This window comes from Schistocerca serialis, chromosome 2, assembly GCF_023864345.2.
Source record: "Schistocerca serialis cubense isolate TAMUIC-IGC-003099 chromosome 2, iqSchSeri2.2, whole genome shotgun sequence".
Lineage (NCBI taxonomy): Eukaryota > Metazoa > Arthropoda > Insecta > Orthoptera > Acrididae > Schistocerca > Schistocerca serialis.
The window spans coordinates 841474078-841618256 of NC_064639.1; the positions used below are offsets into that span (position 1 = coordinate 841474078).

At 45.7% G+C, this 144179-nt stretch overlaps 1 protein-coding gene across 1 annotated transcript; it reads left to right on the forward strand.

The window, feature by feature from the left end:
• Positions 1 to 35282: 35282 nt before the first annotated feature.
• Positions 35283 to 94520, forward strand: LOC126456454 (uncharacterized). Its single transcript, XM_050092204.1, has 7 exons — positions 35283 to 35477; positions 45717 to 45865; positions 57379 to 57589; positions 83473 to 83819; positions 87498 to 87602; positions 89862 to 90018; positions 90136 to 94520. The coding sequence occupies exons 1-7, from the start codon at positions 35283 to 35285 to the stop codon at positions 90586 to 90588; spliced, it is 1617 nt and encodes a 538-aa protein (XP_049948161.1). The 3' UTR covers positions 90589 to 94520.
• The last annotated feature ends 49659 nt before the right edge of the window (positions 94521 to 144179 follow it).

The following is a 144179-nucleotide window of genomic DNA, read 5'->3' on the forward strand; positions in this document are numbered from 1 at the left end:
CGGTGTGTCCACAGCAGACTCTTCATGAATACTTAGGCGAAAGAGCAACACTTGTTCATAGAGAATGGTGAAATAAATGTCTTGGATCGTGTTCGTGGCAGTCTCAACGAATTGAATCAATTTGTTGTATTGAAAACACCCCCAAAACATCACAGAACCATCTCTGGCTTGAACTACACCTTCCACACACGCACTGCGAGCTAAACGACTCACGCACTCACTGCCTTGCATCATTTGAAAAGTTATTAATATCGCGACTCTTCATACCACACTACACGCCTCAAGTCAGTAACTGCCCGGTTTATGTGTTCTTTGGCCCGCTGAAGACGACCGCGGTGTGATGCTGTGAGCAATGCCACGTTACGAAGTACCTCATATTAAGTGGGCACAGCATGCAGTTCGCTTGGAAATAGATCGATATACCAGATGTAGAAGTATGAAACCGGAATTTCGTTGCAATATTTGGGTGTCTATTGTTTGTAACTGATAAACAATATTTTATTCAAAATAATCTCCATAATCTCCATTGCCACGCAAAAAAATTCTTCTTTTGTAGCTAACCAGTCAGCGAACCATTTTCGTACTTTTTCTTACGAATTGAAGCGTTGTCCAGCGAGAGCGTGTCCCAGTGATGCAAATAGACGGACGGAGCCAAGTATTTCTCAACTGGACACCTCGATCGTTTCCCTGACCAGTTTTGCTGTGTATGATGGGACGTTATGATGATGCAATACGACTTTGTGTTGCCTTTTTCCATATTCCGGTCGTTTTTCACGTAATACTCGATTTAAATCGATCATTTGCTGTTGGTAGTGATCAGTGTTAACGGTTTCACCAGGTTTTAGCAGCTCATAATAGATGACACTCTTATGATTCCCCAAAAGCAGAGCATTGTCTGCTTTCCAAAGCGATTTGGCCTTGCAGTGGATGCCGATTGTTTGCCTGGATTCACCTATGATTTACGACGCTTAAGATTCTCAAAATACATCCTTTTTTCACCACCTTTCACTATTCGACCGAGAAACGACTTTCTCTTGTATCTAATGAGCACCATTTCACAAGAGCTTGCTGTCTTTCATTCAGTTCATTCGGAAATCATTTTCCCACTTTCTGCACCTTTCCCATAGCTTTCAACATAAGAGAAACGGTTTTCTGCATCACATTCAATTTTTCCGCGAGTTCCTGTTGAGTTTGAGTATCATCTTTATCCAATAAGGCCCGCAATTTGTTCTCTTCAAACTTTTCAGGTTGTTTCTCGCAGTCTTCGTTCCTCACGTCAAAATCACAACTTTTGAATGTTTTGGGCCACACGAAACACTGTGTTTTCCAAGAGCATGTTCGCCGAAAGCTTCGACAAGCATTTGATGCGATTCTGCAGCAGTTTCCCTCAAATGCTAACAGAAAAAAAATGCTGTCGGCAAATCGTAGTTCGTAGGCACAAAACTCGACATGTTTACGGGTTTGAAACAGATACCGATGTATGGAACTTGGGTTATTGTGTGTTGACATTCGTCATCAGCCGTTACAGGAAGCAGATGGCTCTGCAGATGCTGTCTCACGGGCCCTATACAGAGGGCTAGCACCATCTGTAGAGAAATTCCGGTTTTATACTTCTACACCTGGTAGTTCTGAATTTACTAAGAGCACCATTCCCGTCGGGTCAGAAACCGATCGTTATTGACAACGCGGGACGTTCGTTTGCGGTTCCTGTCGGTTGGGACCCCTTTACGACTACTGTTCTTTCGCTGTGTTACATGACTGTGAATGCTACACCATTATGTGTAGAACCCTGGAGAGTTCGTGTAGATACGCACAAACATTATATCTCCTATCTGCTAGTCTGTCACGGCTCCACATCTGTCTACTTTACTGCGCTGATTCCATACGACGGACGGACATCGACAATGACATCACTTGACTGCCATGATTTAGGTCAGTGGTGAATGGTCATGATGACCATCTGGTAGCAGTTCTATGCCATTTACAAGCGCTCCGAATCGAACAATGTTCTCTCTTATTTTTTCCAATGAGCTTAGTTGATCAGGAGATACTCTTAGGGCGCGATCTACGAGGGCAAGAAGGAAATTTTTTTGGCCTACCGGTCAAACACTGTTTCTCAGGTCAATTGTAAATATACTTTAAGCTTAGTTTCCTTTTAGGTCAACGTACGTCGTTCGGCGATTTTCATCCATCAAGTGAGATTATCGAAGCATTGTGTAGTACCCAACTACGACTGCCATAATCACTTAGTGTGCTGAAGACGTGTTCCAGACAAGAACTTCTTTACATGTGGGGGCAGCAGGCAGTCAAAAGGTGAATAGGGTGGATAACACTACAATTCATTCGTCGGATATCTTACTTCCCTCGCCGGCAAAGAACCTTTGGGGACTATTGAATTGTTCTCATTATCTTTTTTTTCCTTTTTTTGCAGTATTTTTTCATTTAGAAGACTTACATAGTGTTCAACAGTTGTGTCCTATTCCTTTAAAATGTAAGCCATAAAGCGAATCTCACTGATCCTCGAAACACTTACAACTTTCGTGGACGACGATTTCGAGTTTTTAATGAACAGCTACCGGCTTCCAACCACAGCTTTTTTGTATCTAGCGTGAAACGGTGGACCTACGCCTCATCCACAGTCAGAAATTAGGGTACAAAATCTGTTAATTTCTGTTTTAAAACGATACAAACATTGCTAAGAACAGTGCTTATTGTTCCGCTGTTTGTTTTTGAAATATCCCTGTGGCGTCAGCTATTTCATAGAGCCTAAATCACTAACCCTTCAATACTGTGTTACGCAGGTTACTCAAGTCTTTTTTTCATCTGTAGTTGCATTTTTATCATCCTTAGAACTGCACTTTTGTATTCAATCGTTCATTCCTCATCAGCCGTAAATAAAAGAGTCTTCGCTAACAGTGGATTAGGTTTTTCGGTGGGAATCGACCGTATAAACATAGAATTCTATGACGGCACTGTATTCCATCTTAGCTATGCAAACACAACTACTTTTAAAGAGCAGTGGGAAACTAAACTGCTCTGCAGATAAAGTTGACCTTTCACGTACACCATTACGCAGCCTGTGCTCTCATGATAAAAACAAAATTTCTTTTCTGTCACCGTGATGTCAGTTGTTTAAGTAAATTATTTTAATTAATTTTTTATAAGCCTGATTTCACACAGTGGTTATGAGTATAATTTTAGGCGCGATTTGAGGAAGCAACTTCGAGCCATTGTTTTGTTCAGGCTGAGTGTTGATCATTGTGAATATGGTTGCAATTACTCGAAGAAAGCCGGCCAGGGTGGCCGAGCGGTTCTAGGCGCTACAGCCTGGAACCGCGCGACTGCTGCGGTCGCAGGTTCGAATCCTGCCTCGGACATGGATGTGTGTGATGTCCTTAGGTTAGTTAGATTTCAGTAGTTCTAAGTTCTAGGGGACTGATGACCTCAGGTGTTAAGTCCCATAGTGCTCAGAGCCATTTGAACCATTTGAACTCGAAGAAATACAGCAGATAGCCTGTAACTTTACCTTTATTTCGTCAAGGCGCATGAGAAGTTACATATTCTTTATTATATTACTTCTGCGGCTTTTGTGTTACCCGCCCTTTTACGTCCTATATTTAAGTTAACATTGCTCTTAATCCCTAGGTAATTTTGTACTGTATTTGATACTTTCTTCTCTACTATTAAGAAAATGTTATTTATTATAAATCCTATTAGAACAGTACACAACCACAACGGTCGAAATTGTCATTTGTTACCCTATATAGTGTGACGTGTGTCGCATACAGGCCTGGGCCTACGATTAGCAACTGATAATTAAGCCCTACTTTCCGCCCTGGGGTATCCACAGTGTAAACGGCACTCCAAGCCTTGTTTGGTACCTCACAATTTTGTGTCAATCTTAGTTCTAGATCGTACGAGTCATTCCTCGCTGCAGCAATGATACTATCAGTAACAATAACAATTTCTAAAAGACGTTCCACAATCAAATGACATGTAATGTCACAGTCCCTCTGTACCTCAGGGTCGTAAGTTTCGTCTGGTGAAAAATAAAGAGATGGGGAAGCCCAGTGGTCGACACGTTGGCTTGTCTCTCTTAATGGACGGCCAGCTTGCAGGACGCCGAAAGCCAAGGGGGACGCTACTGGCGCCAGACTGTTGTGGAACTTTCCACGACAGCTGCTCGGGCACTGCAACCTTGCGCCTCCACGTGTTTTTCGTCCCCTAGTGCGAGCAGAAACAAATCCTCTCTAGCGGAAGGAAACGTCGCCACGGCTTAACTGCTCTTGTAACTTGGAACAGAGAACATGGCTACAGTTATGAGGGTGATGAGATAAAAGGTCAGACAGGAGAAATAAGGAGTTAGAGCAGCCTAATGGCTACTGACGACACCAAATGAGTTGGTAACTAAGTCGAAGACAGGTAAAATCCAAAACTGGAAGGAGATCGTGATGAGAATTTAGCGTTCTGTTGTAGAAGTGCCGTAAGAGAGCACTATATAGTGCGGACATAATAAGACGACAGTTGTAGGTGAGGGTGTTTTGAATTATGGTTACGCAACATACCAGCAGAGACCAGGCGTTTACCACCTCGTTTAGGAAACTACCAACCTTAGCAAGCAACTGCGCCGTTGTCATTACCGAATGGCTTGTACACTCCGCTTTTCTTCACTTTATGCGTTGCTCGTTGTTTTCTTTTCTTAATTTGAAATGAGAGAAGAGACTAATCCTGATCCATTACGACTGCACGACACCAGAAAGGATCAGCGATCGCTATGACCACGTGTCGGTTCCGCTTTCGCTGGAGCACGGATGTGGGATGTAGGCTCCCAGCCCTGCGAGAGGGATGTTGGGACTTGTTACCCTTCTCTCCCCGTGGTGGCTGTAGTTCTCGTTTGTTTACACTTGCGACTGGCTGCCACGTTAAAGTGTCTCCGATGTATCATTTAAACAGAGATATGGCACAAAATTAGCTGTAATACTTTCACATTTATTGACAAACAGTCATGCGCGACTGGGAAAATGCGTACAACCGACTGCTCACGTTAAAGGTGAAGATCGATATCCCTAACGTCTGTGTCTTGCAGAAGACGGGCAAATAAATCTTGCACACAGTGTACCCTTCTCTACACGTCGCTCTGTGACTTCTGGAAATAAAGGAAGAAAGATTAGAGTTTAACATACCGTCGAGAACGAGGCATCAGTGGCGAAGCACAAGCTCGTAGTGAGAAAGGAAATCGGCGGAGTCCTTTTCAAAGGAATTACTGTAGCAATTGCCATAAACGATCTAGGACAATCACGAAACGCCTAAATCTGGATGACAGAACGCTGATTTGAGCCATCATCCTCCCGAATGCAAGATCAGTGTGTTAAACACAGCGCCACCTCGCTCGGTGTACGACTTCTAGAATCTAAATTTATTTATTTTCATATGAACATTACAGAACGCTTCATGAATAACATGTACACAACATATAGACGAACAGGAATCATACAACCACAGTAAAATACGGATGAAAAGCGAAATTTAAAATTAAGAAAAATGAATACAAACGTGTCACAAACACAGATTACTGTTTTTCAGTCAGTCCAGTATTGAAGGCGGAAGGTCATGGATTTCTAGCAGCGACCCTTCAAAGAGAGTATTTGGGCTTTCGAAGGCAAGTGGGAAGTTGTTTGTTCTTTAGTTTCAAGCTTTGCACAAGAAGGGTTTTCGGCCGTTGCCTGTCCAGTGCGGGTTCTGTTGAGGTTGCACCGCACCCTTCTACTCTAGTCGAAACCGGGGAATTTGATTGTCGAATTTTTTTATGAGCTTGCGGTTTCTGACCTCTTATCTCCAGAATAATCGCCAGTGTTCGTCTGTAGTAAAGTGTCGAATTTGTGTTGCTGTTCTCACTGGGGAATTTCTTGAAATGAGTCTTAATTCCGTATGTTTTTGACGAGTTGGACAGAATCGACGTGAATACGCAGTGTTGGTTTATAAGACCATTTTTGAAGCTGAGGCTTTAGAGCAGCAAGACGTCTGGTCTGGAGCGGTGCTACATTGCTTAAATGGATAACGTCTGAGTGAGAGTTGACCTGATTTTTGCCGTAACTAAGCTCACTGCTTGGAGGAGTTGGACATCGACAAGATTTGCGTGTTACCTATTGATCCAAACAGGGGCACAATATTCAGCAGCAGAGTAAACCAAAGAGATGCTGCTTGTTCTCAAGGTGCTGGCATCAGCCCCCCCCCCCCCCCACCCCCATGACGTTCTTGATAATTTTTGGATTATATTTGTTCTGGCTTTTACTTTAATTGAGACATTTTCCAGAAGTTGTTGTAGGAAGTTCGATCGAGCCTTAGTCCTAGATATCTAGAGTACGGACTGTTTCTTAAGATGGTTCCTTCAGAGTATACGTGGGCGTATCTATTATTTATATAAAGGCTATTACGGTAAACGATGGTTCTCCACAATCGGTGGAAATATCCAGGTATTCCAAATACATATAGAATCCAAATGTAAATGAATTTTTCAGTATTTTATGCCTGACAGTCTGGTAATGATACCTGGAAAGGACTTATGAAATATGTCCGCCTCCGGCCACGCACTTACCTACGACGGCTGTCGTAAAATGCGTCACGACAGTTCTCGAGGCTGTAATTTGATACGCTCTGACGCGAAATGGCGCCTAGTGAATGATGGCACAACTCGTGAAGTGTCATTTGTAATACGCGAGGAATAGCACACTCTAGGTGAAGGCGCCTTAGCACTGACGTTAGATTGACCGTATCCTATTCGCAATGTAGTCTCGCTGACAGCGGTTAACAAGTGAACGTCGCGTTACAAATGCGTACTTGACGCTAGCTGGCAGGCAGGGGAGGTGACGATGCGGATTGCAAGCTATAAGCAGTACTGCAGTCGGCGCTTATTTGGTGCTGCAGTTAATCTCTTCCTGACGTTCTCTACATCCATCCTTCCCTTGTCTCCATTAAGGACGAGTATGTTGTCAGCTGTTGTACGTGTCATGTCTAACGGCATTTCCATTATTTATAGACAGCGTAAAATCATTACCGGGTGAATTGGCGCAGTGATAAGGCAGTGGATTCCCACTCGGGAGGGTGGCGGTTCAGATCACCTTTGGCCATTCACATTTAAATTTTTCTTGGATCTAGCAGATCGCTTAAGGCAATGACGAGATGGTTCCTTTAAAAAGGGAAAAAAACCGCATGCATTATCCTTCCCCATTGATCTTGTTTTCTTTCTTGTTTTTATATAATCATTCCTTATCAAAAAATCGTTACTCATGAAATAGGCCCACATAGTTGACTAACAAACATAGACTGGATCTGAAATCCTAGCTATGTCTCGTAACTTTTTATCTTGAAAAGTCAGTCCATCCATAAAAGTGCTTTTTGCTCGGCAACACTGAAAAACACAGCCCATTGATGCTTTTGTTCCAGTGTATGATGTGGCAAGACTCTGCGAATAATGACTCAGCTACGTTTGTTATAACATCAGCTATAGTCCGATCCATGAACGATGGCGGATCGCGCATGTCGAGGCACAGACGGGGATTAAATTGTTGACGATTCCAAGCGACGGTTGCGATACGCCCTTGCGCCTGTTTTACGTTTGAAGAAAACGTGTATCCTGCAAATCATGTCTCTCGCTTGCTTACGCAGAATTTATCACAACCCTAAACTCGACCGCCATTGTTCTTGAATCCAACTATAGTGTATTAAATATGCTAGCGTCTTGTTACCATTTTTCAGTGTAATGCTCTATGAATGTTGTTCTGTTCATATGCTCATCTCTGTGGCTAACAGCTTTACGTCGCTGTAATATGATGGTGTCCTGCTGCGATAGCAACAAACTAATCTTGTTGCTGGTAGAACGCTCCACCGCCAGTGTTTTGTCTCGAATGTTAGTGTACAGCTGACGGTCAATATATTTGGTATCAGTGTTTCGTAATTCCAATCATCTTCACTGAGTCTAGACATAACATAATGTTATTGCGATGACGAAACTAGGATCCCACGTTTCATTCGATGCCGTGGTGCCATTCCAATACAGTTGGGGAGCCTCTGCAATGTTGTTCGAGTTTAGGAGGATACCAAATGGATTGAGGCGTGAATGGGAGAGAGGCGTGCTGGGATAGTCTGTGCAGTTGAGCAAAGCCGTTGCGCCCGGGTGGAGCTGTTAGCGCATCCACCTAGTGAGCGGGACACCTGACTTCGTATCCCAGCCTTCGTACAGATTTTCATTAATCGCTTCAGTGTGCGTACATATGTAATGGAAAATTATACTTTTTGTCATTTTACCTGATTGCGGTATCAATTTATTGAGATTGATACAGAGTATTACATGACCTTAAAGTTACTTGATGACTTGTTCTGAGAAATTTCTCATAAGCTTGAGATCCTGTGAGCTCGATAGTCTGTGCACAGCGTACATCCAGCAGGTGAAATAATCAGAAACCTCAAGAACACTTATACAACTGCAAAAGACACAAAAGAACGCGTCATTGTGCTGGGCTCTGGTGCACATGGGAATTCAGGGATATGAATTAACAGATGTGACAGTCAAGGAAACACGCACTGAACATTTTGTCCCCCTACATAATATCACCTCCCTATTCACGTATGGAGTCATGCATCGGTTGGAGACTGACTACAAGACGCAAACAGGAAGGTGCGATTGACAAGACAACTCTTCTGGCATGATGTATCCCAGTCCGTCTCACTCATCTACTGAGAGGATACATTTCAAAGACACTTTACTTCCTACACCTGTGAGAGTACCTACAGTCTGAGATACTTACGGAGACGAAGTTGCTGAGAAGTATACAGTATGGTTTTCACGGCTGGTGTCCTTGATGACTGTAGCAGTATCAAAATGGCTCTGAGCACTATGGGACTTAACTTCTAAGGTCATCAGTCCGCGAGAACTTAGAACTACTTAAACCTAACTAACCTAAGGACATCACACACATCCGTGCCCGAGACAAGATTCGAACGTATGACCGTAGCGGTCGCGCGGTTCCAGAGTATAGCGCCTAGAACCGCTCGGCCACACCAGCCGGCGTAGCAGTATCGACATTAGCTCGTGTCAAACGTATGTTTCTGTACCTAAAGCTTGTTTCCTGATCCTGATAACGCTCTTGTACTTCGTTAGTTGATCATCGAACTAAGACAAACTCAGGACGCCGACTGTTCATACACAACCGGAAAAAAACAACTGCAAAAGAAAAGAAGGAGGGTTGAAACAAGATAGGTTGTGAACTGCAGTGCAATATAAAGCGAATAAAGCCAACTCTTCTAAGTGCAAGGTACACATCCCAGTCCGACGCGAATCCACGATCTTTAGGTACGGTCTTATGACGTCATAACGTAACCTTTCTACGGTTAGGTATCAACTGTTCAGTTTTTTGAGCTTGTTTGAGTTCGAATATCAAATAACGAAGCATTTATAGCCCCTGAAGATGTGTCCTGTCCTTGTATAAATTGGGAATAGACTTCTTTGTGTTGTAATTGTGGCTGGCCCAGTTCTTTTACATCTACATCTATACTCCGCGAGCCACCTTACGGTGTGTGGCGGAGGGTACTTATTGTACCACTATCTGATCCCCCCTTCCCTGTTCCATTCACGAATTGTGCGTGGGAAGAACGACTGCTTGTAAGTCTCCGTATTTGCTCTAATAACGCTCTTGTACTTCGTTAGTTGATCATCGAACTAAGACAAACTCAGGACGCCGACTGTTCATACACAACCGGAAAAAAACAACTTTTGTAACTGATCAGTCGGTCTCAATACAGTAACGTATTTTGGCCTCTCTCTTATGCTATAGCCAGATGTGCAGCATCTTTTAGGACATAGATAACGATTTCTATTTTTTAAGCAAACTGAGTGATAGACTGATTTAGGGGGTGAACGTAGGCAAGAATGGAGAAAACTTAGTGTGATTGTAAATGAATTTGCATTAAACACATTTTAAAACTTGATACGCCTTTAATGACATTCTCCTGGAACAAATTCAGCTAGAGACCTGTTAACGTGATATTTACACAGACACGCACACAAACATGCACACACGCACACACCGCTGTTGAGCCTGACTTGGTGGGGATACTGGCTGAAGGTGGCGGCGTGCTGCGGGCAGTCGACGGAGACGTCGCCAGGCGCACAGGCGGCCACTGGCTGGGGTAAAGGCGTCGCCCGCACATTCATAACTCGGGTCGGGCGAGCTGCGTGTCCGCTACTACACGACACGACAGGCCAGGCCAGGACAGGACACGCCATTTCCACGTCGCCCGAACCTGTTAGGCGGTCGTGGGAAAAATGCTAAGGCGGTTTCGCACGCGATTCCGCTTCTGCTGTCTCGCCTGGAGTCCCGACCGGCCGCGGCGGCCGCAGGCGCCGAACTCGGCCGTAGCTGGGGCGCGGTCACACGGGGACGCGCTCACCTGGCCACCTGCAGTCGCTGTTTACGTGACACTTGACACTGCCAATTTAAAACATCGCCTGATTCGTGGCAGCCTGACTTACTCGCATACACTGACGTCCCCACACAGGCAAATCGCCGCTCACTTATATCTGTTACTACCCTACGGTGTGTGGCAGACAGTACTTCTGATTCGAATTTCTTTCCGCCCTCCTCCTCTCCCTGTTCCTTTCGGAGTGGTGCTGGGAATGGCAACTGAATCTCAATGTAGACAAGTGTAATGTGCTGCGAATACATAGAAAGAAAGATCCTGTATCATTTAGCTACAATATAGCAGGTCAGCAACTGGAAGCAGTTAATTCCATAAATTATCTGGGAGTACGCATTAGGAGTGATTTAAAATGGAATGATCATATAAAGTTGATCGTCGGTAAAGCAGATGCCAGACTGAGATTCATTGGAAGAATCCTAAGGAAATGCAATCCGAAAACAAAGGAAGTAGGTTACAGTACACTTGTTCGCCCGCTGCTTGAATACTGCTCACCAGTGTGGGATCCGTACCAGATAGGGTTGATAGAAGAGATAGAGAAGACCCAACGGAGAGCAGCGCGCTTCGTTACAGTTTCATTTAGTAATCGCGAAAGCGTTACGGATATGATAGATAAACTCCAGTGGAAGACTTTGCAGGAGAGACGATCAGTAGCTGGGTACGGGCCTTTGTTGAAGTTTCGAGAACATACCTTCGCCGAGGAGTCAAGCAGTATATTGCTCCCTCCTACGTATATCTCGCGAAGAGACCATGAGGATAAAATCAGGGAGATTAGAGCCCACACACAGGCATACCGACAATATTTCTTTCCACGAACAATACGAGACTGGAATAGAACCGATAGAGGTACTCTAAGTACCCTCCGCCACACACCGTCAGGTGGCTTGCGGAGTATGGATGGAGATGTAGACCCTCAACCTTCGTATCAGCTCTACTTATCATGACTTTCTCGTAGAGGTCACTTCGCGAGACGTATGTGGCAGGGAGTAATATGCCACTTGGCTTGATTACATACTCTGGAAATTTCAACAGCAAGCCTCTTCATGATACACAACGCCTCTCTTGTAGTGTTTGCCAATGGAGTTTGCTGAGCTGCTCAGCAACGCTTTCGTGGTTACTAAACGACCCGGTGACGAAAAGCACCACTTTTAGTTGGATGTTCTCAATCTCTTGTATTAATCCAACCTGGCAATCGCCCTAGAATGATGGCGAAAACTCAAGAAGCACTCTTACAAATATTTTGTACCTTTTATAATTTTGCCATCAGAAGAGCTATAGGCACCCGAGAAGCGATACTGAGCTTACGATTAATTCTTGAGAAAAGGTTAAAGAAGGCTAAAGACACATATATTGCCTTCATCGACTTAGAAAAATCATTTGACAGGGTAGACTGGCAACAGCTGTTTAATAATCCGAGAGAGATTGGCATAAAGTATAAGGGCGAAAGAGCAGCGCAGAGATTGTATGCAGACGAGGTGGCTGTGATAAGATGCTTAGAACATCAAGAAGAAGTCGCTATTAAGCAGGGTGGACGACAGGGCTGTTCATACTCTCCTCTGTTGTTAAATGGAAACATTCAGAGGGCAACAGATGAAGCTAATCCTGAGATTTTCTGACGATATCCCCGTGTTAACTGAAGCTGCAGGACAATTAGAAGTGATGCTGGCCTAGATGAAAACTACCCTCAGCTCTTCCTACGAATGTGAAAATTAATAAAGGCAAAACAAAAATCTTTGTGGTGAGTAGACAAAACACCAGTGCCCAATGCTTACTTAACAATGAGCCACGGGCGATCCTCCAATCCTTTGCCTACCTATGGAGTATTCTTCACTCAGCCACTGGATGTTCTCGTAAAAATGTTTCTAGTTATAGAACACGTCAAAATAAGAATAACGCAACTACATTTTCATGCGGGCCTCACAGACCTACTGCCATTCTGATAATGCTTTCTTGTTTCGTTCGATGTTTGGTATAATGCCCATTTGATAAATCAGTCGCACTGGGATGTCTTATTGGATTTCCTTGCATTTACCCAGAATCTGTAAATACTGAGCCTACGTGATGTCCTCTAGAAATTCGCTTGTCTTATAATCGGATGCTGCTGGCATTCTCTTTGTTGTGAGTGTTATCTTGCGTTTACCCACGTTTAAAAAGAGCTACCACTCACTTATAGGAAATGTAAATTTGATCCAAGTCTTTCTGGATTCCTTTACGACAGTGCATCATCGATACGTTCCTGTAGACAAGAACAACCTTAGCGAACAAAGTGATGGAGCTGCTGACTTTATCTCAAAAACATAGTTTGTTTATATTGAGAACGCTGCTGGTGCTATCGCGCTTCATATACAGATGCCAGAGTTTAATTTCATTTCTCTTCAACACCCTCCGTCCAGTATAAGGCATTATCTTCTCTTAGTTAAATAATCTTTGGGAACTAATAAAGATATACATAAATTTTTATATGTCTTGATCACCAAGTTCTTTGAGCAAGATTATCCGTTTCGGATGTGCAATGTCCTCCTTCAGAATATTTAAAAACAGCACGAGTCGTGCCATTTGTACATATCTATGACTCGTTGCAGTGCAGCAGAATGAGAGGATTTGAAGTTGGCTGTGCAGTCTTGTTCAAAAGACTCTGCGATCAAGACAATTAAATAAAAAACTATGTAAAGCAAATGATCGCTCTCCAGATAGTCATTATAAGTCAAATTCTGCTCATGAAGATAATGCCTATGATCGTTACTTGTTTTAAGTCGTCGATGGTGTGCAGTGTCGGAAGTATTTCGGAAATACAAGTCATCGTTATCTTCCTTAGCACTTGTATGTTCTGAATGCCAGATATACTGTGTAAATAAAACAAATGTTTTTCCCCCTGAACCTATGCTCAGTCTTTGACAGAATTCTATACTCCTTCCTGCAACATATGATTTTTGTGATGTCTCTAAAACGCTTAAGACGAATACTGGGATGGTTCCTTTGAGAGAGCAAGGATAATAATTCCCCCCCCCCCCCCAAAATCCGTCCATTAGCCAAGAATGCGCTCCGTACTGACCTCGTTGTCGACGGGGCGTTGATGCCTAGTCTTCTTTGATTCCTTCTTTTCCTACAGGACTGTCAAAATGATCGAGCTTACAATATGCTCTATGAACCTGAAACAGACAGCCGTTAGGGATGTTTGTCTGTAGTGCTGTATATCTGTTATTTGGCAGTTTTTTACGCGGCAATTCCATGTGTTTCGCGTGAGTAGTTCTCTGACCAGACAACGGGAAACTCATATCATCTTATATGCTGCAGATAACGCAGACGGGGACAGATATGCTATATAATAACGACTTAGCCAACTGGAGAAAGCGAACGTGGTTTAACCGACAGCCAGGCTTCCCACACACCATTTGCGATTGCAAAACGAAGGGGGGAGGGTGGGAGTGGGGAGAATGATTGGGTTGGGTTGTTTTGGGGGAAGAGACCAAACAGCGAGGTCATCGGTCTCATCGGATTAGGGAAGGAAGTCGGCCGGGCCCTGTGACAGGAACCATCCCAGCATTTGCCTAAATCAGGATGGCCGGACGCGGGATTGAACCGTCGTCCTCCCGAATGCGAGTCCAGTGTGCTACCACTGCGCCACCTCGCTCGGTGGGGGAGAATGATAGACGTATGCACAGTTTGCACCGCCACAAACAGTAAAGTGGCTTTCAGAGTCGCCATGTTGTTGTAGATATCTAACGCAGTGACTTAAATATCGATACCCATTACACACAGCAGTGTGAATAGTCACGGGTAGGCGTGGACGAGTCATGTTCGTCGTGAGCTTCGTCCAGATAAAATCACTTCTGTTGGCGTAATACAGCACCGAAGACAGGTGGAAAGCTCTCCAAATCATGGCCATTTCAGTGTGAGGCGGCGGTATTAATTCCCACTGAGGCAAGTAGTTAGATGGGAACAAATGTAGTAGCGTCTTTTCTAACAGGTGTTTCTGATGTGAATGCTGTAGAAAGCGTATATCGGAGCATCCTGAATTTGCTGAAGGGTTGTGGTGCAGTGATAGTGACGTCAGAAGTAAGTGGAGTGTATTGCGGTGTGTGGCCGGTGTGGGCGCTAGTTCGAGGGCGGGCGAAGCGCGCGCTGGCCTGCACGAGGTGTGGGGCTGGCGCCCGCGTGTCGCGCCGCTTACCTGTCTGTGTTTTTTGTGTTGCCGCGGCGCGGCGCGCAGCACCTGCCCGCACCTGGCAGCTCCGGAACACGGACACCTGCCGCCCCGCTCCACACCTACCAGCGTCCAATTTCACCGCCTTTCGACTGGCTGCATTCGTGTATCCAGGGGCTAACAAACTAATAAAAAAATAGGGTCACCGCCAATTCACACCTCCTGGCTTTACGACCCCCAAACCTGAAGCCGATTGTGCGAATCACGCTCAGCCCCATCAACCTGCGGGTCCCTTTCTAGGAAAGATTTTCACACGTACACAGTAAACTTTTAGCAAACCCATGAAGATATCTACATCCTCATCTGTGTTGTGCGATTCACTGTGAATTGAATGGCTGTGGTGAAACGCTCCCTTTGTCCCTGTCTTGCAGTGTCCGTAGCGTCACGCGAAATCTCACTTGCGATCGCGACCTGAATCACCACCACATCTTTAGCTGGTGCTACGTACTCTTGGCGTTCTACGGGGCACGAGACAAATTACACAACGTCCTGTTGTATAAACGTAACGGGAAATCTTTATTGGCAGACCTGGATTAGTTCTGTGCTCTGATAAACATGCCAACCTTCCATTGACCGACAAGACAGGGTTCTACATCTCCATCTACATGGTTACTCTGCAATTCACACTTACGTGCCTGGCAGAGGGTTCATCGAACCATTTTCATTCTACTTTTCTAGCATTCCACTCTCGAACGGCGCGTGGGAAAAAGGAATACCTAAATCTTTCCGTTCGAGCTCTGATTTCTCTTATTTTATTATGATCATCATTTCTCCCTTCGCAGGTGGGTGTCAACAAAATATTTTCGAATTCAGAAGAGAAAGCTGGTGATTGAAATTTCGTAAATAGATCTCGCCGCAAAGAAAACCGCCTTTGTTTCAGCGACTGCCACCCTAACTCGCGCATCATATTAGTGACACTCTCACCCCTATTGCGCGATAACACGAAACGAGCTACCCTACTTTGCAGTTTTTCGATGTCCTCCGTCAATCCTACCTGGTAAGGATCCCATACCGCGCAGCAATATTCCAGCAGAGGACGGACAAGTGTAATGTAGGCTGTCTCTTTAGTGGGTTTGTCGCATCTTCTAAGTGTTCTGCCAACAAAGCCCAGTTTTCGTTTCGCCTTCCCCACAACATTATCATGTGGTCTTTCCAATTTAAGTTCAAAAAAATGGGCAAATGGTTCTGAGCACTATGGGACTTAACTACTGAGGTCATCAGTCCCTGGAACTTAGAACTACTTAAACCTAACTAACCTAAGGACATCACACACATCCATGCCCGAGGCAGGATTCGAACCTGCGACCGTAGCGGTCACGCGGTTCCAAACTGACGCGCTTAGAACCGCACGGCCACACCTGCCGGCCCAATTTAAGTAGCTCGTAATTGTAATTCCTAGGTATTTAGTCGAATTGACAACCTTTAGATGTGTGCGATTTATCGTATACCCGAAGTACCCAATTCAAACGTCTGACACATCTGAAGTCAAAATCAATATCCTTGTGTCTATTTAAGTAATTTCAGGAAAGATTTCGCGATCCGAAGATTGGATTGGAATATTCACGAAATGCGTAGCAAAACGGCTCTATTCAAAACCGGTGCCGAGGCAACCGTGGTGCTGCAGGGGCCGTACACGACACTGTGCACCGGCTAACAGACGTGCTAATGTTGGGCAACTGACCGCCCAGGTGAACCAAGGGGCTACCGAAAGCGTCTCCCAATGAACATAGCAGCAGGCGACTGGTTCGTGCACCAATGCCGACTTCTGCCCATCGGCGACGAAGGTCGGAATTTGCGCGCCAGTACCGCAACTGGACACTGAGCGGCGACAGGTGGCCTTTTCGGATGAATGACGTTTTATGCTGCATTGGACAGAAAGGTGCTGGCGTGCACAGCGTGAAACAAACGTTTGAAACCAAACTCTCTCTCTCTCTCTCTCTCTCTCTACGTCCGAACAGGCCATGAAGGCCCAACGGTACTGACTGGCTGCCGTCTCATCCTCAGCCTACAGGCGTCACTGGATGCGGATATGGAGGGGCATGTGGTCAGCACACCGCTCTCCCGGCCGTATGTCAGTTTACGAGACCGAAGCCGCTACTTCTCTATCAAGTAGCGTCACAAGGGCTGACTGCACCCCGCTTGCCAACAGTGCTTGGCAGACCGGATGGAGCGTTACGGTCTGGGGATTTTTTTCGTGGCATTTCCTAGATGTTGTCGTCCTTCTGGAAGGCACAATGAAACGACACAAGTTTGCATTTATCTCTGGGGACCATGAAGTTTGTTTCTCCTCGGCACGCTGTCATCCAACAGGAGGGCAATGCAACGTGTCACATAGCTCGCAGTACACATACGTACATCGAAGAGCTCCAGGATGAGTTTACCGCAGTCCCCGGATTTAAACCCAATCGAGAATCTGTGGGACCACCTCAATCGGGCTATTCGCGCCATGGATTCTAAACCGAGGAACCTTGCGCAGCCAGCCGTGGCACTGGACTCGGCATGGCTCCATATGCTTACGGTGCCTACCAGAACCGCACTGACTATCTTCCTGCACTTCTCGCGCTGCAAAAGCTGGTTATTCACGCTTCTGACAGATAGTCACATTAATGTGAGTGCACAGTGTTTTAACCGCTGACATGTCAATGTACCGCCCCCAGCCTGTGGCTGGATACTCCCACCGATAATCACGGCAACAACAAAACAGCAGCGCACTTTTTTGTTCAATATCAATAAAGCAGAAAGTCTTACAACACCAACACACTCAGATGTGCGCGACAACGAATGAAATTTACTTGTATGAATTAACCCTAGCCAAGCCTGTCGCTTTTATCCAATACGTCTCCGGTTTGGTAATGGCTTCATGCTCTGCTGTGAGGCCTCTTTTTACCGAACAAGTTCACACTGCCCAATCCGCAAGAGAAACTGTGGCTAAAAGCGTTCGGCGCCCGCACATGGGAACGCACTTTCGAATGCTTTGTAGGCTTTCCGTATCGAAAAAAGTGAACTCGTTGATTACGAAGGATCACTGACTCCCGAATTCTGAAACGATAATCACTTTACATGTCAAACGCCGCCCTAGAGGGTCCACAATTTGCCGCCTCACCACCTCGAGGGCTATCGTCGACTGCTTCGATTTCACGAGCTCCCAAGACGCTCCACCGATTTGTTTAACATTTAGGTCTTTCTGTCATCAGAATTAGGAGCAGAATTTAGTCACTTTCATTGATCATTTCCCGGTCCCAAGTGTAGCGCTTCTGCTAGGTACTGCCTCAAGTGTGGACTTTTATAAGCTTTTCTGCAAATCTTCAGCACTATTCATAAATGAGTTGTACTCGTTTTTTGTGAGCTATCTCTTTTGGAGATAAACTCTGCTTCTACGTCGACATCAACATACATAATCTGCAAACCACTGTTTAGTGCTTGGTGGAGGGTACCACGAAGCAGTAGTAGTTTTTTCCTTTCCTGTTCCCATCGCAAAGAGAACGAGAGGAAAACGACTGTCTGAATGCCTCCGTATGAAACCTAATGTCTCGCATCTTATCTTCGTCGTCCTTACGCGAAATGTACGGTGGCCGGAAGTACAGTCGTTCTACAGTTGGTCTCAAATGCTGGTTCTCTAAATTTCCCCAATAGTTCCTCGCGAAAAGATTGTTGTCTTCCCTCCAGAGTTTCAGTCCCCGAAGCATCTCTGTAATATTTGCTTCTTGTTCTAACCTACAGGTAACAAATCTAGCAACTTGATTCAGAATTGCTTCGATCTCTTCCTTTAAATCTATCTGCTCCGGAACGTAAGCATCCGAACATTACTCAAGAGTGGGTCGCACTAGTGCTCTATACGCTGTCTCCTTTACACATGATCCACACAGTCCTAAAATTCTCCCAAGAAACCGAAGTCGGCCGTTCATATTCCCTACTACCATTCTTACGTGCTCTTTCCATTTCGTATCGCTTGCTGCGTTAGGCTTTTATCGACGTTACAGTGTCAAGCAGCACACTTCTAATGCTCTGTTCGAACGTTATGGGATTGTTTTTGCTACTCATCTGCAGTAACTTACATTTTTCTACATTTAAAGCAAGTTGCTATTCAAAACACCTGTTGTGTCTCGGACTCCTACCTACTCGGTTCGCTAGACAATCAAACAACTCGTATTAATGAGTTTTATTACAATTAATCAAATACGTTATTTAACTACAGCATTTACACAGACGTGTCGCAAGCAAAGGGCGACATACGAAATAATCAGTCTTTGCCGTGATTGTTGATCTCTAACTGACAAAAGTCTGTCCCGGACTGCTATCGAAGTGGCTAGTCTTGAAGTTGCTATCCAAGTGGGCCGTCACCAGTCGGGAGCAGCGCTTATGTCCTCTTCACATAGGGACCGCTGCTGTCGCGTTGTCGTCCTGAAAGGGGGCCGGTCAGCGTGCGACTGACTGACTTTTTCTCACAGCCTTCTCTTCCCTCTCATTTCTGACTGGCGTGCCGGCGCTTGACTTTACGCTGTAACAACACCAACCAAAAGTTTTGTCTGAACCATCCTGTATCGTCCTGCAGTCACTCACTGACGGTACTTTCCCGTACGCCACGGCTTCGTCATCATGTAGTCGCAGATTGTTACTCACACTATCCGTCAGATCACTTGTTTACATTGTAAGAGATCCATGACTAAGGAATTTGTTGCTAGTGCACTCGAGCAGATGTAATTTCGATGGACTGCTCACCTCTGCGATATGTTACTGCATCCAACACTGCTCTCTGGTCTGAGATTCTCTGATAGCTTACATATCGTAGGGAGCGCGTCAGCAGTTCATCGAAATTACATCTGCTCGAGTGCACTAGCAATAAATTCCTTAGTCATGAACCTCCTACAACATATATAGACTTTCCCAGTACCTTATCAATAAATCGTAGTCTGCCATTTGCTTTATCTAGAACCAAGCCTATGCGGTTATTGCGTTTCATGCCATTCTTACTTCCGAATGTTTGTATGACACGAGTGACTCTAATTCTGGCTCATTAATCCAGTGGTCAAATGACACTACGCAAACCGTTGGCAAAAGAGCAGCTACTGCGGTTTGCACTGTGCCTCAAATGGGCTCATACAGGATAGTATTCGTAGCTTTTTATATATTCTTGAATCGTTTTCACCCACCAATATTTTTAAGCATTCAGCTATATTATGTGTACTGTGTTATTCTGGTTAGTTTGTATCCCTATTGCTTATTTCCTATGAAACTATAATTATTAGGGTACGCGCTGATCACCGAGCTATTTGTAAACAAAACAAAAACTTCAGCTTCTGGAAGCCTTGTTCTAATGGCTATGATTTGCGCGTGTCTTTCATTTATGGATGGTCCGCTCTTTTCCTGTAACACAGTAACATTTTACCAGTAGGAATGTCTCACTTTACCTGCCATGAAGCAAAATTCAGCGACCAGTCAGCGATCTTTGAACTACCAATGAGACGTTGAAAAGACTGAGCCGCAGAGCCACATCGTATTACGATATTCGGCCTGGAAGAAATCGAAAGAAGTAAAATGTAGGGTTTACCAACGCGGTTAAACAGAGGTCGAAATATGCAAATATGCAGCGCCGCATTCCGTGAAGCTTGCGTGCGTCAGAGCAATCTGTTCACACGTTAAGAATTCTTGTATGCAGGCAGTGAGATATTATCGGCAGACAATCTGCAGCTCCGGTATCGACCGGATGTACCCCTCCCCCTTTCTCCTCTCCCCCGCACCGCATGTGACCGGCTGCCGTTATTTGTTAATCGGATCAGCAGCTACGCGGCATCTGGCGGCAGCTGGCCCAGGGCGGCCAACCTTGGCAAAGTGGCACGCTGTTGTCTGGACGCCGCGCGGTAACGTGAGTAATTGTCTCCGCCGGCGAGAGGTCGCGGTTTCATTTGCGGGCTAACGACTGTGAGCGCTGCACAGGAATTTCCGTCAGCGTGTGTTGTGCGAACACAGAGCGCAGGGAGGACATTCAGGTCGGGACAGGCGAATTACTCGTAATGTCCTATGAATCCGTAACGGAGAACTTACTTGTTCATGATCTCGAGACCATAAAAGTTCTGGATGTCAAACCAAACACCTTTCACCCGTCTAGTTCCCAAACTTATTTTATTTGGCTACAAGTTTCAGCGTCTTAATACGCCATCTTCAGGCCCTGACCGACGTGCAGGAGATTCCACCTCGGTTCTGTTCAGTCGGCAGATAATGGTGAAGTGATCTCTAAAAATCAAGCAGAAATCTACTAATACTAGTATTGCTGCCTCCTGTTTTGACCAGAACCGAGGTGGAGTCATCATACACATCGGTCAGGATCCTGAAGAGGCGTAGTAAATAGCCGAAACTGGTAGCCAAATAAAATAAGTTTCGAAACTGGGCGGCTGACAGGTGTTTGATCTGACATCCTGTGTTGAAGAGCCGAGTCCCGCAACCATTTTTGAGAAGATGGGCATGCAGAGACGTGAAAGTTATGTACGAGCGCAGCAGACTAAATCTTTAATACATAATAGAGCAACTCATAAACTTCACAGAAAATGCTTCGGCATTAAAATAAATTGTATTGCTCAATAGCAGAAAACAGTAATCTTTTTTCCTTAATTAATCCTTAATTTATGTTTTGTGGAGTCAGCACTTTATTATAGATGTGGTACACCTGGTGATCTAAAATAATTGTATAACTGTGCAAGGACATACAGATTTAACAAAAGTATCTGACTGTGTAGACTATGCAATACTTTTGCGTACGTTGGAACATTGTAGGATTAGGGAAAAAGCTCAGCAGTGGTTCACTTCATATCTGGAAAGTACGAAACGAAGGTTGTAATCCAGTGGCAACCAACAGGGCGAGGTTTGAATCTGACTGGAGTCATGTAAAGTGTAGGATGACACACAGTTCTGTTCTGTTCTGGATCAAGATTCTTGACATATATACAGGATGTATATTTGCAGATATTTCTATTGATGATTGAGGACGATGTACTGAACAACATTACGTGTTTACTTCATTTGCAGGGCAGTAATTAGAGCTAGTACGCTTTTAAGTTGGTTAGTACTTCCTAATCCATGTGGCAAGAGCAAGACATTAATGTTTATTTTGTCTAGGAAGCAGGTCAGATGTTGAAGTGTGGACACTGGGTACGTGAACGCAGAACGGTTGGTCCGTACTGTCAGGCGTAGTCCACTTGATGGTGCAGTCATGGCCATGCGGAAAACATCAGGTCTAAAGTTTGTGACGAGTTTGTGGGAAGACTGTTTGACGCAGACAACCAACACACAGATGTGTATTTATGTTAAAGTATTAAATGTAAAACTATCTGCTCTTATGCCCGTTACACACAATATAAATCTACCATTAAATATGACGACTAAAAAAATCTTTTGTCTTAGCAGATGACACAAGATTTACTGCGAAGGAGATGAAATGCAACATAAATTATGTAGCTAATAAGATTGTCAGTAACATCAGCTTGGGAATCTCAGACAACGGATTAATGTTGAACTGCAGCAGAACGCAAAACATACACTTTGACATACAGCTCTTGTAAGAGCTAAATTCTATTGCCCCAAGTGGGTCAAACAGTCAGTGAAGTCGACCGTTTTCAATTTGTAGGACTGACGACAGGTCGGAAGCTTTTGGCGAAGTACATATCACGTCCACAAGCTTGCGCAGAATTGAATGCTGTTATCTTTACTGTTACAATAATATCCACTGTCGCCGAGACTGAAGCACAGAGCCTTGTTTCCCTTGCTTATTTTGCCTATAGTGTTTAGTACAGTGTTACATTTCAGGCAATTCTTGTCCACTCACCAATAACATTCATAACTCAGGAAAAGATGATCAGAGCGATCTGAGGAGTGATCTGAGGTGTAAGCTCGCGAACTCCGTGTAGGTTCAGGTATCTCTGAGCTCCACCTCGGTCATCTCTGCACGTGCATTCCGTGACGGGACTTGTCTTAACAGTACTGACTCGCTCATTATTTATCTCATTTTGTTCGTTTTAGTTCGGTGTAACTGTTCGGGGTGGACGTCTTTTTTTTTTTTTTTTTTAATTACAGAGGGCAGTTAACCCTCTGACCGAACACGCTGAGCTACCGTACCGGCTACTCAGAATAAACTGAAACATTCGTTCAGTCAGTGAACATTAGATGTGGAAACGAAGTGCATGTGGGTAAGACATCCTTAAGCATTGTACAGAAATGCGTGTAGCATTCATCAGCTTTCATTTTCAATAGCCTTCCAGCAGAAATGAAAAAAAAAACTGATTGATAAGCCCCAAGTATTCAAGTTGAAAAGTTTTCTTCTGGTACACCCCTTCTATTCTGTACAGGAGTTCCTCGCAGTAGTTGAGGACTTCTCTTTGTAAATGTGTCTTTTATTCGTAAACTCTCTCTCATTTTTTCGTGCTTTTGTTAATTCTGTCGTTTATAAATTTTCTCATCAGCATTATGTACGCTGTGTACTGACTCGTTCCATGGCCAAGTAACTGTGGCTCGCATGGGACGTGACAGATAAATAAAATAAAATAAAGAACTCACAACAGCTGATAACACATCATATTACATACCGATAACGCAACAAACACAGTTCGTTCAGATTATTGAGGGAAAAAAGTTGTTCCATTAGCGTCTCATTATATTAACATCCAAGTTTTGTGCAGCTCAATGTGTATCGTTGAAATCCTCTTGTGACAGGTCTCCATTTTTATAAGCATAACTCTCACGTATTTCTCAGCGTTGGTAAAGTGTTGCTTCCTCCTACTGTAGAGCAGGAGATTTCCGTCACTGTGTTGTCGCGTTTGTTTATAACTCAGCTTCACTGAAACATCTACGTGTAGGTTCTCGCTGGCAACCAAATCGTCAGTCGACGAGTATCGCTGACTCCAGTCAGTGAATCAGCAGCCTCACCCCGCGGGAAGACATGATCTGGCAGTTAGGCAACTCGTCGCCAATATAGGGATTTCGTTGTTGCATCACCTCGAATGATCCGCTAGTGTGTTGCTCCGCGGCTGTGTCGTTTATTGGGGGTCGAGTTGCCAGTAAATCATCTTCGCCGATTTGTTACAGTGCTGTCAGTGGTGCGAAAGCGTCGTTACGAATATCTACGGCGCAGTCGCGGAAATTGGAATTTATTTCAAGCTATGAATAATTTCACGTAGGAGTCCCAATGACAGAAGAGGGTACTATGCAAATACGACAGTAAATTATTGTAAACGGCCCGCCCATATATCCTTGATGAAGACAGTACGAGAATTTTTGTACGTGACAAATTACGGAACAAAATGTTTCATAGGCGTGCGGCCAGTTACATCTGAGGGATGTTGCCATCATGTAAACACGTGTTAACATGCATTTTTAACTGTACCATTACGTCTGTTATCCATTTTCCGTCTTCCACGAATGGGATAATATTTCCTATGATACTCTGACAATTTTGTACTGCGCTTACTCTTCATAGACTCGCTTTTTTTAGGTTCTGTGAACACCACGATATAGTTCTCGCTGGTCCGAAACAATTTTTCTCATTTAAATCTTGTACACAATGTGAGGAGAATGACTGTTTACATTACTATGCGTCCGTGGGATCTGTTACCTGTAGGATGATATTTTAACAAACGAATTCAACAACATCTAGGAGATTCCTGCAACTAAAACAATTTCCTCGCATCTTGTTAGCACGTTTTCGCGAAATATTACGGTTCTTCTTCTAGTGTGTATCAACATACGCCTTTCAATTAGCCAAACAAACCTGTTATTATTTTCCCGTAATCTACACTTCCACCCCCACCTGCAGACTCGGCTAGCATCTGTGTTTGTGTTCAAGTATGGCTTTCCCGCAGTGTTTCTATATTGTTGTCCACCCCCTGTGTACACGTCAACGAGAACTAGGAATAGAAACGTGGGAAGGGGTGTCCGTCTAGCGCAACGGCGGATTATGGGACTAAATTCTGGGGAGGCCAGGAAACATACTAGAAAGCCCCTTTTCATTTTATTTTAATGTATGCACACCTAGCGTTCCTAACGACTACTACTACTGCTGCAACTACTATTGGTACTACTAAGACGACGAACGATAGTAGTAATAGTAATAACAATACTAATAATACTTTTATTTACAAACGTTTCATTGGTGCTGCCTGTGAAAAAAGGTAACTTGACGATCCATACTTCTGAAACAAGTTAACCACGCGATCCTCCTCCTTTCTGAATCTTTCGATGACATCGTCGTACCATGTGTTTCTGCTTTCAAGGATTCGCAGTGATGGCTTTTCAGTTGAGGTACAAGCAAGCGATGATAAGCGGCCCTGGGCCATGCTGTAACTAAAATACGTTTTTAAGCGTTCTAGACAGGAAAAACTCCTTTCAACTGAAACAATTGTTGCAAGAATGGTAGAAATTAGACAAAATAGTTTCAAAGCCTCTGGAAGAATTCGGTCCGTTTCATTCTCAATCATTCTTTTGATAACGTCTCCCAAACTGACGAGCTTATATGTTTCTGTATGCTGGGAAGAAAATGAAGTCTCCAGTTGCACGCGCAACTACGAGCGACTGAAGGACGCAAACTACTTTTGTAATAATTAATCCACACCATCTACAGGGAAATGGTGACCATAATTGGCGAACTGAGTAGTATTGCCTCATATAAGAAAGAGCAGTTTCTGACAACGTGAAAAATCTTGTTTCCAGTTGTGTTACAATATTGTCGAATGCCTCAATGAACACTTGTTTGATTTTAACATCAATGAATTGTCACTGCATTTGTCCATCATTTCAGCTCTGTTCATCGAAGCTTCAGCTTCTGAACTAGTGGAACGTTTCGTAGAATTGAAAAGTCGACTGATTTATCATCGTTTCTTAAGTTTTTCATGTAAGCAATGCGTTCTGAGACAGCACTGTTGCAAAACTGTACATCATTCATGTCCTCCAGTTTCACACCACGTTGAATACGACAGCTCCTGCAAGGAAGCAATGACGTCTTCACTCGGAAGCTTTACGTCTGTATTTGTTCACGGTCGGGCTTCACCTATATTCACTTCACGCAGGACAACAAACGTAAGAGAAACCTAGGCAGGCGGCACCACAGTTACTGGCCTCCATTGCCGCGAAAGATCAAGGCAACATGGCTACTACAGCGTGTAACCCTCTTCTGTTCCCAGTAGTGACATGCTGGTTACCACAGGAACCGAGCGCTTACGGCATGTACCTGGCTGGTCTCCTCGCCGTATGCTTCGCGCATCCGAAAGCCTTGGGCTAGGTTTAAGCTTTCGCGCTTTGACTTTTTTGCTTTCTAGTGCTGGCAGTTAAGCTGGAATAACAGAAGCTAACGTCTTTCGTGCACGGCGACAAAAGTGAATAAAGATTTATTGTAAAAAATGCAGTGTAGCGCCAAAGAAACTGTTATAGACACGCGTATTAAAATTCAGGGATATGTAAACAGGCAGAATATGGCGCAGCTACCGGCAACGCCTATATAAGACAACAAACGCTGCCGGCAACGCCTATATAAGACAAGTTTCTGTCGCAGATGTCAGATCGGTTATTGCTGCTACAATGGCAGGTTATCAAGATTTGAGTTTGAACGTGGTGTTACAGTCGGCGCACGAACAATAGGATATAGCCTCTCCGAGATAGCGATGAAGTGAGGATTTTTCTGTACGACGATACCAAGAGTGTACTGTGAATTTCAGGAATCTGACATCGCTATGGCCAGAAAAAGATGGTGCAAGAACGGAACCAAAGACGACTGAAGAGACTTGTTCAACGTGACAGAAGTGCAACCCCTCCGCAAATTGCTGCAGATTTCTGTGCTGGGCCATCAACAAGTGTCAGCGTGCGAACCATTCAACGAAACATCATCGATATGGGCTTTCGGAGCCGAAGGCCCACTCGTGTACCATTGGTGACTGCACGACACAAAGCCTTACGCCTCCCCTGGGCCCATCAGCACCGACATTGGGCTGCTGATGACTGGAAACATGTTGCCTGCTCGGGCGAGTGACGAGTCTCGTTTCAAATTGTGTCATGTACGGGTGTGGAGACAATCTCAGGACCCTGCACGTCAGCAGGACACTGTTCAGGCTGGTGGAGGCTCTGTGATGGTGTGGGGCGTGTGCAGTTGAAGTGATGTGTGACCCTAATACATGTAGATACGACTGCGACTGGTGACACGTACGTAATCACCCTGTCTGATCACCTGAATCTATTGTGCATTCCGACGGACTTGGGCAGTTACAGCATGACAATGCGACACCCCACACTTCCATAATTGCTGCAGAGTGCCTCCAGGAGCACTTTTCTGAATTTAAACACTTTCGCAGCCCACCTAACTCCCCAGAGACGAACATTATTGAGCATATTTGGGGTGCCTTGTGAAGTGCTGCTCTGAAGAGATCTCCACCGCCTCATACTCTCACGGATTTTAGAGAGCCCTGCAGGGTTCATGGTGTCTACACCCTCCAGCACGACTTCTGAGTCTGCCTTGCAACGTTGGGTTCAGAAGAGATTTCCACTCCCTCGTACTCTTAGATATTTATGGTCAGCCCTGCATGATTCAAGGTGTCAGTTCCCTCCAGCACTACTTCAGACATTAGTCGAGTCCATGCCACGTCGTGTTGCGGCACTTCTACGTGCTCGCGGGGGCTCTACACGATATTAGGCAGCTGTACCAGTTTTTTTGGCTCTTCATTGTCGTTATTGCTACTACTGTTACTATACTACTACAACATAAAAGTGAAGCTCCGGGTTCCCATGCCTCCTCTGACCAGCCGCCACTGGTCTAGAGTCACCTCGGTGTTTATCGGTGTGCGCCGGAATTTAGCGACCCCGGCCTCTCTGGGGTGGGTCGACGGTGCGGTTTGGGGAGGGTCCCTGGGCCGCGGGGTGTGTGCCCTGCCAGGTGTTTTTGTGGCCCGGCCGGCGGCACCTGTCGGCCGCTGACTGGTGTCTGCGGCGGCTGCGGCTGCGGCTGGCGCCGGCGCGCCCGCCTCTGCCACCGCCCGCCTGGGCTGGCGCCGGCTGCCGCCCAGGAACGCGAGCCGCGCCGCGCCGCGCCACAAAAACAAACCCATATACTCGGCCGCGGCTCCCACAGTCTGCGCCTCTCCGCCGGACGTATCGACGCCTCCAGCCTGTTGCCAGCCTCTGCTGCTCCGTCGTCCAGTACGCAGACCGCGGTGAGTGCGTTTCTATTGTTAATAACGAGACGGTCTCGAGACGTCCGTTTGGTGCCATCCGCAGGTGGCAGTCGCGATTGTCGCATCGTCTTACCTCGCTTTCTCTGGATGAAACGTGCGGTTCGAGTAACGGCTCATTGTACAGGAATGGACTTCAGAGCCACGTACCAGGCGAGTCGGGAATAATGCAGAGGAAGCTACGTAAGGGAGGTTTCCAGTACTGGCATTTGCCTTACAGCCAAGGGAATCTTGCCGAAAGCCTTGCCCAGAATCGAGGGATTGCAGTCAATGTTAATTATAGCTCTGTGTCAATGTGTTTTATAAATACATACAGCAAAGTTCACGACATTTCCACACACCTATGACACTATCGATCACAGTTGAAGGGGATGACGTGAGAGTTGCATTACAATCGATTTTTGATTTAATTGAGTATGTGTGTGTGTGTGTGTGTGTGTGTGTGTGTGTGTGTGTGTGCGTTTGTGAATAAGCGTGAGTGTGTTTGTGAGCGTGAGTGTGTTTGTGACTACCACTTTTCGAGGCTGAACTTTCTATGTTTGCCGGCCGGAGTGGCCGTACGGTTCTAGTCGCTTCAGTCTGGAACCGCGTGACCGCTACGGTCGCAGGTTCGAATCCTGCCTCGGGCATGGATGTGTGTGATGTCCTTAGGTTACCTAGGTTTAAGTAGTTCTAAATTCTAGGGACTGATGACCACAGCAGTTAAGTCCCATAATGCTCAGAGCCATTTGAACCTTTCTGTGTTTATACTTCGTTTCTGCTAATATTGGCTTTTATTTATTAGGCTTTTGGGAAACGATGGGCACAAAAACTTGTCCCCTTAGGCCTTTATAATTACTTCGAGATATTCCTAATCTCTGATCATCGATAGTGAAATCCTTACTTTATTTAAAAAAAAAAAAAAAGTTCAAATGTGTGTGATATCTTATGGGACTTAACTGCTAAGGTCATCAGTCCCCAAGCTTACACACTACTTAACCTAAATTATCCTAAGGACAAAGACACACCCATGCCTGAGGGAGGACTCGAACCTCCGCCGGGACCAGCCGCACTGTCCATGACTGCAGCGCCTGAGACCGCTCGGCTAATCCCGCGCGGTATACTTTATTCCAGTTTGCTGTGATTGCAGTGCAGTAGATCTGAGCGTTTCTGTTTTTTTTTCTATTAATTTTCTAGTGTGTTCTTTTATCTGTTGTCCAACGTCATTCACGGCAAGTTATACGTGTGTCCGTCCAGTTATGATCCACCAAGGTGTTTTCAGTGTTAGTCATATGTTCTGGAGCCTTTGGAAAATCTCGATATTCGATTTACTTGTAACTCCCCAGGTTGAGCATCGATGTAATGTCATGTGCTATACAATTACAGCATACAGCACGACAAACAACCGACTGAACGATAGTACACATCTCGTTAGGATGGTATATCTGCTAGCAAACTGGCCAGTATACCTGTGTACTCTTTAGAGACTCTTCATTGCATTCGCTAAATCCTTTTAATTTGTACTAAAATGCTTGTCACTTATACCAAAGAAGTAGAGTGAACATAGCGATCAGGAAATTGGGTGTGATATCTGACTGTGGCGCACAAACAAAGGTTGGAAGAAAACACTAACAGTATTTACTTTGCGTCTACATTATTTTGGTTGTTGTGACGGACATTTAGTGTCAACGCATTCATAATGTTAAAAAACCTAAAGTATGGGCGGGGGCACCATTCACAAAGCTCAACTGTCCCAACATAATTGCACAGTGTCAGGACATGTTCAGCATCAAGTGAAGGTACACATGGGTGCCACAAAGCAAAGACAAACAACGCTCCATTTAGTCGTGCAGCTGCATAAATTATACTTCTTCTCCTTCTTCTAATATTTTGGCCGTATACTGTTCAGCCATCTTCGGAGTGAGCCGAAAGACTGGCTCTTTCGGTTCACTCTGAAATAAGCGGAACGGTATACGGCCGAAGTATTAGAAGAAAAAGAGGAACTCTTGCGGATGCACGCCCGAAATTTAATGGAGCAGTCACTGCGCAGCGAAAACACGAAGATGCACAGAAAGACAAAAAATGTTTACTGTACAAACAGGATACTGACAACATGTCATCAATTGGCAAAGAACTTATTTTCTTTGCATGTTTCTGAATTAAACCGCTTCCAGCTGTATGTGAACTTTTACAGGAATACGACCGCTTTCGTGATTTCAAATCACATCTTCAGGTGTGCATACGCCAGTAAATTTAAGCCCTGATACGGGAAGGAGGGGGGCCCAACATTCTCAAAATAAAATACTGTTCCGCGCAATAAGCAGGCCGTCATAGTTTCAAACAGTATTTTATTTTGAGAATGTTGAGTCCCCCTCCTTCCCGTATAAATGTTTTACTAGTGTATGCACACCTGAAGATGTGATTTGAAGTCACGACACCGGTCGTGTTCTTCTGAAAGTTCATCTGCAGCTGAACGCTGTTTATTTCAGAAACGTGGTTTCCACAGGAAACTATTTCTTTACATACAAATTATCCTCTCGCAAATATTACAACGAATGAGAAACATCTAGTAGCTCCTCTTATTCACAGCGGTACAGCGCGACGAATTCGAAAACGTAGTGCAGCTGACGAGTCCGTGCTCGGTGTATGCGACAGCACAGGAACTCTTTTAGGGTAATTGGTACAGGTTTTGGTTCCAAATAGAGGGGTGAATGGTTGAGGAGCGCGGGTGCCTAAGACTGAGACTGTAGACGTATGCCACTGGTTGACATTCCAGGCTGCGATCGGCGTCTAATGACCTGTTGGTTGCACCAAAAACCAGTGGCAGGCACCTGCCGGTCACCCAGAGGCCGAGCGCAACCGCAGCTAGAAGAGGGGGGGGGAGAGGAGGACGAGGGGGGAGAGAGAGAGAGAGAGAGAGAGAGTGGGTGGGAGAGAGGGAGGGAGGTCTGAGGTCTTGGCTGCGGGCCGCCTTTTTGTGTCGGCTGCTCGGCAGACACCTGTCCGTGGCGCCAGCCGGTCGCCTGGACGGGGAGAGGGGGGGGGGGGGGGGGGAGGCGGCGAGCCTCAAAAGGCGAGGCTGTGGCTGCGGCTGGCGGTCACGACAACCGCTGAGCTGCGCCGCGCCACGGCTCCTCAAATACCTGCCCAGCCCTGCCCAGCCCTGCCCTGCCCTGCCCGGCGCACTGCGTGCCCTGCATTCCACCTGCAACAGTTCCTACGCAGACGCGGCTCTCCGCAAGGGCCGACACGCAATTTGGAAATCGTAGAATCCACACGTTACAACACAGTCACTAAACCTACCTCGGTCACTTATGGGTTTTCTGTACGTCGGTTGTATTAACTTAGCACTAGAGAAGGTAAATCGGCAAATGCCAGCAAACCTAGGAGGAACAATAGTTAACCTCCGTGTCCAGATTGGTGGCATACGCTGATGGCGTAGGAATATCAGAGCCTGGAAGGACTATTATGCAGCATTGGGAGGATCAGCGCGGTAGTTAGGACTGTAACTCAATATAGGTAAAACAAAGTGTATGTTGATGTGAAAGCTTGATGGGGACACTTCAGTAAAAATATATGGGAAAGAGTTTCAAAGAGTGGAAAAGTCTAAATACGTAGGCTCGACAATAATGTAACAGGACAGCAGCAGAAATTCAAGGAAGAATAGCAAGTGGAAGCCGATGTTGTTACTCCTTGCAAAATGTACCGAAGTCTAGAAATGTTACTAGGAATACAAAAATCTAAATATGTTTGACTCTACTAAGACCTATAGTAATGTATGGATCGGAAGACTTAGAGATGAAAACGAAGGACGAAGGGTAGTTATTGTGATGGGAAAGTAAAATTCTGAGAAAGATATGTGGGGCGGCGAGAGAGGAAGGAAGCTGAAGAATAAGGACAAATGCTGAACTACTGGCGCTTTTTCGACAGGTCAGTAGGGTAGTGACAATCAAGCAAGAAAGAATAAGATGGGCTGGAGATGTACAGAGAATGACAGAAACTCGGAAGTGTTAAGGAAGTGTTTGTAGGAAAGCTGGTTGGTTGGTTGATTTGGATGAGGAGACCAGACAGCGAGGTCATCGGCCCTATTGGATTAGGGAAGGATTGAGAAGGAAGTCGGCAGGGAACATCCCGGGATTTGCCTTAAGCGATTAGGGAAAGTACGGTAAACCTAAATCAGAACGGCCGGACGCGGTTTTGAACCGTGGTCCTCCCGAATGCGAGTCCAGTGTGCTAATCACTACACCTCACATGGTGTAGGAAAGCCCGAAGGGAGAAAGTGAAGAAGAAGACCCAGGAGAGTGTGGCTTGAAGATATGGAGGAGGATCACAAAGCAATGGGAGTTGGAGAAGGAAAGCGATGGACAAACAAGAATGGAGGCAGGTAACGAAAAGGAGGGCAAGGTAATACATGGAGTGTAGCGCGACCAGTCAGTGATTTCGAAAATCATAGTATTTGCACGTAAGGCAACAATCAGTACTCCTAGCCCGATAAGTTACCTGTCTACCGGGCGTCGGTTGTTTTCAGTCCCTTTCATAAGCGACTCTCTTGTCTCCGTGGATTGCTCGTGGCGAGTTAGTCTACTGCATCGCCCCCGAAGCGTTATTCCCGTACCGAGTCTCTTCTGCCACGGATGGTCGTTTTCGTTTCCATGTCACTGTTCAACGCGGCGTGTGTTGTGAGAATTGTCTGCTGTGCTGTTTGACGTCTCAGTTGAGGGAACATCCATCTTACAAAAAGTATACTCTAGTGACAGAATCAAGAAATTAGCAATGATATTACAACATTGACTCAATTTCCCACCGGTCCCTGACAGAATATAGCAGCATTAAACAAGAAATGCTTCGCTAAAGTTACGAAAAATTATATTTAGTTGAACCCGAACTAGCTTTCGGCTTCCTAGGTCATCTTCAAGTTGGCAACCAAACGTCGGAAACGCAAATAAGGCGAGGTGCGACTTACACAAATATTACTTACACGGAAGATACAAAAGAAATAAAATGAAGACATGTAGAGAGTTTACAAAGTGAAATATCACATATTTATCTCACGCATAAATAGTTACATTCAACTTTCAACCATTTCCGAACATCTTTTAACAGAAAATCACCCGAACTATGCAGATTGCAAAGCATTACGAATTGCTAAGAAAGGCAGGAAGCTGACCCTACTGGAAACATTGAACATCAATAAATTTATCACACAGAATGCAAGCTTAGTACTAAGTTTCCTATTTCTCTTTCGTTAAATGAAGTATCAGTTGCAAAAATATTAGACCACAATTCTAAATTCAACTTTATTTTTCGCCTCTCGCTATCTGTAACGGCATTCAAGTAAAACGTCATTTTTCATTTTTAGTTAAATGTAACTATTTAGGCGTGACATAAAAATCTAATACTTTCGCTTATAAATACCCTTACATGTTTTCATTTTCGTTTGTTTTCTATCTTGTGCACAAGTAATACCTCAGTTAAGTCAGACGCCATTTTATCTGTGTTTGTGACCTTTAGCTGCCCATCTAACGATGGCCTAAGAGGCCGAAATCCGGTTCTTGACCAATCAAATATAGTTTTGCAGAACATTAGGAAAGTGTTTCCTATTTGTTATTAATGCAATTAAGGATTATTAATCAGCAAAGCAAAATTCATGAGTGTTGTTCTTGACAAAGGTGTGGTAAATTTTCCACGCTCCTCAGAACTGAGAGAATAAGAAAAGTTACCTCTAAGCATTTCAGAACATGGACAATTACTTGTTGGAGAAAATACATGCATACAAACACGTCAAACAATGTTAACAAAGCAGCGCGCAGAGTCGTTTTACTTTTCCTCTGTGGCAAATAACATCCAAAAACTATATTTTTCTAGTTCAATAGAACTTACTTTGACGCTATTGAAACAGTTTTCATTACAAAACGTTTTTCGTCTACCTTTTGCTTTCAGATATTCGGTCGCTCTTACGTGGTAACATTGGTAGCAAAAATATCACCTAGTCATGCAAATTTCTCCATGTGTCATGATTACAAAGGAAGCAATAAAAATAACGGATAGGAAGACGTAGAATCAATTACTGTGTGTAGGCGCGGCGAGAACAGATTGACCTGCGATGGTAGCAGACGACGCAACAGCCCCTGTTTCTCCAGCAGTCTTCAGCATACCGAGAATTATAGAACTCTACACGCGGCGCAGCCAGTCTATCTTTGACGTTAGTGACCCACTTGCGAAGGGGCCTGTCTCTCATTTACACGCTGTTACGTGACGTGTACTCACCACGACTGATCAGATTAAGAAAGTCACTCACGAAAAAGGAGCATTACAATACGTCCATTAATTCAGTGAGGGTGCTTTTTTTAAATTTGGACCTCCCTCTTCCCCTCACGTGAGGTTTACCGCGTAATTAAATTTGTTTGGTATGTTCATATTTTCGCTTCATATCACTAGCAATACCTAATGGGTTCCACGATATCCATAGAAATTAAAAAATGAATGTACGTATGTATGTAAGTATGCCCCACTTCTCCTCATACACCACTAGAGCGATTTCATCCAGACTTGATGTACATATCACTTACTGTCTGGAAAGGATCACTGTGGGGTAAGAACCACCTATCTATCAAAAGCGTGGGTGTGAAAAAGCAGTGAAGCCCTTGACGTGAGAACACCCACCAGTAGCTGTGGGAAGGAATGACAGAGACAGTAGCAGTGAGAGAGAACAAGAGGGAGACAATGGCAGTGAGAAGAGACAGTATTAGTAGGACAGAACGAAGGAGACTATGGGTGTGAGACAGGGGACAGTGATAGAGAGACACATAAAGATAATGACAATGAGGTGGGCTGAATCAGTGAGTGAGGACGGGGAAGTGCGACTGGATGAGTGTGAGTGGCTTACGAGGATGGACTAATGGGTGCGAGTGAGTTACAGTTAGCGGAGCTTTTGAGAACGAGATGTGAGTTGCCTGTTAAAAAGAGCGCACGGCAAAATTTTTGGGAAAGTTTTTATAGGTGCTGAGGAAGGCAGAATGAGGCAACTGGTACCCCACTTTTTAGTGCAAATGGTTCAAATGGCTCTGAGCACTATGAGACTTAACATCTGAGGTCATCAGTCCCCTAGAACTTCGAACTACTTGAGCCTAACTAACCGAAGGACATCACACACATCTATGCCCGAGGCAGGAATCGAACCTGAGACCGCAGCGGTCGCGCGGTTCCAGACTGAAGTGCCTAGAACCGCTCGGTCACACCGGCCGGCCACATTTTAGTCACAGAGTTTTAATAAACAGGAAAATATTCGCCTTTTTGTGCTCCGATAGATGTATTTTTCCGCTGGTTTAGTGACGGACGAAAAGTGGGTAGTTATGATGGTTTTGTGAGGTAGTAATTATGATTTGGGTCACTAGGGCACACTAGTTACGAGCCGACGATTAACGATCAGAATGAATAGCGAGGTGGGATGGGTTTCTGGTAGAGTTGCCGCGGGACGAACAGGTGCGCGGCTGGCAGACGGGACAGGTGACGAGGACGGGGAGCTGGCAGGTCCGGCGGCCGCCCACGAGTGGAGCGGCGACGGCGGCGGCCGCCGCGACTTGGCAACGCGGCCCCTGGCGCCAGGGCACATCTGGCGGGACGGGGCGGGCCCACGCGGAAGGAGCCAGCCGGCGCCGGCCGGGCATCTGGCCCCACACACGTGGCTCCGCCGTCTCTGTGTGAACGCCGCGCCGCTCTGACCTCCGCACACCCACGGCCGCTAACGACGCCGGCGGCCACGGCTCACTGCCACTCGCTCGACCCCTACTGCCTCGCAGGGCCGTCTCCTCCCATTACTGTACACACTTCAGCGACTCGCAGACTTTTAATCTTATAGAAAGAGTTGACAACTATAGACTGGCGTTGAGAGCTGCATGAGACCAGTCTCAAGACTGAAACTTCCTGGCAGAGATTAAAACTGTGTGCCGGGCTGTCACTCGAACTCGGGACCTTTGCCTTTCGCTCTAAAGTGCTCTACCCAAGCACGACTCACGACCACTCCTCACAGCTTCACTTCTGCCACTACCTCGTCTCCTACCTTCCTAACATCGCAAAAGTTCTTCTGCGAACCTAGCAGAAGTAGCACTTCTGGAAGAAAGTACATTGCGGAGACATGGCTCAGCCACAGCCTGGGGGATGTTTCCAGAATAATATTTTCAGTCTGCAGCGTAGTTCTGCTAGGTTGGCAGAAGAGCTTCTGTGAACTTCGGAAAGTAGGAGACAAAGTACTGACAGAACTGAAGTTGTGAGGACGGTCGTGAGTCGTGCTTAGGTAGCTCAGTCGGTAGGGCACTTGCCCGCGAACGGAAAAGGTCCTGAGTTCGAGTCCCGGACCGGCACCCAGTTTTAATCTGCCAGGAAGTTTCACAGCAATGGACACTCCGCTACAGAGTGAAAATCTCATTCTAGTCTCAACACTGGTAACCAACAACAGAAGGACAACGTCACTGTGTGGAACGTACCGTTACCTTGCCTCCGGCCGGCCGGTGTGGCCGAGCGGTTCTAGGCGCTACAGTCCGCAGGTTCGAATACTGCCTCGGTCATGGATGTGTGTGGTGTCCTTAGGCTAGTTAGATTAAAGTAGTTCTAAGTTCTAGGGGACTGATGAAATGGTTCAAATGGCTCTAAGCACTGTGGAACTTAACAGCTGTGGTCATCAGCCCCCTAGAACTTAGAACTACTTAAACTTAACTAACCCAAGGACATCACACACATCCATGCCCGAGGCAGGATTCGAACCTGCGACCGTAGCGTCACGCGGTTCCAGAGTGAAGCGCCTAGAACCGCACGGCCACACCGACCGGCGGGACTGATGACCTCAGAAGTTAAGTCCCATAGTGCTCAGAGCCATTTCAACCTTTCCTCCTCTGGGTGCTCCTCCAGTGGCTTTTGTTTACGTCAGAAATGGTTTTCCTAGGAACGGCTTTCCTTAATTCTTCTAAATTAATAGCGGTCTGGGTATAAGAGACCGGCTCAAGGTCGAGTGATTTCCCCATTAGGGCCGGTGTTTTTCAACACGTTTTGCAGCGAAATACTGGGTGTTTATAATTAAAGTACAGCTGGTCGCACAAGTCCAGTATGGGCTGTAATTACTGTACAGCAAGGATACTTCGTACATATTCTGATGTAGTCATGCAGAACTGATTAATGCAGGAACAAAATGAGTTCCAATTTTGGCCACCAGTTCAATGTAGGCTGCATTATCGTATGGCATCTATACTTGGTAGATATTCTGATGCGCTATTGTAGAACTGATTTTCACTGGAAAAAAAATAGTTCCAATTTTGGTCAACAGATGCAAATTGCGCTGTGAACGCAACAAAAACGCATGGACGTATTTCAATATGTAATGGATTAGGAACGGGACGTGGGCAGAAAAGGTGAAACAAGTGAGAAAGGCATAATGCTGATTTTGTTATTCACCACTGCTTACACAATTTGTTCAACATGAGCACTGGAGACGCTCATGACATGCTGTACAACCCCACATTTACACCTGGTGCGCTAAATCGAAACTAATTTTGTAAATCAGTTCCGGTTAGCGAATCAGAATATCTACCAAGTATCGATGACATGCGGTAATACAGCCCACACTGGACCTTCACGCATAGCTGCACTTTAATTATGTTGTTGTTGTTGTCTTCAGTCCTGAGACTGGTTTGATGCAGCTCTCCATGCTAATCTATCCTGTGCAAGCTCCCTCATCTCCCAGTACCTACTGCAACCTACATCCTTCTGAATCTGCTTAGTGTATTCATCTCTTGGTCTCCCTCTACGATTTTTACCCTCCACACTGCCCTCCAATGCTAAATTTGTGATCCCTTGATGCCTCAGGACATGTCCTACCAACCGATCCCTTCTTCTAGTCAAGTAGTGCCATAAACTTCTCTTCTCCCCAACCCTATTCTATACCTCCTCATTAGTTACGTGATCTACCCACCTAATCTTCAACATTCTTCTGTAGCACCACATTTCGAAAGCTACTATTCTCTTCTTGTCCGAACTATTTATTGTCCACGTTTCACTTCCATACATGGCTACACTCCATACAAATACTTTCAGAAACGACTTCCTGTCATTTAAATCTATACTCGATGTTAACAAATTTCTCTTCTTCAGAAACGCTTTCCTTGCTATTGACAGTCTACATTTTATATCCTCTCTACTCCGACCATCATCAGTTATTTTGCTTCCCAAATAGCAAAACTCCTTTACTACTTTAAGTCTAAAGGGCGTTAATTATCCACCTTGGTATTGTGAATAGTTTAACCCTGTTTCGGGGGTAAAAGCGTGGATGGCTACATTTATTCTGGTGTTGCGTGATTGTAGGAGTCTGGTTTCAAATTGTGGCGAGCGGATGGACGTGTACGGGTATGGAGAAGACCTCATGAATCCATGGTCCCTGCATGTCAGCGGGGGAGTGTTCAAGCTGGTGGAGGTTCTGTAATGGTGTGGGGCGTGTGCAGTTGGAGTGATATGGGACCCGTCACACGTCTCGATACGGTTGTGAGAGATGATACGTCAGCATCCTCTCTGATCACCTGCATCCATTCATGCCCATTGTGCATTCCGACGGACTTGGGCAATTCTAGCAGGACAATGCGACACTCCACACATCCAGAAATGCTACAGAGTGGCTTCAGGAACACTCTTCTGAGTTTAAACACTTCCGCTGCCCACCAAACTCGCCAGACATGAACATTACTGAGCCTATCTGGGATGTCTCGCAACGTTCTGTTCAGAAGAGATCTCTAACCTTCGTACTGTAATGGATTTATAGACAGCCCTGCAGTATTCATGGTGTCAATTCCCTTCAGAACTAGTTCAGACATTAGTCGAGTCGATGCCACGTCGTGTTGCGGCGCTTCTGCGTGCTCGCGGTGGACCTACACGATATTAGGCAGGTGTACCAGTTTCTTTGGCTCTTCATTGTACATGTATGTCTCCTTCTAGAGTACTTGGCAGGTAAATGCTTTCTGTCGCATGAGTAAATTCTTCTTCCACGTCGAGCAGAGGGTCAGCGGTGCGGTATCTCCAACAATAGCGGGCGCGATGAAGGATGAACAGACGTGCAGTACTCCCCACGAGCCTAGTCGCTCCGCCGCTGTGGGCACGCGAGGCGCGGCCAGGTGGTGGCGCTGCCTTGCAGCGTGCACCGGCAGAGATGTTTGCGGGCTGTGGGAACCGGCTGTCCCCCTCCCCTCCCCGCGGCCGAGCAAGTGGCGCGTGTGAACGGCGCCAGCCGACCCGGCGCGGCGCCGTGGACCGCCTTCCATTCCCGGCGGCGACCCACTGCACCTGCTGCAGCCTGCTACAGCCATCCACCTTCATTCACACGGTACCTGCCAGCAACTGTGCCCTACCAATACATTTAATGACGAAATAAAACACGTCAAAGTGTGACAAAAAATCAGCACTCCCGACAAGTGAAATCCGTGTATTATGGGGCGGATGCTCGTTCTCGACCCAGGACATCAGACTTTCGCCGGCCACTCTCTTACCGACTTAGCCATCTGTGCACGCATCACTGACGGATGCATAGGGACAACCTGTCACAAGTTCCTCCAGATATCTTCCCAACTGTACTTGGTTCAAATGGTTCAAATGGCTCTGAGCACTATGGGACGTAACTTCTGAGGTCGCCAGTCCCCTAGAACTTAGAACTACTTAAACCTAACTAACCTAAGGACATTATACACATCCATGCCCGAGGCACGATTCGAACCTGCGACCGTAGTGGTCGGGCGGTTCCAGACTGTAGCGCTTAGAACCGCTCGGCCACTCCGGGCGGCCCCAACTGTACTCAATGAGGTGTCTGCTGAGACAACCACACTATATCTCACTAACATTCATGAGGTTGCTGCTCGTCAGTCTCTCTGCTCCACCTTTTCTCCCGCGGATCCTAGTCGCACTGAAATGAAAGAAGACATCGAGATAATTCAAAGAAAGGTGGCTTGTTTTCTGTTATCACGAAGTAGGTGACACAGTTGCTCCGTATGGCAGATATTGAGAAAAAGGCATTTTTCATTGTGACGAGATCTTTGACGAAATTTCGATGAAATGCTTTCTCCTCCGAATGCCAAAATATTTTACATACATACACAGCGATAAAGTAGGAGAAATCAGAGCTCTTACCGGGATATTTAGGTGTTAATTTTTCCCTCGAACTATTCGAGAGCGGAACAGTACAGATTAGAGTTTTAAAGTGGAGTCTTGCAATCTCTGTCAAAAACGTGAGTGTTAATTGCAGTGTAATGCATATGTGTATGGAGATGTGGAATGTCCGCAGTCGGTGGTCTAGTGGCTTTGCCTCTAGATCGCGGAGTCCTAGGCTAGATTCTCGACTGGCTAGAAGACTGTATATTTGTGCTGTCTTCATCGTTTCATTTCATCTTCATCGACGAGCAAGTTGCTGAAGTGGCGTCAGGTAGAAGACGTTGCACCAGGTGGACGAACCACCCCAACTCCCTGCCAGTAATCATCATCATCAGCCAGTTCTATCACTTAATGATGTGACCTCTTTTGAGTCGGCGTGTAACAAAGCATCCCAGTAATATCTTCCATTTCTTCCCATCCTGAGCTTCCCGTTGCCAATTGAATCCCACTGTCTTCCTTATACCTCTGTCCCATCTGTCTGGTGGTCTTCCTCTAGATGTTTTTTTGATAAACTGGGCTCCAGCCTAGGACTTGTTTAGACCATCTACCATCTTTTGTTCGAGCAACATGACCAGCCCACTGCCATTTCAATGTATTCACTCTTTCCATTATGTCGGTAACCTTCGTTGTTCGTCTTATTTCAACTGCTCTCTTACTGTCTTTTTTTTTTTGTATAACCCGACTCTGATCTTTCGATTCCTCTTTGGGCAACTATTAGCTTCCTAACAATGAACTCATTTAATGTCCCATAAATTATTACTGGCCATATACAGTACATTGGTCAAAAATAGATTTCTTCAACTCAACCGACATCTTAGATTTCAAAATTGAAGCGTGCCTCCTATAAGCTTGCCAGCCCAATTTAATTCGTCTTAATATTTCTGATTTTAAATCTCCTTTCATGTTTATCAGTTGACCCAGATAGGTATATTCTGTGACTCTTTGGAGTTGTGTACATCCAACTGATGTACTTCCCTGAGGTGTCCATTCATTGATCATTATTTTTGTTTTCTCAATGTTTATTTTTAGTCCAACTTCAGAGCACACTAATGCAAGTTCGTTAACTAAAACTTGAAGTTCTTCTATGTCATTTGGAAATAGGACCATATCATCCGCAAACGTCAAGTTTTTCAGTCTTTTTGCGGCCAGTAATACGACAGGATAATTTCGTTTTTTCATTTCGACTTGGAGTTGAGCAAATACCTAGCGAGAAGCTTCTTCTTCCGCTGACGCTGCTTTCGTTACGGCGTCTGTAGGACCGCGGGCAGCCTATTCATGGGTTGCATTTTCTTTTTCTTCTCTCGAAACCTCTTCATTCTTTTTCTCATCTCTCCCTCTCTTCTGCAGAGACCATCAGTATACTCTTCTCTCGTCTGCTGCACTGGCGACGCTCTATCCTTCTGCCAACAATCTCTGGCATATAGGTCGACGTGTACTAGCTTATCCAATTTCCTTTCCCTTCGAACTTGATTCCCAATTCCAACCAATCCTTCGCAACTTCAACGTTCCACCTGGTTGCTGTCTTTCGACTTGTTCTGCCTATTGTACCCTACACTCTTTTCGTCACTCTATCGGTGTTCGTCCTAGTCACATGTCCGGCAAATCATACTCTTTTCAGTTTGATTCCTTCTGATACTGTTCTCATGCTCCGGCACAGTTCTTCTCTAGGTCTTTGCATTCGACTGTTACCCCGTCTTGTGAGGAATTAGTAACAAATTGAACGTTTCAGCTGACTCATGTGGGGTGCTCAGAGGACTCAACGGACAACAACATCAATCAGGATGCCATAGTGGCTAAGACAGCTGGCACATTTTCGGGAGAAGGTGGGTTTAAACTTCCGTTCGGCCATGAAGATTATGTTTTCCATGCTTTCCCTGAATGAACTAAGCCGAATTCTTATGTATCCTTTGATTAGAATAACATGGCTGAATTTCTGTTGCATCGTCGTTCAATCAGAGCTGTCTGATGACCTAGGAGTGGATGCCCGTTAAACACGCATCTTCTCTCCTACAACAGACAGCTTTGAAGCCCTCTAAAGGCCCGTGTTGTAGATTGAGTTCAGCGCCCGTATGAAATTTTACCCTGTTACAAATATTCAGCACACCGTGCACAGAGTTAAAGAATAAAAATATTTCGCAGTAATACAGATTTGATTTTCAGTGTTCTGTTCATACTGGAGCATCCTTAGGCCTTACTTCTGTTACATACACGAGCAGCAACAGACAATAAGTCTTCTTATTTTTAGCTGGGGCATATTTTTCCAGAAACAAATTAAAATTTTTTTCTTGCCGGTCAGTCTCGACCATTGTTAATTGGAGGTTTGGTCGTAAGGTAGATGCATGAGTGTAAATCCTCTTCGATATCTTTCTCTAGGTTTAATTCTTTTTCTTTGAAATTTAAGAAGAAGAGCAGGGTGTCGATAACTTGCTCTACAGAAGATCTTAGTGTATATTCGACGATATACACGTAAAGGTGACAAGAGAACTGTGTGTCGACCTATCGTGGCAGCAAGCCAGCGATATTCCGCAATTTTTGCGAAATTCACGTAACAGTCTACAAAGTTTTAAATTTTTACTTATTGTATGACGTATTCGTCCTTTTTAGTGGGGGAAATTTGATGTAAAGCGCAATACCAAATACGCTCAGTTTTGTTCCATAAAAACACGGGAGAACTGCCGGATATCAGTAACTTCCTGCCACATGCTCAGTCTTGCATTTTACAGTGTCCTGCACAAGCGCGTACACTTACCCATACGAACCATTACGTAGATTTCGGTGGCTGATACATAAGTTAAAATTTGCCAGTGCCGCTCAGTTGGAAAAAAAAAATTGAGAGTGAGATAGGGAGAGAGAGAGAGAGAGAGAGAGAGAGTTGGAGGCAGGCAGCTTTGCCAGCGCTGGCGAGGCAGGCTGTGGCGGCCAGATGCGCCGGGCCGGCAGAGGTCGCGGGCGTGGGCGGGACCGGCTGCTGCGCTGCGCTGCGGCTGCGGCCGTGTCGCGCTATCGCCGCACCTGTCGCCAGAAGGCGCGGCCGCAAAAACTACCGCCGCGCCGCCACATGGCCAGAGTCGCCTTACACTGCAGCAAGGCACAGCGCGGCTTTCTCCTCCGGGCCGCCTCCAGCACACGCCCGTCCCCTGTCCTGCGTCTTCACACACACTGTGCAAACCGCCTTCAAGTGCGTGCCAGGCGTTGAGTCTTCTTCCCGCTCCTTTCACGCACAGAGCACAGCAAGAGTTATTGCTTATATGCCCCGGCGCACGTTGTAGTGTGCCTAACTTTGACCTTGCTGTCACTACGAGAGCGATACGTAGGTGTTTGTAATATACTATCTAGTCACGTTACTGCGACCACCTCTGAAAACCCTGAATACCCACCTTTCGCAGGGCGGACCGCTGCGAAACGTGCGAGAAGAGAGTCAGTGAGGTTCTGGACTGTACCGGCAGGGATGTAGAACCATGCCTACTCGAGTGGCGTGGCCAGCTGTGCTAGAAATGGTTCAAATGGCTCTGAGCAGTATGGGACTTACCATCTGAGGTCATCAGTACCCTAGAACTCAGAACTACTGAAACCTAACTAACGTAAGGACATCACACACATCCATGCCCGAGGCAGCATTCGAACGTGCGACCGTAGCGGTCACGCGGTTCCAGACTACAACGTCTAAGACCGCTCGGCTCATCCCGCGCAGCAGTTTCTCAGCGTCCTTCAATCACCTTCTCATCGCATTTCAGGACCCAGCAAAGTCCTGTAATAGTTAAGACATTGGAGTCGAATCTTAGTAATCGAAATTGAAGGTTTTTGTGAGTAACATCACTTGTTTATTGCCATGGTGGAAACTTCGAAGAGGGCAACGCCTATGTCCATCCACTTTCTTGTCTAAATTGAATTTCTTTAATTAATGTTAAGTATAGTACAGTATAGTAAAGTATAACGATACGACGAAGGTTTACCGCTGCCTTGTCGAAAACTGGCATTTTGAGAAACGTGACGGTACTACAATTATAAATATTATAATTGGAAGACAGGGAGCAGCCCCAAATTTGGCATACAGTGTTTATTTACTTGCCATTAGTACAGATCTTTTAAAATCCATCGTCAAATCGTTCTTACAAGGTTTCATGCTGAGTCTTATCCTTGTTAATTATTGGGTGCTGAATGATTTCGTGGCTCAGACGTGTCGGCGCTGCAGCTCAGCGTGTTCGGTCAGGGGACTGGCCATCCTCTGTAATAAGAAAAATAAAACAACTGTGCAAGTGTATCATCGATTGAATTTGAAAGATGTTATCCGATATCGGCACATAGCAATTGACGAAAAAACGACGAACAAACAGATCGATAAAAGTGGTTAAGTGCCAGGCCACAAATCCAAATGTCTCGGATTCGATACCCGCTCAATCTTAGGATTTTTATCTGTAGCTTAAGACTCCTTTCACTTCTGGCAATGTTTGTTGATACAAGAAATGCCTAGCTGCGCCGTCGTTTGGAGTAAAAATAACTGTAGGTCGCCATACAACCTGCTAGAAATGTTCAAAGGTTAGAGGAAGGCACTAGTTTACCACGTCCAACAGGACCATGCCTAATAAAGCACCGTAGTGTTCAAAACAATCTTCGGATTGATGACTGCTTTATTACTAAGCTAAATAATTCTTTGTCAAAATTAAGTAGACGCACAGAAAAGATTGATAATATGAGGAACCATATGGGAAATGGCCTTACAGTTGATTAACATAAAATTTGACCAAGGCGCTGCAGTCATGGACTGTGCGGCTGGACCCGGCGGAGGTTCGAGTCCTCCCTCGGGCATGGTTGTGTGTGTTTCTCCTTAGGATAATTTAGGTTAAGTAGTGTGTAAGCTTAGGGACTGATGACCTTAGCAGTTAAGTTCAAAATGGTTCAAATGGCTCTGAGCACTATGGGACTCAACTGCTGAGGTCATTAGTCCCCTAGAACTTAGAACTAATTAAACCTAACTAACCTAAGGACATCACAAACATCCATGCCCGAGGCAGGATTCGAACCTGCGACCGTAGCGGTCTTGCGGTTCCAGACTGCAGCGCCTTTAACGGCACGGCCACTTCGGCTGGCAGCAGTTAAGTCCCATAAGATTTCACACACATTTGAACATTTTTGAACATAAAATTTGGCGAAACTTACTTGGTGTATGTTGCAAAGCGGTGAATTCGTCCGAATATTTCTGTTGCACTCAAGAATTACGGCATAACTTTTGGCTCCACCAACCACTGCCCTCCTGCTTTAAGGAAGAAAATTGCAAGCTAGGTTTACCAAGCTCAGTGTCTTAGAGAAATTCAAGTTCATTTCCGCACATGAGAAGTACATGAAATTGCAAAACATGGTTGGTTGGTTGATCTGGGGAAGGAAACCAAACATCGATGTCATCAGGCCATTGGGATTAGGAAAGGAAGTCGGCCGTGCCCTTTCAAAGGGACCATCCCGGCATTTGCCTGAATCGATTTAGGTAAGCCACGGAAAACCTAAATCAGGATGGCCGGACGCGGATATGAACGTCGTCCTCCCGTATGCGAGTCCAGTGTACTAACCACTGCGCCACCTGGCTCGGCGCACAGAATATGTAGCATGATTGTAAAGGACACTGAATCTCTGCGACGTGACGTGGGGACGCAGATGCAGACTCGTGGGCTGCGGTTGCCCCCCTCTGGCGACAGAGCAGCCGGAACCGGGTGACGTCAGCGGGCCGCGCCATCCATCACATCACACCAGACGCAGCGCAGCAGACTGGCTTCCAGTGCGCCAGCGAACGGGGCCGCTCGTGGCGCCAGGTGGCTGGCGCCAGCGTGTACGCGATTCGGGCTTCGTACATTGGATAGTCACTGTCGGCTCTCACTCCCGCTAACACCGTTGTGCAGCAAATGCACGAAAAGTATACCGCTACTAATTTTTAATGTCTCGACCTTTGACAGGCGGCTGAGCGCAGTGGTGCAATGTTTAAGACACTGAACTCGCATACTGAAGGAGAACAGCTCAGGTTCTTTCCCTTATCCTCTTACAGCTGTGCTTGGTGCTCCGGCTCAAAAATGGTTCAAATGGCTCTGAGCACTATGGGACTTAACTTCTGAGGTCACCAGTCCCCTAGAACTCAGAACTACTGAAACCTAACTAACGTAAGGACATCACACACATCCATGCCCGAGGCAGGATTCGAACCTGCGACCGTAGCGATCGCGCGGTTCCAGACTGTAGCGCCTAGAACCACTCGGCCACCCCGACCGGCTGCTCCGGCTCTAATGACCACGATGTCAGCGAGAGTTGCCGGCCGCGGTGGTCTCGCGGTTCTAGACACATCCATGCCTGAGGCAGGATTCGAACCAGCGAACGTAGCGGTCGAGTGGTTCCAAACTGAAGCGTCTAAAACCGCTCGTCCACAGCGGCCGGCTGACGGACAACATCGGAAATCTTGGCATTAATTACAAAATTGTCTGTGTTTATGTATTACAGTAACGGCAACACAGCTCACATATCACGCATAAAATCCATAATAATCGAGAAACGTACTTGAGAGTGCGAATTATTTCCCCAAAAGCGCCATGCAAAAAATAAATAAAAGAAAATCCTAGCTGACAGCAGAAAAAATTGTTTATGACAAACAATATCATCTAGTTGTAAATTTTTCCCACGTACTATTCGAGACTGAAGCAGTTGAGCACGTCTGGACATTGTGATAAGTAGGTATAGATAATGAATAAACACAGACATTGCAAAGATAAATGATGTATCCATGCCTCGACGGGCTAAAAATGATTAAATATTTGTATCTCCCTGTGCGGTAATCACGAAATATGCGAGCGTAATCGTTGTGGTCTCCGTGGAAGTTTGGAGCGATCTTGGAAAATGGCTTTGAGCACTATGGGACTTAACTTATGAGGTCATCAGTCCCCTAGAACTTAGAACTACTTAAACCTAACTAACCTAAGGACATCACTCACATCCGTGCCTGAGGCAGGATTCGAACGTGCGACGGCAGTGGTCGCGCGGTTCCAGACTGAAGCACCTAGAACCGCTCGGCAACCCCGGCCGGCGGATGGATCTTTGAGTGGTGCTTAGATAGGCGAAGTGATTAACACGACCGCTTGCAATAATCGGGAAATCCGGTTTCGAGTCCCGATCCGGCACAAATTTTCACGTGTCGCAAACAGCGGACGTCAATGCATATTTGCAAAATGCGAATCCATATTTCAGTTGTTGCTATCAGATTTGCAAGTGTTCATTTTGCATGTCATCTGAATAAATTTGTCGTTTAGTAGAGAAGTTTGAATTTTTAAGTTACTTGCAATTATCAAGCCGTACTCATTTTTTCTTAGTTTTTTGCTAATTTCAGCCTTTTGTACATTACAGCCTTGAATAAGTTAAGGATATTTCTTAGGCGACCGCCCCTCAAAGAAATCATGTTCTTCCAGGTATTTCAATACTTATACACCACTCGCACTACGTTGTCTTATTGTGTCAGTTTCATTCTTTCCTTTCGCATAATAGTTTAACTACATTACTTGGTATTGTACGACGTAGCCCACATGTAGCGAGTGTTCATTTACTTCATTTCTGTTTCCACTCCGAGAACGTAGACTTCCAGATGCGGTGATACACAAACAATGAAAATGGGCTGCAACTAGAGTGACGAAAACGGAATTAACAGCTGAATGTGGCAAATGCAATTCAGTGCAACACGCGTCCTCCACTCTCACCCATTCATTCCTATCTCTTTGTTACTACAGATCACATGTAACTGTTGCTGTTTGTACTGGAAATGCAGGATATCCGAGGGTCCTATACCAAGTCTGGTAAATCAAGGCAGAACACTGAGATTCTGTAAAGGTTCATCTGCTTGACACATTATCCTTGTTGCCACAGTTTAGAAGTCTAATACTCTGTACCGTTATCAGATGTGACTGCAAACGAACAGGAGGTCACACACTTGCTAAGCTGATCGAAAATACAAGCATTTATGTCACATTTGCCGGAAAAAAACCACGTAAACAACAGCAGTGGAGCTCTGTTCAAGAGCCCGACGTAGACCAGCTGGTTCCGGCGTGGTGAGGTCTCGTAGCCTCTGGCCGCGGCCGATAAGAGCCATCGGCCGCCTGCCGCGGACATCCCGTAGCGACCCTAAAAATAGCCGCTGTTTATGTTTGAGGCGGCGCCGGCGCATATTTGTAAGAGTAATGACAAAAAGAGGAGAGGAGTGGGGCGGCCCGCCATTATCAGCGAACCAGTGCGGCGGCTCGCCGATAGCTGGTCAGAGGCAGGCGTGGCAGGGATCAACATATTCAGCTGTGGCCTCCAAATCGACCCCTGCGCTCTCCGTTGCGTCTGCTAGTTGGGGGGTTTGTGGGAGGAAGGGCGTCTAGCCAGGCGAATTGTCCGAGTGCTGGATTCCACGAGTTAGGAAAAGTCATGTTGGCGTAATGGAACGTACGTGGATGACACAAGAAGACACGCAGGAAGAACATGGATATTAAGTGGAGACCGTAATGAGAGGAAAAAGTTCTTCACGCAGCATTGGATGACAGTAGTGGTGGTGATGGTTGTGGATTTGATGGTGGTGGTATGTATCAAATATGAGGGGCGTTCACTAACTAATGTAGCACATTTTTTTCTGAAAGCATGTTGATTTTATTCGGGATTCAAGTATCCCACATTATTCCCCAATCTTTTGGCTACAAAACCTTATTTTTCAATATAAACTCCGTCCAATGCGACTGCCTTACGTCACTTTCCTGGGAGGGCCTGTATGCCCGCATAGTATCGTTCTATTGCTCGACGTCGGAACCAACGCCTAGTTGCATCAATCACTTCCTCATCGTCTACGTACTGCTTGCCGCGGAGATCCTTCACTGTGACTAACAGATGGAAGTAGGAATGTGCGAGATCCGGGCTGCAGGGTAGACGAGGAACAACAGTCCAATGAAGTTTTGTGAGCTCCTCTTGAGTGCGGAGACCTGTGTGAGGCCTTGTGTTGTCACGGAGGAGTTGATCGTTGCACCATGAGGGAGGACATCAAACAGAATAACCCCTTCAGCGTCCCAGAAGACTGTAGGCTTGTCTGTACTGGCTCAGGGTGCACCTTCGAAGTTTTTCTCCAGAGGAAAGTTGGCGTGACGCCATTCCATGGATTGCCGTTTTGTTTCCGTTTCGAAGTGATGATTCCATCTTTCCTCGCCTGTGACGATGCTCGACAAAAAATTATCAGGATCAGCCTCGTACCACTTAAACAGTTCCGTACAGATGCTCCTTGATTGCTCTTTATGGTTTTCTGTTACGTGGTGAGGAACCAAGCGGGCACACATCTATGAGTACCCCAGCTGGTGAACGAGTACGTCAGCGCTACCAGCAGATATGTACAGTTGAACAGCGAAATGTTTGACTTTGATCCGTCGATCACCTCTAATGAGAGTGTCCGCACGTTCCAACACTGCAAGAGTCTCAGCTGTGTGCAGCCGGCCGGCAGGCGGGAGATTGGACAGGTTTGCGCGACCTTTTTGCGATGATCACAGGCGCCTCGTCCAACGACTAACCGTGCTTTTGTTCACTGCCAGGTCTCCGTAGACATTCTGCAAGCGCCTACGAATATCTGCGATGCTCTGGTTCTCCGCCAAAAGAAATTCAGTGACAGCTTCCTGCTTGGAACGCAACTCCGTTACAGGCGCCATTCTGAACGCTGGGTATAGCGCCGCCACCTATCGTAACTTCATGAAATTATAGGTGCTGAAACGGGAACATTCCACGGTGTTCCACAACAAATTCCGCATTTTCCAGTCGAAATTGGCCGAAAAAAATCTGTCGCATTATTTATCGTACATTATTATCTATGAAGCACTAAGCTCAATAAATTGCATGGCTACTCTGAGATGTCATCTTGTAGCGACTGCCGCACACGAAAGCAGTCTTCGCGTTTGGGGTGTTCCAAAGCCTTTCCATCAAACGTCTAGGGGGGATAGGTCACGCCATGGGGAAAAACCCTTGTTAGAGACAAAATGCTCGCTGACGATTCCCAATGACTCTAGGTGTCCTGTATTGCTTATGTCTTTCAGCTGCGGCAGGTCGTAGGCACTCAGCGGTGTAAGTATGCCTTGTGTGTTGCCTATACTCCTTTCATCTGCTCCGTATAAAAGGAGATAGGCCCAGTAAAATTAAAGCACTTGATTCGCTTCCAAAATCTCTTCCTTATCGTAGAGACACTCATTCTTAAGGTTTTCTTGTTGAAAATCACTTTATAAATTTACTGCTGCGGGTAGTACACAGCACACATCATTAGTAAACCCTGCTGGTTCGGTTAAACCTCGTCGTCCCATGGCCACCGAACACTAAAGGACGCTTACTGTTGCCAGGAAGCCTCGGTGAAATATTTGTCTCCGATAAAAGAAATTCCCCAACACTCGATATATCACCCCTTGATACAAAGACTTTCAAACACCCTGTATAGTAATGTAAGTATTTGGAGTATCGCCGCGGTAACACTGAGTAAAATGCTTTCGGGCTTCCACCCGCGTCAAATGGTTAATATGCCACTAGCTTTCGATCAAGTATTTCTGGACCATTCTCATTCCGCTTGATAATGGCCAAGGAGCAACAAGGGAAAGCTCATGTGATTTTAACCACTTGATGCGACAGGAAGGCCAAGAACATTTTATCCGCATATAGCGAACTTCCTATATCTTGAACGCTGTCAAACAGGACTTACTTTCCGTATTAGATGTCTATGTCGACAAGACAACGACTGATAGAAAGGTAATAAAACTTTGGTCCCACGGCCGTGTTTCGACCCATGAGCAGCTAATCACTAAAATGAAAGGACAACTTCGCTTGATAGTGTTCAGATAGCGTTTCATTGCTCTGTGTACTAGAATAAAGTTCTTCATTTTGTCATTTTTTTATGGTAAGTCACCTTACATCAGTAGCATTCATGGCGGGATATGTTTGAATACGAGCCGCGACTTAGTGGAGGTGGATTGGTGAGCGGATGGGTATTCCTAGGTCTCGTGACTGGTTGGGGGCAAAATAATAGATGATGTTTATGAAAACATTCAACATCATGCTTCTCATACGGCGCCAATTATTTGCTGTCAGACCTTTTCGTTAAAAAAGTATTGTCCTCCTACTAACGCAACACAACCATTGCACAATGACAGCAAGAAAATCTGACGGGTTTGCTGTAATGGTCTGCTCAAAGTTCTGACCTAAATACCATCGACCACCTTAACTAGAAGCACTACTGCGTGCCAGACGATCTATCGACTGTTACTCACATTCTCGCATCGGAACGAAGTAACGAACCTTAAAATGGTCGCGGCGGTGCTAGCAACTGGGTTCCTATCACTGTCGACTGGAATTCGTTAACTACGGTCTTTAAACGAAGCTAGAAGAAGTGTTCTGTGCGTGGTAAACAAGCTGAAAAGGGTCCAGCCAGTTGTAGCCAGAAATGTAACTCAGACTTCTCTAAAATCGTGTGCTTTGAAATGTTGAAAGAATGCAAATTTTCGAACTATGGATGGCACATCTTCCAAAAGAAATCGAGTTCCAGAAATGTTTTGTAGATATCCCGCTCGTTCTTCCGGAAATACGATTTCTCACTACCGCTTGAGACCAGTACCTTATATGAAATGAATAAACTATAACATACACTCCTGGAAATTGAAATAAGAACACCGTGAATTCATTGTCCCAGGAAGGGGAAACTTTATTGACACATTCCTGGGGTCAGATACATCACATGATCACACTGACAGAACCACAGGCACATAGACACAGGCAACAGAGCATGCACAATGTCGGCACTAGTACAGTGTATATCCACCTTTCGCAGCAATGCAGGCTGCTATTCTCCCATGGAGACGATCGTAGAGATGCTGGATGTAGTCCTGTGGAACGGCTTGCCATGCCATTTCCACCTGGCGCCTCAGTTGGACATGCGTTCGTGCTGGACGTGCAGACCGCGTGAGACGACGCTTCATCCAGTCCCAAACATGCTCAATGGGGGACAGATCCGGAGATCTTGCTAGCCAGGGTAGTTGACTTACACCTTCTAGAGCACGTTGGGTGGCACGGGATACATGCGGACGTGCATTGTCCTGTTGGAACAGCAAGTTCCCTTGCCGGTCTAGGAATGGTAGAACGATGGGTTCGATGACGGTTTGGATGTACCGTGCACTATTCAGTGTCCCCTCGACGATCACCAGTGGTGTACGGCCAGTGTAGGAGATCGCTCCCCACACCATGATGCCGGGTGTTGGCCCTGTGTGCCTCGGTCGTATGCAGTCCTGATTGTGGCGCTCACCTGCACGGCGCCAAACACGAATACGACCATCATTGGCACCAAGGCAGAAGCGACTCTCATCGCTGAAGACGACACGTCTCCATTCGTCCCTCCATTCACGCCTGTCGCGACACCACTGGAGGGGGGCTGCACGATGTTGGGGCGTGAACGGAAGACGGCCTAACGGTGTGCGGGACTGTAGCCCAGCTTCATGGAGACGGTTGCGAATGGTCCTCGCCGATACCCCAGGAGCAACAGTGTCCCTAATTTGCTGGGAAGTGGCGGTGCGGTCCCCTACGGCACTGCGTAGGATCCTACGGTCTTGGCGTGCATCCGTGCGTCGCTGCGGTCCGGTCCCAGGTCGACGGGCACGTGTACCTTCCGCCGACCACTGGCGACAACATCGATGTACTGTGGAGACCTCACGCCCCAGGTGTTGAGCAATTCGGCGGTACGTCCACCCGGCCTCCCGCATGCCCACTATACGCCCTCGCTCAAAGTCCGTCAACTGCACATACGGTTCACGTCCACGCTGTCGCGGCATGCTACCAGTGTTAAAGACTGTGATGGAGCTCCGTATGCCACGGCAAACTGGCTGACACTGACGGCGGCGGTGCACAAATGCTGCGTAGCTAGCGCCATTCGACGGCCAACACCACGGTTCCTGGTGTGTCCGCTGTGCCGTGCGTGTGATCATTGCTTGTACAGCCCTCTCGCAGTGTCCGGAGCAAGTATGGTGGGTCTGACACACCGGTGTCAATGTGTTCTGTTTTCCATTTCCAGGAGTGTATTTCGTACCGATCGTGCACTTTTGTTTAAGAGATCCATGTACAACACTTTTAAGAATACTACTCGCAAAGCATTGTAAATATATTGAGAGGCACCCACATGCCTTGCTCATACTGTGGCATCAAGCAGTCAGGCTTGCAAGATGAGTGGTCTGCCAAGCGAGTGGATTCATTCTTATTTATCGAGTAACATGAACCCTCGTACTCACAATTAAGTTACAAATTATCCTGCTATATGAATAATACGCAACGGAAACGCACATCTGACTATCAGTAATTTACAGAACTCTGACTGTTCACTACGCACTGGCAATACCACATTTTATTTTTATTTTTTTTATTTAACGGCTTTTATCAACACGTGGCCATCGAACTGAATATGAGTGGCGCACACATTATAAATTCTGGATATCATGACAACATACAATTCGAAGGAAAATGCCACCAATCTTTTTCTTTTCACTATCTTATTTATTCCGATAAATTCTTTAACCTAAACACACAAATTCTATTACCTACAACAATAACACATGAGAAATTCCGCCCAGTGGGTATGGCTTTACATTGGTGATTCTCTATCTCATGGTCTCGTAATTATTTAACGCTACAGTGCACTTTCTGGATAGGATGGTGGATCTTTTTCTATATCTCACACTTCGACTCTCACAACCTTCATCACGAAACTTTCCTCCAGACCGAGCGGTACAAAAGGAACACGCATAACCCACTACCTCTGAAACTACCTTGCTACTCTCCCATGCAAACCACACATACTTAAATTACATGACGTACACCACACTACAACATGAAATACAACACAGGGCATAGTCACAACATTATCACTTTCAGATTTCCCACTTCAATTAATATTTATCCCAGTTTCACACGACACTGCCACACTTCGTAATTCTACTTTCCTACTATGAACTCTGGAGATATATGCACGTCTTCCTGTGCAATGCAAAGCCAAGTGGCGTTGCTGGATAGACGGCTGACTCACCTTGCTTCTCTCTCAGAGTATGAATCAAGCGTCACACGGAAACATATCACGCAAAGTAATATTAAGAACATATTCATCACACATGCGAGTCCTCAACTGATACCATGGACGAGTACTTCTCTTTATCCTTTGTCTCATATACAGATTGAGACTCACACAGTACTCACCACATGGAAGTACTCGTCTCTAATTTCAAGTCCTGCACACGCCATTTCTTAAATATTTCAACTTATAGTACACACGCTAGTAATTCAGCTTAACTTAAGCACACGGAAGTATTTCAACTTGTTGCTACACGTGGTTTCATTGTGACCGTTGGTCACTTCCGAAGATTACTACGATCCCATTAATATTACCTGCCTGACATTTAATTCTCCCCACAAAAGTTCCTGAAATAGAGAAATTATTATTGCAAACTACTCTTAAATATTCCACATGCATACCATGTCTCCACTCTTTTGTCTTTACGGAGCACACCTAAGACAGGTCTTAACAGCACAAGATCCAGTGGCAGAGTGCTGAAACATGGCCGTTCTTCAGGTCCTCTCGCACCTCTGCTGAAGTGGGGGAGCAGCTTGCTACAGTATTGGTCAGCCACATTTCAGGTGCTCAAAGCTCAGGTAAATTTCATCTCTTTGGTCCCACCAAAGGTGGCCATAGGATCGTCTCAAAGATGATCATGTATTCACATTCACTATCTGTGGTTAGCAGACGACCATACATTCATTCATTTCACAGATCTCACCAAACTCGATGTAGGGATTTATTTTGAGGGAGTGCACATGTGATCAATTAAATAAATAAATTGTCATTCTTTCCCACACTGGTATCCGGCTTCGCTGAATTAATTGAAACTGAGTTATTATTAGAAAAAATGTGTTGTTCTGACAAAAATAATGAAGTATGTTGTACCTATTTTCAATGTCGGGCGGTACTGTACCCTTTCAATATGGTCCTTCTTTTAATTTAACTTTGGTTTCGTGTGAGAGGGACGCTATATGGCGCCCGTGAATATTATTTCGAAGCAATTTCATGAGGCGTGACAGCAGTTTGCTGCAAAACATCACCTTCAACTCGAAGTGAACACAGAAATTGTTCACAGGTGATACTTGTCCCGTCCTCATGCAAATACGCTGGCTGCGGTCCCGTAATGGAGGCATAGAGATAATTTGCGGAAGAGTGGATCGTCGTGAATGATTGTTGCATTGCTACTAACACTGCTATTCATCCCCTTTGTAGTGTAAAGCACTGTTCCTCGACGATTCGCATAGACTAAGAATTCAGCACGTTCGATACAGTAGTTGCACAAACGTGATCACGCAGTTTTCATAGTCATTCACTAAATAGTTAACGCAGTTAATACTCCCTTGCGCTTACCAGCGTATCGTTACCGTACTGTGCGGTAGAAATTTATTCCAGTTTCACTTCATCTTGACTCAGAATTTTATGATGCAGAGAAGTTCCGCGCCAATAGATACACTGATTTTACTTTGTCTGTTTACTCATTCGCACATGTGCAACCAGTCTCACAATGAGCAGTCCTCAGAAGAAGCAAGAAACTGTACAATCTCGTACATGTCTGGCATTCCATGTGTTGAATTCTTTTACGGTATAAAAACACTGAGGTGACAGATGTCGTGGGATACCTGCTAAAAGCGTGAACTCAACAAGTCGTTGGAAGCCCCCACAATTGCGAAAGTATTGCCGGTGCAGGATATTGTGCAGGAACTAAAATTGCCGAATCATTTACTCGAATTGTCGAGAATGTTCTTCAAACAAATCGCCAACAGTTGTGGCCTGGTGACATGGCGCATTGCCATCTTTAAAATATCCATCGTTGTTTCGGAACATGAAGTCCATGAATGGCTGCAAAAGCTCTCCAAGTAGCCGAACATCCAGGGAACCCAGTGCATTGCATGTAAACACAACCCGTACCATTATGGGGCCACCAGCAGCTTGCACAATGCCTTGTTGACGGTCTGGGGCCATAGCTTCGTGGGGTCTACGCCACACTCGAACCCTACCATCACCTTTGAAATCGGGAGTCATGTGACCAGGCCCGATATGGTCACGAGCCCAGGATAGGCGCTGTAAGCGATGTCGCGCTATTAGCAAAGACATTCGAGTCGGTCGTCTGCTGCCATACCCCGTTAGCGCCACATTTCACCGCACTGTCGTAACGGATGCGTTCGTCGTACGTCCCACATTGATTTCTGCGGTTATTTCATTCAGTATTGTTTGTCTGTTAGCACTGACAATTCTACGCAAACGCCGCTACCCACGGGCGTTAAGTGAACTCCGTCGGCTATTGCCTTGCCTGAAATGTGATATACTCCTCACACTCTTGACACTGTGTGTCTCGGGATATCGAATTCTATAAGGATTTCCGAAACGGAATTTCCCATGCGTCTAGCTCCAACTACCATTCCGCGTTCAAAGTTTGCTAGTTCCCACCGTGCGGCCCTAGTCACGTCGGAAACATTTTCATATGAATCACCTGAGTATAAATGATAGCAACGCCGATGCTCTTTTACACTTTGTGTATTCGCTACCACCGCCATCTGTATATGTGCATGTCGTTATCAAAAATTGTTCAAATGTGTGTGAAATCTTATGGGACTTAACTCCTAAGGTCATCAGTCCCTAAGCTTACACACTACATAATCTAAATCATCCTAAGGACAAACACACACACCCATGCCCGAGGGAGGACTCGAACCTCCGCCGGGAGCAGCCGCACAGTCCGTGACTGCAGCGCCTGAGACCGCTCGGCTAATCCCACGCGGCGTATGTCGTTATCCCATGACTTTTGTCACCTCTGCGTAAAGGTAGGTTTGTCTTTCCATAACCTGTCTTCTAAGGTAAGTCGTGGGGTCAGTATTGCCTCGCGTCTTCCTACATTTCTCCGGAATCCAAACTGATCTTCCCCCAAGGTCACCTTCTACCAGTTTTTCCATTCTTCTGTTAAGTGGCAGTAAATGCTATCCTTCCTTCCACGTATGTTTACTAAGCTGCGTGTGTGAAACTCACAACACAGGAGACACTCCTGACGACAGTAGGCAGGGACTGTACAGATTTGCTAGACTCCCTGCACTGAGTTCTTTTACGTGTACAGCACGTGCCATTCTCGAAGGTTTCTGGACGGAGGAAAAGCTCGAATAAGAGCTACGGTCCGGCGCGTGCCGTGCGCAACTCGGGTTGACTGCGGCTGGCGTGGCGCAGTCCCGCTGTGCGCGGCTTGGCGCCAGTAGCAGCGGCGGCAGTGTGTGCAGGTGCGGCGCGGAACACCTGGCAGCGCTGGCTGTCGGCCAGGCGCCGCAGCGCGCGGCTAAATCTGCCCACGTAACCAGAGCCCGCCTGGAGCTGACTCACGGCGCCGCCGCCTTTACTGGCGCCAGCGCGGGGGTGCGCGCGAGCGCGTTGCCGCCAGCTCGTCCTCGTCCACCTACTGCACTGGCTGCGGCGCACCTGGCGTCTCTCAAGGCTCCGTCCTTACTCCCACAATAGACGCGTACTCGGGAGCATCGCCGCTCCAATCCCCTTCCGGGCATCCCTGCTGCAGTTTTTCCACCGATTCCCCACTTCACTTTAGGCGAACAGGAGAAACCGATTGAAATTAATTTCGTAACAATCAAAAAAGGTCTTTGGTTTAACGTTTACCATCGCATGTCGCCATCCATAATCGTGAAATTCTCACCTATTTCGTGATAACACAAGAAACACCTACTTTGAAGTTTTTCGACGTCTTCTGTCAGTGCTACTAGCGTCCGTGGAAGAAAGTAAGTATCACTGATTTCGACGAATTACATCCTCAGGAATGTTTGTGAGATGAAATGTTTCATTCCTTGTCCTAGCAGACGCCACTCTTAACATAATATCATCACTGTGACTCCCCCCCCCCCCCCTCTTCCTCCCTCGTGCCTTTCAACGACTGTAGTCAACAAGGTGGTCGGAGCGCATATTGTGCAGTTCGAAAGATGTCTGGAGCAACTTCTGACAGGTTGTACCCTTGAATCTGTCCGTGTAGCGTGCACAGATGGCTAAGCCGACAAGAGTGTGGCCGGCGAACGTCTGATGCCTTTGGTCGAGAACGAACATCGGCCCCGCACAAAGATTTCACTTGTCAGGAGTGCTCATTTTTGTCCAAGTTTAATGTTCTTCATTTCGTCATTGAATACATTGGTAGAGCCGATTTTCTCCGCATCCTTGACCAATTCGAATGCTCCATGCCTAATGACATAGAGGACCGCACACACGAGCGGCCTACTGTAGCAGTCCGTTGCCATACCGCACTGTGTGTCGGTAGATCGCGCGTGTGTGGGCTAATATCAGACCGCACTGACTATTCAGAATAAGCAAGAAATCTGACGAATCACATATGATGTGTGCCAATATAGCTGCACGTGGTTGTGTTGGTTTATTTCGTTTCCCTTTGTCTAGAACTAGCAAGGATTTTACGTTAGAATTTATCGTTATTCATGGAGCACGAACCACTTTGTTAAGTGACGTTCAGGGTGTAGTTGTCACTTATATTAAGAGGGCATAAATTGATAGTCTCAAATTTTTCAGTGCGCTGCATTTTGAAGATTCTGCTGTACAAATATCAATTTGTGGAATGTTCGTACCGAGCGGTTCTAGGCGCTTCAGTCTGGAACCACGCTGCTGCTACGGTCGCAGGTTCGAATCCTGCCTCGGGCATGGATGTGTGTGATGTCCTTAGGTTAGTTAGGTTTAACTAGTTCTAGGGGACTGATGACCTCAGATGTTAAGTCCCATAGTGCTCAGAGCCATTTGAACCATTTTTTGATAGTCGTCTTCAGCTCTTCGTCGTTGTCAAAAGCGCTGGCGGGAGAACAGGAGCTTCTTGATGTGCAAGGAAAGACAAAATCGCTGGGAGCAAGATCAGGACAGTATGCTGGATGATCAAACAGTCGCTGTGCGCCGAGCCGTATGCCGATAAGCACTGTCATGGAGCAGCAAAACAACTGCAGTAAGTACTCCACGCCTCTTGTTCTGAATGGTACATCGCAGTTTCCACATTGATTCACAGTAACAATCGGCGTTCACCCTTTCACCTTCTGGGCAGGAAGTCAATGAGCAGAATGCTCTTCCTGTCCCAGAACACCATGCACATCACTTTCTGCATCGACACAGTCTGTCTGAATTTCGTGTTGACCAGAGATCGACTGTGACGCCAATGCATTGACTACTGCTCGGTTTGCGGGGTCAAATGAGAAACCCACGTCTCATCGCCTGTGACGATCCTGCCGAGGAATTCGTTGCCGTCATCATGATACCACTGCGGAAATGTTAGTGCCGCTCCAAAGCGTTTCGTTTGGTGCTCGGGTGTCAGGTTTTTTGGCACTCACCTGGCACGCAATTTCTTGAACAGGAGGTGCTTAGTGACAATTTCATGCAACAAGGATCGGGATGTCTGCGGGAAATGGCTGCCAAGCTCCGTGATCATGAAGGGACGGTTCTCCAGAGTGCGCTGCCGCACCAGCTCAACCAGGTGATCACCGATGAGGAACGGTCGCCCATTGCGCCCTTCATCATGGACACTTTGACGACTGCCGGGAAAAAAGCATACACCAGCGACGCCCCATCTGTTTGCTCATAATATTCTGCCTGTAGATATCACAGAGCTGACGATGAATTTTGATGGTCGCATTAAGAAACCTTGTCGCTGACCGAACCTCGCAGGCGGCGGGAGAACGATTAAAAGACGCCGTTTCGATGCACTGCTGCCGCGATATTGGCACCACGCTGGACCACTCCGGCCTGCATTTGCTGTCACGTCATAGATATGTTGCGCATGCGCCATTTTCCCTGCTAAATACGTCTGCCTTAAAGGAAATAAGATCGGGAAACTTACTTTCTGGATGTACCTCGAATGTGCGAACGCAGCGCGCTCCAGCGGCAGTCGTCAGCTAGAAAATCACGATGTTTACAAAATGAACGAGCTTAAACTTCCTACCTTGTCTCTATTAAAACGCACATTTCCGCCCTTGCCCATATGCTAGTCATGTTAAAACAAGACGGTTGAAAATATCTTACTACAAGTGGCGCAAGCTGTCTTGTAGGTAAAGCCAATCGAACAGTCTCACTCTTCAGAGACAGAGACAGAGAGCGCTTATATTTGCGTAGCATCGAATATTATGGAATATACTTCTATTAAACTAGTAAGAAGCTACCAGAACGTATTAGAAAACACGAAGGTTAGTAAATAAATATCTGGACTCAGTGAGACGCAAACCAGCAACAAGTTACCTCTTACCTTACAATTTTGCGTTTCTACTGATTACGCTACACCGACCATACTTTGCATAATACCATCTACTGAAAATATTAATCCAGGTATGTCATTAACAGACATTTAATTATAACAAAATATACCAAGAACAATGCGTTTTTGATGGATCTCAATGTGCCGTTGACATGAAACGGCATATTTTCGTAATAACGAAATAGCAATAATTCTTTAATCACCAATATGACGTTTCCTATCATTTTATTAAAACAAATTGTTGAATTAACGAAGGGTTTTCGAGAGATCTTCGACTTGCTGGTGCTTAGTAACGGCATAAATACGTTTGGGCTTCAGCTGAAAGCCAATATGGTTTCGCGCATCTTTGATCTGCAAAGAGACGGCGTCATGTTGATGGCGTTTTTCCATCCCATTGGTCTACGTTCAAACGCACATTCAGAATATCTTACATGTTAGATATTACTCTCCACGTCCGGAACGACTTCCAAATGCTCTTTTTCCACTCTATGACTTCAGAAACTCGGCGTGTTAACGTTCGTATGCACGGCCCGTGTGCCGACCGCTTAAGCTCTGCCCTTGGTGTGCCGGCCGTGGTATTCGTCCTTTTCCTTCTCTCATCATCATAAGGCGCAAACAAGACTCTGCACTACATACATACCCATTAGTCACCCACATTCATCAGATACGCCGGGTGGTTGTAATTAAAGTGCTGCTACCCATGGAGGCCCTGTGTGGGGTATAATTATTGTATAGCAGCGAAGCTTGATAGATATGCTAATGCGTTAATGCAGAACCGATTTACTCCGGGAAACATATTGGTTCCAATTTTGGCCACCAGGTGCAAATCTACCACTATATAGCATCTCGTCGACGACTCCGGTGCTCATGTTGAACAAATTGTGTAAGTAGGGGTTAATAATAAAATCAACGTTATACCTTCTAATCCATTACATATGCAAATATTTGTATACGTCTTCCTTCCATTCACAGAGCCACTTTTGCACCTGGTGGTGAAAATTGGACCTAATTTTTTTTCCAGAGTAAATCGGTTCTGGACAAGCATATTACAATATCCAACGAATTTCGCTGCCTTCCGATAATTATAGCCCACATTCGAACTCTGTGAGTAGCTGCACTTTAATTATAATCACCCAGTACTTACAACACAACTCTCACACACCACAGAGAGCCGGCCAGGGTAGCCGAGCGGTTCTAGGCGCTACAGTTTGGAACCGCGCGACCGCTACGGTCGCAGGTTCGAATCCTGCCTCAGGCATGGGTGTGTGTAATGTCCTTAGGTTAGTTAGGTTTAAGTTGTTCTAAGTTCTAGGGGACTGATGACCTCAGAAGTTAAGTCCCATAGTGCTCAGAGCCATTTGAACCATTTGAACGGGGCAGAGAAAGGGACCGCTTCCGATTTGGCGGCTGAACCTATCTTCGGGAAAACCAAACTGCATTGCCGCAAGTAGTCCTTATTTCCTTTACAAAGAGATCTGAACGAAGTTAACGCTCCGTTTACGAACAGCAAGGGACGATATGAGGTACTGCTCGCCAGCCTCAACACCGGAAAGTGCTTCCCTGCAGAGAGCGGCCAGCAGCTGAAGTAAGCGCGTGCTGCGCTGTTTGTGTGTGGCCCGCCGCACATCTGGCGGCGAGTCGGCTGCCTATCTGCTCACGGCCGCCGCTTGCGTCACGCCACGCCAGATAACGCGCCCTGCGCAAATTCTCAATGGCACCAGAGATACCGCCGTCTCAGAGCATGCCTCGCCGGCACACGAACCGGCGCGCTCATGGCTACCTGCACGTTTTCCCTGCACGCTTACCTACACTCGTCCATATTGCTCAGGTAGAGTTGCTAATCGTGTGCAATAGTCAGAGAGTGGCAATTCCAATGTGCCTGATAATGGAAGCAAGACATCAGATTAATTCAGACACTTGTGTGAAGAATTTGTCATTGAGGAGAAGACTGAAGAGGGGTCCATTCGAACTCCTGAAGGCAGATGGTGAGTTACTGAATAAGAAATAGCACTTCCGTTTCGGAAAGCAACATTAACAACCTGAAGACCAGTGTTCTAAGCCTATATTGTTTCATACTGCCATCCAACGATGCCTTACTACAGGAATTTCATAGCAAAATCTTGTATCTCGCTCAGATAACGACATCGATTCCGCCGTGGAAGATACCGAAGTCGTCAAGTCAGAGGCTGTAGGGAACGGCAGCTCACAATAGGCGGCGCTCCCGGTGGATCACCTGGTCCTGCCACCTACAGGCCATGATGCCCTTGTAAGCAGCGGCCAGAAGCTCCACGGAGATAACGTTCGTCGAGTGAAAATTGGACCAACGAGATATATGGGATTGCGGCGTACGCCACAGCACGTGACAACACAGGTCTCTGAGTTGCAGCGGCTGTGTCCACCGTGGAGCGACTTACTGTTTGTGACCACTGTAATACTTCATAGCTGCGCGTTTAAATAGACTCACGCTTTCCACAACATGTGAGAAAGTTAAGTACTTTCTTGGGTACATGTTCATTGACATTCAAATTTTCCATGTGGCCCCAGACGTAGGGATGTACTGTATATCGGGCAAGGCGACTAATGTGACGTCACAAGTTTGTTGTGGGGCTCGTATTTCCCGTGGGCCTGAGTGAAAACTATAAATGTCACCTGGTTACACGCCATTAGAACCTGGCTGCATGATAGATTCCTGTACGGTCTATTTGTCGCTAGGCTGATGTGGTGTCACCGCCAGACACCACACTTGCTAGGTGGTAGCCTTTAAATCGGCCGCGGTCCATTAGTATACGCCGGACCCGCGTGTCGCCACTGTCAGTGATTGCAGACCGAGCGTCGCCACACGGCAGGTCTAGAGAGACTTACTAGCACTCGCCCCAGTTGTACAGCCGACTTTGCTAGCTAAGCTACACTGACAAATACGCTCTCATTTGCCTTCAGCTACGTCATTCTTACGACCTAGCAAGGCGCCATAGCATTTGAAATTATTTTATATTGTGGTTATAGCATGTACCGTCAAGAGAGATGTTCTACAATTGTGGATTAAAGTTAAGTATTACATCAACTACGTACTTTATTTGCTACTATTAATTCCTTTAACTGTTCCAGACCTCACGCCAATCTGCGTGAGCTTAACGCGTGCCTTTCGGCTTCCTCTCATTGTGACTTGGCTGTCTTGCCAAGTCACAACAGCTGACAACGATTTAGCGAGGACTTACGGACTTTTTGGCATCATTCTTCCACAATTAAATTTTCATACACACGCAGCCGGCCGGAGTGGCCGTGCGGTTCTTGGCGCCACAGTCTGGAGCCGAGCGACCGCTACGGTCGCAGGTTCGAATCCTGCCTCGGGCATGGATGTGTGTGAAGTCCTTAGGTTAGTTAGGTTTAATTAGTTCTAAGTTCTAGGCGACTGATGACCTCAGAAGTTAAGTCGCATAGCGCTCAGAGCCGTTTGAACCATTTTGAACCACACACACGCCGTCCAAACTCATTGAGGTTTCAGTGAACTGTAACTTCTTTTGTGATTTAGACTGAAATTTTCACTATGCAGCGGTATGTCTGCTGATATGAAACGTTCTCACATCCTACCTTCCAAACTTCGCTCACGAGTGCTAGTGCCGGAAGTTTCGCACGAGCTTTTGTGAGGTTTGGAAGGTAGGAGATGAGGTACTGACAGAAGCAAAGCTGTGACGACATTTCGTGACTCGTGCTTGGATAGCTTAGTCGGTAGGGCACATGCCCACGAAAGGCACACAGTTTCATTGTCATTCTGAAGTTGATGAAACGTCAAATTGTAACTCCTCGCTCATTTTAAAGGCCGAGCGGTGCTCCCTGCGCTGTGGCCGTGTGGCGCTGTGAGTCGATCGGCGTTATCGGCGATAAGCGGGCGCGCAGCCGGCGTCCAGATGTGCGTGTCTGGCGGCAGGTGGCGCCGACACGCCGCCGCTGTTTATATTTGCCCTGCCGTATCGCCTCGCCCAGCTCGCGTCGCTGCCTTTTATTTCTGGCGCGCACCGCCGTGCCATCACCTTGTCGCGCTGCCGATCGCTCCAGACTTCGTGCCAATCGGTACTGAGCCAGCCGCACCGTGCGACAATAATAGATGGCACCGAGGCGTCGAGTGGCTGCGATCGGAATACCCGACAATCCAAACCCGGGCTGTTGCGAAATTTTCCGACGGCGTTCAGCGAGGCTTGTAGCGGGTCCGAGCTCTTCGATCTCGAAGAATGGTAAGCATCTCTCCTCTTTGAATTCCTTTTCCACGCTTTTATTTTGGGACTCGACACCCAATGGGCGCAGTCACGAGTAGAAATTGACCACTTATTCAGTTCGGAGATTTGTTCGCTACAGTTTCTAATTATCTTGTTCTTGACGGAATGTCGAATCCTTCTTTCATGCCTCTAACTTTCTTCCTTTCTATTCATGATGAGAAGCAGCAAGATGGCCACAAATTTACTGTGGAAAAACTGATCACTTCTCCTAAATGGTCACGTGCGCTTGCCTACATTTGCAATACCATCCGAGCTACTGCCCATATGTTATTACCTCGAAGTGGACTGGGAATTTCCCCCATAACCGCACCCCCCTCCCCACAATAACAACAGATGTTACTAACCCACACTAGCATGCTCGACTCGAGGTGACTTTCCTGATCATCACGAAGAGAGACTAGTTTTTAAAGTTCCGTCTACAACGAGATCACTATAGACGCAGCGCAGTCTCTCTGTTCGCTAGAGTGGGGGAAGAAATCTACCGTACTCTTTTAAAGGAACTATCGCGGCTTGCGCCTTACCCGATTTAGGGAAATCACGGAGAACCTACGTCTGAATGACCATACGAGAATTAGGACAGCCGTTCTTGAGAACGCAGGTCTTTCGGATACAAATCCGATGTCTTACCACTGGGCCTCACTCGGTCTTGATCATCTAACTCTAACCGAAAATCCTGGGTTACACTCAAAATTTATCCAGCATGATGCCATGCGGATGGAAATGTTCAACAAAGTGGGCAACTATGATGAGTTTCGAGAGTACCCCCGTCTACATCTACATGATTACTCTGAAATTCACAATTAAGTGCCTGGCAGGGGGTTCGTCGAATCGCCTTTAAGCTACTTCTCTACCGTTCCAATCTCGAGCAACGCGGCAAAAACGTTGCGCTTAAAACTCTGATTTCTCTTATTTTATTGTGATGGTCATTTCTGCCTTTGTAGGTGGACGCGAACTAGATGTTTTCACACTCTGCGGAGAAAGTTGCTGATTGAAACATAAGAAGATACTGCCACAGCAAAAAACGCCTTTGTTTTAATGACTGTCGCCCCAATTCGTGTATAATATCCTTGGCTCTCTTTCTCCTATTTCGCGATAATACAAATCGAGCTGCCCTTCTCTGAACTTTTTCGATGTACTTCAAAAATTTTCGAGGCTGGTTAATAAAAAAATAGAGAAAACTTAATACAGTGGTTTTAACGCTTCAGGTTTTCTACTAGTGTCCCCCACTCGAGTACAAAGCACAGGACGTTCATACAATCATGAGAAACTTTCAGAAACGTCCTTCGTTCGGATGTTGTGCAACATGCACTACACATTCGCACATTCTTCGGTCTTGGCGAACCATCAGAGAGCCACTCTGTACTTTATCGTTTTGTGGTAGTTTCGTATTATTAACAAATTTCTCAGAAAATAATTACCTTCGTTTTGCATCCAATTAAGTCGCGGCAGGCGTCCACGCGTCGTTTTCGTTCGAGAGTCAAGGTGTGCGGAACAAACTTTGCTCATGTTTTCTCTTCTTCATAACATTCTGAAGAATACAACGTTGACAACCTACGGCCGCGCGTCCACTGCTTGACAGTGCCTCCTCTCAACTCGCTGATCGGTTGCACACCTATTGTTTACAGTTGATAGTTCAAGCTAATACCATAGTCACTGCGCTGACGTCGCTTGTGAGACAGGAATAAAGTCAGTTTCGGGACTTTCTGGTCGTACTGTGAAGACGACGTGCCGACTCAAGAGTTCGTCCTATCTCTTCTCTTTATCATTGCCATTAACAACTGAAATACAACAGTACACTCTACACGTACTTATCACATAAATGGCCCTTTAGGTTTAGATGGTGCAGTGTTACGCACTCCACCATTCCCATTGATATTTCGTGGGTACATATCTTGGCTATCTTTCGACTCCCACTTAACATGGAAGCTTTTCGTGGTTCTGTCAAGGATTATCTCATGCTAGATAACGCAGGTTGCTGCAGTACTCCGCGCAGATGTGACCAGTAGTATGTTGGTCAGACAACGCGAACTATTTGTGTGATATGTGCCCAATATCCACGGTACACCCATCATTTACAGCTGTGTTGGATCATCATATCTATATTGGGCACTCGATACACAACGATAATGAAACAATATTGACGACTTCTTTCTTTCTGGACCATGTTGTTTAATAGGCCCTGGAATAATTTATTCTGCTGAAATGGTGGTATTCGCCAGAATAAATGTTTTGATGAGACACTTCACTCGAATGACTCTGAAAGAGATTGTGATGGCGACGCCTCAATAGAAGATATTAAATCTCAGTGTGGTTCGAGTTTCTAACGGCAGGATCAGCTATACGTCAAGTTAGAGGCTTTGTGTACTGAACTTCCTTACCGCCCAGCTAACGAGACTGATCTACAAAATATGTGGCTGTAAGCCCAGTGACTCGGCATGCCGGTTGGAAATGTGGTCTGTCAGTTGACCTAATCGGAGTCAACCGTAAAAATATTTATTTCAATGGTAACTGCTTTCGGTCAGTTTTTTACCCTGATACCACGATGGTAGGTGGTGGCGGTTGTTCAACTCCACGAATGTCAACTGACGTTCGTGGAATTATAAACTCTGCTCCATTTACTGCCACCGCCTACTATCATGGCATCAGGGTCTGAGGATGGTCAAAATCTGACCCAAACGGCTTACCATCGAAATTAATGTTTTTGCGGTCGAGACTGTTTGTAACCGTTTTTGGAGGTAGAGTTGTATGACTGCTCGCCCAAACCTAATATATCCACAAGGGGTACAGCGACAACGCGTTCAAGCGCAGCGGCATATTGTCCATAGCGTGGCGTGTCTGTCTCGAACGTACCGCGCCAGTATGGAGGTACAGTCAGATTCGAATCCTGGTCCACCAATCTTGGTTTAGGCTTGCCTGTATCACTTCCGATGGATGCAGTAAAGTGGTTCACGCCAAAAGCCCATTTGTTCCCTATCTGCGCCCAACTGAGCTAGCTCATCATTTTGATTTAGCTCGATGTCGGCGGTACGTTAAAATCTTCCTTCTATCGTCGCGTTCGTCTGAGCTCAGAGAATATTGCTTTTATGTATGCACTTAAAACTGAGAGACCAAAAATCAGAGGATGGATCGTCCCGTTTGAAGGTGTGCCGCGTGTGACACTCAAATTTTTTATTATTCTCGAATCAGAAACATATAAATTTACAGTATCCATACACATAAATAAATATGTACATATATATACACAAATTGTATTTATATTACATGTGCCCAGTACTTTGCAACCTCCAAGGCACTTGGAGTGGCTTACAGGAGATCAATCTTCCTGCAGGATGTAGGGCACAAAAGGCACTGGAGCATGTGGCTTGTGGTTTGCTCTTGTCCACAATCACAGGACGTATCTTCTGTTATGAAGCCCCACGAAGATTGCAATGATTTCCGACCAAGATAAGACTTGCAATCGGGCGTACCCTGGGCGTCAGGTTTCTCTGGCGGCTGATCCTTTCACGCCAGAAACATCATCTTGGTCCTTTTCAGGACCACAGTTGACCATCATATCGATGACACTCGAATGTTGTCACTAGATGCAGGGTATAGCGCAAGCCTCGACACGAAAATTTCTTATAGACAGATTTATAGTGAACATGGCAGCTCGTCGCGAGTTAACCTGCTGTGGTAATTGGTCCAAGAAGCATGCGTTACAGCATCTCGGAGATTACGCAAGATTTTGGGTTTCTGAGGTCAACCGTGTCTAGGGCGAATCTACAGTATCGCTGAAACATTTCCAACAGCGTAAGAAGCTCCGAAGGACGACAACAGGTGTTTGACGAATAGCCGGGAAGTTGCCTCTCTGTAGTGTCGAACAGGCGTGAGAGGTCGCCATCAATTTGAATGTGGTGCCCGTTTCTACCAGGACTGTACCAAGACAAAAACACCGCTTAGGCTTCACCAACCGACGATCGAGTCGTGTCCCGTTGGCTTCCTATGACTTCTGGCCACTCGATGCACTTCATCTAGCAAGATTAAGGCCTCCTCTCTTACTTGCAACCAGGTACAACTAAGAGATTCTCTTTGTAATTAACACTGCAAAGCACGTACTAAATTACACTGCTCGGCCACGTTAATGTGATCACCGCCTATGTTCGACGTCAACGTGCAATAACCACCCACAGCCGACAGGTGACAGTGCTAGCTATGGAGCTTACATAAAGCGTGTAAGGGTGGGGGGGGGGGGCATAATAATGCAGTCGTTGTCGTAATGCGGAAACATACCAATGTATCTCATACCCGAAAGGGCATGACCAGAAGTTTTGGGGTCAAATATGGCCAAAATGTCTAAGTTTGTAAACTGTTGGCGTGTCGCCGTGGTTAAACTATACCGTGCATGGAAAATGTCGCTATCCAAAACCGGCGCCGAGGCAATTGTGGTGCACAACGGACCATAGATGATACGCAAACACCCTGCCGAAGAAGGGAGCGTAATAGTGTGCTGAATGTTTCCTGGAGTGATCTCGGCGTTCTCTAAGGCACAATGGTCAAGAGAAGTTTGCATCTATCCTTGGGGACCACGTGCACCATCCCTACATAAAGGTTGTTTTCCGTCAGCGCGATGGCATTTACCAGCAGGACAATGTAGCGTGACACACAGCTCGTAGTGCACGTGCGTGGTTCGAAGAGCACTAATATGACTTTACCGACTCCCCTGGCACCAGCCCCGGATTTAAACCGAATGGAGAATCTGCGGGACCACCTCGATCGAACTCCTCGCGCCATAGAACATCTAACGAGAAACCTACAGCAGTTGGCCACGGCAATTGCTCTGAGCATTATGGGACTTAACTTCTGAGGTCATCAGCCCCCAGAACTGAGAACTGCTTAAACCTAGCTAACCTAAGGACATCGCACACATCCATGCCCGAGGCAGGATTCGAACCTGCGACCGCAGCGGTCGCGCGGTTCCAGACTGTAGCGCCACGGGAATGGAGTCAGCATGGATCCACATCTCTGTCGGTACCTTCCATAACCGTGCTGATGCTCTTGCTGCACGTCTTGCACTGGTCCGCATTGCGAAACTGTTTGTTTATACAGGCTTTCAGCAGGTGGTCACATTAATGTGACTGAACAGTGCTCGTACATTTGTTTATCCATCATCCAGTATCCAGGTAACGCATGTCTGAAAACATGACATACACACACACACACACTCACACACACACACACATACACACACACACACACACACACAGGAATGCTCGCGTTTGCGACATCGTCAACGGATAAATGTGGGGTGACCTGCGAACTGTAGTCGGTATACCAAACCCCGACAGGGAAAAGAAAAAAAAATTGCCCTTAAAACACACTAAGTTGAACTCTGTGACGTCTTCTTTATCGAAACCGCACTTTTCCTCCGTAACGAGTTTCCGTTGTGGTTGGATACCGATGGGTCAGCTGGTATTGCGGGGTGACTGCATGTGGATGGGAGGCGACCAATCTGTTCCCTGTTGGACGCCATCGCTCTGGGCGCTGTTGCTGCGGCGGTTCCTACTACGTGCCGGATGTTCCGCGTCTGGCAGTAGCCTGTGTTTCGGTTGTCTTCTGCTGCCAGCTACACAGTGGACGCTATTGTATCCAACCCTTTAACGCGGAGAGTGAGTGTCGTATCATCTCGCTGAACAGCTGTGTGTGTGTGTGTGTGTGTGTGTGTGTGTGTGTGTGTGTGTGTGCGTGCGCGCGCGCGCGTGGGGGGAGGGGGGGGGGACGGCTTAGTAGGGAGAGAACAGCGCATCAGCGCAGTGCACCGCGTCGGAAGAAGACGTGCTTCATCGCTTTCCAGACTTCGCATTCTAGGAGGAAGTACAGCTGTTAGGGCGGGTGGGTGAGTGCCTCCGTAGCTCATTTTGCAGAGCATTTGGCCACGAAAGGCGCAGGTCCCGGTTTCGAAACCCGGCCCGGAGCACAATTAATTTGCTACATGTTATCAGTGCGCACTCCACTACAGAGTGAAAATTCATTCTGGAACTATTACTGGGTTTCGGTTCGGAGAGGAGCCTTAGAGAAGCTGAGCCTGGACATGTTAGGACGCAACCGGAAAGCTGAAGGGGACATACGTAGGCGGCAGCGATTAGCCCCGCCGAGCGCGCCAGCTGCTGCGCTGCGCGGCCGACAGGGCGTTACGCAAGCGCGGCGCCGGCGCCTCTGGCTCTCCGCTCCCTCCCCCCCCCCCCCCACCTCTGCTACTCTCCCCTCTCCCCAATCCACTAACGCACCCTCCCCACCGGCCCCCGTGCTCCTGCTTCTTGTCCGTGGATCGTCGTGACTCAGCGACAGTAAGCAGAACGGGACTGCCGCGGGCCACCAGCGGTCGCGTCTCTATCACACCCGATGGTAGCGACACACGGGCCGAACGATTTCGAGAACAACCGAACAGCTACGATTTACGAAACGACGCGGCAGACTTGCCTGGACAACGTCTGCCGCTGCCAGCTCTGTTCGTATTGCCGATAAATTTCTTGCTAGTGGAGTACTCGAAGTAATGCGAAACTTGTTACCTGACTCTGAGCTGGAAACGAGTTATTTGCTAACGAGACAAGATTTATTTAACGTCGTACACAAGGAATCACACGCAGAGCTGGAAAACTCAGACTTAGCAAAAATGCGAAGGAAGAATTTTGAAGTGTGTTAATCACTGTATTGATGGAATACACCGTTTCTTAATCTGTAACTTTAAATTTACCACAGTAAGAGGTATCGGATGTTACGTGGCAAGAATTTCCCTGTGTGTCCGTCATATCCAAAAGAAACGTCCTAGCGCAGTCGTTATTTTTCGAATTCGCAGTGGGTGACGTTCGGAAATTTTCACTAAATTTTTCAGGTCACACTTGACATACGTTCCTGCATTTTATTACAGATGCAGTCATCTACAGTTTTTACAGCTGTTGCGTACTCAGTAATGCTTCCGAAAGGAAGTACGAATGTGTCCGAACTTGGTGGCGTGCGACAAGCACTTTACTGACCCCGTTACACTTTGAGAAATATTTTGTTCTAAGTACAGCATTTGCTCCCATAGTTGTATTCGAAAAGTAAAAATTGTGTCCGAGGTCGGGAAGCGAGAAGTAAAAATATTTGGGAGTAGCAGTGGAAAGACCAGATAGACTATGTTGTGGGTAGAGTTTTAAAACTACGGTTGGCCACCGTAGACTATGGAAATGGAAATGAGCGTTTGGCGTCGTTGGGCGGAAGGCCCCTTACGGGGCAGGTCCAGCTGCCTTGGTGCACGTCTATTACATTCGACACCACATTTGGCGACCTGCGCGCCGGATGGGGATGAAATGATGATGAAGACAACACAACATCCAGTCCCTGAGCGGAGAAAAGCCCCGACCCAACCGGGAATCGAACCCGGGCCCGTAGGACGGCAGTTCGTCACGCTGACCACTCAGCTATCGGGGCGGACTCCATAGATCATTAGATCTACGGAGATGATGGTAGTTTTCTTAGTAGCTTCGGTCATTTGAGGTCGTATTCGCAGTATCTGTATCTTAGATGTGTAGCATACCTATCGGGCGTTACCTCATAACGAATGCTTTGTGTACGCAATCATTGCCTTACGAGATTCCCCTAGAAATCGGAAACCGTGAACCGTCTAGCAAATGAGTGAAGCTATGTAAAATGCCACGTAACATACGGAACATTTTTGTTCTACATAGTTATCCTCCTGTCTCTGTTACTTAAAAACAAAAGTGAAAATATCAGTGTTTAATTTAGTTTTATTCGAAAATTGTTGATTTGTAACGGAGAGATGCTGTAGTAAAAATAAAGAAAACAATAGAGATTTGTCATGTAGCGCCAAAAAACGTAATTTGCTTAAAGCAGGCGAAATATAGAAACACAGAACAAAAATATATCAAACATCACTTCATTACTTCGTCGAATGTATATAAGACACGTACTGTTACTCATAAGGAGCTTTCTTGTCTTTCTTTTTGCCTTTGGTCATGATGAAGCACCCCCTATTGAGTACAAAAAACTGCAATATATATATATATATATATATATATATATATATATATATATATATATATATATATATATATATATATACTCCTGGAAATGGAAAAAAGAACACATTGACACCAGTGTGTCAGACCCACCATACTTGCTCCGGACACTGCGAGAGGGCTGTACAAGCAATGATCACACGCACGGCACAGCGGACACACCAGGAACTGCGGTGTTGGCCGTCGAATGGCGCTAGCTGCGCAGCATTTGTGCACCGCCGCCGTCAGTGTCAGCCAGTTTGCCGTGGCATACGGAGCTCCATCGCAGTCTTTAACACTGGTAGCATGCCGCGACAGCGTAGACGTGAACCGTATGTGCAGTTGACGGACTTTGAGCGAGGGCGTATAGTGGGCATGCGGGAGGTCGGGTGGACGTACCGCCGAATTGCTCAACACGTGGGGCGTGAGGTCTCCACAGTACATCGATGTTGTCGCCAGTGGTCGGCGGAAGGTGCACGTGCCCGTCGACCTGAGACCGGACCACAGCGACGCACGGATGCACGCAAAGACCGTAGGATTCTACGCAGTGCCGTACGGGACCGCACCGCCACTTCCCAGCAAATTAGGGACACTGTTGCTCCTGGGGTATCGGCGAGGACCATTCGCAATCGTCTCCATGAAGCTGGGCTACGTTCCCGCACACCGTTAGGCCGTCTTCCGCTCACGCCCCAACATCGTGCACCCCGCCTCCACTGGTGTCGCGACAGGCGTGAATGGAGGGACGAATGGAGACGTGTCGTCTTCAGCGATGGGAGTCGCTTCTGTCTTGGTGCCAATGATGGTCGTATGCGTGTTTGGCGCCGTGCAGGTGAGCGCCACAATCAGGACTGCATACGACCGAGGCACACAGGGCCAACACCCGGCATCATGGTGTGGGGAGCGATCTCCTACACTGGCCGTACACCACTGGTGATCGTCGATGGGACACTGAATAGTGCACGGTACATCCAAACCGTTATCGAACCCATCGTTCTACCATTCCTAGACCGGCAAGGGAACTTGCTGTTCCAACAGGACAATGCACGTCCGCATGTATCCCGTGCCACCCAACGTGCTCTAGAAGGTGTAAGTCAACTACCCTGGCCAGCAAGATCTCCAGATCTGTCCCCCATTGAGCATGTTTGGGACTGGATGAAGCGTCGTCTCACGCGGTCTGCACGTCCAGCACGAACGCATGTCCAACTGAGGCGCCAGGTGGAAATGGCATGGCAAGCCGTTCCACAGGACTACATCCAGCATCTCTACGATCGTCTCCATGGGAGAATAGCAGCCTGCATTGCTGCGAAAGGTGGATATACACTGTACTAGTGCTGACATTGTGCATGCTCTGTTGCCTGTGTCTATGTGCCTGTGGTTCTGTCAGTGTGATCATGTGATGTATCTGACCCCAGGAATGTGTCAATAAAGTTTCCCCTTCCTGGGACAATGAATTCACGGTGTTCTTATTTCAATTTCCAGGAGTGTATATATATATAATGTTTTGCATATAAACTGTGCTTGCGTCAAAGGTTACATAAAAGCGCAGAAGTTACGCGTTCAACTAATTTTTATTACTTATAAAATGCAATTTGTATTCCGTAATGAGATAAAATACGCAATGGACTAACACTAAATGATGTTAAGTTATGAACGACCGAACAAACAAAAGCACAAGAGGAAGTCGTCGGCTCAGATTTCCTCTCGTACACATTCATTTATTTCTTTCCCTACCAATGCTAGCAATGCTACCGATGATCCTACCATTTACTACCGAATCGTAGTATTGGTAGACCGAAACGTAGGTAATGTAAATGGCACATCACGGTTCCTTACCAGAATATTGGAAAATTGCAGTTTACCTACAAAAGAGTTTACGTACAAAAAATCATATGGATCGTGCTTGAATACCGCTCAAGTGTACGGGACCAATGCCAGGTCGGACCAGCAGGCGACATTGAGCGTTTACAGATAAGGGCGGTTCGAACGATCGCAGGCTTGCTTTACTGACAAGTAATTGTAACAGAAATCTTCAGAAGTGTTAACTGGCAGGTACGCGAGGAAAGATAGCGGAAAATTAGCGCAACCCGCGGAGCAAACTTTAAACTTCAAGCCACCCACTTGAGTGACTCGCAAAGTACAGGTGCAGAAGTAGGATAGTACGCTACCATTTCTGGATGGAAAGTGGAGGAGCCTGTGACGAGTAGAAACTCTGAAGCTGTCTGTGAGACGTGCGAATATTGCTTGATTGGTAGCGCGTTGCCCGCGAATGACAGAGATCCAAGTTCTGTTCGTAATTACAGTCCACTACATGGCCTTAACTAGTCACACACAATCTGTTACGTTCTGTTTTTACTAGCTTCAGTTCAGATGAGTAACACGTCCTACAGCTTGTGGTTATGTGAAAGATCAACAAATTTTTACGTAAAATAAGCAAACTAAAAGCTGCCGCGGAACAACATAACCTTAGGTTTATATCTAGAACAGTATGGTAGGCTTCTGTAACAGTATCACTGTGCTCGTTGTTTAGAAATTTGGATATTTCGCAATGTATGAAGTAACTAGACTGGGCAGTAACCTCTGCACTTGGACGTGAAATAGAAAACTGTCTTCTCAACGCAAGACAGATAGAAGAAAACTAAACGCAGGTGTAATAAAAGTGCACGAAAATGATGACGGGACGGAAACTGAAGCTCACTTTGCGACGTACACTACACATAAACAGGTGAATATAAAAGAACGCGTCTTTCACTCTGGAGCCAAGTTTATGGCGTAATGAAATTTCCCGACAGATGAAACTGTGTGCTGGACTGTGACTTGAAACTAGATGTTTCCCTTATATGGGAACCCGTAATCTTGAAATTACCAGTACCTACACAGTATTTTCTGACTTTCGCAGGACAAGAGTGGGTCGCATAAACACTGGGAGGGGCTGCTCACAGCTTGTGGCGTTCTCTTAGATGCTGGACACTTTTTACCTTGATTTCTTAGTAGGGTCGTGGTCGGCATACCGTGAGAACCGACCGCTTTAGTGATTTCTAGCTAGGAAGCATAACGACGATCGCGATGATGAAGGTCTTAGCTACGAACGTGTACCTGCCTCGTCACAGCGGAGCGGCGGCAGCGCAGGTGGCTGATTACCCAGTATTTATGCGCTGTTTGCTGATGAGGCCAGCGGCGCTCCCGGCATATGAGGGATGCCTTTTACGGAAGCGTACACGGTTAACGGCTGCAGGCAGGCTTTCTGGGAGATGTCGGTATGATCACACGATCGCTGCTTCCCGACCCAAGTCCCTGAGGTGAACGGCAGAGCGCTGTGCGTGTAACTTCGTTAAAAGTGATGTCAGATCGCAAAATTTTGTCCCTGGCTCGTAACTTTAAGCAAGACTCCTCCAATATTTGTGCCTTTGAAATATTGGATGTCGCAAGTAGCTCGGATGACTCCTTGCACTGTACATTACCTCCATCTCGCCTTACTTCCCCCCTCTTTCTCTCTCGCACACCTTCCGTCGCAACCAGTTGGGCAACTTCTGTTTGCTCTCAAGGACCCGATGACTGTATCTCTTACAGCACCCTGTTTAAAGATGAAAGAGTGTTTCAATTACATTCATTTAATTACTATATATGTATTCCAAGAATCATTATAAAGTGCGTAGCTGAAACTACTTGCTTTGTTTTTAAGTTTTTTCCAATTCCTTTCAGAGACAGAGCATGTGAAGAATCACTGCTAATACATGTTTGTGTAGGCTGTTACTGGTCGAATTCTATCTTCACGGTATCTATGCGACACATATGTACGTTGGTTGGAGAATATAGTCCGCCAGTTTCGAGACTGGATTAATAAAGAATAGATAAAAGTTAAGACCCTGGTTTTAATGCTTCATGTGTTCTACATAGTCTCTTCTCACTTCAGTACAACGCAAAGAATGTCCATGCACCCATGTGAAACTGTCGAAAACGTCCCTCTCTTGGAAGTTGTTCAACTCGTACGTCGCATTCCGCACCTTCTTCGGTCCTGGTGAACCATTACAGATCCATTTTGCTCTTTGTCTTTAGTTTTTTAGTATTCTGATAACACAAGTCTCGTCACCTTCCTTTCTTTTCAGAAAAGAATTATCTGCGTCATGCGTTTCATTCAAGTCGTGGCAAGGGCCAACTCGTCGCTGTTTTTGTTTGTTGGTGAAGTTGTGTGGAACAAACTTTGCACACACTGTTCTCTTCTTCACAATATTAAGGAGAATATCTTTAACATTTAATTTACAGATGTTCATTTCGTTGCTCTGTTGCCGTTTGGAACACGATAACGTTGACACACCCCGGACGCATGTCTGCTGCTGAACACTGCCTGCACATAACTGACTGGTCGAACGCTCATCTATTGTTGATAGTTTATAGGTCGAGCTTCCACTGTAGTTACTGCGTTGATGTAGCTTTTACGCAGGAGTAAAATCAGTCCAGGAACTCTTCGGGTGGACGGTTTACATATTGTCTCCACGAAACCAGCGTTTAGAATCTTCTAAATACGTTATAGTTAAATTTTGGAAGTGTTCTCTCCAACTGTCTGCCATTTCTGTTACCCTCTGTAAACGATCAATGTCCCGAAACAGACCTGGCTCACGCACGTTTGAACAATATTTCAATGCAGACCGTGCAAGTCTTTTGCAAGCAATCTCTTTCGAAGACCAGAGTACAGAATAAATCAAAGTTTGCCATTTTCCTTGCTTAAATCTAAATCCACGAATTCGTTTAATATTCTGTCTCTGCCTTTTGGTACATAATACGACGGTCTAGTTGTGTCTGTTGTCAAAGGGTACAACATTTTTAACTCTTTGGTTTGAACGGCACAGTGCTTTACTAGACATGATCCCACTTGGGATAAGCCCCTGCTGTCCTTACTACTGACTTAGCCATTTATAGACGACCTGCTGTTTAACGTGGACACCGAACCACGATGCAGTTCGGCATTAAGATTAGCAGAGACGAAAGAGGTACCAAATGACGGATAAAAAAATCCTTTGACTGGCGGGGGATCAAACTCAAGACCTTCAGACCAGTACATGTGGCAGTTTACCACTGTGCCACCGAGAGTCGCTCTTAAACAGAGCGTCTAAAATCTTTTAGATCAAATTGAAACAGATGATAGTGGGTCCGCAACAGATTCCACTCAGATAGGGAGCCAACGGTCGGAAATGCATGTCTACGAGGTGCATTCAAGTTCTAAGGCCTCCGTTTTTTTTTCTAATTAACTACTCACCCGAAATCGATGAAACTGGCGTTACTTCTCGACGTAATCGCCCTGCAGACGTACACATTTTTCACAACTCTGACGCCATGATTCCATGGCAGCGGCGAAGGCTTCTTTAGGAGTCTGTTTTGACCACTGGAAAATCGCTGAGGCAATAGCAGCACGGCTGGTGAAAGTGCGGCCACGGAGAGTGTCTTTCATTGTTGGAAAAAGCCAAAAGTCACTAGTAGCCAGGTCAGGTGAGTAGGGAGCATGAGGAATCACTTCAAAGTTGTTATCACGAAGAAACTGTTGCGTAACGTTAGCTCGATATGCGGGTGCGTTGTCTTGGTGAAACAGCACACGCGCAGCCCTTCCCGTACGTTTTTGTTGCAGTGCAGGAAGGAATTTGTTCTTCAAAACATTTTCGTAGGATGCACCTGTTACCGTAGTGCCCTTTGGAACGCAATGGGTAAGGATTACGCCCTCTCTGTCCCAGAACATGGACACCATCATTTTTTCAGCACTGGCGGTTACCCGAAATTTTTTTGGTGGCGGTGAATCTATGTGCTTCCATTGAGCTGACTGGCGCTTTGTTTCTGGATTGAAAAATGGCAGCCACGTCTCATCCATTGTCACAACCGACGAAAAGAAAGTCGCATTCATGCTGTCATTGCGCGTCAACATTCCTTGGCAACATGCCACACGGGCAGCCATGTGGTCGTCCGTCAGCATTCCTGGCACCCACCTGGATGACACTTTTCGCATTTTCAGGTCGTCATGCAGGATTGTGTGCACAGAACCCACAGAAATGCCAGATCTGGAGGCGATCTGATCAACAGTCATTCGGCGATCCCTCAAAACAATTCTCTCCACTTTCTCGATCATCTCGTCAGACCGGCTTGTGCGAGCCCGAGGTTGTTTCGGTTTGTTGTCACATGATGTTCTGCCTTCATTAAACTGTCCCACCCACGAACGCACTTCCGACACATCCATAACTCCATCACCACATGTCTCCTTCAACTGTCGATGAATTTCAATTGGTTTCACACCACGCAAATTCAGAAAACGAATGATTGCACGCTGTTCAAGTAAGGAAAACGTCGCCATTTTAAGTATTTAAAACAGTTCTCATTCTCGCCATTGGTGGTAAAATTCCATCTGCCGTACGGTGCTGCCATCTCTGGAACGTGTTGACAATGAACGCGGCCTCATTTTAAAAAAATGCGCATGTTTCTATCTCTTTCCAGTCCGGAGAAAAAAACTCGGAGGCCTTATAACTTGAATGCACCTCGTATTGTATTATGGACGTACACAGTGTACATCGCATAACACTGTAGTTTGAAGATGAGGCCACCTTCACCCGTAATGATGCTTTCAACAACCGCAACAGCCATGTATGGAGTAAGAAAGTCCCCATGCCACCCTCATCGGCGGGCGCCAGCAACGATTCTCTGTCAATGTATGAGCGGGCATTGTCCGAGATCACCTAATAGGACCTCATTCACTACTTCCCCGTTTGACTGGTCCCCGTTACTAGGTGTCCCTGCGAAATGTGGGCCACAGTTCTTGGAGACAATACCCCTTGTCGTCCGTGAAAGGTTGTGGTTTCAACATTACAGTGCAGCAGCCCACTTCGATGTTAATGTGCGCGAGCATCTGGACCACAGGTACCCTCATCGCTGGTTTGGAAGGGAAGGTACTGTCCCACGGCCAGCGGGATTGCCGTAACTCACACCTCTGGATTTTTTCCTGTGGGGTTCCCTCAAGACGTTGGTGTATGAAATTCGCGTAGAAATGGATGAAAACTTGCTTGCTAGGGACCAAGCAGCCTGTCTCCTGGTACAGCAGACATCAGGGATCTTTGAGGGAGCGTGCGGCGGAATTTCATGCGGCGTTGCCCTGCGTGCATTCAGACTGGCGATTGTCACTTCGAACAGTTACTACGAGCTAAGTTGTTATGCGGCATACGCTGTGTATGTCCATAACATAATAAAAATGCATTTTCGACAAGTGGTTGTCTATCTCAATATAATCGGTTGTTTCACCCAAAACGTATGAGATACCCTGTGAAAATCATAGCAGCGTGTAAATATGCCTGATATCGCCGACGGTAGAAACCGCTGTCAGTACGTCTGAATGTGCAGTATGAGAGGGTCGCTTATTGTTGCTCGTAGCCCTCGATACAAAGCAGCAGCTTACAGTGGGGTTACAGCACCTGTAGGCTCGATGCACATGGGCGAATAACAGCCGCGCGTCAGAAATCGTTTCAGTGCCCACATCGCGGCATCTCAGCAATAGTCGTGCATCAGCACTAGAGTAGAGGTCAACGGGTACGGACGTAGATAGAAGAAAGCCGGCAGTGTTTGCTTATTAAATTTATGAGTACGCTAAGAAATACAGCGGCTGGTTTTGGACTCACCCACTGGATAGTTCACGGATACTGATGCGAGTGTTCGCGTCACTTTGATGAGTTAACAGTAAAGCTGCAATCACCCATCAGAGCAGAGACTATGCGATGAGTCTTTCTATACCACCTAACCTAATTTGTCTAGTTTTGTCTTGAGACCATGCACCGTAATTTTCCCTTCCTCCAAGGAACAGATCTTTAACTACCGTATAAGTCGTGCCAGGAGATATGTGGAGTGCGCATTTGGAATTTTAACTAAAAAAAAAGGAGAATATTTCGCAGACCTATCAGTGTTAAGCTGGACTTTACGATTAGCATAATCAAATATTGCTGTGTTCTTCACAGCTACTACCGTTCGAGGCATGTTTTTAACATCTGAGCCACCGAGGGCACAGATGATGGTGCGACTGCAGGGACTTATGCCTTGGACGTACCCGGTAGACCCACATTCCGAACTTAATGTCCACACACTACATTCGTAGTGCTCCTGCCCATTACCATCATTACTCGCGGTCTCGGTGGTTCAGATGGATAGAGCGTCTGTCAGGTAAGCAAGAGGTCCCGGATTCGTGTCCCGGTCGGAGCATACATTTTCAACTGTCCCTGTTGATATATATCATCGCCTGTCGGCAGCTTAGGGTCTTGATTTAATTATCATTTCAGTTTTGGTTTAGTCCTATAATGTTCGGTAGTAGCAATTTCAGGTAGAAGACAGGAAACTTGGTGAGAAAAGTGTCACATGACGTTCAATAAACCTCAGAAATTTTGAAATACATTGCTACGCTTTTCTACACCGTCCCTAACGATAGTGCAGAGAAATATGCACACATTCTGAGACAGACAGGTAGTCATTATTCTTGCATTGTACCCTAAGGGAAATGGGGGAGGCAGCTCCACATACAAACAAAAACAAATATCTGATGCTACAGAGTGAGCATTGATTCATGGCGCGCGATTAACGATGCCTCCAGAAGCGAGGGCCATGTTGCCTTACATGGCCCTGTCCGAGAGCGGCGATTTGTCTCCTTTCTTATATAAGACTGCTGCCCAATTAATAACACGCCCGTGGCGTTTCTGATGGTGTGTGCTCAGAAGCCAGACATCCCATCGAAACAGATTACAACAATTGGCCAACGTGACCAATATCCAGGCGTTTATTGCTTTACTACCTTCTTCACACACGTTATTACGAAGAGAGAAACAGCTTCTCTTTATAATTGCTCATCGACATTACTTTTTAAGTAAGCTACACCCTCGTCTAAATTTCTGAAATTTCCTTGTTCTGAAATGCTGATGCGACTCAGAATAAACGTAATATCGTCTTTTCGTTCGCTCTCATATATCCCCAGTAATGACTGACATGTCCGTAGAAAGCAGAAATAACGCAACCCAAAGATAAGCTGATAAATCTTTATTTTGTCTAGATCGCAAAAAGAACCCTTCCACTTCTGGTGACCGCATGGGCAAGGTCAATATTAAGAAATCTGTACAAACTAGTCGGGCCGTCAGTTTAGGGCATTATTGGATCAAATTCCAAGGCAATATGCGACACCGATGACGACTTTACAAAGAATCACATTTAGCGGTTGCAACGATATCCTGCCCTGTCCGAAAATTCAGTGCAGTAAATAAGCTGATAAATGGGCTTATCGTTGTTCGCCGCGCTCTTTGCTTGTGAGGGGGAAACTACAGTGACTGTCAGAGTAACGGTCACTGTACTAGGTGTCGGATAAATTTTGGTATCACTCCTCTACGTGTGCCTGATATATCGTGGATTGTGGAAGCGTGCTGCTTTCACCCTTTTTTACATTTACACTCTGTTCTTGTTCGAAATGCACTCCACTCGTTTCAACACATGCTGCAGCGATTTCCTTACTCTGACCAGCGCTCCACGCGCATCGCCATTCTGACAGGTTCGTCAGTAAACTCCTCCACACTTGAGTATCATAAACCGTATTCCCTTGGAATGTTCTTACTGGCAGGCGCGATGGACACATCAAAGTCCCACAACTACAAGTTATATCTGCCGATTGAGCTACCCGTATACCCCACTTATGATATGCAACGTGGCGTGTTGTGTCTCAGGTTAACACATTAGCAGTGATGTGCAGATTCACGTAAATTATCCATATAAATTTCTTTTTTTGCAGTGACATCTGCGCACGTCCCTCTTGACAACGTCTTCATTCTAGAGTCAACACCATGTTACATACGTTGACATTGCACAATATCTGGCATACCAAGTTCTCTGGTAAGCTGACAAATTAATTAACTGTGGGTTGACACTGCGTGGTCTCCCATTCAGCGACGCTTACGTGATTCAGCTGTCCCTACCCATACGTTTTATGCAACCCGCAACACCTTCAAATAGCACGCACGAGATTTTCATGTTCTTTCGCCTGGTACGTGCAGCCACTTGGTCCTGTAGAAGAAAATGAACAGAATTTTTTTGTCAGAATTTAATGTAGTTAAATTTTGTATTGGGACACATTTTCACTAGGGGCCGTAGTTTTCGCAAACATACAGATGTCACCTTCAAACCTGTTTGAATTTCTCGAAAACCGTGGCTTCCAGCGAAAGCGTATCCCAGTGCCAAATTTCAGTTACACAAATTTGCTACAAAAAGGACCTGTTCCTTTATTTCTGTAGAACTAATAGTTCGGGCATTGTAAGTGAGAGAATATGAAATTCTCGCGTGTGGTTTTCGAAGGCGTTGCGTCTTGCATAAAACCTATCGGTAGGGGAAGCTGAATTACCCCATTTAATCACTTCAGTCAGATGGAGTTGTGGTGAGGAATGCGAGTGCCAGTTCGAAATGACAGGGCTGAGAAATGCTTGTCGAATAAAGAGTGACCTATTTAAAAATTTGGGCGTTATGAATTATGCAATGTGGACCATTCTCAGGCTATTGAGCATTTGGATTAAAAAGGAATAAAGATCAAACTGTATTTAAATCGAAACAGAGACTTCAAATGGGTGGTAGGCACACATCCAAAGTAGTAAACCTCGCCGTGCTGACTTGTATGTAAGTTTAGCTGCCATTACAGCTGTGTGTGACACATCGAGAGGAACGGTGCGTGAGTGATAGTTATAAGCAGTTGGTCGGTGCGTAGAGACGTGTGACGCTGTGGTGTTGTGCCGGCAGATGTCTGCGGCGTCGGCGTCGCCCCCGGCGCTGGCCCCCGGAGCGGGGCGGCGTCGCAAGAGCTGCGCAGCCCGCGAGGGCGACGCGTCGCCCGCCGGCAAGCGCGCCCGCCACTTCCGGCCCTGGCGCGCCACGCCGCACCACGCCTCCGAGCCCGCCGCCGCAGCCTCCGCCGCCCCCGCCGCCCACGAGCACGACCGGCTGCCGCCGTCGCCACCCCCCACCTCCGGCGAAAGCCGCCTGTCGTCGCCGCCACCGCGCTGCGACCTCACGCCACCCACGTCCAGCGCGTCGCCCACGCCGCCGCCGCCCCCCGCCAAGCCTGACTCGCCCGCCCACTGCTCCAGGTAAATGTGTTTCCTTAATGGTACAAGTCTCCGACGGAACACACCGAATCACATGCCAAGTAGGAGAATCGTCTAAACAGGCACTGTTAAGTTAAAACGCTTTGCCAAGTGTAGTTGTTCTATACCTATATACAGGTGATATCCAGATGATCCAGAAATATATTAACATTTTCATGTCTTGTGTAGACGTTATTCTGCACCATTATCTTCAAACCAGTCCCGTCGGGAATGAAAATTCCGATCCCTGTCCTTGTGCCATTTTTTAAATGCATCTTGGAGTCTGTATTTGTAATAGTGTTTAGTACCTTATGCGCTTCCACTTACTCCTCAGATGTATCAAATCCGTGCCCCCATCAACATGATTTTCATCTTGAAAAAGAGAAACTAAGTCTGGTCAGTACAGCTGTTAGCGAACGGCTGTTGTGTCGTCTTTAGTCAAAAATTACTGAATAAAGTAGGCCATAAGCGGTGTGCATTGTCACGGTGGAGTACCCAGTCGTTCTTTCGCAACTTATGGGGACGTTCTCCCTCAAAAGTCGTAGATCATTGCAACGGAACATTTTGCTGACCTTCTGATCAGGAGGCACAAACTCCATAAACAATCTCACCAATATACAGGGTGACCCAAAAGTTCGTTAACATTTGAAAATGCACTAATACACGGCATAATGTAGGTAGAGAGGTAAAAATTGACACATATGCCTGAAATAACGTGGGGGTTTATTGAAACCAAAAACGAATGCAAAAACTGTCCAACAGATGGTGCTCGACAGCAACACTTCAGTGACACCGCATGAGGATCGTGTTTAAAATGAACTTTACTGAAAGAGGGAGTCAGATCATCTCTAGCCTGACTGATAAACACCCGTTGGAAGGACCGACTTTTATGCAGGGTGGCGCTCTACCCCATATTGCTCAAAGTGAAAGATCTCTACTCTCTCACATTGTTTGGTGAGGATCGCAAGCTGTGCTGCCACGCTCGTTACGCTTGGCCTCTCAGGTCTCCAGACCTCAGTCCTTGTGGTTATTGGTCGTGGGGTTACCTGAAGTCGTAACTCCACCGCGATAATACGGTTGCATTACGGATGCTAATAGACGATGTCCCACGGCAATTTTCCACCATACTTCCTGATACTGTACAGTGCTATTCACAACATTCTCCCTCGACTACAGACATTGTTGATGAATGGCGCCCGACATGTAGAGCATTTGTTATGCAGAACACCGTCTTCGCTAAAAATCATTTGTTATGCTAATTATTGCTTTTGTATCATATGAAGCATCTTCTGGTAGTCATTTTGTGCACTTTTTTTCTTTCAATAAAACCTCATGTCATTTCAAGTGTGTCTATTCCTACCTTTCTACCTACATTATTCGGTAAAGTATTGAATTTTCGAATGTTAATGGATTTTTGCGTCATACTGCATAGAAAAGTTCCCTGCAGACGTCAACGCTGTACTGTTTATGACCATCCTGAAGCAGTCATTGAACAAACTATCCAGCATTACATATCGTATTCAGCATCTTAGATAGAATACATCCACAAGCAACGTAACTTATTCCCTAGGTGTAGTAGAAACCATGCGTGGTCCACCTTTGTACGCACAGAATGAGATCCCTAGATCCCTCCCGAGCGAGGTGGCGCAGTGGTTAGTACACTGGACTCGAAGTCGGGAGTACGGTTCAGACCCGCGTCTGGCCATCCGATTAAGTTCTCCGTGATTTCCCTAAATCGCTTCAGGCAAATGCCGGGCTGTTTCCTTTGAAAGGGGACGGTCGACTTCCCTTCCCATCCTTCCCTAATCCGATGGGACCGATTACCTCCCTCTTTGGTTCCCTCCCCCAAATCAACCAAACAATCAGATCCCTGACTTTCAGAGCTTTTCTGGTGAAATGCCAGTTGATGATCGACCGGAAAGACAGTCATCATCAGTCGATGATCGTCCGTTTTTGGAACGCTCACACTAGTCGCGTAACTGCATCTGAACTATAGCATTAGCCCCGAAAGCTTGCTTCATTCTTTAGGGTGTTTCTGCTATGGTATTCCAAAACTTTACGTGTTGACCTCAAACGCGCAGCTGTTTGAGGTCAACCATCACAAACCCGTAAATTCAGAGAAACGTAACGAATAATGTAAAGATGCTAATTAACAACTAACAAACCATTCAGGTCACAGCCACTTGCTACAGTGACTCAAGACGTATGTGAGGGGAGACACCTCGCGGTAATGCAGTGAATTTGTGACCATTTGCGTGCAAAATTCTAATTTCGGGCCTTTGGGTTGCCACCTCGTACTGGCTGTTTGTTTCAATAGTCTGCGCTCGATATAGGTCTGGATCGATCTCTGCCTAGTTCGACATTTAGGCATCATTATTATCCTCAGCCATTTGAAATGTCATGCTATATAAAGAATTATGCTTGCAATACGGTTTTTAGCCACATTCAACCATTTTACGCGTCTTTTGTGATCTCATCTACCCATCTCTTATTACGTCGACCCGATCTTCGCTTATCTCTGGAATTCATTAAAGATCGTAATTGACCGATCGCCTATTTCCCCTGGATATAACGTTTAACATTCCCACCTTTCAGTTATGGTTGAATATATATATATATATATATATATATATATATATATATATATATATATATATATATATATATATATACAACCATAACTGAAATATTCAACCATAACTGAAAGGTGGGAGTGGGAGACAAAGTAGAAAAAATAATTTATTAAGAATTTTTTAGGTGCCATACCGCAGAACTAACTGGTTCTAAGTGCCAATAAGAAAATTTCCTTTCAAGTACCATTACTACTGGGACACTACGTTTTATACGTAATAATACAGGTATAGAAATACAGCAGCAACGTTTCAACTACAAGAACTGTAGTCAACAAAAACCCTTCTCATATCTTTTGAGTTTTTTACACGAGATTAACAAAATTAATTAAAAATACTCTCAATACTGGCTTCTGTTTCTTGCACAACTCCATTCATGCGAAGATCACTGATGCAAAATATTTCCATTACGCGTTGGCTGTCGATTTAGCTGCTCAAGACAGTTTTCGGATAATGTGTTCAAAAGTAATTCACACGACGGCTTGTCTGTACCACCTGTAATGAATCCATAGACATCCCAATCTATGCTAGGTAGGTTGACGTCGCCTCCGACTAATATAGCATGATCCGGGAACTTCTGCGATACAGAGTGTAGACTCCCTTTGAATGATTCTAGAACTGTCACGGTGGAACCTGGTGGCCGGTAATAACACCCAACAATTAACTTTATTTCTCCTAGCCCTGTTACACGCGTCCAGATAACTTCACAATCACACTCTACTTCGACCTGACCTCAGTGGACACAATATTTTTGTCAACTGCAATGAAGATACCACCTCCTACGTTGTCTAATCTGTCTTTCCGATACACGTTCCAACCCTCACTAAATATTTCAGAACTTCCTATCTCAGGGTTCAGCCAGGTCTCAGTCCCGAGAATAATTTGCGCGCCACACGCTTCCTGGAGGGCAGTAAATTCAGGAACTTTATTCCGAACACTTACGTTTGTTTTGGTGCTAAGTAAACTGCTTCCGCTTCACTGTCACTTCACTAGTCTGGAGCCCTTCTCCCGACTCCTCCCTAAACAACCGTGCCTCCTTTTGTGACCGCAGGCTGGGGGCCGCACAGTCGCCTCCGCCGGCCGCCCTCGCTTCCTTGCAGGACGCCGACTCCCGCCATCAGAGCACGCCGCCCACGGCGCCGCCCATCCTGCTCAGGTAATCTTTAAATATGTTTATATACTTACCACTGAGACGAAATTTAAAATCACAGTTTCTCTAATAGGATGGAGAATTTTAAAAAGAAACAATCTCTTTGAACTCTGTGTTAGAGAATTGCCACAGAGTCCTTACTGGCTTTCAAATAGTTTTCAGCTACTTGGAAATCGCTATTACGAAGACCACAATGTGCACGATCTTTAATCATTAAAGAAACTTTCAAGATAACATAATGTGCAAGATAATAAATAGTTCTATTCAGCCCTTGAAGTAGGAAAGGGAAATTTAGCAAATCAGTAAGCATGAGTAATTCTTCACAAGAGCAACCAAGGACAGACCCGAAACAAACAAGAGAGCTGAAACGCATGGATTAAAGAACGCTTGGCCTTTCATGGTACCAGTGCTTGGATCCTATCAAAATGAATGCGGCGATCTCCTCGATGCAAAACATGTTCCGCAGGTCTCAAGTACTGGCAGCCAAATGTGGATACCATGAAATTCTATACAGAGAGGCAACAGAGACTGTAAAACACCCTAGAAGTTTCATCAGGAAGGAGGAGAACGTGAAACTGAATATTTGGATCCTAGTGCTGCAGAGGATGTATTCCAGTCTTCCACCACAGAGCGATAGCGACAGCGGACGAAGGAACTCGACAACAGCCAACTGCGGTCTGATACTATAAACATGTGACGTCACGCCGCAGCGCGGAAGCGTGCGTAAACGGAATTTCGCTGTAGTCAGCAGCGAGCCAGGGTGTCAGTCGGACCCTCAAAGAACTACGATACCCCTAGAAAATGTCATCCGTAGACGGTGAGGAAACGTTGGTCATAAATGGGAAATCCATTCGACCACTGCATAATAGCACGGAACATTTTATTAATTGTACACTCTTGCCCATTAAAATTGCTACACCACGAAGATGACGTGCTACAGACGCGAAATTTAACCGACAGGAAGAAGATGCTGTGGTAAGCAAATGATTAGCTCTTCAGAGCATTCACACAAGGTTGGCGCCGGTGGCAACACCTACAACGTGCTGACATGAGGAAAGTTTCCAACCGATTTCTCATACACAGGCAGCAGTTGACCGGCGTTGCCGGGTGAAACTTTGTTGTGATGCCTCATGTAAGGAGGAGAAATGCGTACCATCACGTTTCCGACTTTGATAAAGGTCGGATTGTAGCCTATCGCGATTGTGGTTTATCGTATCGCGGCACTGCTGCTCGCGTTGGTCGAGATCCAGTGACTGTTAGCAGAATATGGAATCGGTGGGTTCAGGAGGGTAATACGGAACGCCGTGCTGGATCCCAACGGCCTCGTATCACTAGCAGTCGAGATGACAGGCATCTTATCCGCATGGCTGTAACGTATCGTGCAGCCACGTCTCGATCCCTGAGTCAACAGATGGAGGACGTTTGCAAGACAACAACCGTCTGCACGAAAAGTTCGACTACGGTATGGGGTGCCACTGGTTACACGTCTCGGTCACCTCTTGTTCGCATTGACGGCACTTTGAACAGTGGACGTTACACTTCAGATGTGTTACGACCCGTGGCTCTACCCTTCATTCGGTGCCTGCGAAACCCTACATTTCAGCACGATAACGCACGACCGCATGTAGCAGGTCCTATACGGGCCTTTCTGGATACAGAAAATGTTCAACTGCTGCCCTGGCCAGCACATTCTCCAGATCTCTCACCAATTTAAAACGTCTGGTCAATGGTGGCCGAGCAATTGTCTCGTCACAATACGCCAGTGACTACTCTTGATGAACTGTGGTATCGTGTTGAAGCTGCATGGGCAGCTGTACCTGTACACGCCATCCAAGCTCTGTTTGACTCAATGCCCAGGAGTATCAAGGCCGTTATGACGGCGAGAGGTGGTTGTTCTGGGTACTGATTTCTCAGGATCTATGCACCCAAATTGGGTGAAAATGTAATCACACGTCAGTTGTAGTATAATATATTTGTCCAGTGAATATCCGTTTATCATCTGCATTTCTTCTTGGTGTAGCAATTTTAATGGCTAGTAGTGTAATACAACCTGAAAGACTCGCAATATGTGCCTTTATTTTGGAAATGATCACTGTCTGGTCGAAATTGGGGCACTGCGAAATGCTCATCGGATTCTGTATTAAAAATATACAAATTTGTTTTATTTGAGGGTATGTGACAAGTGCTTTAATACTGTAGCAGTTTCGTATACAATAATTAGTGGTGCCTTTACAGGAGAGTAAGAACCGACTTGATGTGCCACAGGCTGCCTCACACGCTGACACCTCCCGACGGCGCGGACGGCCCGTCGCTGAGGCATTCACCGCCGCCTTTGCCGCCGCCGCCCACGCTGGCGCCGCCCCCGCAGCTGCTGCTGAGAGTGCCGCCCACCCACCCGTACACGGCGCTGGAGCTGCGGCCGGCGCCGCCACTGCCGCTGCCGCCGCTGGGCGCTGCCCCGCCGCCCCCGCAGCCGCGGTTCGCGCCGCCCAGTCCCGGCCCGTCTGCCGCCGCCGGCCGGGCGCCGGACCCGTTGCAGAGCGAGCCGCTGTCGCTGGTGCTGCGCCACCAGGCGGAGCCGCCGCGCGATTCGGCGCCGCCCCCGCGAGACGTGCCACCGCCGCCAACCACGCTCGACCCTGCGCCCCAGTCCTCACAGCAGCAGCAGCAGCAGCAGCAGGCACCGCGCAACTACAAGAACATGACGCGCGAGCGGCGCATCGAGGCGAACGCCCGCGAGCGCACGCGCGTGCACACCATCAGCGCGGCGTTCGACACGCTGCGGCGAGCCGTGCCGTCGTACGCGCACGCGCAGAAGCTGAGCAAGCTGTCGGTGCTGCGCATCGCGTCCGCCTACATCATGACGCTGGCGCGCGTCGCCGGTTACGACTACAGCCGCGACAGCAGCCGGCCCAGCCTGGCCGAGTGCGTGGACCAGGTGTCGCGCACCATCCAGACCGAGGGTCGTCTGCGCCGCAAGAAGGACGACTGACGCCGGCCGCCCCCGCCGCCCCCTCCCCCCACCTCTAGTCACGACGCTGCTGCGGCGCACTCCTCCGGCGAGCGTAGGCCCTAGCCGCCGGACCTCTCAAAACTGGGATGTCAACACGAGACTCGAGAGTACCAGTTCCTAGACGGCAACTCCCACCCAGCTATATCTTCCTTGACACCTGCTGCAGAATCGTTCCTTAACAAAAAGAGTCGAACCATCTCTTCTGGGCTGTGAATTCGCCAGAGAAGCTGGTTCGCCAGGTAGCAATCGTCGTCAATCTAGTACTTAAGGGAACACCTTGTGGTAACAGTCGCATCACGAGAAGTGCTTTCACAAATGCTGTAGGACCATTTGGCAATAATACTGCGATACCAGTACATGCCTCAAGAAGAGACGTCTAATTACTGACCTGCAGCTACGATGACGGTGCTCAGCGTACAGTACAGTAGCTCCACATAGAAATATGTGACAAGCTCGGCAGCAGTCGACATATGAATAATAGCGACAACAGTACAGAAAGGAGAGGACCAGGGTCTATCAAGAAGGTCATGACATGTCAATTGCCACAACAGACGCCATCGCACAAGAAACTTTTCTGCAGCCTCGCAGACAACATCTGATTAGCCCACATCAAAGTTTGTGACTGAATTTCATGTATGTATAGCTTGTAAGAAACCGTCTTCGTCGTTCATCATCTAGTAATGGGATGCACCAGGTGTATTCGTAATTTTCTGATGAAGACTTCACACCTTCTTCTAGTCATTATTCTACGAGACAACACCTCAATTTTTCCCCATACGGTGATACTAGATATGGAAGTTTATGACGACGCAGCTTGTTTACAGAATTGATTAGAGCCTGTTGGAACCCCAACAGCGCAGTCTCTGCTCTCTACAACTCAGTTACTCTGCATATTCTCATTACGACAGGCTGTGCAACAGTAGTCCACTGGTGACGTCAGCTTTACTGTTGATGACCTTAGTGACAAGTTCACGTCTCGCAAGAAAATACTATATATTTAACTTCGTAACGGACAGGTGTCCTCAAATGAAGACAGTCGGAAGCAGCTAAGAATATGGATACATTTTCTGATAGTTTGATCGCAAACGACGTGAATACTGAATTACGCATATGAAGACTTGGGTCAGTCCACAAGATCAGCACTGATCAACTCGTGCAGTTATTCTTCTGGCATTCTGACTGTCTGAGACGGCGTCGTCCTATCTTACAACCATCTTGCCGGTGAAGACTAATACTTTATAAAGTTATTTGGAAATAAAAAAAGGGATATGTGCGTTGAAGAGAGAGCAATATTCACACGTTACAGATTTTATTCCAAATAATAACAGACGTCTCCATAGATACAACATATGCAGCGTTACATATCTTAAGAGAAAAGATGCCAGGTAGTGAATCACACGAAGTGATCTGCAACAGTAGAAATGTGTGAAACATGTAGATTTGAGAATACCGTCATATTACAAGAAAATTAAAAGACTTTACCATTAATTGTCGAAAGACTTACGACGCAGAACCCTTGCGTAACAATAGATCTGAGGTCCATTATACAGGGTTGGAAGAGTTGGATCTGGTAAACGCTTGTAGCAGAATGTTGTCCCATTTGGAATAACTGAATGTAATACAGTTATGAACATTACCAAAAATGTGGATTTTCGTCTTCTGTGAAATCAAATGAAAGACAGAAAAAGCGACGACAACTGTTTTATAAATTTGGTGCAAGACTGCTTCTCGTAAGCTGAAAAATAAGGTTAGACTTATTTAAAGGGCTAAGCAAATTTTCACCAACGTTAATTGCTACGGGAGAAGCTACAATATATTTCGACAACGTGGAGAGGAATCGCAAGTTTTAATGGTTTCAGTAGAATATTTCTTGAGCGATGGCAACGTGCCTCTTACTGCAGTCTGTAAGTAGCTGAATATTGGCGAAGACTGTTGGTCCTACAGCAACTGAAGAAAACTACCGTTATTGCCTGCAGGCTTCTGATATCCTAACTATTCAGGGCTTTTTTTTCCTTAATTCGTGTACAGGACGTCACGAACTTTTTTCTGTCTGTCTACAAGAATACGCCGCACTTTGTTGCAGTGAGGTCGTACCTAACGATCCTGGTTTAGAACTTCCCTGATCAGTGAGGGAAGTCTGATGTGAAGAAGTCGTCCCTCTCATCGACTGAAATTACTGTGTAAGAGTGTCTCTCTGAATGTGTTTTATGTGTTTGTGCAACTGCTGTGACAAACAAGGACAATATCCTACCATCCATTCCTAGCTGTGTATTGTGTTAATAGACTTCAGATCTATCCTGTAAATCAATAAGTTGTAGCGTTGGTGTTGTTCCGTAAGTTTGGTGTCATAGAATCTTAGTTCAGTGTCACTGCTAATATTTTCTGTTACGCACAGAATGTTCTCCGCTGTGTGTTCACTATTCCTTGGTGTAGCTCCACGCTGGACGTACGTACGTTAATGAAATGGAGTCGAAACGACGTCAGTCGGAAAGCTATATTGTTAAAAGTACCTGAGAAGATGCAATTTGTAGATAAGTTGTGTGAGTCTGTATATAATTTTAATAGTTTCTAGAATCTACTAAAACTATAACAAAACACTAATAGTACGTAATTTAAGGAAAACCGAGAAAATATGTGTACTAAACTAATCGCTGTAAGCAATGTATTGCTCACTAAATGTTGTTTTATTGTGATAGTGCCTTGTGGATGGGCTTCAGTGCGGCTCCGTAGGACTGTAGCGAAAGGTGTACTTCCTCACAGATGAATGAGATTCGTCGGACAGGAAAGCGCCATCAGAAAGAAATTATTTGAGTCTGTGTACTAAGTAGTCCAAGGATACCAGTATTCAACCGCTTACAAAATGTGCCAAAATTATTACTTTTTATAAGATAACTAATATTTGTGCCAAATTTTAAGATTATAAGAATATTTCCAACTTTTTTTTAGAGAAAGAAAAGACAGCTATTTTCGATACGCAAAGGCTTTATCAGAAAGTTGAAGTCGTCTCGAACAGTCAGCGGAATAGTTCAGAAGATCGCAACACCGGGGATAAAACAAGCCACCCTCGATTTCGATGGAAAAGGAATGAGTTTGTGCTATTTTGAAGTTGCGGTTCGGCTGGCAGTCCGAGACATTGTATAATTTGTTTTTCATTATAGAAACATAATAATGAGCGGAAGCATGTTCAGAAGTCAATTTCCGTGCCAATCCTATCATTCCAACTCGGAGATTTCTTTCGAGGTAATTTACTCCGGAAACACTATTTCCTTTCAGGCATTCGCGAAAAATTCTCACGAGAAATAATGATGTCCTTTTTACATTTGCTCCTGCCCCTACAGTTGGTTGTCCTGGAGTACTGTGCCCTCTGTATAGTGTAGAAACCATGGTCCTGTGTCATATTGTATTTCACACTCCTGTATCTGTTGTACATCACTCGTTGGTGCTGTTCCAGATCGTTGTGCAATGCTGTATTAGGGATTAGTACTGTTGCACAACGCTGTAGAATGACTATTGCAGTACAGCAGGGTGCAGACTAAACTATGTTGCTAATCTTTCAGTTGCCTCCCTTTTTCTGTACGCAGTAGAGTGTACTGTGCAATGCGGTACTGTAACACCTTTCTAAATTTAGTTACTGTGTATCCTGAATTTTATTACATTGATCTACACTGTAGAGCTCTGTGATATGAGTTGTAGTGTGTGGTAGTTCCATAGAATTGTACTGTATGGTGCTGGACGTGCCATTGCTACACTGTTCTGTTGCGTTGACTGATGGCTCACTTGGTATCGGTGTGTTAACGTGTTATGCTGTTAGGGAGGCATGGGTGCTATGTACTGTTTTTGTGTACTGCCGTCCTGGTCTTTGGCCGGGCCAACTACAGACAATAATAAAGCTGCCTTCTTGAAATGACAAACCTTGCAATAATTTTAGAAGTATAACCTTCACTCACTTCCCTGTATTTCCTACATAATGCTCCTTCAATCTGTCGGAGGCAAGGGCCACTCTACTGCTTGGAATGCTCAACAAATCTTATTGGAAAGGTGAACAGGAGTCTCAGCAACATATTCACAGCTTCCAGACACTAATTGTAATTTACACATTACACTATAGAGAGAAAAATTGTGGGATGATCATAGTGATGTAACATGAAATTAATATAAACATCATTTACCATTTGCAGGTGATTACGTTGTAGGTACTATGTCTCTTAGATCTTCAGAGAAGGGTTTTGGGATGTGAAAAGAACTGAGGTGTACATCTCATTGAAACACAGTACAACAGGATGCTTTTAATTTGTGAAACAATATAAAAGTGGTACAATAATCAAAATCATAATCATAAAAACTTAATGCATATCAAATTAGAAAATATTCTCAATTAGTCTAAGACGATAATAGAACAGTTCTGTAATCCATTCTTAAAATATGTGCTATATTTCACCGAAAGGAACCGAGAGTGAACCAAATTACGAGGTAAAAGACAAAGGATTTAGAGGTATAAGCCAATTTACAATATAGACGTTTACAGACATTCTCAAAAGGTACACTTGGAAGGAGGACTACAATACAGAGACATGAATGACAGTTTCTATAAAGCTTTATCACTTTCTTTGATACTCGTTTCCCATTAACAAACAGCAAGCATAAATCAGTACTAATAAGCAACCCATATGGATAGTTAAAGTTATGAGAGTATCAACTGGATTGAAATCGAAGCTGCATCTTAAATGAAAAGAGAGCCACAATCCTGTTCTATAATTTCACCATAAACACTACTAAGAATCACTGCAGAACGCATCAAGCACATTGACGCCATACGTTACACCGAGACAACAGAAGTTCTTTACATAACTAGACAACATAAAAGCTATGTGGTCAGTTGCGGAAGAAGCATCACTGCAAAAGGCGAGTGTTGAAAATAACAAACAAGATACTTCACATCGTTTGAAGCTGTTGAAAATTTTTGTACCTATACTTGTGACTTCTTCGTGAACTGATATTAAAACATCTGAAGTCTTTATATAGAAGTATCAGGCCCAAAGGTGAAATATTTAAGGACAAAACGAAAGTATAATATTAGACGATACATAAATGAAAAATAGGTAATGTTGTGAAGTCTGTACCAACTACAAAAGAACCACACACACACACACACACACACACATTATACAGTAAATAAAATGAGTCCGTGTAGTTTCATGGAAAAGTGGATGTCGCACTACAAAGGTTCGTGGTTTAATCTCCAGTCATTCCAAGGATTTTTTCCGCTTCTATCATCTGTCACAATGATTTATTAATGTGAAAAATGTGAATGTGCTTCGTGATTTTTAGTGCCCGTTGAAAGTAGGTCTCCGTATAACTCGATGGTTACATCAGTTCCTAGGTCAGAGGAAGAAAAAGGCATCCTAACTTCAGTAGCAACACGCCTAGTTAAGGACTGCATTACAGTGTTCAAATTAACCTTCATGTTGAGAGGACTAATTTGCATTAGTTATTCACAAATAAATTTTAATGGTCCCTGACATGTCTTTACGTTAGTATTTTCAATAGTGCTATTGAATATTTAGACATCGAAAAGATAATATCAATCAACTATACAAGCAATTAAAATAAAATGCTCTAGATAAGAATATGTAATGACGTAACGCCACACTGCTGTTCGTTAACGCAAACCCAGTATAGTGTTGACTCAAGAACTTGAATGCATTCTCTCCAACAAAGGATTTACAGGGCACTGCAAAATTGGGACTAATGGACAAAAAAGTCGTTTAATGTTCCTGAGACTAAGAAAATACTTGCGGTAACAAGCTAGTGCTTTTAACAAATTTTGGCAGAGGGAAGGGTGTGTGGAGGGGGGGGGGAGGGGGGCTTGAAAGAAATCGAATTAGAGTCAGTTGTAAAACGTAACTAAATTGATGAAGAAAGAAAACTGACAATGAAATAGATTGTGAATATACTCATCATCTACGACTCGAAAACTATATCCTATTTACGAAAGGCGATGCACCATAATAATCTCAATTTCGACAGTCTGATGTTACTGAGGGCTGCGAAGTTCTAGGGTACGTTATAAGTAGTGCTCTCATTTAAACTGTGACAAGCTCTGAAGCAAACTATTTAAAATAAGGAAAAAAATTAACTTATGTGTCTAGGCCCTAGCATACACGATTAAAGGGTCCTGAACTTTTAAGGAAATCCCTAGCATACACGATTAAGGGGTCCTGAACTTTTAAGGAATCAAAACTGGATAGTAAAACACTGAATTATGAAATCTCAGCAAAAAGGAATATTAGAAAAAACGACAGTAATAATAAATATGCAACATAAGGATTCATTTTACAAAGCTTAGTAGGGTATAGCATCGCTTGTCTGGTAGGAGGCATGCATGTGTGCTCCCGACTCGCCTGTCCCCAGTAAACTGTACCTGGAGCGGAGGAATTGATTAGGACTGTGGACTGTTACTCTTAATCGCGAGCGTGATGATTCAATTCACATAATCCAATTACAACTCAGCAAATTAGTTGCTGTAGGTACCAACAGTTTTGCAAATAAAACTGAAGAAGAATCGTAATTGGAATGTGGAGAGAACATAGGTGTTGTTCTGTGACTTGTATACTTCTGCAATTATTGCGGAGCTCAGAAATACGGACAAGGCTGCTCAGTAAATTTTTTTATGACATCAAAAACCTGGTTAACGTGGGTTATTTGAACAGTTGTTGAACCAAGCACCATTCTGGATTGCCATATTAATAGAGTGATGGAGACACATACAGGAGCCGTATTTGGTGGCCACCTGTTTGTCTAGATGTTGCGTGCCGCACTGCGATGCAGCTGGCAATATTCCCGGCTGCGATGATTGGCTGCCTATAATAACATTGGCGAGTTTGTTACTGGTCTCGACTAACAGCGTGGTTTTGCAGTTTGAAATCAAATTTGCTTTTCTGGCCACAAGATGGCATCAAAAAACGTCTCACTTAACAGTCATTGCACACAAGTGAACTCGGCGATAAATGGGCTAACACTGAAAGACAGACACCGTGTCCCATTCCCCTTAATCATACTTAGAGACGGCAGTACTTACGTGCCAAACCTGAACACATCTGTGTTGCCATCGCCCAGATGATGACGATTGTCTTCAGTTTTCAGACAGATTGAAATTAAACGTTGAGTATTCCAAAGTAATTTTATCGGAACTTCATGAAACTATAGGGGCTGATTGGATTGGATTGGATTGTTTGGGAGAAGAGACCAAACAGCGAGGTCATCGGTCTCATCGGATTAGGGAAGAACGGGGAACGAAGTCGGTCGTGCCCTTTCAAAGGAACCACCCCGGCATTTGTTTGGAACGATTTAGGGAAATCACGGAAAACCTAAATCAGGATGGCCGGACGCGGGATTGAACCGTCGTCCTTCCGAATGCGAGTCCAGTGTGCTAACCACTGCGCCACTTCGCTCGGTATAGGGGCTGAAACGGTAATATTCCACGATGTCTCACAGCAAATTTTGCATTCCTTGCAACCGAAATTAGCAGAGAAGAAAAATGTTTTGGATCACTTATTGAATACCCTTCGTACATTTTGATGTACTCTAATATTAATGCTTTTCCGTCTCATTTAGAAATGATTTTGATCACAACAACAACAAACCTAACTTCCTTGGTCTGTTGTAGCATTCGAAAGGTTTTTAAGGGTATTGTCAGCCCTGGTCACGGACGGCCCAATATTTCCAGGCAGCATAACAAATTTCCATTGTTCTTGACATTTTCAGTATTATTGCACAACGTCTCAATTCACTCCCACTGGCCATCTAGGGGCCGCTGTAGTTCTTTCTGGAATGGTACCACAAAAAGAAAAGGAAAAAAAAATCATCGAAATTTTTTTCTTAGATCTGCACTGTTTATAGAGCCCATTGCGGCTTCGAAAAAAGTCAACGTTTATACTAAATTTGGTTCGACTACTGCTGTGTACGTTAACCAGCTTTTTTCCTACGTTGCGATGCATGTTAGGAGCGTCCAGCATAGAGCATGGTGCAGGAGTGTGTTCCTGCAACATATGGTAAGAAGGTAGAGGTACTGGTAGACAAGCTTCAGATGTACGAAGCACTCCTGTTGGCACAGTGCTTCTGTTCCCTTTACTTGAACAATAACACCAGTTACAAGTTCGGTAAACCCTGCGTAGCGCAGTCTTCTGTCTGGCCTGCTGCTGTTACGCAAAGAATGAACACTGTGGAGTACTGCAGGTCTGTGAAGGAAGTCTAATAGAAATCCAGCCAGAGCCAAATACCGAACGTAGTCCTCCAAGCTCGCAGAGGGCAACGGGCAAGTATGTTGTAAGCATGTGGACGGAAAGCGACACTGGCGTACTGTGTAAGTGTGGGCAGCATTGTCCCGCTCTGGAAATCACGCCACGTGACGTGATGGGGATGGGACCGGGTGAGGGGAGTGGAGGTGTCTTCCGCCCGCTGGGGTGTGTCGCTGTCTGCTGTGAGAATGTGGCGCCGCCGCTTGTGGGAGCGAGAAAATATACTCTTGCCATATGTGTTGGTACCTACAGGAACTCCAGCATACCAAGATGAGTGTCTGTGATTCTGAAATACCAACACGTAACAAGAGGCCACTTACATTTTCTGTTAACTTGATTTAATTATTCAGCATTGCAACATGTTTTAGGATGCCAAAAAACGACCAAACAAAGACGTTTGATATGAATACGCATAGAATTTTCCTCTTTCGGTATGTGCTGCAGTCTGTTCTGTTCATTTGAAATGGCTGTCTTCTTGTCGGGTACTCACTTCATCCAATGATGTGGCTGTCTGGAGTCTGCTGTCCATTGTTTTATAGCAACAGATGAAGTTGAATACATCTAGAAAAAACAGCCATTTCAGATGGACAGAACAGCTGACAACAAGCGGCAAGAGAGAAAATTTTAAGTGAATTCACGTTAAACGATATTTTTTGCCTGAAGATAAGGTTACATCTCGAAACATATTGCAGTCCATACATATTATAAAAATGGATTAGTGTGAGTGTGTGTGTATGTGTCTTCCACATCTCCTCCTAAACCACTAGAGCGATTTCCATTAAACATGGTGCACATATCCCTTACTGTCAGGCAACAAACGCTGTGTGTGTAAGAACCAGCTACTTTAGGAGATATGACGCCATAAACAATGAGATTCATGGGAAACTGCTACATCATGCATGATGTTTAAATTTATTACTTCTTTGTTACTGACTCTTCTTCTTCTTCTTCTTCTTCTTCTTTTGCTACTGCCTTTATCCCGCTGGGTCAGCAGGGTTAAGAAACGAAATTGGCAAGATTAATTTGAAGGGGTGGCTGGATACCCTTCCTGCCGCCACCCCATACCCCCCTGGGACGGAATCAGTGTACCCCAGCTGTCTGCGAATAGTGTAAATCATGAAATAGTGTGAACGTGTTTCAAATGTCTGCGAGTCGTGTAACTGAGGTGGGACGTGGGGACCAGCCCGATATTCACCTAGTAGGATGTGGAAAACCGCCTAAAAACCACATCCAGGCTGGCCGGCACACCGGCCGTCGTCGTTAACCCGCCGGGCGGATTCGCTCCAGGGCCAGCGCGCCTACCCGTGTCCAGGAAGCAGCGCGTTGGCGCTCTCGGCTATCCTGGTGGGTCTTCTTTGTTACTGACTCTATTCACAACATATTTCGCAGACAGTATCCACAAATGCCGTTGGATGTACCTACAGAAATCTATCGTTGTACGACACGTTGTGCAAGACGTATGACGTCATAAACACTGAGATGCGTGAAAGAAATGCCGCATCATGTATGAAGTTTTAATACATTTTTCGTTTACCACCAAGATAATCCTACAGTAGAGCTACCTTAAGGAAATCCTTGTCACCTGGCAGCGCTTTGACGACTTATAACGGCGAAGCACGAACAGCTGTAGGCGAAAACAATAGGCGACTCAAGCGCTATGAGGAGGCATTGCCATAGAGGCGTTTACAAAATCGCGTTGTATGTATTTCTTTGTACGACTGTTTCATGATTTCAAAGGTGTCTTCACGAGTACGTGGGAAATCAAATTTTTTCGATGTTACACTTCAAACACCGTTCATTTTTTGTTTTCGTTTCTAATAGAAACTTGAGAAAATGAATACACGACCAATGCCGGATTTTTCAGGTGGTGTTAAATAATTTATATAAGTTGACAATGAATTGGGAAACGTAGCAGTCTCTGAAAAACCAGTTTATGAACTTTAACAGTCAGAGTCGATTAACAGCTAGTACAGCTTTGAACTGCATTGTTCCTTACCTCAACTGTTTGTTGAAAAACCGCTAGACGTCAATTCATCAAAAAATCCGTAACTTGGGGCAACACGAGATGGTCAGCTTCTGACTACCATATACCACGCAACCGCATTCCTCTCTCGATGCCAGTTACATTCCGCAGGAGTTGTGGTGCCCTCGGGGAATATAACGTTGTGCTCGAACAAAGGATTACAAAATGTAACAAGAGGCACGTACCAGAAGCAAGCAGCATTATGTAGCGTCAAAGCGCGAGTCTGACTGGGAACGCGGGTTCCGGAGGAGATAAGCACCGGCCCTGAGGAGAAGACGGTGGTTTGCGATACCGCAGATTGCAGTCTTGTGCTGGAACAATGGCTCTATCCGCCGCTAGCTACCGATTCCGTGTGCTCATCAGAAATTGCCGCATTCTCCAGCTTTCGGAATGGGCGCCGTAAAACACGAAGTGGAACGTGCTCCGTTCTGATGTTAAACGGCTAGGACTTTGTTTCACTTCCTAAATTACGTCGTTCATTTGCTCGCTGAGTCAGTTTGTTGTTAATTTACCCAGAGATTATTTAACGATGAGACATGTGAGCTTACTAGGACAAATAAACGTAATTAAAGGTTAACTACGTTATTTATGGAAGCTTATACAGTGATGGAAAAGAATCGCATCACCGAGAAGGAATTTGGCGACGCAAACGAAAGTTGCTATGTGTATTTCTATGAGAATGAAAATCAGGTTTGCCTTAAATACACGCTGTAACAGTCGTTACCTTTGAGATTAGGCGTAGTGAGTCAATGTAAGTCAAGATTGCCTTTACGTCGTGAAGACGTCATTACCAACAACTCACTGTTTGAATGAGATCTTGTAATACCGATACGAGAGGCTGGATGTTCCTCAAGCGACACTGCAGAAAGACTTGGCAGGAATGAAACTTCCTGGCAGATTAAAACTGTGTGCCCGACCGAGACTCGAACTCGGGACCTTTGCCTTTCGCGGGCAAATGCTCTACCATCTGAGATACCGAAGCACGACTCACGCCCGGTACTCACAGCTTTACTTCTGCCAGTACCTCGTCTCCTACCTTCCAAACTTTACAGAAGCTCTCCTGCGAACCTTGCAGAACTAGCACTCCTGAAAGAAAGGGTATTGCGGAGACATGGCTTAGCCACAGCCTGGGGGATGTTTCCAGAATGAGATTTTCACTCTGCAGCGGAGTGTGCGCTGGTATGAAACTTCCTGGCAGATTAAAACTGTGCGCCCGACCGAGACTCGAACTCGGGACCTTTGCCTTTCGCGGGCAAGTGCTCTACCATCTTTTTTTTAATTTTTTAATTTTTTTTATAATTAACGTCGTCGTGCGACTTGTAGTTAAAGTCCAGTTCTTACAGGAGCTCCTGGAGTGTATCCGCCTACAGCATGCCAGCTCGTCCAAACGTGTCTTCTCATGGCGTAGGAGGAGGAGGAGGAGATTAGTGTTTAACGCCCCGTCGACTACGAGGTCATTAGAGACGGAGCGCAAGCTCGGGTAAGGGAAGGATGAGGAAGGAAATCAGCCTTGCCCTTTCAAAGGAACCATCCCGGCATTTGCCTGAAGTGATTTAGGGAAATCACGGAAAACCTAAATCAGGATGGCCGGAGACGGGATTGAACCGTCGTCCTCCCGAATGCGAGTCCAGTGTGCATGGCGTAGGTGTGGGTTCTGGGTAGCAGATCTATTCATTTCGGTTCGGTTTATACAGTTTTCAGCTTCTCAGGGCTTGGACGTTCCAGCTACTAGGTGGGTCATCGAAAGTGCTCCGTAAGAAATTGGAAAAATATTGTTTATAGCGTGGGTTGCGTATCAGGACGCAGTGTCGTTCGTTGAGATAAGTCCAATATCCTAGACTTGTCGCCAGAAGTAAAAAGATAGCGGATCGTGTGGCCACAGATGCAAGTCACAGAGTGAGTTTTGGCGGAGGGGTAGAAATTCTTATCGGGGTACAAAAGCATGTGGACGTCGATCTGAGCCGGTGTCTGGCGAGTAAGAAACGCCAAAATTCGCCACGCAAGTGTCCAGACGTCGAACGCTGTGCCACAGTGGCACCGGTGGACATCCGTGTCATCCACTCCACAGTGGGCGCAGAGGGATGAATCGGCGAGATGGATGCGGTGCAGACGATCTCGGTTAACTTGTTTGGTATTCACGGTGATGTACCACACTGATTGAACGTCTGATTCAAGAAAACGCGCATGGATCGCCTTCTATATGTGTCGCCACACGTACTGTGGATACTTACGTTCGACGGGGTTGGACGGGCGGCACTGTTGTAACAATTCGGAGACTGTTTTCGTGAGGTACAAACGTGTAAGAGGTAAGGACCGGTAGATATAACTGAACTCCAGGAAAAATCGTTGGATGTAATAAAAGGGGGTTGGAATGGTCGATACCAATACCGGGGCGGACAAGGAGGCCGGTGCAAAGTTGTGGAGCAGGAGGTTAGTAAGGCTTTGCGGGCAACGATGCCAAAGTTTTAGTTGGGAGCTGACGTACAGTGCCTTGACACGAGTCGGCACGTGGATGAGTCCCACCCCGCCACGATCTCGTGGCAGTGCAAGCCATTCATACTGCACCCTGAATAACATCCCCGAGCTGACGAAGGAGCCGAAAGCCATCAACAGTCGTCGCGCCAGGAGATTTGGGACTGGTAGTACTTGAGCCACGTGTGGTATACGGGAAGCATGATACATGTTCACGTATTGCGCGCGTTGGATAACGTCGAGAGCTCGTAGCAGGTGATCTGCGAGATTTGCTCTGATTGTCTGTAGCAAGCGTCTACCATTGATAGTCGCTGAGCGGCGCAGGTCTGCTGTGAAATCAAGTCCAAGACACCGTATGGTGGCGGCGACACTAAGGGGGGCAGCGCATCTCTCCGGCAAGCCCTCACCAATGAGCAGGACCTTGGATTTTGACACATTGAGGCAGCTCCCCGAAGCTTCGCCGTAGGTCGCCACCAATGTCAGTGCTGCTCGTACTTCATCTTCACTGCACAGATATAGTACTATGTCGTCTGCGTAGGCTGTACAACAAAAACGGTGGCCTTGCACAGCCATGCCTTCCAAACGTTGGCGCATGCCCTGGAGCAGGGGTTCCAAGGCGAAAGCATACAAAATCGTGGAAAGAGGGCAGCCTTGTCGTACAGATCGTGCGATGACCAGGGACGGTGTAAGGCGACCATTGTACATGATTTTAGAGGTTGCACTACTCAACAGGCGCATAACCACTGTGACAATACCTCCAGGAAATCCCATATGCTGAAGAACTGTCCGTAAATAGAAGTGGTCAACACGGTCGAAAGCCTGGCTAAAGTCCAGTGAAGCCAGGGCGCCAGGGAGACGCTGATAATGCGCTAATGCTATCATGTCCTTGTAACGGCAAAGGGCCGTACGGGTGTTGTCGTCGCCTCCTAGGGAAGTCTGGTCGCAGGATGTGACGTAACGGGCGACCTTCCTGAGTCGCGATGCCTGTAGCCGTGTGAATATTTTCATGTCGCTGTTGAGCAAAGTAATTGGTCGATAGTCCTGGATCCTCGATAACCCGCGCGGGTTATGTACGGGGATAATAATGCCTCCTAGAAAGGTGCTCGGGACCACTGCCATCGGTGACATCAGCTCTTGTGCGATTGCCGTCCACATGGAAGCCAACAAATAGTGAAAACTTTTGTAAAATTCGATGGGTATACCATCAGGTCCAGGAGATCTGTTATCGGAACCCGCCTTGATAGCGTCAACCACTTCATCTGTGGTTACGTCGTCTTGGAGGTCATGCACTGCATCCTCCGGAAGAGTTTTCGTAGTAAGCTGAGCGACTTCTGTGATCAGTGCTGCAGAATGCGGTACGGCTGCGTATAGCCCGGCAAAATGAGCATGGAGAGTACGACCGATGCTTTGTTGGGTGTCGTGCCGGCGCCCTTCCACATCAGTGAGGACTTGGATCAGAGCTCGTCGTCGTCGTTGTCTTTCCTGAAGGACGTGGAACATCGACGGACGTTCTTGAGGGATGCGATTAGAAGCTCGAGAACGGACTACAGTGCCTTCCAAGTTACGCCGCATGATCAAGGAGATCTGCGCCTTCCTGCGATGGACCATCGACTGCCGGGCTGGCGAGAAAGGCATCGTCGTACAGTCACGTAGAATGTTGTAGTAGAAGTGCAGGGTATGAGTTTGCCACGTCTTTAATTCCTTCCCATAACTCATCAGAGTCTTCCTGAGGGTCGGCTTTGCACAGGAGAGCCACCATGATAAGGTGGAGTCATAGGCTTCTCGACGATGGTGGCAGCGTGCCCAAGCTTCTTCGACCATACGGCGACAGTCTGAGGAGGTCAGGTGAGCCACATTGAGTTTCCACAGACCACGACTATGCCACACTAGCTGTCGGGCGAGAGTGACGTCACAGAGGTACGCATCATGGTCTGAAAAGGCCAAGGGCCAGACGTCCGCATGACGTGTGCCATCAGCAAGGGAGCGGGTAACGTAGATGCGATCTATGCGGCTTGACGAGTGAGAGGTGTAGAAGTATAGCCCGGTTGAATTCCGTGGAGCTTCTTCCATGTGTCAACAAGTCGTAGACGGTCGATGACCACTGAGAGAGATGCACAAGGGGAATGTCGCTGGAGTTGGTCGGCGGGTTCTTGTGTCGAGTTAAAATCCCCACCGAGTACCAAATCGTCCTGCGGACCGGTGAAGAGGGGTGTGACGCTTTCGGCAGAAAAAGTTTGTCGGTCATGACGGCGGCCAGTGCCGGACGGAGCGTAGATATTAATAATACGCACGCCGAACAGTGTGAGGGCCATACCTCGCGCAGTGGGGAGGTAGATGACGTCCTCTGCAGGGAGTCCGTCGCGTAGCAGGATGGCGACGCCGCTACCGGTATCGGATGCGGGGGAAACATGGGCGTTGTATCCGGTGGGAACTAGGAAGTCAGCCACAAACACCTCTTGTAGGAGTGCTATATCCACATCCGCAGAGTAAATAGTGTCTCTGAACATGGCCAGTTGATGGGGGGCACGAATGGTGGCAAGATTCATCGTGGCGATACGATATGGCTGTGTGCGGCCATCCTCAGTATTTGCAGAACGTGCGGTAGAAGTAGCCGGCAGGCGAAGACCCGCCAGTGGTGCCGCAGTGGTGATAATTACTGGCGGGACGCCAGCCCCAGCCGGCCGAAGTGGCTGTGCGGTTAAAGGCGCTGCAGTCTGGAACCGCAAGACCGCTACGGTCGCAGGTTCGAATCCTGCCTCGGGCATGGATGTTTGTGATGTCCTTAGGTTAGTTAGGTTTAACTAGTTCTAAGTTCTAGGGGACTAATGACCTCAGCAGTTGAGTCCCATAGTGCTCAGAGCCATTTGAACCAACGCCAGCCCCAGTGTCGTCGAGGTGGACTCCTGTGCAGACACGCTGGCAGTCTGTTCCACTTCTTCTTCAACGTCATCGGCCCAGGAAGCTGACGACGTGGACATGTGACGGTCATGTACTTCCGGAACGGGTGTTGTGGATTCCGCAACATGAGTGGCAGGGGGACCGCAGTCATCATTCGTTGATAACGGCGAGGACACGTCCCTGGCTGGGAGAGTAGGCGTCACAGGAGGGGCGCCTGTTGCTGCCACATCGCGTGACTGGACGCAATGTGGGAGATCACCGTCAGACATCAGGTCGACATCTCGCGGGGCCGTCTGAGAAAGGGCGTCATCGGAAGGCGTTCGTTGTCGTTTCCTGTGTTTGCGAGGCGACCGTTGTTTTCTGATGTGGCCTTCTGAATCAGAATGTGGTCGCCCGTCGTCGGACGCCGAACCCGTCTGGACAAAGGCAGACGTCGGCACGACACCGAGGTCGACGTCCATGGTTCCAACAGGAACATCGGTTTCGGTCTGCAACCCGGACGGTCCTGAAGCGAGCACTGGAGGTGACGTCGTGCTTGTGTCCCGGCGCGTTGTGCTGCGGCGGGTGGCGTTGACTATGCTGCTGGCGCAATCGAGATTAGTACGACGGGGGTCCTGTGCAACCTTGGCGTAGGTGATGGTGTGATATTCGCTATTTTTGACTTCATTAAAACAGCAAATACGAGTAGTTAATACTTTCAGCCAGAAGGCAAATACTTGTTTATAAATAATGATTAACGTACACTCCTGGAAATTGAAATAAGAACAACGTGAATTCATTGTCCCAGGAAGGGGAAACTTTATTGACACATTCCTGGGGTCAGATACATCACATGATCACACTGACAGAACCACAGGCACATAGACACAGGCAACAGAGCATGCACAATGTCGGCACTAGTACAGTGTATATCCACCTTTCGCAGCAATGCAGGCTGCTATTCTCCCATGGAGACGATCGTAGAGATGCTGGATGTAGTCCTGTGGAACGGCTTGCCATGCCATTTCCACCTGGCGCCTCAGTTGGACCAGCGTTCGTGCTGGACGTGCAGACCGCGTGAGACGACGCTTCATCCAGTCCCAAACATGCTCCATGGGGGACAGATCCGGAGATCTTGCTGGCCAGGGTAGTTGACTTACACCTTCTAGAGCACGTTGGGTGGCACGGGATACATGCGGACGTGCATTGTCCTGTTGGAACAGCAAGTTCCCTTGCCGGTCTAGGAATGGTAGAACGATGGGTTCGATGACGGTTTGGATGTACCGTGCACTATTCAGTGTCCCCTCGACGATCACCAGTGGTGTACGGCCAGTGTAGGAGATCGCTCCCCACACCATGATGCCGGGTGTTGGCCCTGTGTGCCTCGGTCGTATGCAGTCCTGATTGTGGCGCTCACCTGCACGGCGCCAAACACGCATACGACCATCATTGGCACCAAGGCAGAAGCGACTCTCATCGCTGAAGACGACACGTCTCCATTCGTCCCTCCATTCACGCCTGTCGCGACACCGCTGGAGGCGGGCTGCACGATGTTGGGGCGTGAGCGGAAGACGGCCTAACGGTGTGCGAGACCGTAGCCCAGCTTCATGGAGACGGTTGCGAATGGTCCTCGCCGATACCCCAGGAGCAACAGTGTCCCTAATTTGCTGGGAAGTGGCGGTGCGGTCCCCTACGGCACTGCGTAGGATCCTACGGTCTTGGCGTGCATCCGTGCGTCGCTGCGGTCCGGTCCCAGGTCGACGGGCACGTGCACCTTCCGCCGACCACTGGCGACAACATCGATGTACTGTGGAGACCTCACGCCCCACGTGTTGAGCAATTCGGCGGTACGTCCACCCGGCCTCCCGCATGCCCACTATATGCCCTCGCTCAAAGTCCGTCAACTGCACATACGGTTCACGTCCACGCCGTCGCGGCATGCTACCAGTGTTAAAGACTGCGATGGAGCTCCGTATGCCACGGCAAACTGGCTGACACTGACGGCGGCGGTGCACAAATGCTGCGCAGCTAGCGCCATTCGACGGCCAACACCGCGGTTCCTGGTGTGTCCGCTGTGCCGTGCGTGTGATCATTGCTTGTGGAGCACTCTCGTAGTGTCCGGAGCAAGTATGGTGGGTCTGACACACCGGTGTCAATGTGCTCTTTTTTCCATTTCCAGGAGTGTATAATAAGGCGTCGCATAGCGACGGTGGAATTTTCTAATGATGTAATTCGTCGTCTTTGGGCGCCAATAAAAACAGAAAAATACGGATAGATATACGATCCTTCACTATTTTGTTCGCTGGAGAACAAATGAAGCCTTGAGCGCTAAAGACTTGTACTGTTTTTTCTCAAGTAAGACGGACGCAGATTTGTGGCAGTCTGATCTATTTTTTACTAAATGTATAAAAACGTGTTATGTCTAAGTTTGAGTGAAGTGTAAAGAACTGTTATAACTTACCGTGGCGACGCACGAGCGACTCAAAGAAGACAATGGATATATAAAAGAGCGCGCAATGGACATGATACGGACATAAAAATCTACCGTCATTGTAGTACTAAGCTTAAGGTACGATATATGTTTTAGTTATAATAAATATTTGTTCTGGGAATACTGAATCATTTAGCAGTGCTCATTCCTATTATCTCCTCAGTATTATTTTCATTTTAATTATGCATTTTGCTAATATTACAGACACCAAGATCAGCAGTCCAATGTGCGTGTTACATTGATAAAAAGAAAACTGTTTTATCGTCTTCTTGCCTCAGCTTTAATATTGAATTTCCCTTTTGTGTGATGTTACAGTTGTTTTTGCGCCCTTAAGAACTTTCTGGTGTCTTAGGAAATTGTTTTGTCATAACAATAACTTCACAACCGGGTATAATCGTATCTACGATCATGAAGTAATTAGAAAGACGATAACGCAATTTCTTAATCAATAGCACGCTAGTTGTGACTTCCTCAAGCCACGCGAAACTGCAAGTAAAAAACTATTCACATCTCATAATGCAATATTTTATGACAATGGTCAATCCATGATTCTTACGCCAATTGTGATTGATAAAATACTAAGCCAAATCTCAATTTCCAACTTTCCATTGAATAACAACATCACTTTTATTTTGTAACATCACACTTGGCGACCGAACAGGGACTTGACCAAAAATTCGTTCAAATTCTTGGAAAATTTTCTATGTGCTTGTGTTAATAAATGTTCTGTCGTTTCATGTACACATCATCTCTGTGAGAATGACGGAAAATATGCTGGTCAATAACGCAGTTTAATTATCGAGAGAAAGGAAAAGAAAAGAGACGCGAATTTGCTGAGACAACATAGCGGTAACCAAGCCATCAAAAAGTAAGTCAGAATTTTGCATACGCAGCGTAGTGCTTCAGTAGCAACGTTGCTTTTCCAAGTCGATCCACATCCTTTCTATCTCCTCCCCGCTATAGAAAATCTGCTTTATTTTATCTTTCAAAGTAAAATTCTTCGTAGTCTGATAATAGAAATTATTTCTCCCCATTGTTAGTATAGCTGTAATACATTTTCAACATGGTGGATAGTGTGTGCAATTTGCAGTGAAGAGCATCTTCATTCATTTGTCTGAAACGTTTAGGTTCCATCTTGTCTTCTCGCCAGATAGAATTTCATTTGTTGCTCACGCGAGAGCGGTGCTCTTAGCGGACTCACCACGCCACTGTCAAACGACGAAAGCCTTGCGTAGCACGTGATTTACTGACGAAAATGGCAGATAGTAAACAGCGACAGGTGACAACAGGAGACGGGAGTGAAGACGTTAATAGTATTCCATACCCTTTACGATCGCGAACGGTAGGTTCCCGTGTGGAAACTGAACTAACCATGTCTGTAACAGGGGAAAGTGACCCTAAAGTCCAAACTCTTCCCGCTGCAGCTACAAATGACCTCGGTGCGTTAATGGGAATGCTGAAACATCAGTTTGACGCAGTAAATGAGACTATAAACACACAAAATGAGACTGTTAACGCCCGATTAGATGCTGTAAGCGAATCAGTAAAAATACAAAATGGGACTGTTAACGTCCGATTAGATGCTGTAAGCGAATCATTAAAAACACAGCTAGGCACAATCAAAACAGATCTGCATAAAGAAATTACGGCTGAATTAAATACCCATTTCGGTGAGGTGCAAACTAAGATCAGTGATCAAATTCAGAAAATGCAGAAACAGGTGAAAAGTGAAATAGCTGAAGTATCTGGAACATTAAACACAAAAATTCAGGCAGCTACCGAAGAAATAAACTCAGTTAGAAATGCAGTATCTGACATTGAAGGTGTAGTGGAGGATCTGTCGAGGCAGATAGACTCAATCAATATTGAAGAACAGGTTAAGAGCACCGTGAAAGCACACGCGGAGGCATTGTCGGAACACTACGGTGAATGGATAAACGGTAAAGATATTTTTATCGAAAAGAAGGTCAGGGAGGAGCTTAGGGAGACTGTCAAGGATGTAACTTATGAAATCTTAGCTGATCCTGGTAAGTCGGGAGACACAGTGGTTTCTGAATTGGGACAGATTCGGAGGACACTTACACGGGATCTTCCCGAGTGGAGGCAGCAAGTAGTGGACGAAGTCAGAATGCTGAGAAACTGGGTAGAAAATCCGCACACGCATACGCAAACTATAGGGAACAACTCTTTAGACGGTGACGAATGTCAGTCAACTCCTTATCGTTCACCGCCTGATTACATGCAAAACAACAGTCCTGTTGAGTCCCGAGTAGGGAAAATAAATGATCCGCCCACAATTGTAAGTTTAATGCAAGAGGAAAGTGTGATTAAGCATCGCACTTTTCCTGTTTTTCATCCGCAGAAGCGAGAAATACACCTCATCGTGTTCCTAAAGAATTTTTCCGGCATATTTCCCAGGAGCTGGACAGACAGACAGCGTATTCAGTTCGTCACTGACCTTATTTCTGGTGATGCAGCATTATGGGGAACGGAAATGGTAGACACGTGTAGGAATTATGAAGAGTTTGAGAAAATGTTCTTGGCAAAATTTTGGAGTAATGGGGTACAGCAAAGATTAAGGAAGGAGGTGTATGGTGCGGAAATTTTCAATGAGAAGCGTGGAAGTCTCCGGCGATACTTCGAGAAGTATCTAGCAAAAATTAAATTCTGGGATTCCCCGATTTCTTCCAAGGACGTAATTATGATTCTCAAAAGCAAACTCCCTGTGTCTATTAGAGAGAAACTAGTAAATGTGTCCGAAGAAGACACGGATGTATTCCTTTCTGTGCTGGATTCCTTAGATTTAATTAGCGAGGATGTGCGCTCCAAGGTTGGCAGCGGCAAATTCTTCCCTGGCAGCCAGCAGAATGCATCGCACGCGGACAACAATGCGCCGAAGGAGAGAGTGCGCTACTGTGATCGCGGGTACCAACCTGCCAGCCGTTATGAAAACGCAAACGGCAATAACTTTAAACGGAAACAGAAAACCAATTACAGTAATCAGCAGAGATACCACCCAATTTATAACCACCAGGTACAACATCCGTACGGAAACCCACCCTTTAATTCTGCGCCTGAGCAGTATGGAAATTCTCCACAAACGATTGGTAATTTTTCAAATAGGCCAGTGTACAATCAAAGTTATAGGTCGAAAAATAGCAAGTGGCATGGGCAAGGCGGAGGCTACCCAGCACAACATCAGAACAACTTTTCACAGGATAGAGGAACGCGGAACAATTTTCAAACGGCACCAAATGCGAACTTTCCTTCACAAGGAAATGGTTTTGCCGGCAACCAAAAGATCGGGCGACAGCAGCCGTCTCAAGTATTCTATTCACAAGTGAATGCACCCAGTGGATTTTACCCCTTTACACCGGCATTTGTACCACATAACCAGCGCCAATATGAAACGGAACAAACACTTAAGGCCATGAATGACAAACAGGTTAAACATCCTGCGGAAAATTAGAGGCAGCGCCTTTCAGCCTCCTAGCGGTCGCTGCCAGTTCCAGTGGGGGTACTAACGAATACTCTGATTCTGAGTATGTTAATGCGATACGGTACGACCATGAGACCGACTTACGAGATGATCTTGCACGTGACAAAGAAGCTCAAGACATTAACAACATTTATGATGAACAGGTCCAGGCTTCGATTAAGATTTCTATTGCCAACATTCCTTTCACAGCCGTTGTTGATACAGGAGCAAACATCAATGTCATGTCACCATGTCTCTTCAGACAGGTGTCTTCCGTTTCAAAAGTTTTATCATTGCCGATTCAGGGCTGCTCCATATCGGGAGCGACAGGTCCATTGAAACAAAGAGTTAGTTTACAGACACAGATCCAACTGCAGATAGAATCTGTTTTGGTTTCTTACCTCTTGCTTACTGGAAATTTCCTTGTGTGAACTGTTAATGATAAGTATTGTGTTGAACAGCGCACTGACTACATGGTAACGGCTACTACATGTAAACTTTAAGTATTAAATGCTATGTATGGAAAAATTGTTTATAGTGATGGACATGAACTGATATTTCTTCAACAAGCTGAAGCAGGAAATTAAGGTTGCAGAAAGAATTTCAATTTAGCTTTAATTTAGTATAAAAAAAATGCGCTTGCAAGGTGATTGCCAGGATCTATATAAATATGTAAAGGTGAGAAATGAAGGAGGATGCGTAAATAAGCACTTCTCTCAAGGTACAAGAAGATTTATAGATTTATTTTTAGTAATGTAAGTACTTGAAGTTCTGTTGTAAAAGCCCAAATTACCTGCTTAAAAAAAAGGTACATGTTCAAACAGTCCAGACAGTGGACAGGAGTAGAAGAAATAGCTTAAAGTTCAGTTAAAGCGTGCTGTTAAATGGAAAAACAAGTGGTAACCCACATGTGTTCACGCAAGGAGACAATAAGCTGTAGTAAACTAAGTTAGGTGAAATACAGTACAAATAGAGGCAAACCATGAAGCATCAATAATGTAGCGTAAGTACTCCACGAGGCCATTAATTGCTATGAAAGTAAACTATGTCCCTGTGATCTGAGCCCAATGTAAAGAGTATATGAGGAATGTTAGCTGACGAATTGATTTCAGTAGAATCAAGGTACTAATTAACCACACAGCAAGCCCCGTGTATCATAACTAAGTCCAAGTAAAGATCTTCAGAAGATTTGTAGTGTAATCTAGCGACCATTCAATACCCTAATTGAAGGCTAATCTAAAGAACAAGCAATGCAGTGATATTTAAACTTAATACTGACTATAACCAGAGTAAGACGTAGAAGTAGCAAAGCACGCTGTAATGAAAGAGGTTGAAATTTATATATGTACCTATGTTTATTATGATAATTTTATTTACATGCAAAAATGTCTCCTAAGACACTCCTCTTATGAAATCCATTTTCCTTGTGCCCGTTCCTTTTGATCCTGGTTCATTAACCCAGACCAAGGGTCGACTTGTAAAAGGCACGTGTGCTTCGAGGCAAAGCAGTGCTTATGAGAAATGAGACACGTAGCGTGAGGAACTTCGCTAGCTTTGGTAATGTTTGTTATGGACCGGTTGCGTATACCCAGTGAACTGTCGGTAATTGCATTCATGCAAAAAATAGTAGACACGCGTTACCCTATTTTTTCACAGAGAACGATTGCTGAGTACATGAAGCGATGAGGAAGACCTACTGTTATCCAGTCTGCCCTCAACTATAAAAAAAAAATTTGGCAAGCACAAAGGAAAGCACAAAAAAAAAGATTCAGCGTTAAATGCGTACTCGTTAAGTAGTAGATATGCTGCGTGGCAGTAGAAAATTATCTTGGGTGCACTAAAGAATAAATGCAACGAGTGTTGCGAAATCTGTAGTTTTCATAATGAGGAGATGAGCCCTTAAAAGAAAGTTTGAAAGAATATTTTTAGGTTCACTAGTGAAAGTAAACCTTGAGATATAAAGAGTCCATTCATAAAGCAGTTGTTCACTGGACTTAACAAAAGGAGTGACTATTAATTGTAAATATTAGCTCGTAAGTGATCTTTTGTAAATAGTAGAATATAAGTCTTTCTGTACCAATGGAGGAAACCTGCAAAATTGATTGTTTTGTAAATGAACTCTATCGGCGAAGGAACTAAGCACGAATGCTGTGTGAAGATGCACACTAAAGTGCGACGTGCATAATAAACATAACTGTTCACTGTATATTAGTGGTAGTGTCGTACTGCAAGTGTAAAAAGAAGTCAAGGCTACGACAACAGGTGCAACGCAAAGTTCAGTGTTGTTCTAAGTGCAGCGACAGCTAAAACATTCGTCGTCACTTACCTGTGAGCCTCATGGGAGGCAGTTGATAGAGAAGTATGGAGGCAGCTTCAGTGTCCGGCTCCTCCGATGGAAAACGCGCGCGAGGTGTTTGTATCGATGCACTCGTGTGATACGAAGTTCACAAAAAAAAAGGAGCAATCGACGACCAGCAGCTCTGTTACAGCCTGAGCGCGAACGGATACAGAGTATTGGAGCTCACGCAACACTGTGCAGCCGCTGTGAGTGGCTGACGTGTGGGTGACGAAACAATCCAAACTTTAAACTGCTAACCGCCATGACTTCCATCGTACATACTGGAGGAAAGACATTTGTACACTTGTGTGACTACATTTTCATACGTAAATTAAAGAATTTTCTTGAGTTGAAGTTAAGATGAGTGAGAAGTAGATTGTTAGATTACTCAGGCCTTAAAGCCATTAATACCGGCACTCCTGAATGCTGCTAAAATGAATTATAATCCTGTCTCTTGATGGACAAAGAAAATGAATGTGCACTATAGGAAGACCCTAAACTCCAGACCAGTCCCGATCCTTAACAAATGTATCCAATAGGTTGTAAGTTATACTAATAATTTTCCACTTCTTCTGTTTCATATTGTAAAGCCACTTGAATTCCTGGCACCACAGTGGAAAGGACAGATGTACTGCATGATGAACGCCGTAGACAGCTAACACAGAAAGTGAAAGCATCACGAAGTGTAGTGCTACGTTATTAAAATGTAATTGAACCACAATGAGTCAACAGATGGTCGAACATTGTCCACTCTAGTTTAGTGAAAATAAGCACTCACTGTACTCATGTATTAGTTGTTAAGCTCAAGAGAAAGTAATTTCTGAATTCTATCCCCTGAAGTGCGAAATGAACGTTCACTTATTGTTATAAGCAAATATGGACCAAACTTAAATATGCACATAAATGTTAATCTTGGTATTATGGAATAAAGTGACTGATGAACAAAGAATGAAAAACTTTATTTTGAAAAATGATAAATATCTGATATATGTTTATAAATGTAATTTCAATTTACGTACATAGTACGCCAGTAACATTATGTAAATGTCACACCAAAAATCACGAATATCTCATGGGGACATGAGGATCGAGGTAATCCTTCGGCATTCCCTCTCTCCTCAAGGGAGGCAATGTGATATTCGCTATTTTTGACTTCATTAAAACAGCAAATACGAGTAGTTAATACTTTCAGCCAGAAGGCAAATACTTGTTTATAAATAATGATTAACGTATAATAAGGCGTCGCATAGCGACGGTGGAATTTTCTAATGATGTAATTCGTCGTCTTTGGGCGCCAATAAAAACAGAAAAATACGGATAGATATACGATCCTTCACTATTTTGTTCGCTGGAGAACAAATGAAGCCTTGAGCGCTAAAGACTTGTACTGTTTTTTCTCAAGTAAGACGGACGCAGATTTGTGGCAGTCTGATCTATTTTTTACTAAATGTATAAAAACGTGTTATGTCTAAGTTTGAGTGAAGTGTAAAGAACTGTTATAACTTACCGTGACGACGCACGAGCGACTCAAAGAAGACAATGGATATATAAAAGAGCGCGCAATGGACATGATACGGACATAAAAATCTACCGTCATTGTAGTACTAAGCTTAAGGTACGATATATGTTTTAGTTATAATAAATATTTGTTCTGGGAATACTGAATCATTTAGCAGTGCTCATTCCTATTATCTCCTCAGTATTATTTTCATTTTAATTATGCATTTTGCTAATATTACAGACACCAAGATCAGCAGTCCAATGTGCGTGTTACATTGATAAAAAGAAAACTGTTTTATCGTCTTCTTGCCTCAGCTTTAATATTGAATTTCCCTTTTGTGTGATGTTACAGTTGTTTTTGCGCCCTTAAGAACTTTCTGGTGTCTTAGGAAATTGTTTTGTCATAACAATAACTTCACAACCGGGTATAATGGTATCTACGATCATGAAGTAATTAGAAAGACGATAACGCAATTTCTTAATCAATAGCACGCTAGTTGTGACTGTCTCAAGCCACGTGAAACTGCAAATAAAAAACTATTCACATCTCATAATGCAATATTTTATGACAATGGTCAATCCATGATTCTTACGCCAATTGTGATTGATAAAACAGTAAGCTAAATTTCAATTTCCAACTTTCCATTGAATAACAACATCACTTTTATTTTGTAACATCACAATGGGTAAGGACGTGACCGTCGAAGCCTGGGTCTCTTCACGTAACGGCGTCTGTATTAAACGGCGGTGTAAGCATTCGGAACGTACATGTCCCTCCTGGCCACATCCTGCGCACGTTCGTGGCTGTCCATCGTACATGACGATGGCCCTCACACCGCCAATCAGCAGGTACAATGGGACATATTTCGTCAGCTCAATTTTTATTTGCCGGACGCCATTTAATACGGGGTAGGTCGTAAATGTTTGCCACTTCTCCGCGACGTGACCCAAGACGGTGCCATATGGTTGGAAAGCGGCAATGACCACATCCTGAGGCACCTCGAAAGGGAGCTCAAACACCCGCAATGTCCGGAGACCGAATCCAGCATGGGCGACTGTCACAGCACCCATATGTCCATCAGAGTGTTTAAATTTCAGTCCGGTGGAATGACGGTGAATGATGTCATTGCAAATTTCCTCCGTCGACATCTCGATGTAGACAACACTTCCAGTGATGGAAAAATGTATGCCGATTACGTCCTGGGGGTTCAAACGTAGATCCTCATGTATGAACTCTTCGACTTCGAAAGCTCTGGGTCGTGGATGTTCGGCCTCAAACGTTACTTTGATCGTTGCACGGCGGTACGAGTGCGCCATGGCGTACGTTAGTACTGGACTCGATAGACACAAACACCGCGACGCGCAAGTAAACACCGCCGAGAGCGGAGCGTCACACGGCGCGCGGAGCAGCTCCGCACGCTAGCACGGCTGCGAGCCGACTGACCATCTGAGCTACCGCAGCACGACTCACGCCCGGTACCCACAGCTTTACTTCTGCCAGTACCTCGTCTCCTACCTTCCAAACTTTACAGAAGCTCTCCTGCGAACCTTGCAGAACTAGCACTCCTGAAAGAAAGGATATTGCGGAGACATGGCTTAGCCACAGCCTGGGGGATGTTTCCAGAATGAGATTTTCACTCTGCAGCGGAGTGTGCGCTGATATGAAACTTCCTGGCAGATTAAAACTGTGTGCCCGACCGAGACTCGAACTTGGGACTTTTGCCTTTCGCGGGCAAGTGCTCTACCATCTGAGATACCGAAGCACGACTCACGCCCGGTACTCACAGCTTTACTTCTGCCAGTACCTCGTCTCCTACCTTCCAAACTTTACAGAAGCTCTCCTGCGAACCTTGCAGAACTAGCACTCCTGAAAGAAAGGATATTGCGGAGACATGGCTTAGCCACAGCCTGGGGGATGTTTCCAGAATGAGATTTTCACTCTGCAGCGGAGTGTGCGCTGATATGAAACTTCCTGGCAGATTAAAACTGTGTGCCCGACCGAGACTCGAACTTGGGACTTTTGCCTTTCGCGGGAAAGTGCTCTACCATCTGAGATACCGAAGCACGACTCACGCCCGGTACTCACATCTTTACTTCTGCCAGTACCTCGTCTCCTACCTTCCAAACTTTACGGAAGCTCTCCTGCGAACCTTGCAGAACTAGCACTCCTGAAAGAAAGGATATTGCGGAGACATGGCTTAGCCACAGCCTGGGGGATGTTTCCAGAATGAGATTTTCACTCTGCAGCGGAGTGTGCGCTGATATGAAACTTCCTGGTAGATTAAAACTGTGTGCCCGACAGAGACTCGAACTCGGGACTTTTGCCTTTCGCGGGAAAGTGCTCTACCATCTGAGATACCGAAGCACGACTCAGGCCCGGTACTCACAGCTTTACTTCTGCCAGTACCTCGTCTCCTACCTTCCAAACTTTACAGAAGCTCTCCTGCGAACCTTGCAGAACTAGCACTGGCAGAAGTAGAGCTGTGAGTACCGGGCGTGAGTCGTGCTTCGGTATCTCAGATGGTAGAGCACTTGCCCGCGAAAGGCAAAGGTCCCGAGTTCGAGTCTCGGTCGGGCACACAGTTTCAATCTGCCAGGAAGTTTCATATCAGCGCACACTCCGCTGCAGAGTGAATATCTCATTCTGGACACTTGGCAGGAATGTTGCCACTGCACATCATAGCTGGTGGCGGTGGTCACGGGAGGTTCGGTCGCAGGAAGACTGGGCTCTGCTCCACCACGTGGCATTACCGAGAAGGAAGACTGTCGTGTTCAGCGTATGGCTGTGGCGCATAGTATTGCATGCAGCAGCAGTTTGAACAGCAGTTGGCAGCACAGTGACAAAACGGACCGCTGCAAATCGGTTACTTCAAAGACAGCTCCAAGCCAGACACTCTGTAGCGTGGATTCCATTGATCCCAAAGCACCGCCATTTGCGACTTCAGTGGTTCCAACAGGATGACGCTCGCCACATACCGCTGTTGTAACCCAACACGCTCTACAAAGTGTCGACATGTTGCGTTGGTGTGCTCGATCACCAGATCCGCCTCCAATCGAAAACGTATGGGACATCATCGGACGACAACTCCATTGTGGTCGACAACCAGCATTAAACCATCCTTCTTTTGAGAGCCCAAGTGCAACAGGCAAGCCGGCTGTTGTGGCCGAGCGGTTCTAGGCGATTCAGTCCGAAACCGCGCTGCTGCTACGGTCGCAGGTTCGAATCCTGTCCCGGGATGGAAATGTGTGCTGTCCTTAGGTTAGTTAGGTTTAAGTAGTTCTAAGTTCAAGGGGACTGATGACCACAGATGTTAAGTCCCATAGTGCTCAGAGCCATTTGAGCCATTTTTTTGCAACAGGCATGGAACTCCATCCAGCAAATAATTCACACCCGACACAATGCATTCACATTTGTATGCCTGGATTCAACAATTGGCGGTGACACTAGTTATTATTGTACCAGCATTTCACATTTGCAATGGCTTACCTATCGCTTATATTGGCCTGTGATCTTGCAATGTTAATTACTTAAATATGTCACCAGAACAAACGTATTTCGCCATCCGAACAAGTGTTTATCGTAACTGCACTGATTACCTCGGCACGTCTCTTGGCTGATCTACACTCACACCTAGCTCCACCTATCTGCAGTCCCTGTCCATACATGTCCTCCATACTTACGAGATTCCTACAGGAAGTCAGATATATGAGTGTATCCGCACTGAAAGAGGTGGATGAATTCTCCATTGAGGCGAATCATTTATATGAATGCGTGGTATCTGTTATTTCAGACATGTTCGAATGAACAGACACCACACATGCATATAATTATTACTACTAAGCTGTTTCATACACACATTCTTGCAAAGAAACTGGCTGATTATGTCAAAGTTATTGGTTCACTTGCTGTTACTGGTCACTGCACACACACACACACACACACACACACACACACACACACACACACACACACAAAAACTCAAAATCATGACGATTCCCTTGCCTTTACATGACGTTCTTCATCTTTGTCTGAAAAACAGTCACACCATCTAAGGCTAAGCGCAAATTGATACGCGTATAGCACATGTGACGGTACACAACACTACAGCACGATTTGCACGTTCCGCAAGTACCGCGCTCGACCAGCACGTATTGAGATGCGTACACATAGCTTACACATGTCGGTTGGCGACGCTCTGAGCTGACCGAATCGAAGAGCGTGCATCCTGTAATCTTTCTCAAACAATTTTACAAGAACTACTAAGTAAAAATATTTGATTTTTGTCTTACTTGTAGCGTTATATGACAGCTTCTTCTCGAAGTGCTCATCATCTCGCTAATGGTCAACTTATTGTTACATACACATTTTCTAAGACACTGCGCAAAATCCTAAAAGTTTGCAATGAAGACTAGGGGACGCTACGATTTTGCGTTTGGTGCGTATTACCCCATAATTTGCTGTGTATAAAATTCAGCTAACATATTCAGTTTTTCATTAGATTTGGGAGGAGGTCTCTATCTGTCTCCGATCTCGGGAAAATGGATCTCATGTAGCGCGTTCATTCTTATCTCTCGGCCGCGAGAATGAAATATTCACATCTCTGGTATATCCTAAACCGCTCGAGACATCGAGACGAGATTTGGCGAATGATAGCACTCAAGAAGGAGAGTATTTCGCCAATTCGTAAACACACAGAACTTTCTTATCTATGGCGATGTACCAGAGGCTATACTTCCTATTTTATTGCCGGCTGGAGTGGCCGAGCGGTTCTAGGCGCTACAGTATGAAACCGCGCGACCGCTACGGTCGCAGGTTCGAATCCTGCCGCTGGCATGGATGTGTGCGATGTCCTTAGGTTATTTAGGTTTAAGTAGTTCGAGGTCCTAGGGGACTGATGACCGCAGAAGTTAAGTCCCATAGTGCTCAGAGCCATTTGAACCTTTTTTTTTTCACTTCAGTGACTGTAATTTTTTAAGAGTTGCGACAGCTAGTGAAACAAGAGTTTCATAGTACGAAAATAAACATGAAATTTCTTCTCTTACGTTACTGCAAACCGACACAATGAGGTTTTTCGTAAGCTATTGAGCTCTGTGGTCGCCAACTACTTGTTTAATGAGACACTCTGTTTCAGAATTCTGTTGCAATAGCTGTCGCAATTTGAGTTTGTGCAAATTATACTGTGTTTTGCAAAAGAAGTACAACTAAACCTGTCAACAAGAGAAATGTGACTTACTCATAAATGGTGTTGCTCCTCCGAATGAGAAAAGGTTAATGATTCACACAAAAATAAATCTCCAATTCTGTTGGAATTTTGGTTGAATCCTCATAGCCCGTGGTATTTTTAACATTGGATGACTGAACTGGAAACTTACCAAAGAATTGTATTCCTTTTCATCATCTTAGCAATATTAAAATAATGATGAGTGTACCCATCATACGGAATGACAGCCCCATGCCAGATGCTGGTTACTCATCTATGGCTTGCCAAACTCACAATGTGTGATTCGCGAATAAAATAGTTGTTATTGAGAAAAGTAAACAATTGATTCGTCGCACAACACAATGGTCAGTGTATTATCAGCAGCTGAGAGTAATGCGCGAGACAGGAATGCGGAAGCTAGCCAGGTGTGCCTTGTGAAAATGTTCAAATGTGTGTGAAATTTTATGGGATTTAACTACTAAGTTCATCAGTCCCTAAGCTTAAACACTACTTAACCTAAATTATCCTAAGGACAAACACACACACCCATGCCCGAGGGAAGACTCGAACCTCCGCCGGGACCAGCCGCACAGTCCATGACTGCAGCGCCTTAGACCGCTCGGCTAATCCCACGGGGCAAATCACCATACTCTTTGAGGATATTCATACTTTCGGAATAATACCGACCACTTCTTCATTTGTGTAGCCTGCTGTATAATTACACTCCTGGAAATTGAAATAAGAACACCGTGAATTCATTGTCCCAGGAAGGGGAAACTTTATTGACACATTCCTGGGGTCAGATACATCACATGATCACACTGACAGAACCACAGGCACATAGACACAGGCAACAGAGCATGCACAATGTCGGCACTAGTACAGTGTATATCCACCTTTCGCAGCAATGCAGGTGCTATTCTCCCATGGAGACGATCGTAGAGATGCTGGATGTAGTCCTGTGGAACGGCTTGCCATGCCATTTCCACCTGGCGCCTCAGTTGGACCAGCGTTCGTGTTGGACGTGCAGACCGCGTGAGACGAAGCTTCATCCAGTCCCAAACATGCTCAATGGGGGACAGATCCGGAGATCTTGCTGGCCAGGGTAGTTGACTTACACCTTCTAGAGCACGTTGGGTGGCACGGGATACATGCGGACGTGCATTGTCCTGTTGGAACAGCAAGTTCCCTTGCCGGTCTAGGAATGGTAGAACGATGGGTTCGATGACGGTTTGGATGTACCGTGCACTATTCAGTGTCCCCTCGACGATCACCAGTGGTGTACGGCCAGTGTAGGAGATCGCTCCCCACACCATGATGCCGGGTGTTGGCCCTGTGTGCCTCGGTCGTATGCAGTCCTAATTGTGGCGCTCACCTGCACGGCGCCAAACACGCATACGACCATCATTGGCACCAAGGCAGAAGCGACTCTCATCGCTGAAGACGACACGTCTCCATTCGTCCCTCCATTCACGCCTGTCGCGACACCACTGGAGGCGGGCTGCACGATGTTGGGGCGTGAGCGGAAGACGGCCTAACGGTGTGCGGGACCGTAGCCCAGCTTCATGGAGACGGTTGCGAATGGTCCTCGCCGATACCCCAGAAGCAACAGTGTCCCTAATTTGCTGGGAAGTGGCGGTGCGGTCCCCTACGGCACTGCGTAGGATCCTACGGTCTTGGCGTGCATTCGTGCGTCGCTGCGGTCCGGTCCCAGGTCGACGGGCACGTGCACCTTCCGCCGACCACTGGCGACAACATCGATGTACTGTGGAGACCTCACGCCCCACGTGTTGAGCAATTCGGCGGTACGTCCACCCGGCCTCCCGCATGCCCACTATACGCCCTCGCTCAAAGTCCGTCAACTGCACATACGGTTCACGTCCACGCTGTCGCGGCATGCTACCAGTGTTAAAGACTGCGATGGAGCTCCGTATGCCACGGCAAACTGGCTGACACTGACGGCGGCGGTGCACAAATGCTACGCAGCTAGCGCCATTCGACGGCCAACACCGCGGTTCCTGGTGTGTCCGCTGTGCCGTGCGTGTGATCATTGCTTGTACAGCCCTCTCGCAGTGTCCGGAGCAAGTATGGTGGGTCTGACACACCGGTGTCAATGTGTTCTTTTTTCCATTTCCAGGAGTGTAGTTTATTAATGCTGACAGTGTGCATGCAGCCACTGACATGCTTTATCTTGTCACGATGAGACAATTAAAACATTATTATTCGTGAGGGGTTCTCGACTGTTTCTAGCTTGCAGTGGATATGTGATGTCCACATCCACGTAATATAATGTCTCATATTACATCCATATCCAAGTAATTATAGTGAAACTTACGTACATCATATCTTGGACACTTTTTACCTGGAGCGCAAAGGGACCATACTGTGAAAATTACGCCTTTTCGACTTTTTGTAACAGATCTTAGATAGGAAAGCATGATTTTATAATATTCCTTACTTCCTTAGTCACTACCCTCACGATGAATCGTCTGCCCCTTCTTATGATCTGAAAATATTGTGGAGACAGAAGACAGAATCCCAGTGACTAACGTCTGACCAGGTACTGAACTGTTCATTGCTCTTCACAAAAGAATAAACAAAAAAGTATACAGATATATGTAACTGAAAATTATTACGTACTAACGAAAAGAGATGGAGCTCTTAAACGGCGAAAAACGAAACACTACGCAGTGACAATGAATTTCAGTGTACTGTAAGGCCGTATTTCTCAGATGGGCAATACTTCCACTTCCCATATGCGCCATGCCGAATTGAGCATATGGCAGAAAAGCCTCACCCCTCCCGCAGTGCTAGCGTGGCGCGCGGCGTGAGAAACTGTGCCGCAACCACAACGCAGCGAGACCTGGCGCAGGCGCATGTCGCGTCCGCTTCGCGTAGCGTCCAAATTTGTGCGGTCCCATTTGAACCTGTGAAGTTACACAAATGCGCGCTGCGCTGCGCCGCGCCACATGCGCTATACGCGCCTCAATTTGCGCCTAGCGTAAAGACTGAGGGGGATCCAAAGCGTCATCGCCGTTTGCTTAGTACCATGTTGGCCCACATTTGGAACGCAATACGGCAGCGGTTTTGCGCGCCACGGCTACAAGTCCTTCGTAGCCTACCGAACGTGTGTGACACCAGATTTTTACACACAGGTCACTCAGTTCCCGCGATTTACGGGAAGGTGGTTTGAGGCTCGTAGCTGACGCCCGATGGCGTCCCAGATGTAATCCGTAGCGTTCAGATCAGGAGGCAAAGACATCAACGTCAGTTGATTATTGTCTTCCTCAAACGACTGCTGTACGAGACTGGTCTTGTGACACGCACAGTGATCCTGCTTGAAGGTGTCATAGCTGTCGGGTAAGACATCAAGCATGAAGGAATGAGTTGGTTCGCAATAATGTTAACGTAGTCCACAGCTTTACATCTAAATCTACATGGATACTTCGCGACCAGGGCGGACGTTGCAAGCACATCGACGCTACGACAGATTGCGACGTCCACGTCTTCGCGACCGCCGGCGCGCGGGCGCGGACGTTGAAGAGAGAGGCCCGCGGGGGGAGGGGATTTAAATAGGCCGCCAGCCCTCAGGAGCTCAGTTCGTCAGCGCACCTGACGATGGCGAGATGTCTGATCGCCGAAATATTGTGCCCGTTGGACACTATGAACCGGCAGTATACCCGTGGACTGTTCAAGCAACAAATACGCCGGGAGAAACTGAAGAATCACAGGTTTTAAACTGTAAAACATTTCCAGGGGCAGATGTGGACGCTGACCACAATTTATTGGTCATGAACTGCAGAGTAAAACTGAAGAAACGGCAAAAAGGTGGGGATTTAAGGAGTGGGACCTGGATAAACTAAAAGAACCAGAGGTTGTAGAGAGTTTCAGAGACAGCATTAGGAATCGATTGCCAAAAACTGGGGAAAGAAATACAGTAGAAGAAGAATGGATAGTTTAGAGAGATGAAATAGTGAAGGCAGCAGAGGATCAAGTGGGTAAAAAGACAAGGGCTAGTGAAAATCCTTGGTAACAGAAGAGATATTGAATTTAGTTGATGAAAGGAGAAAACATAAAAACGCAGTAAATGAAGCAGCCGAAAAGGAATACAAATGTTTCAAAAATGAGACCGACAGGGGGCGCAAAATGGCTAAATACGGATGGCTAGAGGACAAATGTAAGGAAGTAGAGGCATATAGCATTAGGGGTAAGATAGATACTGTCTACAGGAAAATTAAAAAGACTTTTGGAGAAAAGAGAACCACCAGTATGAATATCAAGAGCTCAGATGGAAAACCAGTTCAAAGCAAAGAAGAGAAAGCAGAAAGGTAGGAGTACAGATGGTCTATACAAGGGCGATGTACTTGAGGACAATGTTATGGAAATGGAAGGGAGATGAAGATGAAATGGGAGATATGATACTGCGTTAAGAATTTGACAGAGCACTGAAAGACCTGAGTCGAAACAAGGACCTGAGAGTAGACAACATTTCATTAGAACTTCTGATAGCCTTGGGAGAGCCAGCCACGACAAAACTCTACCATCTAGTGAGCAAGATATGTGAGACAGGCGAAATACCCTCAGACTTCAAAAAGAATATGGTACTTCCGATCCCAAAGAAAGCAGGTGTTGACAGGTGTGAAAACTACCGAATTATCAGTTTAATAAGTCTCGGCTGCAAAATACTATCGCGAATTATTTACAGACAAATGGAAAAACTGGTGGAAGCCGACTTCGGTGTAGATCAGTTCGGATTCCGTAGAAATGTTGACCCTACGACTTATCTTAGAAGACTGGTTAAGGAAAGGCAAACCTACATTTCAAGCATGAAACTACTTGGCAGATTAAAACTCTTTTCAGGACCGAGACTCGAACTCGGTTTTTCTGCCTTTCACGGGCAAGTGCTCTACCATATGAGCTACCGAAGCACGACTCACGCCCCGTTCTCACAGGTTTACTTCTGCCAGTAACTCGTCTCCTACCTTCCAAGCTTAACAGAATCTCTCCTGCGAAATCTGCAGAACTAGCACTCCTGGAAGAGAGGATATTGCGGAGCCATGACTTTGCAACAGCCTGGGGGATGTTACCCTAATGAGATTTTTTCACTCTGCAGCGGAGTATGCGCTGATATGAAACTTACTGGCAGATTAAAACTAGAGGAGTGCTAGTTGTGCAGTTTTCGCAGGAGAGCTTCTGTGAAGTTTGGAAGGTAGGAGACGAGGTACTGGAGGAATTAAAGCTGTGAGGAGGGGGGTGAGTCGTGCTTGGATAGATCAGTTTGTAGAGCACTTGCCCGCGCTCGACAAAGGTCTCAAGTTCGAGTCTCGGTCTGCCACCCAGTTTTAATCTGCCAGGAAGTTTCATATCAGCGCACACTCCGCTGCAGAGTAAAAAAGTCTCATTCTGGTCACATTTCTAGCATTTGTAGACTTAGAGAAAGCTTTTGACAATGTTGACTGGAATACTCTCTTTCGAATTCTGAAGGTGGCAGGGGTCAAATATAGGGAGCGAAAGGCTATTTACAATTTGTACGGAATCCAGAAGGCAATTATAAGAGTCGAGGGGCACGAAAGGGAAGCAGTGGTTGGGAAGGGAGTGAGACTGGGTTGTAGCCTATCCCCGGTGTTATTCAGTCTGTATATTGATCAAGCAGTAAAGGAAACAAAAGAAAAACTTGGAGTAGGAATCAAAATCCATGGTGGAGTAATAAAAATCTTGAGGTTCGCCGATGACATTATAATTATGTTAGAGACAGCAAAGGATCTGGAAGAACAGTTGAACGGAATGGACAGTGTCTTCAAAGGAGGATATAAGATGAACATCAACAAAACAAAACGAAGATAATGGAATGTTGTCGAATTAAATCAGGTGGTGCTGGAGGAATTAGATTAGGAAATGAGACACTTAAATCAGTAGATGAGTTTTGCTATTTGGGGAGCAAAATAACTGATGATGGTCGAAGCAGATAGGACATAAAATGTAGACTGCCAATGGCAAGAAAAGCGTTTCTAAAGAAGAGAAATTTATTAACATCGAGTATAGGTTTAAGTGTCAGGAAGTCTCTTCTGGAAGTATTTGTGTGGAGTGCAGTCATCCATGGAAGTGAAACATGGACAATAAATAGTTTAAATAAGAAGAGAATAGAAGCTTTCGAAATGTGGTGCTACAGAGGAATGCGAAGATTAGATGGGTAGATCACGTAACTAATGAGGAGGTACTGAAGAGAATTGGGGAGAAGAGGAATTTGTGGCGCAACTTGACTAGAAGAAGGGATCGTTTGGTAGGACACATTATGAGGCATCAAAGGATCACAGATTTAGTATTGGAGGGAAGTGTGGAGAATAAAAACAGTAGAGGTACACCGTGAGAAGAATACACTAAGGAGTTTCAGAAGGATGTGGGCTGCAGTAGTTACTCGGAGATGAAGAGGCTTGCATAGGTTAGAGTAGGATGAAGACCTGCATCAAACGAGTCTCTGGACTGAAGACCACAACAACAAAAACAATGCAATTACTCAATCTGTGAGAGAAAGTGCATAATGGGAGCAATAAGTGCACACTCACAGATGCTGTACCACATTATGTTTATGTTATATAAATAAATTGTAATTATGGAGAGTAAAAGACATCGTATTGCTTCTCACAAGGGAACCTCCCCATCGCACCCCCCTCAGAATTAGTTATAATTTGGTACAGTGGATAGGCCTTGAAAAACTGAACACAGATCAGTCGAGAAAATAGGAAGAAGTTGTGTGGAACTATGAAAAAATAAGCAAATTATACAAACTGAGTAGTCCATGGGCAACATAAGCAACATCAAGGCTGCTGTGAACACAGGAGCGCCGTGGTCCCGTGGTTAGCGTGAGCACCTGCGGATCGAGAGGTACTAAGACAACGACGACGACGAGCTCTGATCCAAGTCCTCACTGATGTGGAAGGGCGCCGGCACGACACCCAACAAAGCATCGGTCGTGCTCTTCATGCTCATTTTGCCGGGCTCTACGCAGCCGTACCGCATTCTGCAGCACTGGTCACAGAAGTCGCTCAGCTCACTACGAACACTCTTCCGGAGGATGCAGTGCATGACCTCCAAGACGACGTAACCACAGATGAACTGGTTGACGCTATCAAGGCGGGTTCCGATAACAGATCTCCTGGACCTGGCGGTATACCCATCGAATTTTACAGAAGTTTTCAGTATTTGTTGGCTTCCACGTGGACGGCAATCGCACAAGAGCTGATGTCGCCGATGACAGTGGTCCCGAGCGCCTTTCTAGGAGAAATTATTATCCCCGTACATAAACCGCGCGGGTTATCGAGGGTCCAGGACTATCGACCAATTACTTTGCTCAACAGCGACATGAAAATATTCACACGGCTACTGGCATCGCGACTCAAGAAGGTCGCACGTTACGTCACATCCTGCGACCAGACTTCCCTAGGAGGCGACAACAACATCCGTACGGCCCTTTGCCTTTACAGAGACATGATAGCATTAGCGCATCATCAGCGTCTCCCTGGCGCCTTGGCTTCACTGGACTTTAGCCAGGCTTTCGACCGTGTTGACCACTTCTATTTACGGACAGTTCTTCAGCATATGGGTTTTCCTGGCGGTATTGTCACAGTGATTATGCGCCGTTGAGTAATGCAACCTCTAAAATCATGTACAATGGTCGTCTTACACCGTCCCTGGTCATCGCACGATCTGTACGACAAGGATGCCCTCTTTCCACGATTTTGTATGCTTTCACCTTGGAACCCCTGCTCCAGGGCATGCGCCAACGTTTGGAAGGCATGGCTGTGCACGGCCACCGTTTTTGTTGTACGGCCTACGCAGACGACATAGTACTATATCTGCGCAGTGAACATGAAGTACGAGCAGCACTGGCATGGATGGGGACTTACGGAGAAGCGTCGGGAAGCTGCCTCAACGTGTCAAAATCCAAGGTCCTGCTCATTGGTGAGAGCTTGCCGGAGAGATGCGCTGCCCCCCTTAGTGTCGCCGCCACCATACGGTGTCTTGGACTTGATTTCACAGCAGACCTGCGCCGCTCAGCGACTATCAATGGTAGACGCTTGCTACAGACAATCAGAGCAAATCTCGCAGATCACCAGCTACGAGCTCTCGACGTTATCCAACGCGCGCAATACGTGAACATGTATCATGCTTCCCGTATACCACACGTGGCTCAAGTACTACCAGTCACAAATCTCCTGGCGCGACGACTGTTGATGGCTTTCGGCTCCTTCGTCAGCTCGGGGATGCTATTCAAGGTGCAGTATGAATCGCTTGCACTGCCACGAGATCGTGGCGGGGTGGGACTCATCCACGTGCCGACTCGTGTCAAGGCACTATACGTCAGCTCCCAACTAAAACTTTGGCATCGTTGCCCGCAGAGCCTTACTAGCCTCCTGCTTCACAACTTTGCACCGGCCTCCTTGTCCGCCCCAGTACTGGTATCGACCATTCCAACCCCCTTTTATTACATCCAACGATTTTTCCTGGAGTTCAGTTATATCTACCGGTCCTTACCACTTACACGTTTGTACCTCACGAAAACAGTCTCCGAATTGTTACAACAGTGCCGCCCGTCCAATCCCATCGAACGTAAGTATCCACAGTACGTGTGGCGACACATATAGAAGGCGATCCATGCGCGTTTTCTCGAATCAGACGTTCAATCAGCGTGGTACATCACCGTGAATGGCAAACAAGTTAACCGAGATCGTCTGCACCGCATCCATCTCGCCGATTCATCCCTCTGCACCTACTGTGGAGTGGATGACACGGATGTCCACCGGTTCCAATGTGGCACAGCGCTAGACGTCTGGACACTTGCGCGGCGAATTTTGGCGTTTCTTACTCGCCAGACACCGGCTCAGATCGACGTCCACATGCTTTTGTACCCCGATAAGACTTTCTACCCCTCTGCCAAAACTAACTCTGTGAATTGAATCTGTGGCCACACGATCCGCTATCTTTTTACTTCTGGCGACAAGTCTACTCTAGGATATTGGACTTATCTCAACGAACGACACTGCGTCCTGATACGCAACCCACGCTACAAACAATATTTTTCCAATTTCTTACGGAGCACTTTCGATGACCCACCTAGTAGCTGGAACGTCCAAGCCCTGAGAAGCTGAAAACTGTATAAACCGAACCGAACTGAATAGATCTGCTACCCAGAACCCACGCCTACGCCATGACAAGACACGTTTGGACGAGCTGGCATGCTGTAGGCGGATACACTTCAGGAGCTCCTGTAAGAACTGGACTTTAACTACAAGTCGCACGACGACTTGAAAAGCTTTTCCTTATTTATTCCTCATAATTTGTTCTTAAAGGAAAAAGAAATTTGATTTGGCTTTGAGAAACTTTTTTTTGTTCCAGAAGATTGCTTCTTCGCCAACAAGACGAAGGAGACTCATTTTTGTTTACTGGACGGAGAAACCAGTAGAACTGGAGTCTTTGTTTTCTTTTGAAAAAAAAAAAATTGTTCCAAAAGATTGCTTCTTCGCCAACAAGACGAAGGAGACTCATGTTTGTTTACTGGACGGAGAAACCAGTAGAATTGGAGTCTTTGTTTTCGTTTTCTTTTGGAAAAAAAAGGTAGCGTCTTTAAAAAAAAGGGTAGCATAAAAAAAGGGGTGGTAACGTCTAAAAAAAAAATAAAAAAAAGAGAGGTACTTGGTTCAAGTCTACCCTCGGGAGAAAATTTTAATTTTTTATTTTCAGACAATTATCATAGTTCAGGCACTCACCTATAATCAACTTCGCTCTCCAAATTTCCAGGACATGTTCAGATTTGCTTGGACATATACAGGATTTGACGGCCTACACACGGAAAAATTTGAAAACGTTAAAAACGTATGTTTTGACAGAGCAGAGACAAAACTGTGCGACTGTGAAACTGTTGCATTCATTTGTTGCAGTTTATGTGACAAACTCTTATGTTTTCACACTTTTTTGGGAGTGATTATCACATCCACAAGAAAACCTAAATTGGGCAAGGTAGAAGAATCTTTTTACCCATTCACCAAGTGTACAAGTTAGGTGGGTCGACAACATATTCCTGTCATGTGACGCACACGCCGTCACCAGTGTCGTATAGAATATATCAGACGTGTTTTCCTGTGGAGGAATCGGTTGACCTATGACCTTGCAATCAAATGTTTTCGGTTTCCACTCGACAGGCACGTCCTTTCGGCTACTAATCGCACGGTTTTGCGGTGCGGTCGCAAAACACAGACACTAAACTTATTACGCTGAACAGAGACGTCAATGAACGAACGGACAGATCATAACGTTGCAAAAATAAAGAAAGTAAACTTTTCAATCTAGGGAAGATTTGAACCAAGAACCTCTCGTTTCGCAGTTGCTCACGCTAACCACGGGACCACGGCGTTCCTCATTCGAACTCTCCTAGATGTTGCCTATCTTGCACATGGACTACTCAGTTTGTATATTTTGCTTAGTTTTTCATAGTTCCACACAACTTCTTCCTGTTTTCTCGATTGATCTGTGTTCAGTTTTTCAAGGCCTATCCACTGTGCCAACTTATAACTAAATCTGAGGGGGGTGCGATGAGGAGGTTCCCTTGTCAGGTATTCAGCTTTACCAAAACGTTTATAAGAAGAGTGGCACAACTCTTGATTCACACCACTTAACCTTTCCACTATCAGTAAATTTCTGAGAGGAAACGTGGTATTCCAACTTCTTGGGACTATAATAAGGAATTTAACGTGGAAGTAAATTACATGTCTGTAGTAAACGTAGTTATAATATTTTATTTCTACATTTCATCAAATGAATCACGAATTATTGCAAAACATGAATTTACATTAAACGAAACGAAAACCTTTCGTTTCTCAGGAGTGGGAAAAACTGAGTTATACCACTGTGGCTCTCAGTGGCCAATATTAGTTTGGTGTATACGTTCGCAGCGTTTTTCATTTCCATATTGGTATTCCGGTTGCTATGGGTTTGTTTATGGATTGTCGTTTTTTTATTTGCAGTTCACTATATCTATTTGAATTTACATATTGTTGTTTTGTCATTTGGAGATACTGAGTGCATCTGTGGAGGCTAGAAAATGGAGTGCCAAATGGAGAAATCGGAACATTTCCGACATACTTGCCTGTTTGAGTTGAATAGAGGGGAGGATACCAGCGGAGGTATCCAGAAAGACTTGCGCACTGAACAGAGCCCGACAAGAAAATGGGTTTCTCGTTTTAAAGAGGATTGTTTTGACAAAATGTGACACTCCATGTTCAGGAAGACCTTTAGTGTTCGATGAAGATCGTTTAAATGTATTAATCCACAATGATCCATGTCAGTATACTCGAAAACTGGCAGATTTCATGCGTCTGTGACGTCCCACCATAGTGCTTATTTGCGTGCAGTGGGGAAGGTTCAAAAATCGGTTGTACGGGTTCCGCATGCGCTAAGCCAAAATGACGAAAATCAGCGGTTGACTGCACATGCAGTTCTTCTTGTTCGTCATCAATTGGCTCCTGAACAACACAGACCATTCCTATCCTGTATCGTTACTGGTGAAGAGAAATGGTGTCTTTATGCTAACATGAGGGAAAGAAAGGAATGACAGAAGCCAAACAAGGCAGCAACTCGCAGTACAAAGACCTGTGCGCATCCACAAAGAGTTCGGTTGGTAAGTCATTCCGCACCCACCTTGTTCACTTGATCTAGTGCCCTCAGATTTTCACTTTTTTCACTCTCTGTTGAACAGCTTTCAAGGAACTTCCTTACCGGATGAAAATGCGCTCCGAACATGCCTCGACGAGTTCTTCACCTCAAAACTACGTGATTCCCACAGACGCGGAATCGAAAAGTTACCCTACCGTTGGCCAGACTGCTGTAAATGGTGAAGGAGAATACTCGTATATTATTGATCACTAAAGCCTGTTACCGTATGTGTTGTGTTTATTAAACTTACGGGAAAAACGCTACGTACTTACGCAGCAACCAATAAATGCCCACTAAAGTAGCACGTGGACAGTCGACCAGTTACGCCTTTTCCGATATGCTTGCCTCTTGGCGGGAGGCCATAACAATCCGCCGTTTGTTGACCAATGGATTTCCCCATTTGCGATCTCCATCGTCATTCGAATGATTCCCTATTCGCCTTTGCACCGCTTATACGCTTTCCTTGCTGCGTCACGTGTCCGCGTCCTTGCCAGGGCCATTCAGTCTTACTGTGTGAATGGTTATGGTTCATCAGCATAGCGGAAAAACAAAAGACTCGTCGTTGAGGGGACTGCGGTTCAAATTCCTGAATGGGCATCAAGTTTTAGGTTTTCCTCGCTTTCCCTCGCTTAAGCTGGATGCTGAGACGATTCCTTTAAAATGGCACTGCTGATTTCCTTCCCTATCCTTCTCTAGTCTGAGCTTATGCTTCGTCCATAATAATGTCGTCTTTGATGGCATGCTAACCCCCCCCCCCCTTGCTGTGATTAAGGATATGAACTCAGGAATACGAAAAATGTGTGATGTTATCATCCTATCTCTTGGTTATTCGAATTTCCATTTATGGGCAGTTGTAGAATGACAGAGATATTATATTATTCACTTATGTTACCTTTTCACCAGTCTCTAATTTGTGGCATTTAAACCCTCTTTTTCTGTTGTTAATATTTGCAGCTCTTTTCGTCAGTAGCTAATGATAAATTCAGTTATGTTTTATCGTAAAGAAATTTATTCTCAGCTGTCAGACAAGTTTTGCCTGTTCATGTTGTGCATCTTCGTTAGTCTATAATAACAAAAATAATAAAAAATATTTAATTATACATAGTTTGATGCGAGATTCGTAGTGATTCCGTTGGAGTCCGTTTAGATCTAGCTATTTCCATTTACAATTATAACTTTGTGTTTTTTACGTACATTCATTTTCGTGTCCTGACGATACAGCTGTCTGTTGCCCTATATGTGCTAAATGTACATGGTATACGTTTCTTTCTGTAAATATTTCTTTGTGTATAACTTACTCCGTAGAAAATACTAAATATTTCCACCGCTCTAGGTCACATGGCTTGGAGCTGACTGAGGTATAATGGGAATTGATTGAAGGATCCTGGGATAGTGGATTGGGGTGTGTACACACACACACACACACACACACACACACACACACACACACACACACACACACACACACGAACACATATTTATATAATTTCAAATACAAATAGCTAGATCTAAAGAAACGGCAAAAGAATCATTACAAATCGCACATCAAAAAATGCATAATTAAATCATTTTATGCGTGTTATAGACCTCTGAAGGTGCCTAATATGAATAAGCAATACATATCTGGTACTGAAGAATAAATTTCTGTTGCAAAAGACGGTAGTTTTCTTATCTTTCTGATAAAACATTACTGAAGTTATCTTGTACAGTCTTGCGTGTATCATTTAATTTCCTTTACAAACACAATGGTTTCAGTTATCCTACGAATCACTTTGTGCAGTGTATTGTGCAGTTTCTGCCCTTGAAGGAAACACTTTTTGGAAGTTTTTTGGAACATTTTTACTTGGGTAGATGTAACTTAAGTATGATTCTTGTTCCATGATGACAGATAAAACTGTTAGTGTAATGATTATAAATACCTTTCTTTAATGTGCTGTATCGAGGCGTCAGGATGGCACTTGAAATTATGTACCCGGGTACAGGTTGTGGTTACAGTTTGGGCTGGTTAGCCAAGTGCGGGTTTGGAGCCAAAGCCTGCCCGCTGATAAATTATAGAGGTAACATTCGTTTATTTCTTTATCAGACAGAGTAGTTGTTGCAGTCAGCAGTCAGGCTCTGACTACGGCCCTAGAGTGTAAGAGAGGGTGCTGAACTCAGCACACGGCCTTCATTGGCACCGGCAGCTCACTACGGAACGTCGTAATTCTCTGAGAGGTGGCATGAGCCCCCTCTCATATTTCTATCTTACGATTTTCCTCTCTAATTGCATGCAGTGAAAAGTCGCTATTCCTTCACACGCGGACTTCCCACGCAGCGTCTCTCGTCACCCGGGTGGTCCGGTGACAGGCGGGCTCTGCTGATCTGGAAAGGGTTAAGCCGACGGGTGTGAGGAAGTCGAGTGAATGCTTTGCAGACGCCGACATTGTCAGAAGACATGCTCAAAGGGGTCTGAAGTAGCGGCTGGGCTAGAGGTTCCGTTACTTCGCAGAATCTTAGCGAAAACACTTTCTGGCGGGCTACCAGCGAGGCGTGGGAATGACTTGTGTACCCAGGCAGTTGTGGCGGGAAAATTCCCGCGCTTTCTGCAAAATAGTAACTGTGATTGGCTTGCTCAGGGCATAGCTCCGTGACGTAGCAAAATCAGCGCAGAAATTGGCGCCAAGAATCTCCATTGGTGGAATGGTAGTGCTCCGGCAATGGAGTGGAATTTTCCGCCGGTTTTCGAGTTGCTGATTGGAACATTTAACCACGGCCACTGTCGTGGGGGCGAGAATGTTGTGTGTTCGGCCTGTACGGGTGCTCTAGGTAGTCGGCTCTCGCCTTTCGGTCGAGGACGTCGAAGCAACCAGCCATCGCCTCCGGTACGCCAGATCGTGTTCTGGCAGTAAGAAGACAGTTTGGTAATGTATGTCCGCAGCACCGGCAGATAGGGATTTTCCTGGGTGATAATCAGAGCTCAGCAGAGCGCGCCTGTTCGTCTTTTTCTAACTTTGTTCTGTCTTGAGTAGCAGCAATTAATGTTGGGTTAGCTGTGTGTCTGTCTTAAGATTTGAGTGGCAAGGAATTAGCTCCACATACCACTTCATCATAAACCTCACAATCTAGTTTAGGGACAACTTCACCTTCACAGCGTTTGTTTGAGTATCCAATTTGAGCCAATTTGATGTATTATAAATGTTTCATGTGTTTTTGGTTATTATTTTGTGTTTAGTCTTAATAAATCATACTATTATTTTGGACAGAACTTTCATTCTGTTAATCGGTAGAGCAACACATCATTTCTCACTACGTTGATGAAACCTTCCTTTATTTAACTTATTTATCAAATTAAATTATTGCAGGTGCCAAACTCTTTTCTACTCCACTTGCAGGGTTGATTACAGTCAGTTTGCGTATATTTTTTAATCCTTGTGCAACAGCAAAAGTCGGAGTTAGAATAGGGGGGGCTTAGAGCATCATTTACATATGTAGATTCTAGAATTTAGTGTTAAATACACTGCTAGCCCCGGCACCTCGCATCTCTTCATTATTCTTTCGCCTTTGGGCTGGTTACCTCTTCATCGAGAATCTCTTGTTACGGCAGTTTAATAGACAGTACTGAAAAGTAATGCCTCAGAATTTTTATGTAAAAATTCTTAAAGATTTTAAAATAAAATAAAAGTTATTAACATTCTGCATCTGTATTCTTCATGTCTACATATTTATTTCGTAACGTAGTCTCACTGGCGACGAACATGTTTTTCCCAACGAGAGACCAATTTGATGATGCCGTCGTTGTAGAATGTTTGACTTTGTTGACAGAGCCACAATCTCATCTGTGCTAGCACCGTTTCATTTCTGTCAAAATGAAGTCCTCGAAGGTGTTCTTTAAGTTTGGAAACAGATGAAAATCGGATGGGGCCTTGTCAGGATTGTATGGAGAATAATCGATGGCAGTGAACTCAAGGCATCGGATTGTTGCTGATGTCTCAGCGCTTGCGTGTAGTACGGCGTTAACATGCTGAAGGAAAGGGTTCCCCATGTGTGACGAACTCCTCGAATCCAAAACACGATTACAGCACGTTGTCTCACAAGCACCGACATAGTCACGTTACACGCGGAGCCTTCTAGCAGCAGAGGGCAGCAAATGTGCAGGCATGAAGGATAAAGATGTAGAATATTAATAATGCCTGCTTTAAGAATTTTTACATTAAAAATTCAGAGCCAGTACTTCTCAGAACTCCCTTGTAATTCTCTCAGGTGTGAAAATAGATTTACAAGAGAGAGTCGTGAAAAAGAAGAATCTAACTGTTCCAAGTGTAAAATTCCCATTGTGTAATTTCGTCCGAGCTTGTTCTAACACCAGGCTACGCCACGGATGGTGCAAGGAAGACGTCCCTAAAAGGCGCTGCTAATTTTTCTAGGAACAAGGACTTGTCAGCCTCTTAATAAGACGGCTGGCGCTGCTCCGAACTGTAACTGCACTTCGCTACTAAAGACAACATGCTGTGATAATGTTCCGTCTTCGCAAATATAAGAGAAGGCGATTTCTTCCACAACTGCATATCTGTTCTCTCAGTAACACATCACGAAAGTATTGTAGCGTACCTAGTGGAACAACACGTTTTGTTTAAGTCATCAGTGTTTCGACTTGTTTGGTGCATCTTTTCCTATCTTGTGCTGATCTTTTCATACATACGTAATTATTACATCCAACATCTTCTATAGTCCTCTATAACTTCTCGCCCCTACCCGCCCCCCTCATGAACCACGGACCTCGCCGAACTGAGTGAGCTTGAGTGCTTCAGAGAGATGGATAGCTGTAATCAAGCTGCAATAAAGATGGAGGTGTATCTGTGGAGAGCCTATGGTTCCAGAAAAGGGGTAGCAGCCTTTTCAGTAGGTACATGGTGAACAGTCTAGATGACTGGTTTCGTCCTGTAACATTAGCTTACATGGCGTTCTCTGCTGGTACTGCGAACGACTGAGAGCAGTAGCAAACTTAAGTCGTTATTTTTCCCGAGGGTATGCAGCTCTCCGTACTGCTTAATAACGACGGCATCCTTCGGGGCAAAATATTCCGAGGAAAATAGCACCACTCAGGGTGATGACGTCTGCAGGAAAATCAGAACTGGCGTTTTACGGGTCGGCGGGTTGAATCTTACGGCCCTTCATCGGATACATATATTGGAGAATTTGGAAAGTGGAATGGAGAGGTTAAAGTTATACTTCGAATTAGTGAAGCGTGGTGGCAGGAAGAACATGACTTCTGATCGGGTGAGTACAGGATTATAAATACAAAATCAAATATGGGTAATGCAGGAGTAGGTGTGATAAAGAAAAAGAAAACACGAACGCGGAGAAGCTACTATGAACAGTTTATTGAATGCGTTATCGCAGCCAAGATAGACACAAAGCCAACACCCACCACAGCAGTACAAGTTAACGTGCCAACTAGTTTCGCAGATGATGAAGAGATTGAAGCATGTATGATGAGGTAAAAGAAATTTTCCATATACTTAATTTAGTAGTGATGGGATATTGGAATTCTATAGCAAGAAAACAAAGGCAAGGGAAAATATAAAGAGAACATGTACTAGTTTCGCAGATGATAAAGAGATTGAAGCATGTATGATGAGGTAAAAGAAATTTTCCACATGCTTAATTTAGTAGTGATGGGATATTGGAATTCTATAGCAAGAAAACAAAGGCAAGGGAAAATATAAAGAGAACATGTACTAGGGAAAACTTTGCGTAGAGAATAATTTAATCATCTCTAACGCCTGGTTTAATAATTATGTAAGAGGCGTGGAGGAACTGTAAGATTTTAAACTGAATGATATTTCCAGGCGCAGATGTGGACTCCGACCACAATTAATTGGTTATGAACTGCAGATTGCAAGAAGACACGAAATCAAAAAATGTGACCTAGGAAATTGACAGAAGAGATGAGAGCTGCTCAGCAAGCAGTAAGCAACGACTGAATGAAATGGGGAAAAGAATATAGCAGAAAACGGATAGGAGGTTTTTAAAAATGAAGTAGTGAAGGTAGCAGGGAATACATAGGTAAAAAGACAAAACCTAGTAGAAATCTTGGCTGTGATTTAACTGACGAAAGACGGTCATACAATATGCATGAAATGAAACAAGCAAAAGGGAATAGAGACGTCTAAAAAATGTGACTGACAGACAACGCAAGTGGCTAAGCAGAAATGGCTAGATGACAAATGTAAGGCTGTAGAAGCGTGCATAACTGGGGGAAAGATAGATGATGCCTGTAGGAAAATTAAAGAGACATCTGGAGAAAAGAGAGGCAAGTCTATCAATACCTAGAGCTCAGACAAGCAAAGAATGGAAAGCTGAAAGATGGAAGGAATGCAGATAAGGGCTACTACACAAAGGATATCACTTGAAGGCAATATTATAGAAAGGAAGAGAGAAGTAAATGAATATGAGATGAGAAATAGGATGCTACGAGAACAAACTGACAGAGCACGGAAAAACTCCTGGAGAAGACGACATTACCCCAAAATTACTGAGATCTTTGTGAGTGCCAGCCATGAAAAAATTAGTCCAACTGGTGCGCAAGATGTATAAGACAAGCGAAATACTCTCGGACTTCAAGAAGCATCTAGTAATTCAAATTCAAAAGAAGGCATTTTCTGACAGGTGTGACTCTTACCGAATTACCAGTCTAATAAGTCATAACTGCAAAATACGCACACGAATCATTTGCTGAAGGATGGAAAACTGGTAGAAGCCGACCTCGGGAAAGATCAGTTTGAGTTTTGAATAAACACGCGAGGCAATAATGACTCTACTACTTATCTTAAAAGACAGCTTAAAGAAAGGTAAACTAACGTCTACAGCATTTATAGATTTAGGGAAAGCTGTCGGAAACGTTAAATGGAATATTCTCTTTGAAATTATAAAGGTAGTACGGATTAAATACCGGGAACGAAAGGTTATTTATAACTTGTACAGCAAACAGATGGCAGTTATAAAAGTGGAAAAACATGAAAAAGAAGGAATGATCGAGAAGAGGGTAATGCAGGGCTGCAGCCTATCCCTGATGTTACTCAATCTGTACATCGAGCAATCGGTAAAGGAAACCAAGGAGAAACTTGGAAAGGTAATCAGAGTTCATAGAGAAGAAATAAGCCAGTTTCTCAGCAATGATGTTTTCAGTGGGTTAGAGATCTGGCCAGGGCGACAGTCGGACACCTTCCGTTTAAACGTAGGTTAGGACAGCATGATCAATATGCGTGCTTGTGTTACCTTGAAAGATAACGTCATGGAGACCTTGACGACAGTACACAGCCAAGGGTTTTAACATGTCATAAAAAATTAAACAGCTTAAGTCCAAATAGCATGCGAACCATGGATACCATTGGCTTGGTGCAAGGCCTACAGAGTGTTCGTTTTAACTGGAGACACCTAAATAACTTGAAAGCGACGTATCGTAAGGGAAAAAAGCGTGCTCGTTGAAAAGTTAATATTAGCGAAGACGATATCTGTCTGTGTTACAACTGATCACGTCCTAACCATCTCTACTGCGTAGGTGGTGTCAACTTTGTATTTTAAAATGGGAACACCCCCCCCCCCCATTTTTATTGGATATTCGGATTCTCCGCCAAAAAAATACGTACGGTTTACTCAAACCATTGTAATCCTTTCGTGGCAGGTGGCACTGTAATCGAAAAATATCAAGTGTGCCTGATTTTCAAATTAAGAACCGACGCTTTTGATTCTACATTTCATTTACGATGTAAATGTAAACCTTTCCGTTCTAACGGTTTAAAAAAAATGGTTCAAATGGCTCTGAGCACTATGGGACTTAACATCTGTGGTAATCAGTCCCCTAGAACTTAGAACTACTTAAACCTAACTAACCTAAGGACATCACAAACATCCATGCCCGAGGCAGGATTCGAACCTGCGACCATAGCAGTCCCGTGGTTCCGGACTGAGCGCCTAGAACCGCTAGACCACCGCGGCCGGCTTCTAACGGTTTACATTGATGTTCAATTATTAACGGATGTCATTAATGTTCAATCATTAATGGGTGTTGCAAACGCGATTGTACAGTACAAATAATATGGCTAGACATTGACATTTCTGGCAGATAAGCTACTTGTATGGGAACGTAGTTTTCTGTTCTCTACAGGGTTGATTGTGGCTAGCCCCAGCCACTGGAATGCTTGATTTCGGTGGCCGTCCTCGATCTCCGCTACAAGGATGACAGATTTCGGTGTGTGTTTCCACGAGGTCACCTGCGGAATAAAAACCACAACCACTGTGATAATGTAAAATGTCCATAAAATGACAGTGACAGGCGTACCTGCCATGGGCACATACATACAGTATCCTGTAAACACTCACGCGCTCGCCACATTGCTGTGGGCCCCACCACACGGCACGCTTCACTTCAGCGCCGAAGCTTTATAAACCCGAACACCGAACGCCTCTGCAACATTGCTGTCTGGAGTCTGTTCTGGAACAGATGGCAAATGTATGTTGCGTCTGTTACACAGAAGATCAAAATAATTTTAATTTATTGCGAGGATGCAAGAAAGCTAGACGCCGCTGTTGCTCTCATTTCTGAACGTGTTGCTGATAGGCCACGATTCTGTGCAACTATTAACTGTGTTGTACAACAGTTTACTACCGAAGAAAGTGTGACATCCAAAAACGAACTTGTAGAGCAACTGTAACGGGGAACATCGATAATGAAATTGCAGTACTAGCTGCAGTGGCTCATAATCCACATGCAAGTACCAGAGATAGATCGCGGCAGTCTGGAATTGCTCACACACGTGATTGGGCGATCCTACACCGTCACAGATGCCATCCCTACCACATCTCCATGCATCAAGAACTTCACAAAAATGATTATCAGAATCGGATGCGATTTTGCAATTGGGCGCTTACGCAAATGCAAAGAGGCGTGCAATTCTTGTGTCAGGTAATGTTCTCCGACGAGTCAGCATTAATCAGCACAGCACGCATTACTGGAGTGTGGAACATCAGCACTGGATACATGAGGCTGTGCGTCAGGGTCCTTGGTCTGTTAAGATCTGGTGCGGTATCTTAGCCTACAAACTAATTAGCCCCCTTCTTGTGGAAGGCACATTAAACGGGGAAAGATATCGCAAGTTATTGCAAGAGAAACCAGCCATTCTGCTGGAAAAAGTACCCCTCGTAGTGCAATAGACCATGTGGTTGCAACATAATGGTTGTGTGGCACGCTACTCTGCAAGAGCCAAACAACCTTAGATCTCGAGTTCAGTGGTCGCTGGATCGGTAGAGGTGGTCTCGTAACGTGGTCTGCCATATAACCGTATTTTTTTCTTGAGGGGTTATCTGAAGAAAAAGTGTATGCAGAAGTACCACGTACTCCACAGCACATAATAGAACGTATCAGAAATGTGTGCGCAAGCAATTCACCAGAAATGCTTTTAAGTTGTGTACGTACATTCAACACATGAATTAATAAATGTGTCGAAATTAAAGATCGTCACTTTGGGCATTTGATGTGAACTACAGTTGTGGTGAAAGGCAAGGGGACTCACAAAAATTAAGTACCCCAATTTTGAGAGGCAAGGAGAATCACAGAAATCGACCAGCTAGTGGTGAGAGGTAAGGGGACTCACCGTTATCAACGATCCCGATGGAAACAGAAAACTATTACATTGACGTCGTTTCTGGATCGCGCTAGACGTACGTGCTAAGCGGACATTGAATCCTCTAACCATATTGTACTGGGCAATCAAATTTGCAACACAAAAGTAAATTTCGAATATAAATATCAAACGTCAGGACACAAAGGTTTACATTTAGATCGTAAATGAAATGAAGGTGATATTTGTCGATTACAGTGACATCTACCACGAATGGAAAATAATAGTGTGAATAAATCCTAAGATTTTTTTGGCTTAGAATCCGAATATGCATTAAATATGAGGGGTACCTATTTCAAAATGCAAAGCTGACTCTGCCCACGTGGGAGGGGTAAATAGAAGGTGGCCAGTTGTAGCATGCACAGATGGCCGGCCGCTGTGGCCGAGCGGTTCTAGGTGATTCAGTCTGGAACAGCGCGACCGCTACCGTCGCAGGTTCGAATCCTGTCTCGGGTATGGATGTGTGTGATGTCCTTAGGTTGGTTAGGTTTAAGTAGTTCTAAGTCTAGGGGACTGGTGACCTCAGATGTTAAGTCCCATAGTGCTCATAGCCATTTGAACCATTTGAACCACGGACAGATGTCCCCTTCACTAACATTAGCTTTTCACATGGAACATTGTTGTGCACTACTACATACACCACGGTAAGCAGAGGTGGGCTACAGAGTGCTGTAGCAGTTATCGTCGAAGGGAAGCTGGACAGGAGCAGAAATGATTAGCGAACAGTAAATACATTAAACAGAAGTTTTGCGTAACTTGTATCTTTCTCCAAGCAATGCGAAGAAACTTTACAGAAGAACAAGCAGCAGTAAAGTCCAGCTATTACAAGAAGCAAAGTAGAGAGCATCGTGCAGTGTCAGGCTCCCACTACTACTGTAAGAGCGAATTGCCGAAGGCTGACTGAGACTGAAGACTGTTGAAGACGGCACTTGAGACTGGGCCGTGTAGCTGCCGCCTACCACCCTACACCGAAGATCCAAAGAAATTGGTACACCTGTCTAATTTCATGTAGCCCCGCCCCCCCCCCCTTCCCATCATCCGCAGGCACGCAGAAGCGCCGCAACACGACGTGGCGTGGACTCCACTAATGTCTGAAGTAGTGCTAGAGGGAACTGACACTATGAATCCTGCGGACCTGTCCATAAATCCGTGGGAGTACGAAGGGGTGGATATTTCTTCTGAAAGCACATTGCAAGACATCCCAGATATGCTCAATAATGTTCATGTCTGAAAAGTTTGATGGCCAGTGAAAGTGTTCCAAGTCAGAAGAGCGTTCCTGAACCCGTTCTGTGGCAATTCAGGACATTTGGGGTGTCACATTGTCCTGCTGGAATTGCCCAAGTCCGTCGGAATGCACAATGGACATGAATGGATGCAGGTGATCAGACAGGATGCTTATGTGCGTGACACCTCTCAGAGTCGTATCTAGATGTGTCAGGGGCCCCATATCACTCCAACTGCAAACGCTCCACACCATTACAGAGCCTCCACCAGCTTGTACAGTCCCCTGCTGACATGCAGGGTCCAT

Excerpts from the sequence above, each read along its gene's own strand:
- LOC126456454 (XM_050092204.1), top strand. The coding sequence starts at position 35,283 with ATGAATAGCGAGGTGGGATGGGTTTCTGGTAGAGTTGCCGCGGGACGA. Across the intron at positions 45,866-57,378 it reads GTGTACGCGATTCGGGCTTC|GTGCGGCGCGGAACACCTGG; the intron begins GTACATTGGATA and ends CAGTGTGTGCAG. Across the intron at positions 83,820-87,497 it reads TCGCCCGCCCACTGCTCCAG|GCTGGGGGCCGCACAGTCGC; the intron begins GTAAATGTGTTT and ends TTGTGACCGCAG.